Below are 144,179 nucleotides of genomic sequence, written 5' to 3' on the forward strand. Positions count from 1 at the left end.
ACGCGCCCCCCACCACTCTGCTCCTTCTACTGTCCGCTGCACGTTACTTTGTAATCGGGGAGTTTTTTATGCCGGACCCTGTATTTAGATAAAACTCTTTAAGCCTTTTATCTCTATTCTGTAGCATTTAAAATTATTTTCAATGAAAGCTACGTCATATTTTTTATACCAGTACTAGTAAACTCCGCTGTAAGTTATTAGCGCTAATGGCTGCGCTCCTAATTGCGGAGCTGAAAATTAACACTTAAAAACATTAATTAGATTGGATTACAATTGAAATAAATAGAAATCCACGTCTAGACAATAGCCACTCTATTTTTCAAATAATAATTAACAATATCGTTACAGGCTTTCTCTTCACAAACCTCACACGTCTCACGTCCGAAAAGTTCATCCGTTAGCACAGGAAGAACAACTGAACCTCAATTATCACAGATAACAAAAAAATGTTGTAATTGTTGTTGTCTACGAATGTAGTTCTCTGATAATAGTTCTAATTCACACAGAAATTAAATTATTACAGAAATAATGAAATAATGATCGTCATTTTTGCACGATACAGTCTTTTTATACGTAGTATCGATAATATTTGTTGAAGTTTGTACACTTAGTTCATTTTAACATCTTATGGCTGGAACATAGTGTTGTGGATATTAAGGCCGGTCCACAAGCAACGATCTGTCTGCGCAGATGTCTGTACATGCGGAAGATCGCTGCAAATGTGTTCACACGACACAAACTCCAATCTACTATTCGCCTGCCATCTGTCGGTGTAGAAAAGAAATATCAGTGCCAAGCGACTACGCTCGCCGAAAACGTCTGAAGTTTAATTAATTTATTTTGAAATTTAGGAATTGAAGAAATTCTTTTGTGGTCTGTGTTCGCAACTTGTGTTGTGTTCGCAACTTGTGTTGCAAAAAACATTCAGACAAAACGCAGGAAACAGAGAGAGCGGACAAAATGGTATACACTGTGGCTGCTAAAGCGAAAGCATTTTTCGCACGTACATTTACTGCGACAGTTGCAGGGCCACCCTAACGACTGGAGTAATTACACTCCTGGAAATTGAAATAAGAACACCGTGAATTCATTGTCCCAGGAAGGGGAAACTTTATTGACACATTCCTGGGGTCAGATACATCACATGATCACACTGACAGAACCACAGCCACATAGACACAGGCAACAGAGCATGCACAATGTCGGCACTAGTACAGTGTATATCCACCTTTCGCAGCAATGCAGGCTGCTATTCTCCCATGGAGACGATCGTAGAGATGCTGGATGTAGTCCTGTGGAACGGCTTGCCATGCCATTTCCACCTGGCGCCTCAGTTGGACCAGCGTTCGTGCTGGACGTGCAGACCGCGTGAGACGACGCTTCATCCAGTCCCAAACATGCTCAATGGGGGACAGATCCGGAGATCTTGCTGGCCAGGGTAGTTGACTTACACCTTCTAGAGCACGTTGGGTGGCACGGGATACATGCGGACGTGCATTGTCCTGTTGGAACAGCAAGTTCCCATGCCGGTCTAGGAATGGTAGAACGGTGGGTTCGATGACGGTTTGGATGTACCGTGCACTATTCAGTGTCCCCTCGACGATCACCAGTGGTGTACGGCCAGTGTAGGAGATCGCTCCCCACACCATGATGCCGGGTGTTGGCCCTGTGTGCCTCGGTCGTATGCAGTCCTGATTGTGGCGCTCACCTGCACGGCGCCAAACACGCATACGACCATCATTGGCACCAAGGCAGAAGCGACTCTCATCGCTGAAGATGACACGTCTCCATTCGTCCCTCCATTCACGCCTGTCGCGACACCACTGGAGGCGGGCTGCACGATGTTGGGGCGTGAGCGGAAGACGGCCTAACGGTGTGCGGGACCGTAGCCCAGCTTCATGGAGACGGTTGCGAATGGTCCTCGCCGATACCCCAGGAGCAACAGTGTCCCTAATTTGCTGGGAAGTGGCGGTGCGGTCCCCTACGGCACTGCGTAGGATCCTACGGTCTTGGCGTGCATCCGTGCGTCGCTGCGGTCCGGTCCCAGGTCGACGGGCACGTGCACCTTCCGCCGACCACTGGCGACAACATCGATGTACTGTGGAGACCTCACGCCCCACGTGTTGAGCAATTCGGCGGTACGTCCACCCGGCCTCCCGCATGCCCACTATACGCCCTCGCTCAAAGTCCGTCAACTGCACATACGGTTCACGTCCACGCTGTCGCGGCATGCTACCAGTGTTAAAGACTGCGATGGAGCTCCGTATGCCACGGCAAACTGGCTGACACTGACGGCGGCGGTGCACAAATGCTGCGCAGCTAGCGCCATTCGACAGCCAACACCGCGGTTCCTGGTGTGTCCGCTGTGCCGTGCGTGTGATCATTGCTTGTACAGCCCTCTCGCAGTGTCCGGAGCAAGTATGGTGGGTCTGACACACCGGTGTCAATGAGTTCTTTTTTCCATTTCCAGGAGTGTATTTACAGATGGATGTCGAAACTTACAATTGTCTCTTAACGCTCGTAACCTCTCATATTATACGAAATAATACTTGAATGAGAAGAGCAATTTCTCTCCATGAACGGCTGACGGTGACATTAAGATTCCTGACAACAGGAAGGTGCTATAAGGAGTTTAAATTTTCAACTGCTATTTCTAAACAAGCATTGTGTGAAATTATACCCAACACAAGTGAAGCTATTTACGCTGTCCTGAAGTATGAGTTCATGAAGGCAAGTCAAGTACATTAATTCTGTCGAGTGACAAATAATATTTTTGCTGATGAAGAATCATAATATTTTTGCTGTTTTAGACGTGTTTGAATCACAAAATACCACATACTTGGCTGGTATATTTCATCCACTCCAACACCAGGTCTTCGAGATTTTTTGTCTTTTGATAATTATTTACAGTAAACAGTCCACAACGATTTTTATTATTACCGTTTCTCAGTTCACCGGTGCGTGAACTTCTCGTAATTTTTCAATCAATGCATTGTATACAGCTGTCTTTTTGTTCCTGTCACTGTACTCTTTACTTTTAATCTTCCACAAACATGGGTCATTTCTATAAAGTTCAGGGAATTCACTGATAAACTGTCTAGAACACTGACGAGCGTCAGCCATTTTAATGCTCCGTGCGCACAAAGACAAACACTAGACTCAACAAGCAGCTGTTTCGCGCTAGATTTGCGACGATCTCCTGTCCACACGCTCCGACTTGTCTGCGCAGATGTGGTTTGAACCCACAGATTTGAGACGATTTGCTCAAACCTCTAACTCCAACTTCGAGGTCTGCACACACCTCATGTCGCTGCAAATCTCCTGTCCCCACGCAACGATCTGTCTGCGCAGATGTGATGTGCACAGACATTGGCGCAGACAGATCGTTGCGTGCGGACGGGCCTTTAGAACGGGAAGAGGGGGAGGAAGAGATGGACAGAGATAGGGGGAAGAGGAGAAGGGAAGAGACAGAGGGAGGAGGACTTAGATAGAGGGCGGTGGAGAGGACGGAGAGACGGGAAAGGAGAAGATGGGCTGACAGAAGTACTGTAAGTAGCTGGGCAGCGCCGCCGTGTGCTCGGCTAGTATAGTAATAAATGTTGGTCTGGAGAGTGCAGCACGTGACCGCGACGGTGACGTGGAAACCGACATTGCGGATCGAACTGGAACGCCGTCTTGCGAAACAGATGCAGCGGATGAAGAGCTCGGCGTCTACCGTTTGTATGATGAACCACCCACTTCGTAACTGCAATCGCCAAGGTTAGCGCAGTTTTCGTGGTAAAACTTCTCTCCGGAATCTACTCACGATAAGCCGGCCGAACCGCCCTCTCTCCCAGCTGCAATAACACCCACACCCACCCACCCGCTCACACACACACACACACACACACACACACACACACACACACACACACACACACACACACACCGCACACACACAACAGGTACAGCCACATTCAACAGATACACTAACGCACACAGACTGCGCGAGGGAGAGGTGCCTGTGGGCGCCAAGTACAGGGCAGAACCTTTCCAATCCAGGCGACTGACTCTGCCCTTCCGGGTCTTCCAGCCACTCATGACATACGAATGTTTACTTTACCTTTTTTTAAAAAAAAAATCAGTAACCTGTGGCAGGAGATTGACTTGAGATTAAATATTAGTTCAGAATATGGTCTACCCATACTAAAACCACCTTGACATTCACATAAATGATTGTCCAGGGTTGTTTACACCCTGTTTAGTAAAGTCTTGGAAAATATTTCATATGCAACTGGTAGGAAAAAAATTCCTTTTTAGTTGTCAACGCCATGTTTATTGCCTTCTTTATGTACAGGTGACCTTCCACTCTCCTGTGTTTTTTTATGTTTTCCACATGACTTTAAAGATTAATTTCAGCTTATTTTTAAATTTTTGATTCCGCTGTGATAGAGCCTTCTAGAATAGATTTAGTATTTCTTTAGATTTTAATTAATTTTTCAGATTCTTAGTAGACACGATTTCTGTAAGAGTTTCCTTATGGATTGGTTCTGAACAATTTTATTTTATACTGGTGTAAGCCGCTGTTTCGCTCGCAAAGACTGCATGGTCTGTGCAGATTTTTTTCTTTAATTGAATTTGTATGTTGTTTCCTAATTGCAACACACTCTAAACGTTTCACGCTAATTAATGGCAAAGAAATATGGTCTTTTCCGAATGTACTTCTGACCAAAAAGCAGTTTTGGTAGCTGCAGTCGAAGCTTCTTGTTAATCATGCATTTTGCGTCCTTGTCGTGGTATTTCCACAGTAACATTTCTCCCCTGACACTTATTTCTGTATATATCTAACGCAGAAGTGAATACCATAGATTTTACTTAAAAAAATTTTTAATACAACTAAATATGTTATTAAAAATTTTCGTCCCCTATTCGACCCTCTTAGTGGTTCAAGTTCCAAAAATGCTGAAACATTTACTTTTTTATTTCTGACGGAAACCAATACCAGTTTTCGTAGCTCTGGCTTCAAAATATCCTCAATGCCGACATCTTTTCAAAAAGTCTTTCCTCTTCCTCCCCCCCTCCCCTAGGAGTGAAATTTCGACAGCCCCTTCTTAAAGGACGTCTACAGCAAAAGATCCACATCCACTCCGCATTTCAAGTTTGTGTCCTTAGCGGTATGGGCTGAACGATGATGAGTCCGTGACCAATCTGGACCTATTTTACCCCCTTAGGGGTTGAATTTCTAAAAACAGTGAGATACTTTTTTTTTAATTTCTAACCAAGAAATCAAACATAAATTTTCAAAGGTTTACTTTTAAAAATCCTTTCCAATAAAATATTTTCGTAAAACATTTCACCCCTATAGCACCACCGAATGGGTTGAATTTCCAAAAACAGTAAAGTGCTTTTTTTAATTTGTAGCTAAGAAGCTACATTCATATTATGATAGATTTAGCTTTAAAAATGCTTTCATACGGATAAACTTCCACAAAATATTTCATCCCCTATTTTACGCCCTTATGGGTTGAATATCCAAAAACACTGAAACACGTGTTTTTAATTGTAACCGAGAAATGAAGTACCCATTTTCACAGATGTATCTTTAAAAATACATTAGTAGGTCTTTAATAATGATTTATTTTTAAAAAACGATTTCACCCCCATAGAGGTTAAATTTCCATAAATGATGAAACACACATTTTCAATTTCTGATTGGGAAACCAAATACTAATTTTCCTAGGTCTAGCTTCGAAATTGCCTTAATAGTGAGATATTTTCAAAAAACCATTCAGCCCCTATTTTTACCCCCTTCGTGGTGGCATTTCGAAAAATCCCTTCTTAAACCACCTCTCCCAATTTCAAGTTGGTATCCTCAGCCGTTTTGGCTGGATGTTGATGAGTCATTGAGTCAGTCAATCGGGACATTGCCTCATGTGTACAAAGATTTATTTTAAAGCATTCCAAATTCCATGTTTATAATTCTGTTTTCATGTTTTCCGCTGTAGTTTCTTAGGATCCCGTCTTAAGTGAATGTGTTGTAATTCCATCCGACAGAAAACTAATAAAAATAATAATCTTCCAGTTGTAAAAATTTTTGCATTACAGTTTTTGTTTGAGAGCCTCCAGTTCTCTTCAACAATACACCACGTAAGGACCTCGGTTCTTTCGCTGGGCGCAATTGCACAGGACATCTGAGAGACTGTCTCCTCTCCGAAAAACGGCGTTCGCTAGCATTGCGAGCTTTTTTTTATTTTGTGTGTATACAGTGTGCTTCAGGACTAGCAGTAAATATTTTAGGAAGAGGTACTACAGAGCAACTAGAATAATAACACATCTCGAATTTCAGCTCTTGGAAGGTTACCCAAACATACACTCACCGAAGAAAGTGAAGCCAAATGATTAAATTCAAAGTTGATATCATAAATTCCACCTCCGACTTGAATGCACTTTCGGATTCGCTAACATCTCCTGTAGGCCTGCTTGACGTTCTTTTACGAGGGCAGCACTGTTCACAATCCCAGCGATCAGTTCGTTTCTTGAGTTTCCTTTTTCCTTGTAGGATTCGTGTTTCAACTATCTCCATAGATAGACTTCTATAGGGGTAGAGTCCGGGAACCTAGGTGGCTAAGAAACGTCACTATTTCAAAAATTACTTGCAGTGTGTGACCTGTGTTTTATATCGGACAAATCCGTGGAGCTTTTAACATAAGATATAAGGAACACTTACTAAGGAAGGAGGGTACTAATGTTTATAATTCTACTTTCGCGGAGCATTTATTAATATTGGACACAATCCAAAAGGGTTAAATGGAGTGACGATTCTACATAGAGAGAAGAAAGCGTGGGAACTTGATGTCTTGGAAGAACTTGCGGTCGGCACTGTATGCCATGACCTGTTTGCATATTTTATGTAAAGCATATTTCCCCCTGTTTCCTAATTGTAACATATTGATAAAATCTGCTACAGTACGTTCTTTATTCTCATAATGTATTTGAAATTAACCACGTTATTCATTTTATGCACTGTATTGTACAGTCAATTTTTTAAAAAAATATTTTGTTCCTATTGTGTCTTTCATACATGCTTTCTTTTATACTACATACAATTTACTTTGTTTATCACGCTACTATTGCGAGTAAGTGGCGCGCTTTGCCCCATGTTTAGCTGGCATCGCAAACTGCTGCCACACGTTCACTCCAATCTCTGTTCTTTTAACAATTTTTGCTGTTTCCATGGAGTACTTCATTCCATATTTTCTACTGTTTGGCATGAGCTCCTTCGCTCATCATGTAAGTTTAGAATTTTAACGTCAGTTACATTATGTAAGTCCAGTTTTATTTCGCATACTCCATTTCAATGATGTAAAGCATAGAGTATTTTATTTTATAATGTGTTTGTATTATTATAGGTGAGTTTCCTTTTACAGATGATACCCTCTCTGGTATTGAACCTTGGTCAAGGTTTTTATAAGCTGTATAATATATATATATTGACAGAAAAAGAGAAATGTTTGTCTCAACAAAAAATGTTTCCGACAAATGACAATATATTCTTCAAAAGCAAGTGATTAAGTCACCAAACAACTAAAAAAATTGGGTCAAATGTGCTTTCAGGTCACATCACCTCAGCATTTACCGAAATAGAATTATCGGTGATGGGTCCAAAGGAGCGGGATGAGAGAAACAGAGCTTCAATAAATTTAAATAAAAAAGTAATTGCTCATGTATTTTAAAGTAAATATATAATGTAGCACCAGTAATCAACATTTTAACACCGATCAAACACCCATATTTATTGCCAAGTACGACAAAAACCGTATTTAAGCAAGTAAATACATGAAAATTTCAAGAAAAATTAGAAATATGCTTTTTATTCGTCTCTCCTTGAATTAAGATACGTCATTCGTATCCACAACAGTTGGCAACACTACTCACGGTTCATGTGTAACCGAAAAGCATTTAAATTAAATCACTCGAACCCGGATACTGGGGAAAACGCTCATCCAGTATAACTGCAGTAACTGTCAGAGACCTACGTCATTCTGTTGTCTCACATTGGGTGGAACCACTCAAACCGGACAGTGGGTGAAAATACTGTTAATAGCTGACGAAGCAACAGAGGCGTTTTTCAATCGACAGAAAAAAATGACTGCACAAAGAAACAATTGACTCCCCAATTGATAGTTGAAACGAATGGGTTGTCCCATTACTAGCTGAGTGATTTCCAAGAATGTTGCATGTCGAAGTCGCAGATTCGATAGATATCGAACGTGCGATTCTAAATCGACCGTGACACTGTTGTGTCGGGAGTTGTGAGCAACGCTTACAATGAACACTAAAGCAACGACAAAAGAACAACGTCGACTAAAATACTTGTAATTACAAAGGAAATGACTTACGTTACTCGTCATTGACGTTGTCCTCACCAAAAAGTCCATTTGATTTGTGTGCCACTGAAGCACTCCATTTTTGCCGTAAACTGGGCAGACTCCGCCTATGTCACGTGAAAAAATGGGCAGTGCGTCACATGCGTCAACTTTTCATTGTAAGTCAGTTTCTGATGCTGTCGCGTGGAGGGTGTTCTCTCTAATCCAATTATGCTGGTCTGGATCAATAATTTTGAGCAGTCAAACCATGTATTTTCCCAACAGTCGTTCTTGCACCACTGTTTTCACAATGATATTGTAAGGGCGTTTCAGTATCAGAACTCTTCTTACGAACTTTCATAGTCTTCGCTCCACTGTAAACTACACAATCTTTTCTTTCGTTACCTGGTATTTGTTCATATTTCCGTCAAAAATTAAGACAATTCTCTGCATTACTTAAAATTGGAGTCAGACTCTTCCACGTCAGGAAGTCGGCCGAAGAAACGTCTACGGTAATAGACATGCCAACTCACTACCAGCATACATTGAACAGCCAAATAAACTGATAAATCTGCCTGATATCGTGTAGGGCCCCCCGCGAACGCGCAGAAGTGCGACGTGGCATGGACTCGACAAATGTCTGAAGTAGTTCTGGAGGGAAGTGACTCCATGAATCCTGCAGGGCTGTCCATAAATCCGTAAGAGTACGAGCGCGTTGAGATCGCATCTGAACAGTACGTTCCAAGGCATCCCGGACATGCTCGGGGAGTTTGTGGCCAGCGGAAGTGTTTAAACTCAGAAGAGTATTCCTGGACCCAATCTGTTGCACTTCTGTCACGTTCAACGATTCTCTTCAGTCGCCGTTGGCCCGGTCTTGCAGGATATTTTCCCGGCCGCAGCAATGTCGGAGATTTGATATTTTACCGGATTCCTGATACTCGCGGTACACTCGTAAATTCGTTGTACGGGAAAATCTCCACTTCATCGCTACCTCTGAGATGCTGTGTCCCATCGCTCGTGCACCGACTATAACACCACGTTCAAACTCACTTAAATCTTGATAACCTGCCATTGTGGCAGGAGTAACCGATCTAACAACTGCGCCAGATACTTTTGTCGACCGCAGCGTCGTATTCTACCTGTGTACATATCTTTGTATCTGAAGACGCGTACCCATACCAGTTTCTTTCGCGCGTCAGTATAAATCCTATGGGTTTCCGTAGCAACGCACAGACAATTTATCGCAACTCCCACCACCGCAGTTGCCTGATCAGTTTACAGTGTGACACGTTCGGTATCTATGGTTTGGGAGCTATAACGTCGCAGTCTGGCTAACTAGCGGTAGACCTGTATATATTAACGTTATATAAAAAATCCATTTTGCCTGCGCTGAAATTCCACCGAGTGCGTATTATTTGTCTCGATCACGTCAAGCAATTAAGTGCTGCCCGGCGTATTTAAACACAGCTACACGTAGGGACACATCAGTTCCTATTCCGGTATTAATCATAGCTTCAGTACATACACAACACTAATATCTCCACTAAAGTTTTTCAGTTTACTAGAGCCTAATAGTTCGTAACAGAGCGATAATTTGTTAATGCGGCAGAGAGTACTTATGCACGTCGCGTTCCTTGGACAATCAATGTCGTCGCACAGATAATTATTTATTGAATACACAATACTGAATGGATTGAAAGACGTTATTAACGCAGTAATAACACTGGATGCTGGTTTATTGCACTATTTCCACATCCTAACATTGCCGTAAGGAAGTAGCTTTTCCTATCTGGCTGGAATTAATGACGTATACTTCAGTCCAAGATATTACGCAAGTTCCCGAGTCCATTAATGATTTTACGAAAGTTAATTCTTTTCTCACAATTCGTTTTCAAAGTTTAGTCTCTATATTGGTACATCAATAATTGTTTCTAACTTTTGGTAATGTCCACTCTTTTACTGAAAATATTCAATTGAAGACCATTTCGAATCTTTCACTGTCTGTATTCTACGTGATATCCTATTTGAAGTTACTGATTTACTTCTTACAAGTTCAGTGCGTCGTTGTAGTTCGCAAATCTTTAGCGTTCTTGTCGCGCTCACGCATACGAGCACACGCTGATGTACGACTTGCTCCGGCAATCTCTCGTAACACAGTAACAGTGCATGGCTCTTCCTTAGGTATTACACACGATTCTCAAATAGTACTCATAAGGATTATTTTTTGAGATCGTTCCTCCTACGCCGTGAATTCTAATTACGGTACTTTCCGATCTACTATGATTGTATTTTGAAACTAATGGGATTCTATCTTTTTTATTTCATTCTTTTTCAAAACACTAAGCTACTTGGTACTGAATTTCTTTTCTATCTACGTGCTACTATTCAAGAAACATTATTCCAAAAGGGGCTTTATTTTTTTTCTTTTTTTTATGAAATTTGGAACTTGATTTTTGGGAGTTTTGGGCTTTGGGTACTATTTTTATATTCTTCATTTTTCGTCCAAAGGAAGCGGCGTTACAGAGCCTGAGCTTCGCCCTATACACGTCACACGTAATAACCACGTGGAGAAAATTCGAGAAATTAGAGCCAATAGCGAAGCTTTCCGGCAGTCTTTCTTCCAAACGTGCCATTCGTGAGTGGAACATAGTCGGAGCGCTCAGTTAGTGGCACAATAAAAAAAGTGGTTCAAATGGCTATGAGCACTATGGGACACAACTGCTGTGGTCATAAGTCCCCTAGAACTTAGAACTACTTAAACCTAACTAACCTAAGGACATCACACACAACCATGCCCGAAGCAGGATTCGAACCTGCGACCGTAGCGGTCGTGCGGTTCCAGACTGTAGCGCCTTTAACCGCTCGGCCACTCCGGCCGGCCAGTGGTACAATAAGTACCCTCCACCACACACCAGTAGGTGGCGTGTGGAGTATGATGTAGATGTAGGCAAACATCCCTGGAAAGGACCAGTAGCTGAAATACCGCGGTAGCTGAGGCTACGGAAAAATCGCTCCTTTCGGAGTATAGCGTCCCCAGCGAAATAATACGAAAATATTAAATAAACAGTATTTATAAAGAAGAGACATTTAAAAATTGAATAATATGTATTTTTATCATTGCTCTGTGTAAGTTTCGAGGGCAAAGAAATATAAAAAAATGATCTAAAGAGACAACAAGATACGCTCTTTTGTTAATTTTTCAGTCGTCTTCACTTCTTTTCTTGTCTTGATTGCGTGTAGACGGACATCTTGCGAGTGCTGGCAAATGTAAGTATATTTGTATGAATTAAGTAGATAATATATTGATTTAATATTATTGTGCACTTTTAATTTGTAAGAGGTGATCCCGATTTCATGTCCACCTTCCTTGAATTAACCTGCGTTCAAGTAATTTACACTTCAACAATCGCAGCGGCCGATGCAGCTAACGACGCCATTACGTGGCGATATTAACTTATAAAAATTTAGCGGAGGCGAAAAACTCGCCCGCTATTAACATAATATTCATTTTTCTCCACAGCCGCCCGACGTCGCAGAAAATACGTAGCTTTAAGGTACTTATTTTCAGTACCACAGCCGAGAGCCAGAGCCTGGACTCCGACTATAATGCAATGGTTAACGGAGGTAAGAAAAAATACTCTCGCGCGTGTGTGGGCCGCAATTGTAATTAATAACTAATGAAATTTTGCTTTAAAGTGAGCTGACTAGCCGAAGAAATTGATATGAAAAGTTTATTACATTGTTCAGCTTATATGCTCATATTTTAAGATTCAGTGAGTCAAACGATCATTAACGTAACAAATAATTTGAGATTAATATTGTTAAAAAGGAGAACTTCAGGAAAACAGTTAATCGTAAATCAAAATTGAATGAAATATCATTTTTATTAAGGCCCACCACGTAAGTCGGCAACAACCAAACTAATGATAATAATATATTAAATTACGACGGCCGACGGACGCGAGAGGAGCCAGTGCCGGCAGCTTGGCGCGTTATCGCAGGCCCGGGTCACTGAGGTGATGTAAACACACACGAGAGGCGGGGATGGGGACCGCACGCGCTGCGCCAGTGTCTTCTGCGGACGGGCGGGCTGCAGAAGCCGGAGCCGCCATGTTGGCTCCCTGCCTGCTGGTTTCCGCGTGTCTGGTGCGGCTGCTCAGCGCCCAGGTAGGACGAGTTGCCTCCGCTGCAGCTGCTGCTTCTGTCCCAGAATGGAGGCAGCTGACCGACTCTTTCCGTACCGTCGTGTTGTTGTTGTTGTGGTCTTCAGTCCTGAGACTGGTTTGAAGCAGCTCTCCATGCTACTCTATCCTGTGCAAGCTTCTTCATCTCCCAGTACTTACTGCAACCTACATCCTTCTCAATCAGCTTAGTGTATTCATTTCTTGGTCTCCCTCTACGATTTTTACCCTCCACACTGCCCTCCAATGCTAAATTTGTGATCCCTTGATGCCTTAAAACATGTCCTACCAACCGGTCCCTTCTTTTTGTCAAGTTGTGCCACAAACTCCACTTCTCCCCAATACTATTCAATACCTCCTCATTAGTTATCTGATCTACCCATCTAATCTTCAGCATTCTTCTGTAGCACCACATTTCGAAAGCTTCTATTCTCTTCTTGTCCAAACTATGTATCGTCCATGTTTCACTTCCATACATGGCTACACTCCATACAAATACTTTTAGAAACGACTTCCTCACACTTAAATCTATACTCGATGTTAACAAATTTCTCTTCTTCAGAAACGCTTTCCTTCCCATTGCCAGTCTACATTTTATATCCTATCTACTTCGACCATCATCAGTTATTTTACTCCCTAAATAGCAAAACTCCTTTACTACTTTGTCTCATTTCCTGATCTAATTCCCTCAGCATCACCTGATTTAATTTGACTACATTCCATTATACTCGTTTTGCTTTTGTTGATGTTCATCTTATATCCTCCTTTGAAGACACTGTCCATTCTGTTCAACTGCTCTTCCAAGTCCTTTGCTGTCTCTGACAGAAATACAATGTCATCGGCGAACCTCAAAGTTTTTATTTCTTCTCCATGGATTTTAATACCTACTCCGAACTTTTCTTTTGTTTCCTTTACTGCTTGCTCAATATGCAGATTGAATAACATCGGGGAGAGGCTACAACCAAGTCTCACTCCCTTCCCAACCAATGCTTCCCTTTCATGTCCCTCGACTCTTATAACTGCCATCTGGTTTCTGTACAAATTGTAAATAGCCTTACGCTTCCTGTATTTTACCCCTGCCACCTTTAGAATTTGAAAGAGAGTATTCCAGTTAACATTGTCAAAAGCTTTCTCTAAGTCTACATATGCTGGAATCGTAGGTTTGCCTTTCCTTAATCTTTCTTCTAAAATAAGTCGTAAGGTTAGTATTGCCTCACGTGTTCCAACATTTCTACGGAATCCATACTGATCTTCCCCGAGGTCCGCTTCTACCAGTTTTTCCATTCGTTTGTAAAGAATTCGCATTAGTATTTTACAGCTGTGACTTATTAAACTCATAGTTCGGTAATTTTCACATCTGTCAACACCTGCTTTCTTTGGGATTGGAATTATTATATTCCTCTTCAAGTCTGAGGGTATTTCGCCTGTCTCATACATCTTGCTCACCAGGTGGTAGAGTTTTGTCATGACTGGCTCTCCCAAGGCCGTCAGTAGTTCTAATGGAATGATGTCTAATCCCGGGGCCTTGTTTCGACTCAGGTCTTTCAGTGCTCTGTCAAACTCTTCACGCAGTGTCTTAGCTCCCATTTCGTCTTCATCTACATCCTCTTCCATTTCCATAATATTGTCCTCAAGTACATCGCCCTTGTATAAACCCTCTATATACTCCTTCCACCTTTCCGCCTTCCCTTCTTTGCTTAGAACTGGGTTTTCATCTGAGCTCTTGATATTTATACAAGTGGTTCTCTTATCTCCGAAGGTCTCTTTAATTTTCCTGTACGCAGTATCTATCTTACCCCTAGTGAGATAAGCCCCTACATCCTTACATTTGTCCTCTAGCCATCCCTGCTTAGCCATTTTGCACTTCCTGTCAATCTCATTTTTGAGACGTTTGTATTCCTTTTTGCCTGCTTCATTTACTGCATTTTTATATTTTATCCTTTCATCAATTAAATTCAATATTTCTTCTGTTAGCCAAGGATTTCTATTAGCCCTCGTCTTTTTACCTACTTGATCGTCTGCTACCTTCACTACTTCATCCCTCAAAGCTACCCATTCTTCTTCTACTGTATTTCTTTCCCCCATTCCTGTCAATTGTTCCCTTATGCTCTCCCTGAAACTCTGTACAACCCCTGGTTCTTTCAGTTTATCCAGGTCCCATCTCCTTAAATTAGCACCTTTTTGTAGTTTCTTCAGTTTTAATCTACAGTTCATAACCAATAGATTGTGGTCAGAGTCCACATCTGCCCCTGGAAATGTCTTACAATTTAAAACCTGATTCCTAAATCTCTGTCTTACCGTTATATAATCTATCTGATACCTTTTAGTATCTCCGTCGTGTACCACTACGGAATCTAGCACAGTGGCGCTCTGCGCCACTGCTACAACTACTCCGATTTAATTCTTTGCACCACAGAAGCGTACGGAGAGTGGAAATGCTCTAAACGGCTTTCCAGTTCTGGATTTGCTCTAAAAGCGTCAAACCGTACAGAAAATGTTTCAGACATACAATTCTAGTGTCCGATCCCAACCTTCCGCTTTGACCACTGACGTCCTGTGTAAGATAATTTTCCGATGCGCAGGATGTAAGTGGCCTGTTATTAAATGCTATCTGTGGTTGTGTTAGTAACTGGCGGAAATTGTGTTGTTTATTACAGATACGTCTCGCTATTTCCGTGACAGTGGTTAGGCACGAATCTGAGAGGACAGATTAATTTGCTCCGACCGTAACGATTAACAATCGTATTTATAATCTTCGTCCTCAAAAATATTTGGCTACTTACTTCCGAATGCGGCATAATTTTCGAAGGTGAAGTTGACAGGAACCTAAGAGAACAGCTTACATAGCTCCGAGCGCAACGATCTGCAATCGTAATCTACGTTCTCACAAATATTTCTTTTTTTTTTTAATGTGGCACGATTTCCGACGATGAGGTGGGATAGGAACCTAAGAAGACAGCTGTGTACGTCGATTATAGTTCTCCATCCCACGGTTCGTTATTTTTGGTGACTTTTCATTGTGTGTGTATTCTTCTTACATTTAGGACTGTAGTTCCTTCTCTAGATTGTCGCACAGATGACAAAATGGTAGATGTCGAAACATATGACAGAGGGACAGAAAAACAAAATCGCTCAAAAGAGGAAAGGTCGCTGCCTTTCCAGTTCGATTTTACACAGAGTACGCGAAGGAACTTGCCCCCCTTATTGCAGCGGTGTACCGCAGGTCTCTAGAAGAGCGTAGCGTTCCAAAAGATTGGGGAAGGGCACAGGTCATCCCCGTTTTCAAGAAGGGACGTCGAAGAGATGTGTAGAACTATAAACCTATATCTCTAAGTTGTAGAATTTTGGAACACGTATTATGTTCGAGTATAATGACTTTTCTGGAGACTAGAAATCTGTAGGAATCAGCATGGGTTTCGAAAAAGACGATCGTGTGAAACCCAGCTCGCGCTATTCGTCCACGAGACTCAGAGGGCCATAGACACGGGTTCCCAGGTAGATGCCGTGTTTCCTGACTTCCACAGGGCGTTTGATACAGTTCCCCACAGTCGTTTAATGAACAACGTAAGAGCATACGGACTATCAGACCAATTGTGTGATTGGACTGAAGAGTTCCTAGATAACAGAACGTAGTATGTCATTCTCAATGGAGAGATGTCTTCCGAAGTAAGAGTGATTTCAGGTGTGCCGCAGGGGAGTGTCGTAGGACCGTTGCTATTCACAATATATATAAATGACCTTGTGGGTAACATCTGAAGTTTCTCTGAGGCTTTTTTGCGGATGATGCTGTGGTATATCGAGAGGTTGTAACAATGGAAAATTTTACTGAAATGAAGGAGGATCTGCAGCGAATTGACGCGTGGTGCAGGGAATGGCAATTGAATCTCAATGTAGACAAGTGTAATGTGCTGCGAATACATAAAAAAAGATCCCTTATCATTTAGCTACAGTATAGCAGGTCAGCAACTGGAAGCAGTTAAATCCATAAATTATCTGGGAGTAGGCATTAGGAGGCATTTAAAACGAAATGATCATATAAAATTAATCGTCGGTAAAGCAGATGCCAGACTGAGATTCATTGGAATAATCCTAAGGAAATGCAGTTCGAAAGCAAAGGAACTAGGCTACAGTACACTTGTTCGCCCAGTGCTTGAATACTGCTCAGCAGTGTGGGATCCGTACCAGATAGGGTTGACACAAGGGAGAGAGAAGATCCAACGGAGAGCAGCGCGCTTCGTTACAGTATCATCTAGTAATCCGGAAAGCGTTACGGAGATGATAAACTCCAGTAGAAGACTCTGCAAGAGAGACGCTCAGTAACTCGGTACGGGCTTTTGTTGAAGTTTCGAGAACATAAACCTTCACCGAGGAGTCAAGCAGTATATTGCTCGCACCTACGTATATCTCGCGAAGAGACCATGAGGATAAAATCAGAGAGATCAGAGCGCACACACAGGCATACCGACAATCTTTATTTCCAGGAACAGTACAAGACTGGAATAAAAGGGAGAACCGACAGAGGTACTCAAGGTAACCTCCGCCACACACAGTCAGGTGGCTTGCGGAGTATGGATGTAGATGTAGATTTTGTTGGTTCACGTCTCTGCACTTAAGCTATATGGGTTATCTGTAGTTGTCGATTCCAACGTTTGTTATTTTCGCGGTTTTGGAGTAGCATAGAGAGCGGTACGAAAGAGTTAAATCGCTAACGAAACAATTCTCATCCAGTAAAAATCACGAGAAATAACGGAACGTGAAATCGACAGTTAGATTGATACGGTGCATGACAATACTTAGATAACGCGCACTATACACCAACTGCGTAGTACAAAAAGTAATACAGATATTGTAACAAACCATTGCACACACCTACAGCCAAAACGTGAAAAACAATGGACCATGAAGTAGGTAACTAGAATTGATATATACAGCGAGCTCTAAAATTCCACTTAAAAATTTCGGGGACGGGAGCGAACCGTATCCGTGCTGCAGCCGTTTGAAAACTTGGTTGCTAGTTAGGTATGCAACAGGGTTGCCTTGATGGAGGGGTGCTTACGTCAGATCGGCCGATGTCATTTGACGTCTGTCGTGCCTCTCTCGCCTGGTTCGAGCCTCACTCAGGTGTCTGAGTGTTCGAGCAACACGGTCGAGTACATGTTTGCAGAATACACCGACACAATCCTTATGTATGGCGAAGCTCGTGATAATGGAATAGCTGCTCGTCGCCTTTATCAAGATCGTTACCCACAACGTTCGACTACATCGTATACGCTTCTCGCCACAGTTACGCAACAACTTCGAGAAATGGGCACCTTCGCGGTAACCATGCGTGGCTATGGTGCTCCAAAGAGACGCCGCGCACCCGAATCGGAAGGGGCCGTACTGCGTCACGTCGAAGAGAACCCGTCAAGAGCACACGAGTAATTGCGCACGCAGTCGATGTTGGTCCCAGCACTGTCTAGTATATTCTGCAAGACCAACAACTACATCCATACCGCCTCGAAAGGGTACAGTTACTGATGCCAGCCGATTTTGCACCGTTCGTTTGAGTTCTGTACGCAGTTTCTGCGTCGCTGCATCGACGACCCCCTGGCATATCCGCGGCGCATTCTCTTCGCAGAGCGAAGCGATTGTGTTCTCAATTCTCAAAACAGCCACGTTTGGGCAGACGAAAACCCACATGCCACGCTTGTCCGTGGATTCCAAGACGGGTTTGGTATCAATGTGTGGGCAGGTATTCTGGATGGGAATGTTATAGAACCACTCAAGTTTCCACCCAAGCTCTCGGGCCCCGTCTGCTTGATATTCCTACAGCAAGTGTCCTGCGTGTTCCTGGGTGCTGTGGCATTCAATATCCGTCAAGATACGTGATTTCGGCACGCCGGCGCATCCGCCCGTTTTTCATGTCATGTTTGGGAACATACGGACCAAAGATTCGGACACAGATGGATGGGCCGAAGTGGTCCAATCGTGTGGCCTCGGCGATCACCGGATTTGACTGCACTGGACTTTCTCCTCTGCGGCAGGATGCAGGATTTGGTTTGGAGACTCCTGTAGAGACAGAAGATCCAGGGGCACGAGTTGTGGTCGGTGCAGCACGCACTGCAGACGCACCGGGCGTGGCAGAGCGTGTGTACCACGTCGACATTTGTAGGTACAGTTCGTGCACCGAAATTGGTGATAGCTGCGTCGAATCTTACTCGTAGTGGATCACAATGCTCACCCTCCTTTGTAAAGCACAAAAACCTTTCAACTGGAAACAACAGTGTTTGTGGAAACTGATTAAGTTTCATTTTTGTTTCTTTGTTTGTTAGTGAGTGGAATTGTAAAACAAGTGACGCACTGAGGCGCGCCTAATAAATTACTTGTAAATGTGGTTGCGTCACCAACATGTTTTCAAATGGTTGTAGCACGGAAACGGTACGTTTCCGGACATGGGTTCCAGTTCAGAATATTATCTACTCACTGACCTCTACAAGCCTTGGAAGTTCGTAAGGGGAATTTTAGAGCACCCTGTACACGTAAATTCTAGTCACAGATTCCCAGGTCCGATATTTGTCGCAATAGTACAGAAAGCGGCAGAGAAATAGAAATTGTATAATAAAGAATTGCATGTATCTACTGCAAAAAACGCTGAATATATTTTTTATTTCTCAAACTAGAGCAGAGAGCAAAAGCAAAAATGTAAATGCTTCAACAAACCACTGCACAAACCTACTGTGCATTGTTTTGGAATTTTAATATGTGATATAGCTCTGATTTTCAATTCCAAGTTCCTTCATTGTGTTATGTTCATTAAGTTATTAATTTCGTAATTGTATTGTAACGCTTCCCCTACTGCTGGAAAAACGTGATAAATAACAAACCTTGGAACCAGTTCGAAGATTTCTTGTTTATCGCTGTAGTGCAGAAAGCAAAACCAAAACCAAAAATAGGAATCCTGTGATAAATTACTGCACACAATACTGGAAAAAAGATAAAAATTATGAATTTTGGAACCGACAACTACAACTGAGGTACAGAGTTCAATTCTAATTACCGTGTGCAATATCTGGTATTTCCTCGTGAACTTTCGATACTTGTCTAGTGCATTTTCTTTCACGAATTCTGTGTTGCTTTTTCCTTATTTTCTGCATATCTCCTTCTTATGTTTCCTTTCATTACTATTTATTTCATTTTGCTGTTACTGCGTCAAATTTTATTTTGTCTCCTCCTAAAATCTTCACTTTCACGCTTAGCCGTTTAAGAATCAGTACTTATTATTAAGAATAACTGCAATCCTTGGTATATCGATTTTACTAAGCGTGATATTGTAGTGCACTTTAAAGATCGCCTGTGGTTCTTTCACTTACTCGCGTAAATTATGATAATTTATTTCAAGCATGTATGTTTCATTTTTTTCTTTTACGATACCTCAGTTTCTTTGAGGTATAATTCGGGGCCATGTAACAAAACGCGTGAACTGCGGTGGTATTTTGTCGTATGTACGTGTATAAGCTTTTTTCTGTGACAAATTCCTTTGTTTTCCAATAAGCCTCGTTGTCTTCAGACGTCGCCTCTGTCTAGCAAGTTTGGCTTAGGTATGAGGTCGTTGTTTAAAGCCGATGGGTGGAATCGGATACTAGAATTCGTCTTCATTTTTTTCCAAAAACGCGTTTCCACTTCTAGACTTCTTCCAAGTGTCAAATCGTAGAGAAAATATTTCAAACTTCCATTACTATTAGGTGTATGATCTTTGTGCCTGAGGTTCCGTCATCTAAAGTAATGAACCCGTTCCATTTAATTCCAATGGATGCGAGTGACTTCTTTGATTTTAAAGATGCTGCTGAACCGCATCTCGTGGTCGTGCGGTAGCGTTCTCGCTTCCCACGCCCGGGTTCCCGGGTTCGATTCCCGGCGGGGTCAGGGATTTTCTCTGCCTCGTGATGGCTGGGTGTTGTGTGCTGTCCTTAGGTTAGTTAGGTTTAAGTAGTTCTAAGTTCTAGGGGACTGATGACCATAGATGTTAAGTCCCATAGTGCTCAGAGCCAGATGCTGCTGAAACATTGTTGTCAATGCAGGCTTGTAAGTAGTCCAAATGCAGTGTGATCAAAGTGTCTCATTCTCATTCATCTCAAATTGCTATTATAAATGGCTCTGAGCACTATGGGACTTAACATCTGTGGTCATCAGTCCCCTAGAACTTAGAACTACTTAAAGCTAACTAACCTAAGGACATCACACACATCCATGCCCGAGGCTGGATTCGAACCTGCGACCGTAGCGGTCACGCGGTTCCAAACTGAAGCGCCTAGAACCGCGCGGCCACACCTGCCGGCCGGCTATTGTAAATTCTCCCTCTGAAACACAGCTATGAAAAGAGTCAATGTATTCAACAGAGGAAAGATCGTGGCAGATGTATACCATGACGTACTTCTTCTGAAAGATCAACCATGTTTATCAGTTGCTAAACAGCACACAGTTTTACAGTAAAGTTCGCAACGCCTCATCCCAAGAACAGAGTTGCGTAAGAAACAGAAGAAAATATTGAAAGATTTTTTTTCATGATTTAATTTTGTTACCCTCCCATAAAAAATGTAAAAGAAATGAGACATACTTTTGTTGGCAAAGATCTACTATAGTTGAAATATTTGTGCTGTGCGGATATTTCCGTGCTTGTATTAGCTGAAAACATACTGCCTCTGTTTTAATAACAGTTGTAACAAAAACTTTCTCATTGGCGTTTAGAGGCAATCAGTTTCCTTGTATGCCACTTACAACGTTCTGAATAAATTATTTATTTTCTAATTTCTCTCATTTTTTATAGTGATGAGGTGGACAGCACAATTGTGTGCTATCTCCTCAATTTTTTTTTCGATGGAACTCAGTAACGTAGAAAAAGGCATACACTGTGTTTTTTTTATTCTCCTGATAAATGTGAGATTTGACACTCAGAACGTTTCCGACTGCCACTTTCCTCATTACGACAAGTAATGTGTTCTTCTCTACGTAATTGGTCCTCTTACGTCATGTCTCGTTCAGGGTACTGCAGGAACAGGAAAAGTCAGTTGAGGAAAGTACGACGGCTAAATGTTCTTGATCATAGTACGTTTAGCCCTACATATTTTATGGTTAAATAACATGAAACAGAAATATATATCAGTATGTAATATAAGCTGCAAGTGACTTGACAGCTGCATGACGCATCGACTTTGGTGACACCACCTCGAAAAACAATACACAGTCGCCTCTGACGAATGCACGCGGCTGTTTATGACTGCGTTCTGTAGTGCGATAGTTCTGTAGTGTAGCTGTTACACGAACTTGCAGACATGCATTTAATGAACAGGGTGCGGCAGCAAGCAGAAGCCTGAACGTAAAGAGAAGAGTTTCGCAGCAGCCGGCATCCGAATGGGGAGAAATTGGACCACACGTAGAGAGGCTGTGGAACGCTATTCAGTTTTTACATAATTGTGTTCTGTAACTATACAGTATTTTGTTTACATCGATATATTTGTTTACTTGTGTAATAAACCTTGTTTCATCTATTTGATATTCCGAGAATTTAATGACGACAGGAAATTATGACAAAGTCTTGCATCTACTTTGTAATCTGTCCGAAACCACAGGAGCATAAGATAGTAAGTTTTTGATGTGACAGAAAACTTAGTTGCTGGGTAGAAGGTATGGTGAATTACGTCTTTTTTGTCGAGTATTATAAACTACTGATTCAGTTTTTTTACTGTTGCAATATGTGTTAGTCAAATAATTCCTTTCATTGCTTTCCGGAAGTTTTAAGCTTTCACATAAGAAAATATGGATCGCAGAGAGAAATTTCTGTAATTTTCTGTGACTAGATACTTACTTGCCCTGAATTATAACTTCAAATTACAACAGGAACCATTTGTGTACAAAATAAACAGTTGATATTACTCTGTGAAACACCCATGCTATCGTTTTGTACATACGTAGTCTTTTTGCAAACTTTGGAGCTGTATAATGGCCGGATGATAAACTAAGTCAGGAGAAAGGTAGGTTAGGCAGGTAGCATTTCAAGTATTAATTTGATAGCAACTTAGCCGTATGTTTTACTGGCTGGGTGTGTACGTCGTAATGTACCTGATCCATGAGTCGGAGTTTCCGTTTACTTATTTCAGATTCAACAATAAGCTACGTACAATTTATGACAAAGCAAATTTTTCTAGGACTTCATCTCTTAAATCAGTTCTTCGAAATTTGTAGGTAACATGTATATCCAACTGATGTTGGAATATTTCTGCATCGGATCGCCTTATGTTCAGTAATGGGTGTATTAAACTACGTCAAGACTGGTCCTAAACTGAGTTTTCCAGACCACGCCTTCTTATTTTGAACGTCACTAAATAGACTGTGTGAGACTCTTTTGACGGCATAAAATGTGGCAGACTCTTGCCCATTTTGCTTCACTGCCACGGCAATGTGGTACTGCGTCTCTGTGGCACTCCATCTCTTTGGTCACTGTGAGCAGAAACTTCCGAGACACCGACTCGTTTAAGCCACGGATAGCTGGCCAGTACTCTCGACAAAGAATTGTTCGCACAGTAGAGTTTGATGAGACGGTGTTGCATCGTGTGGGAGAAGATTCGTCAGTAACCACCCGTCAGCTTGCCGTGAAACCCTCGTTTGGAAGAAAAGTATGTGAAAAGTAATGCTGGAGTGAAGTCACGCCCTGCGATACACAATGTCTGCTAGCACTGTAGACGAATGGTTTACAACGTGGAGTTCAGTTCTGTCAACACTGCACTGACGCGTTGCCCGTTCGCTTAAATTTCGGCATCTTCGGACGACGTTCGTTTTATGATTTTCATGCCGTTTCGTAGGGCTCTCAATATTATTCGGAAGTTACCTGGACCAATAGGTGTGGCAAAAGCAGCGAGAACGCCTTTGGAATTCTGGAATTGCCTCACAGATGACGAAATTTCGTCTATTATAATGTTGTGTACAAATCAGTATATTGAGAGCGTCAAACCTTCATCCCAATGTGAGAGAGACGTAAAGCAAATAGACATTATTAAATTGAAAGCTTTCATCGGTCTCTCATTTTTAGCTGGAGTAAACAAAAGTAACAGACGAAGGATCTGTGGGGAGCTGATGGGGAGGCATGGAGAAATTTCGCCTCGTAATGACCACAAAACGTTTCAGATTCACTATGTGGTGATTTGACAGTCGTGCAACTCGCGATGAAAGGAGACGATTAGACAAGATAACAGTGATTCGGGAAATCCTATACCCTCGGAGAACATCTTACAGTATATGAGAAACTGGAAGGATTCTGTAGAAGGTGCAGTTTTCGCCAATATATATCTGGTAAACCAAACAAATATGGGATTAAGATATATGCTGTAGTGGATTCCCAAGTATTTTACCCATATAATTTGGAAATATGCGCTGGGTTGCAACCAGAAAGATTACATCACGTAAGCAATAAACCTTCCGATGTTTTTCTGTTCAGTCAGGTCGAAATGTGACTGCAGACAACTGGTTTACTAGTATTGGCTTGATAGAAGAGTTACTAAGGAAAAATGTTCCTTTGTTGGAACTATGAAAAAAGACAAGCGTGAGATTCCTCTGGAGTATGCTACCTGTAATGGTAGGGTTGCCAACAGCTCACTTTTTGGCTTCAAGAAAGGTTGTATTCTAGTTTCCTATGTTTCTAGAAAGGGGGAGTATGTGATCCTAGCATCAAGTTTACATGACTATAATTCAGAAGATGCTGACATTGGAAATAAACTAAAGCCATCGATTGTTACATTTTAAATAGCATCAAAGGTGAAGTCGATACTACGGATAAGTTGACCTCTTCGTACAATGTTGCAATAAACGTGCGCCGTTGGCCCATGGTTATATTTTTTGCAGTGATCAATATGAGTGGAATCAAAGCACAAGTAATCTATTCTGGGAGCAATAAGAATTGTATCAGGAAGAAAATGATTCATGAAACAAATATCTCGTGCATTAGTTCTACCTCACTTGATTCGTAGAAGTTTAGGCACCACAGGTGTTCACAGGGATCTTCAACTGAGGCTACAACATTATAGGCCAACATGTGAAAATGAAGCAGAAGACGAAAGCAGAAAAGGAGAAAAAACAACTGAAAGCAAGAGGAATAGGTGTAATACCTGCACAGTAAAGAAAAGCCTGACAAAATATTGTTGCAAAATGTGTCAAAAGCCAATCTGTTTGATGCACATTGAACCATTTTGTTCTGACTGTGGTAAAATTCCTCATATCGTACCGCAGTCCAAAAGTGACAATAATACAACTGAATAAGTAATGTTACCATTGTTATTGTGCTATTATGTCATCTTTGCGTTTCTGTAAAGATATTTTTCATTTATATTGAGTTTAATTAGTGAAATGTAATAAAGAAGCAGGTGAAAAAAAGGCGATGTTATCATTTGTTACCACAATCCAACACTCATGAAAAGAAATCTGAATGAATAATATTTCTATCGCTGTTGTGCTCTTATGTCTTCTTTGTCTTTCTTTAAGGATATTTTTTAATTTATTGTATGTTTTGTTAATGAAATTTAATAAATAATCACGTGAATACGTGATATTATCAATTTGATACATCGCGCTCGATCTCTTTGCGAAAAACGCCGCGCCCGACAGAAGGTTAAAGAATGAAACTCCCGTGCAGAAAACAAATACGAACATGTTGTTAAAACTGTATTAATGTATTAAGTATTTGACTTTAAGCGTGTAAGAGAGAAAAGTTTATATTTCAACTTTGTTCGAAATCGCTGAGTGATGTCATTACCAAATACTGGATGAGGAAAGTCTACGCCTTGTTTTAAGCAAAAGCTAGTTTCTCACACTTCTCAGTGTTTATGATGTCATATCTCCTCAATTGTGTGCCGTACAGTGATGTAATTTTGCACATTCATTCTGTGCTACACGTGCGCACTGTACGGGAAATGTCTTGCGAAGAGAGTCAGTAGCAAAGAAGTCATTAATTAAAATGTTATGCCTTATGCGGTAGTTTTACTGCAAGAACAGCAAAAAACGTAGCAAGCGATAAACTTTTTAACTTTCTTCTTTTGCGGGTGATGTCAGCGAGAAGAAATTTCATAAAGGCTTGAAATTATATATAAAATTTGTCGGTAGTTGCTGACAGTTGTCATTCTCAAATACTAGATGAGTATAGTTGGATGTTTGCTCGCAGTCAGTTACGCTTCTTGAAGACATGTCACAGTTTCTAACTGTAATATGCAGCGTCTCAGAAGGTACGGCGCAATTTTAATATGTTATAGCGTCCAAACCAGTTAAGATACTCACATCAAGTTTGGCTTGTACAACATATATCTCAAAAAGTTTTTATGCCATTCAGTCAATTTCCACATCTGCGCCTTTGGTGGCCCGCACGACATCCAGTTTGTGTTCCAGCTCTATCCAGACTGGGCGCACCATATCCGCATCAGCTGTGGCAATGCGAGCAACGAATCGGTTCATTTAAGTATTGATGTGATTGACAGGAGTTCGGAAGCGTTTGTCGTTGACGTACCTCCTTAAAAATAAATCCATGGGTGTAACACCAGGCGATCTAGAAGGCCAGGTAATTAAACCGCCCCTACCAATCGAGCGATCTGAAAACACCTGATCTAGAACATTTCACAGTCTTGAGTCCGATGTGGCAGTTCACCATCCTGGTGGAAGACGACAGTGTCTTGACGGTCAGCCAGTTCTGGCAACACAAACAACACCAGCATATCAAGGTAGCTGTTAGAATTAACTGTTTGTTTCCTGAGAAAAAAAAAAAATTTCCCACAGTGCGATCAGGCATCGAACACCACCAGACATTTACTTTCGCGCTATCACGTAGCTCTTTCCGTCACAGCATGAGGACTGCTTGTGCCACATATGCGAACATTGTGTTCGTTTACGTTACCACACATGCAGAACGTTACTTTATCAGAAATACCGGGCTGTTCAAGAAATGTCCATCCTCCTCTGAACGGTGAAGAACGTCCACAGTGAGTTGCTTAGGTTGTGCCTGGTAGTGTGGCTTCAATGTGTTCAACAGTTGCGGTTGGTATAGATTTATCTCTAAACGTTGCCGAAGCATCTGTTGCACCGTCATCCTGGGGATTTCCAGTTCCAGGGGCGCCCTCCGAACAGACTTCTGCAGTGAACGTTGAAGAGCCAACCGTATCCGCTCTGTGCCGGCTTCATTACTTCCAGATCGCCCAGTTCATTGCTCCCCATCGACGCACCCTGTCAGCTTAAAACTCCGGCACGACGTGCGTATCGTCGTCTGCCAGAGTGGGTGCTTCCTGTACCGCGCCTGGAATTCCTTTGAACCCGCGTGTCCGATTTGGTCTGAATATACCATTCCAGACACTGAATCTTTTCCGGAACCGTTGTCATTATGTCTTCACTTAAAACTTCCGGGCTGATAGGCCGTCGTCAATGTATGAAACTCACCCCTGACGTTTCGTCTCCGACTGCGGCAGACATCGTCTGAGGTAAAGCGCCGAACTGCAAAGAGAACTCGAGCAAGCGCTGATTATATAGGCAGTGCTGGGGGCGCCACTGTCCATCACGTGCAGTCGGCTATAAGAATGTCTCTGGTAATGCCAACATTGGCAGGGGTAAAATACAGGGAGCGAAAGACTATTTACAATTTGTACAGAAACCAGATGGCAGTTATAAGAGTCGAGGGACATGAAAGGGAAGCAGTGGTTAGGAAGGGAGTAAGACAGGGTTGTAGCCTCTCCCCCATGTTATTCAATCTGTATATTGAGCAAGCAGTAAAGGAAACAAAAGAAAAATTCGGAGTAGGTATTAAAATCCATGGAGAAGAAATAAAAACTTCGAGGTTTGCCGATGACATTGTAATTCTGTCAGAGACAGCAAAGGACTTGGAAGAGCAGGTGAATGGAATGGATAGCGTCTTGAAAGGAGCATATAAGATGAAAATCAACAAAAGCAAAACGAGGATAATGGAATGTAGTCGAATTAAGTCGGGTGATGCTGAGGGAATTAGATTAGTAAATGAGAAACTTAAAGTAGTAAAGGAGTTTTGCTATTTGGGGAGCAAAATAACTGATGATGGTCGAAGTAGAGAGGATATAAAATGTAGACTGGCACTGGCAAGGAAAGCATTGCTGAAGAAGAGAAATTTGTTAACATCGAGTATAGATTTAAGTGTCAGGAAGTCATTTCTGAAAGTATTTGTATGGAGTGTAGCCATGTATGGAAGTGAAAGATGGACGGAAATAGTTTGGACAAGAAGAGAATAGAAGCTTTCGAAATGTGGTGCTACAGAAGAATGCTGGAGATTAGATGGGTAGATCACATAACTAATGAGGAAGTATTGAATAGGATTGGGGAGAAGAGAAGTTTGTGGCACAACTTGACCAGAAGAAGGGATCGGTTGGTAGGACATATTCTCAGGCATCAACGGATCACCAATTTAGTATTGGAGGGCAGCGTGGAGGGTAAAAATCGTAGGGGGAGACCAAGAGATGAATACACTAAACAGATTCAGAAGGATGTAGGTTGCAGTAGGTACTGGGAGATGAAGAAGCTTGCTCAGGATAGAGTAGCATGGAGAGCTGCATCAAACCAGTCTCAGGACTGAAGACCACAACAACAACATGCCAACATTCTCGATTGAAAATAATCAATCGTGACCCTTTCGGTGCAACGCTGACATCCAAATTTTATCCAGTTTAACACCTTGCTCTTCCCTGTTAGAATTATTGCGGTAATCATCAACCTCGATAGCCTCTTTGTATATGTGCGCATAATAATGCGGGATTTTAGATACAACGCTCATCTCGCTGAATTTTATTTCATGATTACCTTCCTGGTAAACATGTTCCGCTACGGCAGATTTATCCGTGTGACCCAGGCGGCAATTCCTCTTATGTTCAAAAGATGCGTGTTGACGCCTCTCTTTGTGGTACAACTTAACTACTGGCCATTAAAATTGCTACACCACGAAGATGACGTGCTACAGACGCGAAATTTAACCGACAGGAAGGAGATGCTGTGATATACAAATGATTAGCTTTTCAGAGCATTCACACAAGGTTGGCGCCGGTGGCGACACCTACAACGTGCTGACATGAGGAAAGTATCCAATCGATTTCTCATACACAAACAGCAGCTGACCGGCGTTGCCTGATGAAACGTTGTTGTGATGCCTCGTGTAAGGAGGAGAAATGCGTACCATCACGTTTCCGACTTTGATAAAGGTCAGATTGTAGCCTATCGAGATTGCGGTTTATCGTACCGCGACATTGCTGTTCTCGTTGGTCGAGATCCAATGACTGTTAGCAGAATATGGACTCGGTGGGTTCAGGAGCGTAATACGGAACGCCGTGCTGGATCCCAGCGGCCTCGTATCACTAGCAGTCGAGATGACAGGCATCTTATGCACATGGCTGTAAAGGATCGTGCAACCACGTCTCGATCCTTGAGTCAACAGATGGGGACGTTTGCAAGACAACAACCATCTGCACGAACAGTTCGACGACGTTTGCAGCAGCACGGACTATCAGCTCGGAGGCCATGGCTGCGGGTACGCTTGACGCTGCATCACAGACAGTGGCGTCTGCGGTGATGTACTCAACGACGGATTTGGGTGCACGAATGGCTAAACGTCATTTTTTAGGATCAATTCAGGTTCTGTTTTGAGCATCATGATGGTCGCACATTGGAAGCGTGTATTCTTCATCGCTATACTGGCGTATCACCTGGCGTAATGGTGTGGGGTGCCATTGGTTACACGTGTCGGTCTCCTCTTGTTCGCACTGTATGCACTTTGAACAGTGGACGTTACATTTCAGATGTGTTACGACCCGTGGCTCTACCCTTCATTCGATCCCTGCGAAACCATACATTTCAGCAGGATAATGCACGACCGCATGTTGCAGGTCGTGTACGGACCTTTCTGGATACAGAAAATGTTCGATTGCTGCCCTGGCCAGCACGTTCTCCAGATCTCACACCAGCTGAAAACGTCTGGTCAATGGTGACCGAGCAACTGGCTCGTCACAATACGCCAGTCACTACACTTGATGAACTGTGGCACCGTGTTGAAGCTGGATGGGCAGCTGTACCTGTACACGCCATCCAAGCTCTGTTAGACTCAATGCCCAGGCGTATCAAGGCCATTATTACGGCCAGAGGTGGTTGTTTTGGGTACTGGTTTATCAGGATCTATGCACCCAAATTGCGTGAAAATGTAATCACATGTCAGTTCTAGTATAATAAATTTGTCCAATGAATACCCGTTTATCATCTGCATCTCTTGTTGGTGTAGCAGTTTTAATGGTCAGTAGTGTACAAGGAATTTTATATACCCCCGGTGTAGCCAAAGGATGTTTGCATCTTTTGCCGATCTTAAATGTTCTTTTATTTTCCTGGTGGGTCTGAAAATAGTTTCCACACCATATTTGCTTAACACTTTACCAATGCGATCTGTGACGTTACTAATGAACGGAAGAAAAACCTCTCCATTGGGCGGCTGTTGTTCGTCTTTGCTCCCAATTCTCTACCTGGAGCGAAGTGCTCGTATCTATCTCCTCGCTAGAATTGCCATTCTTCGCGAAAGTCGACATTAGATGTTCAGTTTCATCTTTTAAATGAACAGGTTCACAAATTTTGTACGCCCAGTCTACCAAGGTTTCTGTTACACCTCTTTTTTGTCTAGGGTGGTGGTTTGAATCTTTATGCATATGTGGCCTTTCTACACACCTTAAGGCCCAACGTTCCGTCCCGTCGTTTAATCCCATACACATCCAGAAAATTCAGTTGCTCATGACTCTCCGTGTCCTTAGTAAATTGGATTTTCGGATTAATGCTGTTTCGATGTATCAGGAAGGCATCCAACTCGTCTGCTCCGTGTGTCCATACTACGAAAGTGTCATCGACATAGCTATACCATTTGGCTCGTCTCTTACTGGTAGTATGCAACGCCCGTTGTTCAGAAGTCTCCATAAACAAGTTAGCCACAGCAGGACTAAGAGGACTGCCCACCCCCACTCCGTCAATCTGTTCGTAAAAGTCACTATTATATTTGAAGTAGGTTGTGGTGAGGCAGTGTCGGAATAATGCCACAGTATCGGTAGGAAAATATCCGCTATGCAGGAGATAGCCGGCCGTTGTACCCGAGCGGTTCTAGGAGCTTCAATCCGGAACCGCGCTACTGCTACGGTCGCAGGTTCAAATCCTGCCTCAGGCATGGATGTGTGTGATGTCCTTAGGTTAGTTAGGTTTAAGTGGTTTTAAGTCTAGGGGGCTGATGACCTCAGATGTTAAGTACCATAGTGCTTCGAGCCATTTATTTTTATTTTTATTTTTTCAATCTTTTATTTTAGAATTTTATTTTATTTTTTTGCAAGAGATAGCTTCGCTTACCGAAATCATGGTAAATAGCGACACAATATCAAAACAAACGAGGATATCATCCGGGCCCCCGCTCATTTACTTTAACTTGTCAATGAAATTAGCTGAATTTTTAATATGACTGTCCGTCCTACCAACATCAGGTTGCGGCAGTGTGGCAAGGCGTCTAGCTAAATTGTGGGTGGAACCGCCTACAGCGCTGACAATTGGCCTCAAAGGAACCTCAGCTTTATGCACTTTTGGTAATCCATAGGGTCTAGTTAGGCACGCTTCTGTTTTGCAAAGCAGCTTCTTGTTGTCGGAGGAGAATGACGACCCTTTCACCAGTCGATTGGTCATTTTCAAAATCTTCATAGTCGGATCCTTCTGAAGTCTCTTGTAATTGGAGGGAACCGAAGTATCATTGATCTTTCCATGATAGTCCTCACTCTTCAATATGACGGTGTCAGTACCCTTATCTGCAATAAGAACAATAATATTTTTATCTGCGTTGATATCCCTCAGCGCCTTCCTTTGTGCCTCTAACAAATTACTGTTAAGTGGTTTGCATGTACATAAAATCCTAGCTGTTTCCATTCTCATTACATCGGCGGACTGTTGTGGCAGCTGACGGATACCTGCCTCAACACTTGCTACAATATCCTACCGAAATTGTGGCATTGTTCCGACACTGCCTCATCACAACCTACTTTCAATACAATAGTGATTTTTATGAACAGATTCACGGGGTGGCTATGGGCAGTCCTCTTTGTCCTCCTGTGGCTAACTTGTTTATGGATTTATGAACCGGTTCATTTAAAAGATGAGACTGAACATCTAAGGTCGACTTTCGCGAATAATGGCTATTCTAGGGAGGAGATAGATACGAGCACTTCGCTCTAGGCAGAGAATCAGGAGCAACGACGAACAGCCGCCCAACGGCAAGGATTTTCTTCCGTTCATTCGTAAGGTCACAGATCGCATTGGGAAAATGTTAAGCAAATATGATGTGGAAACTATTTTCAGACCAACCAGGAAAATAAAAGAATATTTAAGATCGGCAAAAGATGCACGACATCCTTTGGCTACACCGGGGGTATATAAAATTCCTTGTAGTTGTACCACAAAGAGAAGCGTTAACACGCGTCTTTTGAACATAAGAGGAATTATGGTTTGGGTCACACGGATAAATCTGCCGTAGCAGAACATGTTAACAAGGAAGGTAATCGTGAAATACAGCGAGACGAGCGTTATACTGTGTCTAAAACCTCGCGTTATTATGCGCACATGTAGAGAGAGGCTATCGAGATTGATAATTACTGTAATAATTTTAAAAGGGAAGAGGAAGGTGTTAAACGTGATAAAATTTGAATGTTAGCGTTGCATCGGAAGCATGACGATCGATTGCTTTCAATCCAGAATGTTGGCATTACCAGAGACATTCTCATAGCAGGCTCCACGTGATGGACAGTGGCGCCCCCTGCACTGCCTATGTAATCACCGCCTCCTCGACTTGTCTTAGCAGTTCGTCGCTTTACCTCGGAGGATATTTCCCGCAGTCGGAGACGAGACGTGAGGGGAGAGTTTCATACCTCGACCACGGCCTATCAGCCCGGAAGTTTTAAGTGAAGACAATACCGGCCGTGAAAGCCTCCATTGTATGATCGTTGTCATTATGGTTCACTTACGACAGCCCGGGACGCAAACAAACAAAACTTTGTGAGTTTGTCACGTAAGCCAAAATTGGTGTGACTATCTTAATTATTTAGGATGATGTATCACTTTGAAGTTCTTGCGTATCTTTTGACAGACTCTGTAATCTGCTAAACCTTTAGCATAAGACTATACTTCTTAATAAGTGGATTTTGACGGAATGTTACATTTTTAGATGGCGTCAACAATTGCCGTTAGACAGCCAACATGCAATGCCTTTTGGTATATGGATGGTCATGTGGATAACTTGGAAGCTCCATTAAGGCTGTTTTCCAACTAAACTGTTTATACTGGAAACTCGCAACACCAGAAAACTGTAGGGCATTTCACACGCAAAATACTCGTAGATAATCGTTTTGTTTATAAAAACCGCCTTTCCCTTGCGGCAATGTATTTTATTTATTCCAGAAGCGTTTCGCCTGTTCCTTGGTCATCTTACAGTTTTGTTTTGATATGAGATATATCCACGTCTCGCTTTTACGCAAATAAGTGATAACTGACAGTTATTCGACCTTTGGTTGGCATCTGCGTTTCCTCTCATCTGCTCACATCCTGGAGGTCGGACTATAACTTCACTTACGAAACACAATCACATTTTCACGTTACGAACACGAAAATTGTGAAGAAAAAAGTTCGTAAGGTGAAAATGTGCTTGTATTTCGTAATCTAAGGTATAGTGCGACCTCCAATATGTGAGAATATGAGAGGAAACGCAGATTCCAGATAATAACTCGAATAACTGTAAGTAATCACTTATTTGCGTAAAAAAACAAGATGTGAAAAATTACTGTTTCATACTCTGCAAATATCGCATATCAAAGCAAAACTACGGCGTTCTAGATTCCACTGAAGACACCTTAAAGTAAAAGACGAAAGGCATCTGGAACAAATACATTGCAGAAAGAAAAAAGCGGTTTTTATTTACGGAACGAATATTTCTGTACTTGCCGCGGATGATTCTCACGCAGACAAACATATAGAAAGTTCTCGTTTGACCGATTCTTTAACACCGCTCGTCACAATGGGTCCCTTTCATGCTAGGATAACCGAATGGGGCAGAGAAGAACCAATGGACGATTCGTTTAGCAAACGCGCGAGGGCGCTGCAGAAACGCTCAACAAACTCCACCGTAAGGCGTTACAAGAGACCATTGTCAGGCACCCCGAGCGGAAGCAATGCTTTGTTGTTGTTCTATGATTTGCGCTGTTTGGAGTGCGATGAACTGATGCTGCAGCATACGTCTTTGGCACTCTGGTGTAGGTGCCACAAATTCAGCTAAGTAAGAAACACGTGCTATCTTTTGTGGATGCACGCAGGCTTTTGTCCGGTGAGTTCGTGCTTTGTTTGGGCTGAGCCATCCCTTGCTTTTCCTTACGTTAGTGTAAAGACAACGTTTCTTGTGACCAGTAACGACGCAGGATAGGAATGGTAGACGTTGTTCGCGAGCAAGCAGAGATACACATACGACGATCCGCTGCTTTTTGTTATTTTCGCTGTACGCATACATAACGTGACCATTTATTTTTTGTGTCAATGGGTCGCTTGCAGAATTTAGGAAAATACTTATTTTACTATTTATAATTTATTCAAAAGCAAGGACGTGATAACAATGCATTAATTATATATAATTTGAATTAATCGACACTATGTTGCAGTTGCAGATGCATTTGTTTTTTATTTGTTGGTGGAGGAAATCAGTTTCAAAATGTCGGGTCTAGTTTTCAAGTAGGAATGTAGCTTGTCACATGATTTGTTGATGTTCGTCGTGGTAATCAAAATGGCTTTCAAAACTGCAACAGTGAACAGTGTTTTGTCACTTGCCCATATTTTATTCATTAGAGAAAGACTTTCGACAGGCAAAAATAAAAAGTATTCAATAATTATACGAAATTTCGTACGGCCCAGATTGTTGCCACGAAGATGTGTGAACAACTCCAGCCAGCGGTCTTCAGTAGCAACACTTTTAGCGTTCCAGCTTGATATGTTTTCATCTGTGACGTAGATGGAAGTAAACAAAAACTCATCGAATACGGCCATATCTTGGTCGCTGCTAAGAAATCCTTGTGTAATCAGTAAATCCGTGACATTCTGTATTTCTTCCCACGTATGTACTTTTGTCAAAGCTACCCATACCAACACTTCCAAGTCTTCAATTAATTGGCACCACTGATCCAAGTATTCTTTGCTAGTCTTATAAAACCCAGCCGCCGCAGTTTCTACACCCTGGACAACACCATCAGCTTCTTGTTACTTTGTTATTAGATTACGGACGGTGTGAGGAAGAAAAAGTAAGCTGTCTTTACCTGCCAAGTTATCCCGGAGGCCCTTTCCTTCGTAGATTCTACACGAGACACACATTGTGCTTCAGTTTTTAAAACAGTTTGGTGGATAATCGTTGCCTGCGTACGCAAAAAGTATAACCATAATTCAGAGATGGGATGGATTTTCGAACAATGCTTTCATTTATCAGTTCTCAGAAAATAGCTTTTTAAGGGCTGAAATATTATTAAAATATCGTGAAGCGTCGGCATTAAAGCGAACCTTGTTGAAGCCCAGCAGTTTGATATCACTGAAATCACAGAACTCCTGTGAGAGCTTCCATTAGAACGCTGTAGTTGTAAAAAAAATGAGTAAATGTTCACAATGATAAATTCAAACTCCTCAGGGAAACAATTTGAAGCTGTATTTGGTGGTAAATTCCTATGGGTCAAACTGCTGTGGCCATCGGTCCCAAGGCTTACACACTACTTAGTCTCACTTAAACTAACTTACTCTGAGGACAACACACACATCCATGCCCGAGGGAGCACTCGAACCTCCGACGGGGGGATGATGTTCTGATCGCTTTATGAACTACATGGGCTCCATACCCGATCCCAATAAGTTGCCTTCCAAGTGATAGGTTCAGTTTTGCTTGAACAGCATTAGTCCCTTTTCTATTGTTACCTGTAAAATTCCTTTAAAAATGCCACAATTCCCTTCCTTTAAGCATTGCACGATAATATCTTTTTCAAATAATCGACAACAGTGTCCGATGTTTCAACAGGCTGCTCTTGAAACTCTAAAATATAAAATATTGACTTTAACACCTTCATAAGGTAAAAAATATCGAATCAAAACAGGGAATAATTTTATTGATCCAGATTTAAAGCAATCATTGTTAAAAATATGCAGCGGGGTTGCTATCAACCGCCAGATTTAACCCCTGATGTAACCAAAAACTTTACGGAAATCTTGTGCTCATTTAAACATATGTTCCATAATCATTGTATCGTCGTTGGAGTAAACTTTTATCATCCAACAATTGACTGGGTTGGTTGATTAGTTGGTTTGAGAGAGGGGACCAAACAGCTAGGTCGTCGGCCCAATTGATTGGGATCATTACCGTTTCGTAAATGGTGGGTGTAACAAGGTATCCTGTGAAATAATACTAAATCCGTCCTTTGAAAACTACATGGAATACATAGTTTAGAAGTCTGCTCGTGATGGAAATATATTACATCTAACACTTACGATCATGTTCAAAGAAGACAGGATTATTTATTGCTAAGTTAGCCTCGGTGACGATGAGGCGGTTTCAGCAACAATGATTAAAAAGTACAAAGAGCAACTAAAACTTATGGGAAGATGTAAATGATCAGTGAGCTTGATAAACAGACACTCATGCCATATTTCAAAGAGGAACTCTAAAAATTTAGACGAACTTTGACTCAAGTTTAAAAGAGTAGTTGACCATGCACTTGATAGGTGCATACGTAGTAGAACAGTCTGTGATGGAAGGGACCTTCCGTAGTATACAGTCATTGCAAAGAAACTTCAGAAGAAACTGAGACTTCTGGATAACAGGTGCCAAACAAAGTGTGGGCTCATGGGTAGAAAGATGCTGAACGAAATGTGTCAAGAGGGCACTGTGTGAAGCCTTCAGTGACTACTGTAGCAGACTCTCGTGCAAAATCCAAAGTAATTCTGCTCATATGTAAAAGCTGTCAGCCTTAGTGTCCAGATACTCATGGATTGAAAATGACGTGAAGTTGAGGGTAACAATGCAGATCTCTGTTTCTGAATGTTCCTTTACTATGGAAGATACAGAAATATTGATTTGATGTATAAAACAGCCAGATTTACAAGATTCAGGTTTTGTTACGTAATTGATGTGTAGTTTTGGGCTATGTGAACCGATTTTCAAATAATCTAAACTGACAAAATGGTGTATTCCGTAATAGTATGCAAACCATGTTAAGATTGTACATACACTTATATCAAAGACAAATTTTTGAATGAACATTGGCAGGACAAATATGTTTGTCCAGGAAGAAACAACAACAGTATGGACAATATACACTACTGGCCATTAAAATTGCTACACCAAGAAGAAATGCAGACGATAAACGGATATTTGTTGGACAAATATATTATACTAGAACTGACATGTGATTACATTTTTAAGCAATTTGGTTGCATAGATCTTGAGAAATCAGTACCCAGAACAACCACCTCTGGCCGTAATAACGGCCTTGATACGCCGTGGCATTAAGTCAAACAGAGCTTGGATGGAGTGTACAGGTACAGCAAGCAGCCCAAGCAGCTTCAACACGATACCACAGTTCATCAAGAGTAGTGTCTCGCGTATTGTGACGAGCCAGTTGCTTGGCCACCATTGACCAGACGTTTTCAATTGCTGAGAGATCTGGAGAATGTGCTGGCCAAGGCAGCAGTCGAACATTTTTGTGACCAGAAAGGCGCGTACAGGACCTACAACATACGGTCGTGCATCATTCTGCTGAAATGTAGGCTTTCGCAGGGATCGAATGAAGGGTAGAGCCACGGGTCGTAACACATCTGAAATGTAACGTCCACTGTTCAAAGTGCCGTCAATGCGAACAAGAGGTGACCGAGACGTGTAACCAATGACACCCCATACTATCACGCCGGGTGATGCGCCATTATGGCGATGATGAATTACACGCTTCCAATGTGCGACCATCATGATGCTCAAAACAGAACCTGAATTGATCCTAAAAAATGACGTTTAGCCATTCGTGCACCCTGGTTCGTCGTTGAGTACACCATCGCAGGTGCTCCTGTCTGTGATGCAGCTTCAAGGGTAACCGCAGCCACGGTCTCCGGGCTGATAGTCCATGCTGCTGCAAACGTCGTCGAACTGTTCGTGCAGATGGTTGTTGTCTTGCAAACATTCCCATCTGTTTACTCAGGGATCGAGACGTGGCTGCACGATCCGTTACAGCCATGTGGATAATATGCCATTCATCTGGACTCCTAGTGATACGAGGCCGTTGGGACCCATCACGGCGTTCCGTGTTACCCTCCTGAACCCACCGATTCCATATTCTGCTAACAGTCATTGGATCTCGACCAATGCGAGCAACAATGTCGCAATACGATAAACCGCAATCGCGATAGGCTACAATCCGACCTTTATCAAAGTCGGAAATGTGATGGAACGCATTTCTCCTCCTTACACGAGGCATCACGACAACGTTTCACCAGGCAACGCCGGTCAACTGCTGTTTGTATATGAGAAATCGATTGGAAACGTTCCTCATGTCAGTACGTTGTTAGTGTCGCCACCGGCGCCAACCTTGTGTGAATGCTCTGAAAAGCTAATCATTTGCATATCACGGCATCTTCTTCGTGTCGGTTAAATTTCGCGTCTGTAGCACGTCATCTTCGTGGTGTAGCTATTTTAATCGCTCAGTGTATGTGCCAAAGTGTGAGCTTATGGGTAGAAAGATGCTGAATGAAATGTGTCAAGAGGGCACTGTGTGAAGCCTGCAATGACTACTGTAGCAGAATCTCTTACAAAATCCAAAGAAATTCTGCTCATATGTAAAACCTGTCAGTAATGCCAAAGCCTTAGTGTCCAGATACTCGTGGATTGAAAATGAAGTGAAATTGAGGGTAACAATGCTGAACTCTGTTTCTGAATGTTCCTTTACTAAGAAAATTTGATGTATAAAACACCCAGATTTACAAGTTTTTGTTACGTAATTGATGTGTAGTTTTGGGCTATGTGAACCGATTTTCAAATCATCGAAACTGATAAAATGGTGTGTTCCGTAATAACATGCAAACCGTGTTAAGATTGTACGTACGCTTATATCAAAAACAAATTTTTGAATGAACATTGGCAGGACAAATATGTTTGTCCTGGAAGGAACAGTAGTATGGACAATATGCATTCTAGCTCACCACGTGAGCAGACGTTGAGTCGCAGACAGACAATAAAAAGGAATGCTAGAACTGTTCGGCTTTTGAACTATGTCCTTCACCAGAAAGAGAAACACGTACATGTTCACACAAGCAGAACTTACACACATGTGGTCACTGCTGTCTCCAGTTGTTAAGGCCTCAGCACCTGGAGATGGCGGTGGACACATGTACATGAGTTCTGCTTGTGTGAACATGTGTGCTTTTTCTCTTTCTGATGAAGGACATAGTCTAAAGCTGAACAGTTCTGCCATTCTTTTCATTGTGCCTGTCTGCAGCTCAATACCTGATTTATGTGGTGAGTAGCAACCTATCCTTTCCTTTCAAAAAATATTGTTGATATTATTGTACCACTGACTTAATGCATCTGCATTGATTTTACTCTTTTGAATATATGCTGAAATATACACTCCTGGAAATTGAAATAAGAACACCGTGAATTCATTGTCCCAGGAAGGGGAAACTTTATTGACACATTCCTGGGGTCAGATACATCACATGATCACACTGACAGAACCACAGGCACATAAGCACAGGCAACAGAGCATGCACAATGTCGGCACTAGTACAGTGTATATCCACCTTTCGCAGCAATGCAGGCTGCTATTCTCCCATGGAAACGATCGTAGAGATGCTGGATGTAGTCCTGTGGAACGGCTTGCCATGCCATTTCCACCTGGCGCCTCAGTTGGACCAGCGTTCGTGCTGGACGTGCAGACCGCGTGAGACGACGCTTCATCCAGTCCCAAACATGCTCAATGGGGGACAGATCCGGAGATCTTGCTGGCCAGGGTAGTTGACTTACACCTTCTAGAGCACGTTGGGTGGCACGGGATACATGCGGACGTGCATTGTCCTGTTGGAACAGCAAGTTCCCTTGCCGGTCTAGGAATGGTAGAACGATGGGTTCGATGACGGTTTGGATGTACCGTGCACTATTCAGTGTCCCCTCGACGATCACCAGTGGTGTACGGCCGGTGTAGGAGATCGCTCCCCACACCATGATGCCGGGTGTTGGCCCTGTGTGCCTCGGTCGTATGCAGTCCTGATTGTGGCGCTCACCTGCACGGCGCCAAACACGCATACGACCATCATTGGCACCAAGGCAGAAGCGACTCTCATCGCTGAAGACGACACGTCTCCATTCGTCCCTCCATTCACGCCTGTCGCGACACCACTGGAGGCGGGCTGCACGATGTTGGGGCGTGAGCGGAAGACGGCCTAACGGTGTGCGGAACCGTAGCCCAGCTTCATGGAGACGGTTGCGAATGATCCTCGCCGATACCCCAGGAGCAACAGTGTCCCTAATTTGCTGGGAAGTGGCGGTGCGGTCCCCTACGGCACTGCGTAGGATCCTACGGTCTTGGCGTGCATCCGTGCGTCGCTGCGGTCCGGTCCCAGGTCGACGGGCACGTGCACCTTCCGCCGACCACTGGCGACAACATCGATGTACTGTGGAGACCTCACGCCCCACGTGTTGAGCAGTTCGGCGGTACGTCCACCCGGCCTCCCGCATGCCCACTATACGCCCTCGCTCAAAGTCCGTCAACTGCACATACGGTTCACGTCCACGCTGTCGCGGCATGCTACCAGTGTTAAAGACTGCGATGGAGCTCCGTATGCCACGGCAAACTGGCTGACACTGACGGCGGCGGTGCACAAATGCTGCGCAGCTAGCGCCATTCGACGGCCAACACCGCGGTTCCTGGTGTGTCCGCTGTGCCGTGCGTGTGATCATTGCTTGTACAGCCCTCTCGCAGTGTCCGGAGCAAGTATGGTGGGTCTGACACACCGGTGTCAATGTGTTCTTTTTTCCATTTCCAGGAGTGTAGATAATACAGAGTCCGCCAGGAAAATGTATACTCACTTTAAGAAACGAAAAGTATTTTTTTAAGTGTTTATGTTACATTTAATAATTGATCGCTCATGTTGTGCAACCTTCAGTTTAGCACATGGTTACTTTAAATGTTCAGAATGTTCACCGTTGGCGGCATTTCACATAACAGAACGACGGGCGGTCGCCGCAAGTACGTCAGTCAATGTTACAGTGGAGGTCGCTGCACATGCCGCTGTAGTCTCTTGGCGAAGTTCCTCCAGCATGCGTGGCTTACGTCGATAGACGTTATCTTTCACACTTCCGCACAAGTAAAAGCCCATAGGTGTTAGATCTGACGACCGTGAAGGGAACTCAACGGGTTCAAATGGCTCTGAGCACTATGGGACTCAACATCTTAGGTCATAAGTCCCCTAGAACTTAGAACTACTTAAACCTAACTAACCTAAGGACATCACACACACCCATGCCCGACGCAGGATTCGAACCTGCGAACGTAGCAGTCCCGCGGTTCCGGACTGCAGCGCCAGAACCGCTAGACCACCGCGGCCGGCTCAACGGGTTCTCTTCGTCCAATCCGATGCCCCGGAAAATTGTCATCCAGGAAAGCTCGTACAGCTAGGTGGTAGTGTGGTGGCGCCCCGTCCTGTTGGTAGAAGACCTCTTCATCAGCTCCATAAAGCACACGTATATCCGGCAAAATAAATGTGCATAACATTTCCAGGTACACTTTTCCAGTGACAGTAGCATCAAAGAAAAAGGGTCCTACTAAGCCCCTAAGAGTACAAGTACGTCCACGTCACACATGAACCCCTGGTAGATTGACAGCGTAATCCACATAAACATGCGGATTTTCTGGTGCCCAGCACACACTGTTATGCCGATTCACGGTTCCATTAAGTTTAAATTGTGCCTCGTCGCTCCACACTACCTTCGTCACAAATTATTCGTCATCAGTTGATACCATTCGCAAAATTTCATTCGGCGCTCAGGATCATCGTCATTAATCACCTGTGGTAATCGTGGAACGTAAACTTTCCACTTTGCAGCTTTCAGAATACTTCGTGCACTTGTACTACTAACCCCCACTTCACATCCACATTGCGTAGCAGACTTCTGTGGAGAATTAACAAACGTTTCCAACACGAGAGCCGATGAAGCGGGACTTACAGCTGTACGCTGTCTACCTGATCTTCCGTTGTGAATATCACAAATCGTTCCATGGAATTCAACCTTGTCAATGTTCCGTTTAATTGTTAGACGGGTTGGCGGTTCTGTTTCAGACACCCGCCTCCACTGACGTTGCACTTCAACAGCATTATCAAACTTGAAAAACCACTTCACAATACATTTTCATTGATCGAATGTCAAGCGTGTTCCAGACATCTTGTTTTCTCAGTACCGAGATGAAAGTACTAACATTTGTTGAGCCACAGACCACACTTAAATACACTCGTAACTCAAATCGAACAATATAAATATCTCGATAGAGCCTGACAAAGAATGTGTACCTTTTTCTGGTGGATTCTGTATATCATTCTTTGTCCTCATAGGGTCGGCATGTTATTTCTGATTTGGGATTGTTACTCGTAGGGGTGGCTGGTTGCATGCCCTTCCTGATGCCACGGTTTCCCCCCTGGGATGGAATTGTGTACCCCATCTGCAACCAGTGTCATCCCACAGGGAAGAGTGAGAGTGTTTTATAAATGTATGCAAATTGTGTAACTGAGGCGGCATGTGGGTGGCAGCCCAGTATTCACCTTGTTAGATGTAGAAAGTTGCCTAAAAGCCACATCCAGGCTGGTCGACGCACCTGCTGGGCGGATTCAGTGTGGGGTTGGCATACCTCCCCGTGTTGTGGAAATATGTGCTAGACTACCATGGCAGGTTCCATTACGTCATTTGTCTCATCAAGAAAAGCAAAACGAGGATCATGGAGTGTAGTCAAATTAAGTCGGGTGATGCTGAGGGAATTAGATTAGGAAATGAGACACTTAAAGTAGTAAAGGAGTTTTACTATTTGGGGAGCAAAATAACTATTGATGGTCAAAGTAGAGAGGATATAAAATGTAGACTGGGAATGGCAAGGAAAGCGTTTCTGAAGAAGAGAAATTTGTTAACATCGAGTATAGATTTAAGTGTCAGGAAGTCGTTTCTGAAAGTATCTGTATGGAGTGTAGCCATGTATGGAAGTGAAACATGGACGATAAATAGTTTGGACAAGAAGAGAATAGAAGCTTTCGAAATGTGGTGCTACAGAAGAATGCTGAAGATTAGATGGGTACATCACATAACTGATGAGGAGGTATTAAATAGAATTGGAGAGAAGAGAAATTTGTGGCACAACTTGACTTGAAGAAGGGATCGGTTGGTAGGGCATATTCTGAGGCATCAAGGGATCACCAATTTAGTGGGTTGGGTTGAGTTGGGTTGTTTTGGGGAAGAGACGAAACAGCGAGGTCATCGGTCTCATCGGATTAGGGAAGGATGGGGAAGGAAGTCGGCCATGCCCTTTCAAAGGAACCATCCCAGCATTTGCCTGGAGCGATTTAGGGAAATCGCAGAAAACCTAAATCAGGATGGCCGGACGCGGGATTGAACCGTTGTCCTCCAAAATGCAAGTCCTGTGTGCTAACCACTGCGCCACCTCGCTCGGTCACCAATTTTGCATTGGAGGGCAGCATGGAGGGTAAAAATCGTAGAGGGAGACCGAGAGATGAATACACTAAGCAGATTCAGAAGGATGTAGGTTGCAGTAGGTACTGGGAGATGAAGAAGCTTGCACAGGATTGAGTAGCATGGAGAGTTGCATCAAACCAGTCTCAGGACTGAAGACCACAACAACAACAAGTGAAATTTGTGTTTTTCCAGTAGTATTTTCAGGACAATCCAAAATAGGAATGTCATAGAAATAAGGTGAGATATGAAACGACGATATAATATGAGTGTATGGCATTGGTGGCCGGGAGACCCCTCGTGGGGCGGTTCGGCCGCCGCTCCACAAGTTCTTTAACGCCACTATGGCGACTTGCGAGTGAATGAGAATGAAATGATGATGAAAGACACACAACACCCAGTCATATCGAGGCAGACCAATGATAAGTAACATATAAACAGTTAACTGTATGGGAAGAACTCACTGCATACGAGGATGGGATTAGCATATGCGTTGGTATTGTTTTAAGACTTCCAACATTGAAACTGAAAGTTTGCTTTACAAAACTATTGGGTTGGTGCATAAGTTTGTAGTATTTTTCCATAAGTTCAGTAAACACAACAGATACACGTAACATTGACTGTTTACAGCAGTCTGTCAATGCTGAGGTTAATTTTCAGTTCCGTGGCTGTAGAAATCGTGTGGTTTTGAGGTGAAGAACCACGTTCGTAGCACATTTTAATCCAGAAGATAAGTTCCTTGTATGTTGTTCAATAGAGAGTGGAAAAGGTGAAAATGTGAGGACGCAAAACCCGGTGAATAAGGTAGGTGCAGAATGACTTCCCAACCCAACTCCTGTATAATGTTTCTTGTCACTCTAGCCGAATACGGGCAGCCCTTATCGTAGAGTAGCATCAATTCATGCAGTCTTCTTCATTGTTGGTCTTGGATTACATCTGCAAGACGTCCCAGTTGTCGACAATAAATATCAGCAGTGATGGTTACATCTTGGGGAAGCAGTTTGTTGTACACTACACCGTTGCTGTTCCACCAAATGCATATCGTAGTCTTTTGTGGATGCAAACAGGTCTTTGTATGGAAAGTTGCTACTTTGTTTGGGCTGATTTATTCCTTTCTTTTCATTATGTTAGCATAAAGACTCCATTTTTGTCACCAGCAACGATACAGGATAAGTACGGTCAGTGTTGTTCACAAGCCAATTGATGAAAGGCAAGCAGAGATACACATATGACCACTCACTAATTTTTGTGATTTTCGCTTGGAGCATACTCACAGTTTTTGGACCTTCTCCATTGCGTGCAAGGCGAACAATGGTGGAATGATCACAGTCCGTCACATTTGCCAGTTCTAGATACACTGACATGGATCATTGTGGATCAATGTGTTTAAGTAAATCATCCTCATCAAACCCTGAAGGAGTTTCTGAATGTGGAGAGCTGATAATGTCAAAACGATCCTCCTTAAAATGAGAAAATAACATTCTTGCTGTGCTCTGTCCAAAGACATTATCTTTATACATGGCGCAAATGTTTCTGGCTGTCTCCACTGGTGTCACCACCCCTATTGAACTCACAGAGAAGAATATGTCAAAAATGTCATGATTTCTCCACTGGACACTCCATTTCCTAGCGTCCACAGTTCCACTCAGTATCTACAAACAACAAAATAGCGATATGTAAACTCGAGTAGCAATAGTGAACTACAAATAAAACATGCCAGTAGGTAAATAAATTCATAACAACTAGAATACCAACATGCAAAACAAAAATGCTACAAATTTATACACCAACGTAATACTTACCAGGAACGATTTTCGCACTCTGAAAGAGTGTAGGTCATATTATATTATGTTGGTAAAAAGTGTGCCACTCAGTTATAAGTAAGATTTTTTTATATTTTACTGTGCCCTGGTAAATATTAAATTACATGTTTTATCTTATTATATCTACATGTACACTCTGCAAACTACTGTGAAGTGAGCCGCAGAGGGTACTTCACATTACACCTGTTGCTAGGGTTTCTTCCCCATTCCATTCACATATGCTGTGCATGAAGAATGATAACTTAAGAGCCTCTTAGCATGCTTCAATTAGTCCATTCTTGTCTCTGTAGTATGTATGAGGTTGTCATATATTCCTAGATTCTTCACTTATGTCTAGTTCTTGCAAATTGGTAAATAAGTTTTCAAAGGATAGTCTATGTCTGTCTCAAAGCATCAGACATTGTAGGTTTTGCAACATCTGCACAATATTCTCTCACTGGTGAAAGAAACATGTGAAAATTATGCCAAATTTCTCTGTACATGTTCAATACCTTCTGTTAGTCCTATTTGGTACAATGCCAAACTCTCGAGCAAAATTTTTGGGATGAATTGAGACTGTCTTGCAATAAATCATGTTTGTACACTGACTACATTTCCCTATTGTTCTACCATTGGACTAAAGCCTGCCACCACCTTTACATACAGCTTTACCTAGTTTATCATTGCACTTCATATCCCTAAAAACTGTTATTTTATATTTTGACTGATTCCAGTCATGACTCACTGATATTTTAGTCACAGGACACTACATTTTTTGTTAATGTGAAGTGCAGTTTTACATTTCTAAACATTTACAACAAGTTACCAAGCTTTGCACCACTTTCATCAAGATTTGTGTACCTTCTTCCAGATGGTACTTCACTTTGGATAACTGCATTATCTGCAAAATTCTGAGATTAGTATTAATATTGTCTGCCAGGTCACTAGTATACAAGAACAACAAGGATCTGATGCATTTCTAAACATTTACAACAAGTTACCAAGCTTTGCACCACTTTCATCAAGATTTGTGTACCTTCTTCCAGATGGTACTTCACTTTGGATAACTGCATTATCTGCAAAATTCTGAGATTAGTATTAATATTGTCTGCCAGGTCACTAGTATACAAGAACAACAAGGATCTGATGCACTTCCTCTGCTCACATCTAAAGTTACTTGTACGCCTGTTGGTGACTTTCCACCGAAGATAGCATGCTGTGTCCTCCCTACCAGAAAGCCTTCAATCCAGTCCCAAATTTTACTTGATACCCTATCAGGTTGTACTACTGTTAACAAGTGTAGGTATAGCACTGAGTGAAATGCTTTTTGGAAACCAAGAAATACTATGTCTTCTGATTTCCTTGATCAACAGCTTTCAGCATCTCATGTGAGACTAGGTTAAGTTGGGTTTTGCATAAGAAATGTTTGCAGAATCTGTGCTTGTGGCGACAGGTCTACCCTCAGTTCTATGTAACATTCAGACCAATGTAGTTTGAGTTTTAAAGTTTTGTGGATTGACCAATATTTTTCTCAAGATTGTAGGAAGATGGCTGTAATGTGTTAACAGGATGACTTACTCAATGTTTTTTGTTGGTGGTCAACCTGTTACATTTCACTGTGCCTTTCTTTTAGCTCCTTTGTCGTTTTACTTCTGTTTTAATCTCATATATAGCCACTTCTACTCTTTCTCCATTGTTTAGTGCATATGAGGTAGAGAGATTGTGTGGTCAATTCGGTGCATGAGATTTTATCCACATTTATTTGTTTTAATGAGTGTTACGGTGCTGTAATTTGTCCTAAATAATATATCTCTTTTTCCAACAAACAGCTCAGTTCATACATACAGTACCAGGAACAAAAATGATCTGCACAAAGACTTAAAAGCACTTACTTTAGTTCAAAAAGGGGTCCACTACTCAGGAACACTCGTCTTCAATAATTTGCCAGCAAACATAAAAAATTTAGTTACAAATAAAGATCAATTTAAAAGGAGCCTCAAAGACTTATTAGTTGCCAACTCCTTCTACTCCATTGACGAATTTTTTAATAGAAACAAATGATGTATTGTATATATTGTATATATTCACACTATTAGTATTGTTAAAAAAAAGTTGACATGTTCCACATCCACGAGGATCTCCTCAGCATGGATCTATGGAACGAAAAACTAATCTAATCTAATAATCTTGCCGTTGAGTACCCATAAAGACCAACCACACAAAACAAACAAACACACACACACACACACACACACACACACACACACTCGTTTACTTGTAGGTGTCATTCAAAAATGGAATGTATTTCTCTGTAAGAGCTGAGCAGTGAAGTTTCATGCAAACTTAAAAGTAATATTAATACTTGAAGTGACAGTGTTCAGAGAAATAAAGTTTGCTGAAAACTGAAGTATTTGCCACTTTTGGGCATATATCAAAACATTTGATGTTGAATAGTGTTATTTTTATTATTACTGGTACTCTTGTAAATGGTACATTATCATATTTTTGTTGCCACTCGAAAATCTGTTTATGGAGAGATTCGAGGATGAGGCACTTATGACCGCTGCCTACAAGCCGACCTGTTTCATTAGGTATGTTGATGACACGTTTGTCATCTGGCCACATGTTTGGGAAAAACTGCACGAGTTTCTTGATCATCTGAACTCAAGACACTCTAGAATTAAGTTCACAATGGAACTAGGAAATAATGGTAAACTTCCTTTGCTGGATGTCCTGGTAAAAAGGAAGACAGACGGCACATTAGGCCATAGTGTGTATAGAAAACCGATTCACGAGACAATCCTACAAATGTTTCTGTGAAAATGAGTATATTATTTGCAATGATATTACAAATAGTGTTCATTAAGACTAGTTAATTTACATAATTCACATTGTGTAATATCAGCAGATCATCATTGAATATTTGATTGTCGGTTACATTAGTCTTTGGTTTGACAATACAGTCAGTTCTTCAAAATAAACCTTTGTCGTACTTACGGTTTAGGTTAATTTGATAACTGCTGTCTGTATGACACGTACATTGTGTTTGTCACTTGATACGTAATGTGAATTGCTCACCTTCGGAACTGTATGCTTATAAGCCAATAAGAAATGATGCTGTTTGTTTTAGGAATCTGAACATCCTCAGCAAATCACAGAAAGTCATGAAGGTATTCTCCCTGTGGTAGCGAACTTCACCCCAGTGGATGTTGCTGTCTACTACGAAACGTTGTGCTCAGATTCACGAAACTTTATCATCCAGCAGTTACTTCCATCTTACTTAAAAGGACCTCAGCTGCTCAACATTACTCTGATTCCTTACGGAAAAGCACAGGTGAGTGACAGACCACACTCAGAGAGAGAGAGAGAGAGAGAGAGAGAGAGAGAGAGAGAGGTGAGAAGTGTCAGCAAAGTTACAAGAGTCAACTGAGATAGTTGGATTTTTGGATTGCTGTTCTGACATGTAACAAGTTCAACTGCGAGGCCACATGGAGCTTTAGCAACACAAGAACTCATAAATATGGCAGCCTGCTACTAGCAGCAATGCGCTACATAAACCATCATGGTTCTCATATTCAATTAAATAACAAACTGTGAATTATTGATTAAATAAGTAAATAAATAAATGGTTGTACCCAGTTCATTGATACCAGATCTGTAATCTGCTTTAAGTGTTTCATCCTCCAAGAACACTAGCAATCACTAGCATATCTCAGCTGTTCTTCCATGGCTTTCCTGAACAGTGATTTTGTGCTCACTCCAAACCATAGATTCCAGTTTTTTAGCCAGGATAATGTTCTATGTTCTGGACTACATCTGCCATCAATCTTTCCTAGAAGTATTAATTGTAACAGGTGATTTTTGTTGTTGTGTATTATATAGCCAAAGTATTCAAGTTTTGCTCTCTTGCTGGTATTGAGAATTTCTAAATATTTGCTCATATGCCACATTTGTGACTTTATCTATGGTATCATTGATATCCTTCAGTCTGCCCACATTTCAGATGGCTCTGTTTCTTACCTAATATTCATACCATGGTGTGTGTCCACGACTCAGTTCCATAGAGTAGGATACTGAGCACATAGCATTTAAGTAATTAAGTGTGAAATATAATGTGAATTTTTTGAGAGAAGTTGCAGTCATCGTTTATTTGAAACCCCTAATATTTATATGGTGGAATCCTTTGGATCTTATCATTAACGAGTGCAAGAGTGGCTTGAATTTCATTTCTGTTCCTTCTGGCAATCATCCGTTTTTGTCTTGACATTTAGACCTATCCCCCCCCCCCCCCCCCCTCCCAATCAGTGCTGTCTTCAGGGGTTTAGTAATTGTTACAGGGCTCCCAGCCTTACAAAGGTAAGATGGTGTCATCAGCATATCAGTGTTATTCATGATAACTCCATTAATCATCACTCATTGATACTTTTCATCGATAGCATTTCAGAAAATCTTTTCAGAATAGATGCTGAAAAGCAGTGGGGTGATTTAGCAGCCCCGCAAACTCCTTTCACAGTTGATACTACTCGCATTGCTGTTCTGAATTTAACAAGTGGAATTGTGAGGGCGTGGAGCATGACAGCTGTCAGCAAGAAGAAGTAGAGATTGTACAGTAGTTGCACACTACAAAAACTACTCAAAACTATGAAGAAAGATTATTAAAAAATCAAGAAACATATACATAATGTCAGAAATCAGTAATTCCAACAGTAGACATAAGGTTAAGTGGAATGTAGTGAAACAAGAGGCAGGACAACCAGCTACAGAATACGACAGGGTTCACGACATGTGGAAGTTTGGGTCTGGCTGAGACTCATGCACGGATAGCCGAATAGTAAGGTGGCCGCTCATCATGAGTGGGTAATCTGGGTTCGTGTCCTTAACTGGCACAAATTTACAAACTTACACTGTCGTCATTCCATTCCACAAATAATGGTTGTCATTATCTGCAATTGTGAAGAATTTAATGTAAGCCACAGAATAGGATAACATCTACTGAACTGAATGGAAGGGCTGTAAATGATGAGTTGCAGGTAACAAATTCATTAAATATAGTAGAAAACGTAGAGACAATGGGTTCAAGAGCAGAATCACAGCAGTATGCTGAAAACGTAACCGACATAAAATTCGGTCATATGAAGGTATAACCAAGTTCTCTTTCTGGAATTAAGAAAATTATACATTCACTCAAAAATAAAAGCTCATCTGGTTTTGAAGGTGTTTAAATTAGAGTACTAAAGATTTGTTTGCATATAATAAGTCCAGTCTTATCTGAAATATGTAATGCATCACTAATTCACAGCATTTTTCAGAGACACTGAAATATGCCTTGTTGCACCTCTCTTTAAGAAAGGTGATCAGGGATATGTCAATAACTCCTGACCTGTTTCATTGCAGACATCATTTTTCAAAATTTTTTCTCTGGAATAGTACCTCGCATTAGTAGTATGCTCAACAAATCATAGTTTGGGTTTCAGGAGTGGTGGCTCTACTGAGAATGCCATTTACCTGTTCACTCACCAAATTTTAAAAGCATATTATAATAAAATAACGCAGGCTGGGATTTTTTATGACCTCTCTAAGACATTTGACTGTGTGAATCACAGCATTCTCCTAGATGGATTGAAGTTTTATGGGATTGATGATATAGTCAACCAGTAGACAATGTCATGTACAACCAAAAGAATGCAGGAGGCACTTAGAAATTCAACCAATATAGTCTTCTCCTTCTTTTTCTTCTTTCTGGAATGTTTGTGCCTATGCAGGTCAATGACTGAGCCTCTTCCAAGCTTCTCTTTCCTCCCACAGTCTAGCATTTAGCATCTACTTCCATTGCAGTCCTCTTTGGTTCACGTCATCCTTCACCTGGTTCCTCTGTAGCGTAAGACAGTGATATCGAGTGGTCGCGCTAAAAGCAGACATGTTCCAACGCAGCGGAGTATGACTGCGCACATAACCCCTTTGGTTCCTTGATTATTCTTAGTTTTTGTATTTGACCGCTTCATGTTGGTTTCTGGCATTATTTTGTGAGTTTGTGTGATTGCTAATTTGATTGTGTTTTGTGGATGCAGTCAGACAATAAAAGCTAGGTAAGACTCTCAAGAAGTTCTGCGTTATTTCAGCAATATACACTCCTGGAAATTGAAATAAGAACACCGTGAATTCATTATCCCAGGAAGGGGAAACTTTATTGACACATTCCTGGGGTCAGATACATCACATGATCACACTGACAGAACCACAGGCACATAGACACAGGCAACAGAGCATGCACAATGTCGGCACTAGTACAGTGTATATCCACCTTTCCCAGCAATGCAGGCTGCTATTCTCCCATGGAGACGATCGTAGAGATGCTGGATGTAGTCCTGTGGAACGGCTTGCCATGCCATTTCCACCTGGCGCCTCAGTTGGACCAGCGTTCGTGCTGGACGTGCAGACCGCGTGAGACGACGCTTCATCCAGTCCCAAACATGCTCAATGGGGGACAGATCCGGAGATCTTGCTGGCCAGGGTAGTTGACTTTCGCCTTCTAGAGCACGTTGGGTGGCACAGGATACATGCGGACGTGCATTGTCCTGTTGGAACAGCAAGTTCCCTTGCCAGTCTAGGAATGGTAGAAGGATGGGTTCGATGACAGTTTGGATGTACCGTGCACTATTCAGTGTCCCCTCGACGATCACCAGTGGTGTACGGCCAGTGTAGGAGATCGCTCCCCACACCATGATGCCGGGTGTTGGCCCTGTGTGCCTCGGTCGTATGCAGTCCTGATTGTGGCGCTCACCTGCACGGCGCCAAACACGCATACGACCATCATTGGCACCAAGGCAGAAGCGACTCTCATCGCTGAAGACGACACGTCTCCATTCGTCCCTCCATTCACGCCTGTCGCGACACCACTGGAGGCGGGCTGCACGATGTTGGGGTGTGAGCGGAAGACGGCCTAACGGTGTGCGGGACCGTAGCCCAGCTTCATGGAGACGGTTGCGAATGGTCCTCGCCGATACCCCAGGAGCAACAGTGTCCCTGATTTGCTGGGAAGTGGCGGTGCGGTCCCCTACGGCACTGCGTAGGATCCTACGGTCTTGGCGTGCATCCGTGCGTCGCTGCGGTCCGGTCCCAGGTCGACGGGCACGTGCACCTTCCGCCGACCACTGGCGACAACATCTATGTACTGTGGAGACCTCACGCCCCATGTGTTGAGCAATTCGGCGGTACGTCCACCCGGCCTCCCGCATGCCCACTATACGCCCTCGCTCAAAGTCCGTCAACTGCACATACGGTTCACGTCCACGCTGTCGCGGCATGCTACCAGTGTTAAAGACTGCGATGGAGCTCCGTATGCCACGGCAAACTGGCTGACACTGACGGCGGCGGTGCAGAAATGCTGTGCAGCTAGCGCTATTCGACGGCCAACACCGCGGTTCCTGGTGTGTCCGCTGTGCCGTGCGTGTGATCATTGCTTGTACAGCCCTCTCGCAGTGTCCGGAGCAAGTATGGTGGGTCTGACACACCGGTGTCAATGTGTTCTTTTTTCCATTTCCAGGAGTGTAGGAGTGTATATTAGTAACTTCTGTGGTGACCCCGACATTACTAACACGAAAAATGGAATACCTCAGACCAGACATTTCAAGTAACTTCCATAATATGAATTTGACCCTCACTACCCCAACAGAAATAACGTCCATCATAAAATCTTTAAAGTCAAAAACATCTAGTGGGTATGATGAAATCATAGTTTTAATCTGCCAGGAAGTTTCATATCAGCACACACTCCGCTGCAGAGTGAAAATCTCATTCTGGAAACATCCCCCAGGCTGTGGCTAAGCCATGTCTCCGCAGTATTCTTTCTTTCAGGAGTGCTGGTTCTGCAAGTTTCGCAGGAGAGCTTCTGTAAAGTTTGGAAGGTAGGAGACGAGATACTGGCAGAAGTAAAGCTTTGAGGACCGGTTGTGAGTCTTGCCTCAGTAGCTCAGATGGTAGAGCACTTGCCTGCGCAAGGCAAAGGTCCCGAGTTCGAGTCTCAGTCGGGCTCACAGTTTTAATCTGCCAGGAAGTTTCATATCAGCGCACACTCTGCTGCAGAGTGAAAATCTCATTCAAGGTGTGCATTATTCAGGAACACACATTTTCAATAACTTGCCAGCAGCCATAAAAAGCTTAACAACTAATGAAATTCAGTTTAAGAGAAGCCTAAAGGATTTATTGGTGGCCAACTCCTTCTACTCCATTGACAAATTTCTCAGTAAAACCAACTGATTTTTTTGTGTGTGTGTGTGTGTGTGTGTGTGTGTGTGTGTGTGTGTGTGTGATATAACTAATGCACCATTTCGGTGCAGTAATGTGTTCATTGTAAATAAGTATTATAGTAGTTTTATTACATGTTTATTACCTTATAAATAAATAAAAAAAATTTTAATTTTAAATTCAGTGTATTAGTATTTGTAAAATGACACTTTTATACAGTGTTCATTAAAAAATTATGATCATTCCACTTGGCACCTATGGAATGGTACATTAGCTTATTTGTTTTAGTTGTTAATATTTGTCATGTGTTGTTGTTTTTCTGACATGTTCCACATCCTGGAGGACCTCCTTACTACGGATCAATTGGAATGAAAGTAAATCTAATCTAATCTAAAAAACAATTCATTCTCGCACCGACTCTCTGTGGCAGACAAACTTTCGCAGTGCAAGTTCCACATAAACACGGTGGCGGATGCTTCCTTATAACCGCACAAGATGTTACGTGTTCGTGTGAAGCCCATGCCCTTACAGTTTTCCGCAGCAAACAACTCGGTGATTAAGACATTTGGTGAAATAACCCTGCCGTTAGATTTCGGAATGGGGAAGAGATATCAGTGGCAGTTTATTGTAGCTGACGTAGCAGAACCAATAATAGGAGCAGACTTCTTCACGAATTTCAGCATGCTGCCTGATGTCAGAAATGGCTGTCTAATCGACAGCACTTCCGGTTGCAGTACAAGGGGCACCCAGGCATCTTATCCCATGAAACAGATGCGAGAAGCATTTCTCACAAATGAGTTTACACAGCTATTTCAACAGTTTCTCCACAATACGAGAAGAGAGACGTAAAACATAATAAGCAACATTTCATCAAAATCACACCAGGTCCACGTGTCTGCACGGCCGCAGAAATTACCACCTGACGGCCTTGTAATAGCAAAATAAGAATTTGAGAAATTGTTGAAGGAAAATATTATCCATCCCTCTGACAGCCCATGGGCTTCGCTGTTGCATTTAGTTCCCAGGAAAGATAAAACGTGGAGACCTTGTGGCGATTTCCAGGCACTAAATGCAAGGACAATACCAGATAAGTACCCGGTTCCGAATTTACAGGAGTTTAACAATTTGCTAGCGGGATCACATGTGTTCGGTGTAGTGGATTGTGCGAGAGCTTATATGCAAATTGTGGCAGCAGAAGACGTCCCAAAGACAGCTATATGCTATGACATATACATGCCTTTTCGACTTAAAAATGCAGCCCAGACAAGGCAAAGGTTTATCAATGAGGTTTTGCTTGGCTTGCATTTTTGTTTCACTTACATTGATGACATTCTAGTATTTTCTAAAGCCACAACCGAGCATAAGGATCATTTGACACAGGTTTTTCAACGTCTCGGTGATTATGGTGTGAGCATTAATTTCAAGAAGTGTATCCTAGGACAAAACCAAATGACTTTTTAGGGTATTTAATTACCGCAGCAGGAATTACTCCAACGCTGGAGAAGGTGCAAGCATTACCGCAAGTATCAGCCCCGATCACATACCAAGAATTATGAAGATTCCTAGGAATGGTAAATTTCTACAGGCAGCACTTACCAGGGACGGCTGAGAAACAGGAGCCGTTGACAGCAGCACTTGCAGGTACCAAAGCTAAAGGGAAGCGCAGAATTCCGTGGTCTGTGGAAGTGCAACGCTCGTTTGAGGCAGTGAAAACCAAGTGTAGTTGACGCAATGCTTCTAGCATACCCTGATCTGACCGTACCTTTGGCAGTTGTTGTCGATGCAAGGCAGGCAGCCATAGGCTCAGTCCTGCAACAATATATTACTTTTGGGTGGCAGCCTTTGGCATTTTTTAGCCAAAAAGTTAAATGCGTGGCAAAGAAATTGGAGTGCATATGATCGTGAGTTGCTGGTGGTTTTTGAGGCAATCAAATATTTCATAACATCATTAGATGCCAAAGACTTCACCGTTTTCACGGAACATAAACCCTTAATGTTTATTTTCAAACAGCGAGGCAAATGCAGTTCTCCGAGGCAACACAGATGGGTTGAATTCAATTCACAACCGACATACAGCATATAGCAGGAGCAGACAACTTTGCCGCGGATTATCTTTCCTGAATAAATGGCATATCCCAAGCTACTAACTTTTATGAGTTGGCAGTGTCACAAGAGAAGGATGCAGAGTTGCAGCATTTTCTCTTGAATGAGAATATGGGTCTCCATCGAGTGCAAATTAGATTTCGAACTCGAGTCTCAAAGTTTGGTGCAACGTCTCTACAGCTAGAAAGCACCCATTTGTGCCAACAGACTACCGCAGACGAGCATATCATAGTGTTCACAATCTGGCCCATCCTGGCATCAGGAGCATGGTCCGCCTGGTGACAGAACGTTTGGTATGGCCTGGGGTAAGCAAAGAATGCTGGAGATGGGCACAAGAATGTTTGGCCTGCCAAAGAAGCAAAGTGGGTTGTGACGCCCATCCTCTGTTAGGGACTTTTCCTGATGGTTTAAAAGATTCGCTCATGTCCATCTTGACTTCGTTGGACCATTACTACCCTCAGATGGTTTCCACTACTTTCTTCTGGTAACTGATCAATATACCCGTTGGGCGGAAGCCGTTCTGATAGCGGACATTTCAGCGGAAACGACAGCAAAGACCCTCATGGGCATGTGGATAGCGCGTTTTGGATGACCTATACATGTAACCACAGATAGAGGGGGACAGCTTGAGTCAACTTTATTTCAATAGTTAGCCAAGGGCATGTGTACCACAGATATGGTGTATGGCCAGAATATCCACGTCCCAGCAGACTTCAGTCCTACGACAGGAGAACTTGATACATCAACTATGTTCATAGTGCAGTTATGAGAACAAGTGTCATGTCTGGGCACAATTCCAGGCACTAGGCACGGACATCAACCAACTTTCATGCATAAAGACTTGAGCAGTTGTACCCACATTATGTTGAGATCAGACACCATCAAACCACCATTGCAACAACCATGTTCGGGGCCTTACGAAGTTTTGTGCTGAAACACGCATACGATGGAAATCTGCTACAATGGTGTGATGTCAATAGAAAGACTCAAGCCAGCTTACATCTGCTAATGGTAATGAAGAACCTCACCTAGCAAACAAGCCAGCATTGAGGATATTGGAGCAAACAATTTCTCTTGTGCCTCCATTGTCCAGTCGGCAGACATCGCCCGAGCAAGTACCGCTTAGACATACACAACCAGGTCAGCGGGTACACTCCACATACCCATATGTCTCGGGTGCTCGCACTATCAGTAGGGAGGCTGTGTGGCCAACGACAGTGATTTCGAGTGGTTGCGGTAAAAGCAGAGTTGTTCCAATGCAGCGGATTATGACTGTGCACAGAACCTGTTTGGTTCCTTATTATTCTTAGTTTTTGTGTCTGACCACTTCATGGTGGTTTCTGGAATTATTTTGTGAGTTTTTGTGTGATTGCTGATTTGACTGTGTTTTATGGATCTAGTCAAACAATAAAAGCCAATTAACACTCTCAAGAAGTTCTGCATTATTTCAGCAATATATATTAGTCCCTTCATCTCTATCTTGTTTGTGGGAAATCTTTCTGGTCCCATTCCTTTAATGTGGTCAAACCATTTAAGCCTACTACCCTCCATAGTTTCTTTTAGATGCTTGACATTCAGTGTGTTTCATATTGTTTTATTCCTTATCCAGTCCCTTCTTGTCTTGCTGAGGTTCCTTGTAGAGAGCGCATCTCTGTTGCTTGTACTCTGCTCAGATCTTTCTTTTGGCAGTTATTTTCCAATTTCTAATTATGTCTAATGCATGATAATTAAATTTTGAGTAATTTTCTGTTCTCTCAGAAATTTCATCCTTAATGCTTCTTTTCTTGGTTAATTTACTTCCTAGTGACTTGAAAGTGTCTACTTCTTCAATACTTTTTTCCTTTACAAGTTACAGCCTTCATTTTTTTAAATTTTTCCTGCTGATTTTCATTATTTCACTTTTTGTTAAGCTTGTTTCCATGCTTGTTTCTTCTATTATTCTTTCCCAGGTGTTCTTGTTCCAATTTCTGCTCATATTCTTCACAAGTCATCACATCATTTTCATATGCTATGATTTTTAGATTGTCTACTGTTGACCTTTTGTAAACTTTCCTTGTGAATTTGTCTTTGACTATATGAAAAAGCCCTGATGACACCACACTTCCCTGCTGGAGCACTCTCTGTTGTAAACAATTCTCATTTTTTGCCATATATTATAATTGTAAATGTTTATGATTCTCAGCTGTATTCCTTTTCATGGTTCCAGTGTATTCAGATCTTGACATATCTCTTCCTTACTAGCAGTGTCATAAGCTGCTTTTATATCTATGAATGCAACTACAATGTCTTTCCCAAATTCCCATTTCTTTTCTACAACTTGTCTGGTTGTAAATATGGCATCTGTAGTTGACCTTGCAAATAGAAATCTTTGTTGTTCCTCTCTTAATTAATTAATTGTCATTTCATAAATCTTCATGCAGTGGCACAGTAGTGCTATTCCTCTGTAACTCTCTCAGAGTCCCTTAATACTTTTCTTAAAGATTCGGTCCAGTAATTGCCTTTGTCCAGTCACCAGGAATCTTTCCATATGCCCATACTGTCCTCATTATTCTGTACAGCCACTGAATTCCAATAGTACCTGTGGCTTAGATCATTTCCACTGTGACATCATCTATTGCAGGAGTTTTGCCATTTTTCATTTCTGATACAGCTTTCTCCATATCCAACTTCTGCAAGTCTTCTCTTTCTATTTTCACTGCAACTGTGATATATCTTTCATCTCCCTCTTTGTCATCATGGGTATGTGTTTCATCCTCCCCTTCATATAGTTTGTGGAAGTGCTCTTGCCATACTTTCAAAACTTCTTTTTGCCCCATAGACGTTTTCTGGCAATTACGCATTAAAAACTGTGATGCCAGCCACATTTCACTCCAACACACCACTGGTGTGAAATTATGAATGTTCACGAATTTTTTGAACAGATGTCATAAACATCGCAAAGTTGTTGAAATAATATCTGAGTACTGAGTAATGCCTCCCAAGTTCTGAAACCTCTTCTGAATCCAAACTGAGAGGCTCGAATGCTGTCTTCACACTTACAGTATATTCTCAAATGCTATATTTCAAAGAATAATTTGAGGACACAACTCATTAAATGGTCATTCTGAAGCCACTTTAGCACTTTGCGTTGGGCCCTTTGAGAAGTGGTACAAATGTTTATTTGAGCCAGTGCTATGGAATGATTCTGCTTTGAGAGATACTGTTGAACAAAGCAAACGAGTAAGAAAGAGATCATTTAACATTAAGCATCTTTAGTACTTCAGTGTGCATTTTGTCAGGACCTGGAGCCTCCTCACTCGTTGACACTGTTATGGCATGCTCTGCTTCTGCTCTTGTGATATCCAAACCATCACCTCTGTTGTCTCTGAAGTGATTTTCAACAAATTCCTTCCACTCACTCAGTTTCTCTTCAGTACCATGGTGGGTCCTGCCTCCCTCATTTATGAGGAGCAGTGACAGTAGCTGCTTAAAGTGTTTTGTCCTATTGTTTCTCATTGGTGCTTCTGTATGAAGTACTAACTTCTACAGATTTCTTAATGCGAAACCCATGTCCCAATTAAATTTATTAGTGCAGTTTATAATTTGCAAATTTTTCTTGATGTCAGAGCACCACTCAATAAGAAACACGATGAGGACCACTAGCAAATGTTGGCTAAGTCCATTGCTCAAAGCACACACATTAACAACTGAACTTGAGACGTACATGTAGTACTTAAAAATTCACAATTGTGCTGACCTGCATGTGGGACTGGTAGCATATCATCTGTGACACAATATCCTGGGAATATGTTCATAACCAAATGTCTTGTAGAGGTTCTTTTGTGATGTTAGATCTACATATCATTATATGTGCCTCCTGATGGTATTTAGGTTGGTAATAAGAGTGAAGTTAGGATGAAGTATGAAATTCACAAAGACAATACTAAAGGTAGGAACAATTTCCATGCAATATGTGCCCATGTAGGATTCAAAAAGAATTTTTATATTCTGCTGCAAAATATTCAGAGCCAGAGTGAGAGTACCAGTCCCTTATTACCCCCGCTACTGCAGTTTATGAGAGTATCTGTATTCAGGGATGTAAATTCCAATTAATACTAATGTTCACATTAAACAGTCTATAAATTAACCAGCATAGAGACAACAGACTGTATTCTATATAAAGTTACATTTATATTTAGTCAATGTGTAACTTAATGCAGTTTTTATCACACTGGTTTCATTTTGTTAGTGTAAAGTACACCACATTATGTCATAATAAAATAAACAATAACAAGCCTGACACACTGCTGAGTAATATGATCACAGTCATCATCAGTGACTGCTTGCCAGTTTTCAGGTAGCAGTCCTATGCCTCTCCTGTGGAATTTTTATGGTTTTGAGTGGAAGAAATCTGTTAGCCATTTGCTAGAGAAGATCTTCATCACGGAACACTTCTCCCTACTTGTCACTAGAGAGAGACCAAAAAAGATGATAATGAGAAGGGGCTAAGTCTGGTAAATATGGAAGTGAGGAAGTGGTTTCCAGCAAAGTTCAGCACTTGCATATGTGGTGATCCTTGCTGTATGTGGGTGTGCATTATCATAGGCTAACAAGACTGTTCCACCAGGTGTTTTGTTTTCAATAGAAACAAGGAGTCATCTTAGCTGCACATTATATGCAGCAGCCATTGTTATTTCATTGCTGGGTAACAATTCATGGTGAAGAATGAAAGTTTGGTTCCACCAAACAAACCACATGTTTTTTTTAAAGATTTTGCCTTTTTTGATGGGCTGAGCCATACACACAAAATTTTCAACAATGTTCCCAAGGAATGGCTTGTTCCTACAACAAGCCTTTTCCATCCTGCTCTGCATGTGTAGAACACAGTTTACGATCATTTGGTTGGATGATAGTGCAAATACTGGCAGAATGAAACGGGCGGTTCCTGAGGTCACTGACAGTAGAGTTCAAAAAGTAAATGGATAACCTGAATGAGTCTAGAGTGTAGTGAAGTGGTCTTAAACATATACAATGGTCCAAGGAGCGAGCCAGATCACAAACATAAATCAGTTAAGAGTCTGTTATTCTATGAAGAGTAACGAAAGGCTCCAGAGACTAGTGAGAGACTGGCTAGCTGAGCTGAGCCTCGGTATTTAGCAGTTCACTCTCGTCAGAGGGCGGCACCACCTAACGTGCTCACAGTGGCGGATGCTCCACATGTAGGCACCATCTGCAGCTGTAGACTGGAGCCCGAGTACCTCTCATGTGTTTTGCACATCAGTACTCAGGCTAGCAGCGAATTTGAATTGCTGCTGAATACTAAAAAGCCAAAAGTAATGGTCCAGCAAAGATGAGCATAAAGTAATTCACTGGCTTTTGTTAGTGTGACTTATCACATGGTACCCATGTGCCCAATTTTAGATTTTTATCCAATGAATGCAAAAGAGGAACAAAGGTTGTGTGGTGGTAGTCTGTAATTTGTGCCAATTCTGATTATGTCTGTCGAGAGCTATTGTGAAACAATTGCTGTAGGCGAATTTCATTAAAAAGAGATCTTCCAGAATGTGGTTCATCACACAACTTGAATTTTTTTCTTCTCATAAATGAGAAAACAATTTCTGTGTCATCCTTTCAGCAAATGCTTCCCTCTGGTACACACTAGCAATTCTGCTTGTAGTTGCTTCGGTGCTGCATTATTGAAACAAATCTCGGAGGTGTTCATTCTTCTCTACTTGAAATTCCTGACTGATTAGGTTTGTAATTGGCCAAATGAACTATTAACAAAATACAAGCTCATGTTTACAGCAGTCAAACTCCAAAATGAAGCAAAGCAGTTGAATATCGAAAAGCAAAGGTTTCACCATGCAGTGGTGCTACCCTCATGAAGAATAGCACAGACTTATGCATTGACCCAATAGTAGTCAGTACATTAAAAAAAAAAAAGGAGGTTCCAATACTGTGACCATCCAGGGCATATTTTTGAAATTTAGAATCTTAAAACCTCAGTTTTACACTTTTCTGAGTCAACAATCTTTTATTACCTGTAAGCAATGTCTTAAATAACTTTGGACCAAGTGCCTGTGTCAACTATACAGGCTGAATTGATCAAAACTGCAACTTCCCCCACTCAACATTCTCTTTTCAGTCGCTTGTGAAGGGTTGTTTTAAAAGTCAATAGGATTAATTTGCAGTTCTTTAGTTCATCCAGGAAAAGTAAAGTCTAGTCTCATACCAAGAGACATAGTTTTACATGGCTTCAACCACAGCAAAAGTTTTATCATGCCCCATCTCAATATCTGCAGTTCTGATGTTTATGTCAGTGGTGATGCCATTGTGAATGATCACAAATCAAACACTGGTTACTGTGTAGTTGACATTTAATTACATATATAACTTGTATATACTACATTTATAAAACTCGTTGTATGTATGTACAATGTATGTTCCGTGTCTCCTTATAAATCACTGAATCAATTTCAACCAATCTTGGTGAGGTATCACTTACTATCTGGAGCAATCACTGTGAGTGCAGGCACTACCTATCTTCCATAGTGGTGAGGGTTGAAAGGCGATAACATGTAAGAATAACTCAGGAATGCTTGGAGCAATTTCACCCAAACTTGATATTCACATGAATCATTATCTGCATAAAAATACTGTGGGAGGGATACGCCCCTGCTACCCATAGTGGTAGGGATAGGAATGAGAAGAGTTGACTTTTAAAAAGCTTTAAAGTAACTTCTTGGTATTTCATTGCTATCTTTAGTTGTTTTGGAATACTTTAAAAATATGACGTACATTTAGTCTCTTATTCATGTTTGTCAATATGTCAACCAGGTTGCAAAAATGAGCACAGCAGCATTTTCTCAGAGTTTCAGATCGAAAGATCATAAGTGTGAGATTTATGTGATTTGTGTATGCAGCAGAACATGCACACAAAAAGCTAATACCTGTATTTACTGTAAAAATATAAACTGAGGAAGTATAAGAGAGAGAGAGCAGTGATTTTTTCAGAGTTTCTACTTTTCTGTTCATTCATACTTCTGTACCCACACTAATATTATAAATATGAAAGAGTGTTTGTCTGCTACTTTTTCGTGACTAAACCATTGAATTGATTTTGATGAAATTTGGTACTGAGATATACTTTAGAAAGTGTGTAGTACAAGATGTTTGTTGATTTGAACAATATTACATGAATTAGAGAAAAATATTTACTCTCTTAAAAAGCTATTTACTCTTTGACTTTTGAAATTTATCATGTGTGTGAAAATGCTTTTATTGAATATATCTAAAAAGAAAGATGATGTAAATTACCAAATGAAAGCGTTGGTATGTTGATAGACACACACGCACACAAAATTCAAGCTTTCGCAACCCACGGTTGCTTCATCAGGAAAGATATGCCTGCTTGTGTCTGTATATGTGCGGATGGATATGTGTGTGTGTGCGAGTGTATACCTGTCCTTTTTTCCCACTAAGGTAAGTCTTTCCGCTCCCGGGATTGGAATGACTCCTTACCCTCTCCCTTAAAACCCACATCCTTTCAACTTTCCCTCTCCTTCCCTCTTTCCTGATGAAGCAACTGTGGGTTGCGAAAGCTTGAATTTTGTGTGTGTGTGTGTGTGTGTGGGGGGGGGGGGGGTGTCCATGACCTTTTGTGGGTAATGTTACAACATGCCAACTACCACCCTCCCACATTGGTATATACATTGCAATAAATGCATACATATATAAGAATATGTGCGATGAGATGCCTGAAAAACTGCCGCATCATGCATAGTGCTTAAATTTATCACTTCTGTGATACTAAATCTATATGTAATAAATTTCACTGACAGTATTCACATGTTTTGCTAAATGAACCTAAAAAATTACATTACAGTACGAAACATAGCTAAGGAGATATGACGTCACAAACACTGTGAGCTTCCACATTGTGTAAGACATCTAAATTTGTCATTTCCTTGGTACTAACTCTGTTCAGTGGGATCAGTGCTATTGACTATATGGTGAAGTCGCTGACCGGCACAACAAAAAAACTGCTAAAGAAGTAAGCTTTCAGCCAAAGACCTCTCTCTGAATTAGGAAACCTACACACACACACACACACACACACACACACACACACACACATATATATATATATATATATATATATATATATATATATATATATATATATATATATATATATATTAGTTATAATAGAAGGAAACATTCCACGAAGGAAAAATATACCTAAAAACAAAGATGATGTGACTTACCAAATGAAAGTGCTGGCAGGTCGACAGACACACAAACGAACACAAACATACACACAAAATTCAAGCTTTCGCAACAAACTGTTGCCTCATCAGGAAAGAGGGAAGGAGAGGGAAAGACGAAAGGATGTGGGTTTTGGGAGAGGGTAAGGAGTCATTCCAGTCCCGGGAGCGGAAAGACTTACCTTAGGGGGAAAAAAGGACGGGTATACACTCGCGCACACACACACATATCCATCCACACATATACAGACACAAGCAGACATATTTAAAGACAAAGAGTTTGGGCAGAGATGTCAGTCGAGGCAGAAGTGCAGAGGCAAAGATGTTGATGAATGACAGGTGAGGTATGAGTGGCGGAAATTTGAGATTAGCGGAGATTGAGGCCTGGTGGATAACGAGAAGAGAGGATATATTGAAGAGCAAGTTCCCATCTCCAGAGTTCGGATAGGTTGGTGTTAGTAGGAAGTATCCAGATAACCCGGACGGTGTAACACTGCGCCAAGATGTGCTGGTCGTGCACCAAGGCATGTTTAGCCACAGGGTGATCCTCATTACCAACAAATCCCTATGAAATCCCCAAACCACCTTCCTACCCTCTGGCTCCTACCCTTGTAACCGCCCCCGGTGTAAAACCTGTCCCATGCACCCTCCCACCACCACCTACTCCAGTCCTGTAACCCGGAAGGTGTACACAATCAAAGGCAGAGCCACGTGTGAAAGCACCCACGTGATCTACCAACTGACCTGCCTACACTGTGATGCATTCTATGCGGGAATGACCAGCAACAAACTGTCCATTCGCATGAATGGACACAGGCAGACAGTGTTTGTTGGTAATGAGGATCACCCTGTGGCTAAACATGCCTTGGTGCACGACCAGCACATCTTGGCGCAGTGTTACACCGTCCGGGTTATCTGGATACTTCCTACTAACACCAACCTATCCGAACTCCGGAAATGGGAACTTGCTCTTCAATATATCCTCTCTTCCCGTTATCCACCAGGCCTCAATCTCCGCTAATCTCAAATTTCCGCCACTCATACCTCACCTGTCATTCATCAACATCTTTGCCTCTTCACTTCTGCCTCGACTGACATCTGTGCCCAAACTCTTTGTCTTTAAATATGTCTGCTTGTGTCTGTATATGTGTGGATGGATATGTGTGTGTGTGCGAGTGTATACCCATCCTTTTTTCCCCCTAAGGTAAGTCTTTCCGCTCCCGGGACTGGAATGACTCCTTACCCTCTCCCAAAACCCACATCCTTTCGTCTTTCCCTCTCCTTCCCTCTTTCCTGATGAGTTTACCTCTTTAGCAGCTTTTTTGTTGTGCCTGTCAGTGACTCAGCATCTCCACTATATGGCGAGTAGCAATCTATCCTTTTCATAATACTGAGATATTGATTTTATTTTACTTTCAATTTTTAGACAGTTTCTACAATTTGTAATTTATTTATTAAAGCTGTGCAGAAATAATTGCAGAAAGGCATTTTAGAGGGGGCAGCTTTGGCAGTTCTTATAGGAATGCAAGGTCACCTTGGTGCAGCTCTGATAAGGAGCAGCAATGATGACAAATATTGGACACTGGCCAAACAACATTTCACGTGTTTCTGACATACAAAAAAAATTAAAAGCAAGACTTTCAGCCAAGAAGTGAACATAGATTTCCTTACTTGTCATGGATCCTGTCCAACATTCCATTGCCAGATTAGGAGAAGGTAGTTGTGAATATAAGACACCAGATGTACTATTTGAGTAATTGAGTGTCTCTGAATGCACACACCATCTCTCTGGGAAGACAGGATGCATTTATAGCAAATAAATCTCATATATGAATACACTGCAACCAGACAAGGAAACACATTAAGCTTGCAAACAGTGTACCATTCTGACAGGTGTGTGGGTATCCTTTTCAATGGGATGTTTGCACAGGATAAAATGTGGCAACTTATTCTTCTGTCATCATCTCTCAGCAGAAAAGAACACAGGAATATTCCTGCAGCAGGTCACAGCTAATAAGTACTTTGAGTAAGACAATGCAGTGGAGTTGTGTCATAACAGTTTGAGGGTGGATGTGTGGCCACCTGGTGACCTGACCTCCATCCTGTTGAACATGGCTGGGATGTTAACATACTGGAAGAGTCAGCTCTAACCAAGCTCTGAGGATTGTGGGCAACAGCTGAGCACTTTGAACAACAGAATAATGATGGCTCTCCAAAGCTGGAGTATGTGCCATATGGATCATCATGATGAAGGGCGGCACAAACACCTTATCCACTCATTCACACATCTTATTTTGTAAACACCTTAATGAAGCAGCCACTGTAGCCTATTTCTGTTAAGTGTACTAACAACCAATTATGATGTTTAGGTTATATTAGAGGCACTTTTGTTCCATAGACCCATAGCAAGAAATCCTCAGGAAACAAAAATATACAACGTGTATTTCAAAGATAAATAGACATATAGATGGATATGATAATGTACATTCCACAATCCCAAGTGAAATGATACACAAGGATGTGGAATAAGTAAAAAAACTTAAACCAATTTGCAATTAAAAAGTAATAACAGAGCATGTAAATGTATAATACACTGTGACTCAAACAATTGTTTACAATAATTATTGACATTTATAACATTACTACAATGAAGATGTACAGAAGACAGATTTTATGTAATGCTCTTGTTGTTTGATATCCATACATATTATAAAAATGGATCTATCTGTTGCATTTCTCCTCCTAAGCCACTGGACTGATTTCAACTAAACTTGGTACACATATCCCTTACTGTCTGGCAATAATTACAGTGGAGGTAAGAATGACTTACCCATTGTCATTCAAGAGATATATAATAAACACTGAGATACATGAAAAAATGCCACCTCATGCTTGAAGTTTTAATGCATTTATTCTTTACCACTGAGACACTCCAACAATCATGTCAGCTTAAAAAAATCACTGACACCTGGTTGCACTTTTGACAGCTTTCTTTTGCTCGGCACAAACAGCTATAGGCAAAAATAATAGCCATCTATAGAGCTATGAAGAGGGATTGCCACAGAGGCTGTGTTCAAACATTTCTACATTATGCATATTTCTTTGTATGATTGTTTCATAATTTCAAAGTGTCTTTTTGTTTTTGTTACTAATAGAGAACTGGTAAAATGAATACCCAGGCAATGCTGGTTTGTGAGGTAGTAATTAATGATACACACACATCAGACACTTCCACTAAGAAATTTGTCAGTGGAGTAGATGGGTTTGCCCATGAATAAATCCTTTAAGCTCCTCTCAAACTGAACTTTATTAGCTGTTAAACTTTTTATGGCTGCTGATGAATGATTAAAAATAAGTGTTCTTCAACTATGGACACCTTTCTGGGTCAAAGTAACTGACTTTAGGTCTTTGAGAAGTTCATTCATATTCTACTACTGATATCATGAAGTGAGGTGTTGGTCTGAAAAAGAGATATATAATTTATGACAAATTTCATTAAGGAATAAAAGCATTGGGGAAGAGTACCACTATCCCTAGCTTCCTAAACAGGCTTCTGCAGACAGTTCTCGAGTTGACACCATAAATAATTTGTATTACACGTGTTTGGTCTCAGAAAACTTTCACCAGGTTCGATGAGTTACTGGACATTGGTTTCAGTACATTGCGTACTAAAGAACAGATTTTATTTGCTCCTTATAAATTATTAGTTGTGCATAAATTATTAATTAATAGCAGGGGCTATAATTGAGAGTTGAATATATATGCCTTTCCAAGAATTATACTTTGATTATAATTTTACTTTGTATGTCCTTGCTTCTAGGAAAACAAACTTAACTGATTATGCCACTGAAATGAAGGTTAGCAGCTGTGTTGTAATTGACAGGATGAGTCATTTTGACAGTTTGCTTTTACTGATACTTGACCTTAAGCAGTTTTTGAGATGTTTAATTTACTGAAAATGTGTTTTCAAAATGCTGCAGTTACTGGCAACTGAAACTTAGTAGCAGGAAAAGAACTGGTGGGGTAGGGAGCACTTTCTTTGCCTGCTTCATGCACCATCACGTGTCTCTTGAGTCCTCAGTTGGCAGAAATCAGTAAAAATCACAAGCCTTCAGTTAAAGAGCATTAATTGCTTCAGCATCTGCTCACCAACATTTCTGCTCCTACAACACCATAGTGAAATAGCTGCAGAAACCTCATTTTTGAATATGAGTGAGGTGTTTAGCTGGCAACTGTGTGAACCAAGTGCACTGTTGCCACATACGCTATTTTAATGATAGAATTATGGGTGCCACCAATAGCCCAAAAGACAATCTAATGAAAAGAAAGGAATAATTGGAGAGAAGAAGTACTTGGTTTGCTTCCACAAAGACTTCCTAAACAAGCAATGGATTATAAACCATGGGGTAAGAGGAGTTCAGGAACACTGAGGAAGAGATGATAAGACCAGAACAGGCCTTAGACCTAACTCTGGAGTGGCAGAAGAAGTAGTAGAAGAAGAGATGATAGAAGTCTGTTCGGTAGTAGTTTTTATAATGCTACTTGGAGAAAAATGACACTGTGAAACCCCGTACATTTACATTCACAGACCTGTGGAAAAGCTCCTTTTTTGTGAAGAAAAAATAGGAACATGAGGGGTAGGAGAAATCTCATATCTCTCCCGGTTAATAGTTAAACAATCTTCCTCTGTTGTTTTATTCTTGTCAGTCAGTTTTTGCACCCTCTCTGAGGCTGCACCTGTGCCTGGACCTAACTTTCCGTGCCTTGGTTTCAGCCCTGCCCCTGATGTAATATCAGTCTCACTTTTTTCCAAACACCTCTCACCACTTAACTAATAACTGTTAGGTCCATAGTCCAATTATTACTAGCTGTGCATCTGAAGCAGCTGTTCTAAAAGATGCAGTTCTCAGAATGATGTTTCAATATTCTTTTCTTAGATCCGTCAGAGATTTTTGTAACATTGAGCAATAGCACACTACTGAGGCAGCAAAAAGTTATGATGTGATTTTATAGCACCCAGAGATTCAGTTATTCATTCATTCATCACGCGCAGTAGATCCCATCAAACAGCAGAATCTACAGGGATAGGGTATAAGACAAAGTACTGATTAACAAACAAAAAGGAGCACATAAAAATTTAATTTGTAGACTGTATTAAGTTTGAACTATCCCTTTCTGCATTATACTCTTTGTGCTAATAGTGGCTACAGGTAACGTTCTGCATTACAAGAAAAGCCCTACCTAGTGTAAAGGGTGTTTGTGTGCCCTGGTGGAGGATGATAAATCACATTGAGTCAGAAGCCACACAGAGGTAGCAGAATCCCTTCATTAATTTATTATAAGCTCAAGCCCTCATTTGTTGGCAGCTGAAAGGTGCTTTTCAACCCTCACACTCCGTGGCAGTGTGACATTTGCCATTGCCATGGTCTGTGTGGCCCCAGTGTGGTGCAGCCTTGCAGTACAGACTGTCCCACCCAATGTTGTTACACTGTTAGTAAGGTGACCACGTCCTGCTATTCGTGGCAGGTGACGGGTGCAGACATCCAGGGAAGAAACCTCGGACCGGTAAATGGCTGGCAATGATTGACACTGGTGAGCATCCTGGTGGCTGTCAGGGCCTCAGTTCAACCCTTGGTTCATAAGGCAGTATCTTAACCCTTTTGGCAAACAGTCCTGTCAGAATGGCATGAGAGCAACAGTGACTTCATTGCAGAGAATGGTACAGTGGTGGGTGCGGACTCAGTGATTCACTACTTCAACACGTGCCCAGCCTGTCCAGAGTTCTGATATTAATTTGCACGAAAATGGGTTTGTTGTGGTGTTGCAGCTGCAAAAATCATGTATGCAGCATGCCATAGTATCCCTGCTTATGTTAATAGTTAAGCTACTGACCAGCAGTCAGATGATAACACCGAATGATTGCCGCGGTGCCGTGCCGGTTCAGTGTGCTGCCGTAAGTGGTCCACTACCCTATGGTGTGGCAGGCCGTCTTATTGACAGCTCAGCATTTATCTTATTACAGTGGTATTTTCCAAAGAAAATAGTTGCCATACCTATGTATACATTATTACAGGCTGTATATGGCGCACTACTGCCTGTTATTCTTCTTCACAATCAACACCCCTACTTCCCTTATAGCAAGTTGTTGAAATAGTGGAAAGAGCGACCAATGTTTTAATTTCTTTTCAGTTGGTTGTGTTTTTGAATTTGCTGTATATCAGATAGGAGCTTGATGAATACTTCCGCAACACAGTACATAACTCCTTTCTTAACCCTAGCTAGGACAGCAAATTCTACACAAAAATTGATAACTTTGTGTCTTGTAATTGTGCAAATCATAGGGCAGATGGAATTTATTTTTGGTATCAACAAAAATCTTCCCCCATGAACCATGGACCTTGCCGTTGGTGGGGAGGCTTGCGTGCCTCAGCTATACAGATAGCTGTACCGTAGGTGCAACCACAACGGAGGGGTATCTGTTGAGAGGCCAGACAAACATGTGGTTCCTGAAGAGGGGCAGCAGCCTTTTCAGTAGTTGCAAGGGCAACAGTCTGGATGATTGACTGATCTGGCCTTGTAACAATAACCAAAACGGCCTTGCTGTGCTGGTACTGCGAACGGCTGAAAGCAAGGGGAAACTACGGCCGTAATTTTTCCCGAGGGCATGCAGCTTTACTGTATGATTAAATGATGGCGTCCTCTTGGGTAAAATAATCCGGAGGTAAAATAGTCCCCTATTCGGATCTCCAGGCGGGGACTACTCAAGAGGATGTAGTTATCAGGAGAAAGAAAACTGGCGTTCTACGGATCGGAGCGTGGAATGTCAGGTCCCTTAATCGGGCAGGTAGGTTAGAAAATTTGAAAAGGAAAATGGATAGGTTAAAGTTAGATATAGTGGGAATTAGTGAAGTTTGGTGGCAGGAGGAACAAGACTTCTGGTCAGGTGACTACAGAGTTATAAACACAAAGTCAAATAGGGGTAATGCAGGAGTAGGTTTAATAATGAATAGGAAAATAGGAACGTGGGTAAGCTACTACAAACAGCTTAGTGAACACATTATTGTGGCCAACATAGATACGAAGCCCACACCTACTACAGTAGTACAAGTTTATATGCCAACTAGCTCTGCAGATGACGAAGAAATTGAAGAAATGTATGATGAAATAAAAGAAATTATTCAGGTAGTGAAGGGAGACGAAAATTTAATAGTCATGGGTGACTGGAATTCGAGTGTAGGAAAAGGGAGAGAAGGAAACGTAGTAGGTGAATATGGATTGGGGCTAAGAAATGAAAGAGGAAGCCGCCTGGTAGAATTTTGCACAGAGCACAACTTAATCATAGCTAACACTTGGTTTAAGAATCATGATAGAAGGTTGTATACATGGAAGAACCCTGGAGATACTAAAAGGTATCAGACAGATTATATAATGGTAAGACAGAGATTTAGGAACCAGGTTTTAAATTGTAAGACATTTCCAGGGGCAGATGTGGACTCTGACCACAATCTATTGGTTATGACCTGTAGATTAAAACTGAATAAACTGCAAAAAAGTGGGAATTTAAGGAGATGGGACCTGGATAAACTGAAAGAACCAGAGGTTGTACAGAGTTTCAGGGAGAGCATAAGGGAACAACTGACAGGAATGGGGGAAAGAAATACAGTAGAAGAAGAATGGGTAGCTTTGAGGGATGAAGTAGTGAAGGCAGCAGAGGATCAAGTAGGTAAAAAGATGAGGGCTAGTAGAAATCCTTGGGTAACAGAAGAAATATTGAATTTAATTGATGAAAGGAGAAAATATAAAAATGCAGTAAATGAAGCAGGCAAAACGGAATACAAATGTCTCAAAAATGAGATTGACAGGAAGTGCAAAATGGCTAAGCAGGGATGGCTAGAGGACAAATGTAAGGATGTAGAGGCTTATCTCACTAGGGGTAAGATAGATACTGCCTACAGGAAAATTAAAGAGACCTTTGGAGATAAGAGAACCACTTGCATGAACATCAAGAGCTCAGATGGAAACCCAGTTCTAACCAAGGAAGGGAAAGCAGAAAGGTGGAAGGAGTATAATAGAGGGTCTATACAAGGGCGATGTACTTGAGGACAATATTATGGAAATGGAACAGGATGTAGATGAAGATGAAATGGGAGATATGATACTGCGTGAAGAGTTTGACAGAGCACTGAAAGACCTGAGTCGAAACAAGGCCCCCGGAGTAGACAACATTCCATTGGAACTACTGACGGCCTGACAGTCCTGACAAAACTCTACCATCTGGTGAGCAAGATGTATGAAACAGGCGAAATACCCTCAGACTTCAAGAAGAATATAATAATTCCAGTCCCAAAGAAAGCAGGTGTTGACAGATGTGAGAATTACCGAACAATCAGTTTAATAAGCCACAGCTGCAAAATACTAACATGAATTCTTTACAGACGAATGGAAAAACTAGTAGAAGCCAACCTCTGGGAAGATCAGTTTGGATTCCGTAGAGATACTGGAACACGTGAGGCAATACTGACCTTACGACTTATCTTAGAAGAAAGATTAAGGAAATGCAAACCTACATTTCTAGCATTTGTAGACTTAGAGAAAGCTTTTGACAATGTTGACTGGAATACTCTCTTTCAAATTCTAAAGGTGGCAGGGGTAAAATACAGGGAGCGAAAGGCTATTTACAATCTGTACAGAAACCAGATGGCAGTTATAAGAGTTGAGGGACATGAAAGGGAAGCAGTGGTTGGGAAGGGAGTAAGACAGGGCTGTAGCCTCTCCCCGATGTTATTCAATCTGTATATTGAGCAAGCAGTAAAGGAAACAAAAGAAAAATTCGGAGTAGGTATTAAAATCCATGGAGAAGAAATAAAAACTTTGAGGTTCGCCGATGACATTGTAATTCTGTCAGAGACAGCAAAGGACTTGGAAGAGCAGTTGAACGGAATGGATGGTGTCTTGAAGGGAGGATATAAGATGAACATCAACAAAAGCAAAACGAGGATAATGGAATGTAGTCGAATTAAGTCGGGTGATGTTGAGGGTATTAGATTAGGAAATGAGACACTTAAAGTAGTAAAGGAGTTTAGCTATTTAGGGAGTAAAATAACTGATGATGGTCGAAGTAGAAAGGATATAAAATGTAGACTGGCAATTGGAAGGAAAGTGTTTCTGAAGAAGAGAAATTTGTTAACATCGAGTATAGATTTAAGTGTCAGGAAGTCATTTCTGAAAGTATTTGTATGGAGTGTAGCATTGTATGGAAGTGAAACATGGACGGTAAATAGTTTGGACAAGAAGAGAATAGAAGCTTTCGAAATGTGGTGCTACAGAAGAATGCTGAAGATTAGATGGGTAGATCACATAACTAATGAGGAGGTAATGAATAGGATTGGGGAGAAGAGGAGTTTGTGGCACAACTTGACCAGAAGAAGGGATCGGTTGGTAGGACATGTTCTGAGGCATCAAGGGATCACCAATTTAGTATTGGAGGGCAGCGTGGAGGGTAAAAATCGTAGGGGGAGACCAAGATACGAATACACTAAGCAGATTCAGAAGGATGTAGATTGCAGTAGGTACTGGGAGATGAAGAAGCTTGCACAGGATAGAGTAGCATGGAGAGCTGCATCAAACCAGTCTCAGGACTGAAGACCACAACAACAACAACAACAACAACAACTCCATGTCTGATCTTGTCTTAAATCATTATCTTTGCACTTCAGCAACTCATGACTGGAGATGTATGCACAATAATATCAAAGCAGTCATTTTGTCAGTCTCTCCCTGTTTTCCACTCATTTGTGGCTATAGAGGAAACTGTTTGTAAGTTTATAATTTCTCTGAAAAGTCTGTAAGGCACACCTCACTGGTCTGTGTTTGGCTGATCCTTTAAATAATTTCAGTTATTAATATTAATCTTGTCCTCAGTAATTTATTTTTGTCTGAGTGCATTACTTCATAGCTCAAGCCTACAATCCCTTTTTCAGAATAGAAATTTCTCTGATACATTTTTATTGATCCAAACAGATATTATCATATCGTGTAGATCAGTCAGCCATGGTGTGGAATGGGGTCCCAAAATCTTGCTCCTCAACTTTGTGATGTTTTATTTTACTGTTTGCAGACTTGGCTGACACCATGGGGTTATGTGTTTAACTGCCAGCATGGACCGACTGAATGTCAAGGAAACAAGATCCATGCATGTGCAGCTGTGATAGTTCAGGACAAAGAGCAGCAGCTTAGGTTTGTGGAGTGTATGATCAGAAATGACACAGTCCCAGAGCCAGCTGGACAAGAAGTGAGTCAATACAAAGATCTTAAAACTTCTGGAGGTTGATGTTATGCCTAAAAAGAAGTCACTTTCTGAATCAATAATATTATGAAAAGGAAAGTTGCTACTCACCATATAGCGGGGATGCTGAGTCGCAGATAGGCACAACATAAAGACTGTCACAAAAGGGGCAGTCTTTTTTTTTGCGCCTGTCTGCAACTCAGAATTGCAGCTATATGGTGAGTAGCAACTATCCTTTTCATAATATTGTCACATTCCACTCGACAGTACTACACATTTTACCTCCTGAAGGACATTATCACTATGACATAAGTTCTGTCTCATATATTATTAGTTTTATGCAACTGAATTTCCCTATGATACAGAATGTGATAATATACTTTAAATGATCAGTGCATAGTATTATTGTGACTTCTGAAATTTTCCTGGCGTATTTCTTCTTCTAATAATTTCCGGGTATGCAGCCGGATCCCGTTGACATTCTGCCACGATATTTCGGCCCAGAGACATCCGGCCATCATCAGGTGAGTACACAACTACTGAAGAGCCCAGGTGCAGCTGCGGTATTTATGCCGAATCTCGCGCATGTGAAATGTACTGGCATCCTACAGCGCATGCATCAGGTGTTGACATGCGCAGCATAGCCGAGTTGTACGTGCTGCCCTCGGTGGTGAAAATAAAGGTTCATCTAGTCATTGAGTATCGAATGACACTGTCGATTCCACTGTGATTGTATAATTTTAATAACAGGATTCCAATTTTTACCCAGCTGAAAGCCGCTGTCACGATTTATAAGATTATTGGCAAGACGTATTTCCACTGATTCCTTACATCTTATTGGTAACTTATTCAGTGCAGAAATGATGGCCTTGTTTGAACATATACTCTCCTCAACGTACTTTTTATTCAATGACGAATTCTTTGAACAAACAGACAGCGTCGCCATGGGGAGCCCTTTGTCGCCTGTGGTAGCTAATCTCTTTATGGAGGACTTTGAGGAGAAAGCGCTTGAGACTGGTACGTAGATGATACTTTTGCTGTATGGCCTCATGGCAGACAGAACTGGAGAAATTCCTTCATCACTTAAACTCATTACATGAGAACATAAAATTTACGATGGAGATTGAAAAAGAGGGCACTTTACCATTTCTAGACGTGCTAGTACGCCGTAAAAATGATGGGTCATTAGGACACTCTGTGTACAGGAAACCGACTCACACAGATCTGTATCTCCAGGCGCCATGCGCAACTATCATAATAAGAAGCAACACACTGAGGACGCAGATGACAACTTTAAATCAACTGCGTTCCTTCCATACACCGGGAATGTGTCGTTGAAAATAGGCCGATTACTGAAGAAAAATAAAATCAAGGTTATCTTTCGTCCACCAGCAAAGAAGCAGGCCCTGGTTGGATCCGTAAAAGATGATTTATGACTGAAGAAAGCAGGCATCTACAAAATTCCCTGTGAATGTGTCTCTGCATATATTGGCCAGACGACAAGAACTGTCCGTGAACGATGTATAGAACATGAAAAATACACCCGTCTGCAGCAACCGTCAAAATTGGCAGTAGCAGAGCACTGTATTTCACTGGGACATTCAATGGAATACAATGGAACAAAAATTTTATCCCCAGTTTCCGGTTTTTGGGATTCCGTAATCAAGGAATCAGTGGAAATACGTCTTGCCAATAATCTTATAAATCGTGACAACGGCTTTCAGCTGGGTAAAAATTGGAATCCTGTTATTAAAATTATACAAACACAGTGGAATCGACAGTCTCATTCGATACTCAATGACTAGATGAACCTTTATTTTCACCACCGAGGGCAGCACGTACAACTCGGCTATGCTGCGCATGTCAACACCTGATGCATGCGCTGTAGGATGCCAGTACATTTCACATGCGCGAGATTCAGCATAAATACCGCGGCTGCACCTGGGCTCTTCAGTAGTTGTGTACTCACCTGATGATGGCCGGACGTCTCTGGGCCGAAATATCGTGGCAGAATGTCGACGGGATCCGGCTGCATACGTGGAAATTTATAGAAGTACATAGTATTATTGTTGAAAAGCAGTTTAACTTGTTACCCAGTTGAGTCGCAAGGAAATTGTTAAATTCATGTTTCATTCAGGACATTAATGTCTACTTCTGGTGCTTTTTCTGTTTGCTTGAAATTGCATGATATGTTTTTATGAGGTTAAGACTTAAACTGTTTACCGAGTGAGGTGGCGCAGTGGTTAGACACTGGACTCGCATTCGGAAGGACGACGGTTCAATCCCGCGTCCGGCCATCCTGATTTAGGTTTTCCGTGATTTCCCTAAATCACTCCAGGCAAATGCCGGGATGGTTCCTCTGAAAGGGCACGGCCGACTTCCTTCCCCATCCTTCCCTAATCCGATGAGACCGATGACCACGCTGTCTGGTCTCTTTCCCCAAACCAACCAACCAACCAACTTAAACTGTTTGCTATATAGCAGTCATATATGTGTTCAGGTTACATTTGGATTGTGTTATGTATGGTTGTTTTGATCCTCAATTAGTGTACTTGTCATCAGCAAGTATCACAGTTTTTGAACAGTATGTTAAAGTGATTGTATGTCATTTGTGTAGGTTGGGAACAGGGGGAGAGCCAGTATCAAACCTTGTGGAATTACATATCCTGAGTTTTTTAACTCATTGTAGTGTGCTGTCAGTGTGGTATTTCACTTACTGTTCTGTTCCATCCTGAATCCATACAAGAGGAATCCCAGTAATGCAATATCATTTTAGATACACAAGTAGTCTTTGATAACATCCAAAATACACTCCTGCAAATTGAAATAAGAACACCGTGAATTCATTGTCCCAGGAAGGGGAAACTTTATTGACACATTCCTGGGGTCAGATACATCACATGATCACACTGACAGAACCACAGGCACATAGACACAGGCAACAGAGCATGCACAATGTCGGCACTAGTACAGTGTATATCCACCTTTCGCAGCAATGCAGGCTGCTATTCTCCCATGGAGACGATCGTAGAGATGCTGGATGTAGTCCTGTGGAACGGCTTGCCATGCCATTTCCACCTGGCACCTCAGTTGGACCAGCGTTCGTGCTGGACGTGCAGACCGCGTGAGACGACGCTTCATCCAGTCCCAAACATGCTCAATGGGGGACAGATCCGGAGATCTTGCTGGCCAGGGTAGTTGACTTAAACCTTCTAGAGCACGTTGGGTGGCACGGGATACATGCGGACGTGCATTGTCCTGTTGGAACAGCAAGTTCCCTTGCCGGTCTAGGAATGGTAGAACGATGGGTTCGATGACGGTTTGGATGTACCGTGCACTATTCAGTGTCCCCTCGACGATCACCAGTGGTGTACGGCCAGTGTAGGAGATCGCTCCCCACACCATGATGCCGGGTGTTGGCCCTGTGTGCCTCGGTCGTATGCAGTCCTGATTATGGCACTCACCTGCACGGCGCCAAACACGCATACGACCATCATTGGCACCAAGGCAGAAGCGACTCTCATCGCTGAAGACGACACATCTCCATTCGTCCCTCCATTCACGCCTGTCGCGACACCACTGGAGGCGGGCTGCACGATGTTGGGGCGTGAGCGGAAGACGGCCTAACGGTGTGCGGGACCGTAGCCCAGCTTCATGGAGACGGTTGCGAATGGTCCTCGCCGATACCCCAGGAGCAACAGTGTCCCTAATTTGCTGGGAAGTGGCGGTGCGGTCCCCTACGGCACTGCGTAGGATCCTACGGTCTTGGCGTGCATCCGTGCGTCGCTGCGGTCCGGTCCCAGGTCGACGGGCACGTGCACCTTCCGCCGACCACTGGCGACAACATCGATGTACTGTGGAGACCTCACGCCCCACGTGTTGAGCAATTCGGCGGTACGTCCACCGGCCTCCCGCATGCCCACTATACGCCCTCGCTCAAAGTCCGTCAAATGCACATACGGTTCACGTCCACGCTGTCGCGGCATGCTACCAGTGTTAAAGACTGCGATGGAGCTCCGTATGCCACGGCAAACTGCCTGACACTGACGGCGGCAGTGCACAAATGCTGCGCAGCTAGCGCCATTCGACGGCCAACACCGCGGTTCCTGGTGTGTCCGCTGTGCCGTGTGTGTGATCATTGCTTGTACAGCCCTCTCGCAGTGTCCGGAGCAAGTATGGTGGGTCTGACACACTGGTGTCAATGTGTTCTTTTTTCCATTTCCAGGAGTGTATAAACATGATACTTTTGTTGGATGCGAGGTCCACCAGTTATGCAAAACACCATTTCTCTCAGTACCCAAACATGTTTTGGCACTACTGTGCCATCATCAGTGGGTTTTCGTTTTTATTTATTCTCTACATTTAGTGTGCATGAATTTTCTGGATGACTTGTGTGTTAATTACTTCAGGTAGCTTTTCATGTTTTCATGTGGCAAGTACTTCCATTCTCTGCATACTGCTGAGGTGTTGTGATGTACACGTAACTATAACAAGTATTCTTCACAAATTATGTAGCAAACACTTTTCGCTTCACCAGAACACAGTGTGTTTAGCATAACTGGCAGACCTTACATCCAACAATTTTAACTGCAAACACGGCCAATACAAGGAGTTGCAAATCAAAATGATGGATATGATACTTTTGGCTGTTTAGCTGTTGTATGACTTTGTTTTCAAGCTGATGTGTGGTTGCTTTGGAGAGAATCTTTTATAACAGCCAAACTAAGAAACAGTTGAGCAGTGATGTGGTGGGAAGTAAACCAGTGCTTTACAGTGAATGAAAGAATCTCCTTAGCCGTATACTTTACCTTTCCTTGCTGCCAATTTCTGTGTTATGTGAGCTTGTATACTCTGATCGTCTTTGTCTCTGACTAATGGAGCACACTCACAACTTCTCTCTAATTAAATTATATCTGCTGTTGCCTCCAAAGACTTGAGGTCTTAGTTGAGACTTGAGTGCCTTGCCTGATCCATGAACATCCCTGAACAGTCCTGTCCCCCCCGCCCCCCCCTCCCCCAATTTCTTTTCTATTTCCACATGAAGGTTCCTCAGATACCAAAATCGAGCATTTATACAAATATTTTACCTGATTTTTGAATGCTGTGTGTTGGCAAAAAAACAATCTTCATAGTGATTTTGATCTCTCCCGATGAACTTTCAGGGGCTAATCAGTGTTGTTTGTTGAGTCTATTGATCTGATTTGATTTTTATTTGGACTTATGGGGTACATTGCACCATGGATATGTTCTAGGATTGAAACAATAAACAAAAACAAGGAAGGGAAACCTCTCTCTCTCTCTCTCACACACACACACACACACACACACACACACACACACACACACATATATCCATCAAAATTAGGACCACATCTGTTCTTTGTATAAATAAATGTCTTCCCTGAAAATACTGATGTAAAGACATGTGCAGATGGTACAACTTCTCTTTTTCTGACCCCTGTATCAAAGGACATTATAAACAATATGAATTTGGTGAAAGAGTGTCCAGCATCTTAGTTTGATGCAAATGGTTTGCTGTTAAATGAGAAAAGACCTGTAATATATGATTCAGTCTAGCAAAGATTGCCAATATGGACAAAGTAAATGTAAAATATTGTGGAACTATACATGACAGGAAACTAACTTGGAACTCTCATGTTGAACAGAGTGACATCTGCTGAAGAGACAGACGGCCTGTGACATTTGACATGGAATAATACCATATTAGGCATTTTTAAATTTGTTTAACGTGTGGATTATTACTCTTGGGGCGGACGGGGGGCAGAGAGCAAAAAAGTAGATGATATTCTTGTAATGCAAGAATAGATAAACAGAATAATATCAGGGGTACGTAAGTCAACAAATTGCAAGCCTTTGTTCATTAAATATAAGAGCTTTAACAGACACATACATACACACAAAATTCTAGCTTTCGCAACCAATGGTTGCTTCGTCAGGAAAGAGGGAAGGAGAGGGAAAGACGAAAGGATGTGGGTTTTAAGGGAGAGGGTAAGGAGTCACTCCAATCCCGGGAGCGGAAAGACTTACCTTAGGGGAAAAAAAGGACAGGTATACACTCGCACACACACACATATCCATCCACACATACACAGACACAAGCAGACATTTACTCCTTCCCTCTTTCCTGACGAAGCAACCATTGGTTGCGAAAGCTAGAATTTTGTGTGTATGAATGTGTCTGTTTGTGTTTCTATCGACCTGCCAGCGCTTTCGCATGGTAAGTCACATCATCTTTGTTTTTAAATAAATATAAGAGCTTAATAGAAATAAATTTAAATGTTGTTGAGAGTATTAATTACATACTATCTGAACTACCTAATACAATCAAGTGTAATGTTAGAACTTGTAGTACATCTCTGGTGTTATAACAGTGTAGAGGAAACTCATAATAGCCATGCTTATGGGGAAATCATAGTGTATAACAAATGTTCTAAATACACTCAAAATGTGCCAGTCAAACTGATCAAGAAAAAGCTGAATGACTGACTTATGCTCAGTCCATAGATAAATGCTTACAAATGCCCAATGTGAACATTACTCTGTAAAAATGTGTTTTTCTTTTTAATTTCACATCAGAAGTAATTAATAAGTATACTGATAAAGTCTATTGCTTGTACTGACATCAAATGATGGATAAAGAATCTGAATAATTTATGATCATGGTGACATTTTTAAAGTCAGAAAATACAATTTGACACGCATATTTTTGAACATGAGATATCTTACATGTCTATGTGAAGTAGTTGTAATGCCAGTTTATAACTTAATTACTGGTACAAAGAATGAGTATTGTATGAAAAAATTATGTAAATGATTTAGGTTAGTGGCGCAGTTAAGAGCCCTCGTGCCTCTTCAACCTGAGACTTGGGCTGTGCGGCCCAACTTGTCAGCCTCGCCCCCTGCTCAGCTGGAGGCAGGCCCTCCTCTCACTGTGTTGAGCCAGAGACTGGGCTGCTCGATTAGCTTATCATGCACATTTTCACTGCCTGTCATCATTAGGAATTATCTTCTAGGGCAGGACACCTGAAGCACATGAAATATTTATTCAGTGGAAGTAAGCATGAAGAAATTCTATGAAGTAGAGATCTCTTTAACGCTCTCTGAATTCTTACTCAGTTCCCTCTACCTTTTCACCTTAATGATTTTTGTTTCTGATAATAAAATTCAGTTCAGCTGAATTGCTATTTGTACAAGTGCAATGCAAGGTCCAAAAATAATGTTCAAAATATATAAAATCTGTGATGGAAAAACACTATGAATGATGATAGATTGCTACTCACCATATAGCCATATGGATAAGCTGTTATGCAAAGACCCTCAGCGCGCGCGCACACACACACACACACACACACACACACACACACACAAAACCTCCTTCCTAAATCACTGTGAGCAACTATACTGTCACCACTAATTACTTCTCTTTTGAAAGCATTATCTACAAAAATATTTATGGAATGCTCACAGGCACCCACATGGCACTAACAAGAATAAATAAAGCACGTGACTGCGTGTGAGATCGCTCACTAAGTTTTCATATATTTTTAGGTTTCAGATACGTATTTTAACAGTTTTTGTGATAATATTTACTATATAAGTGACTTATTAGTGGTTTCTTCATTCACCTCTGCCTTTCTTGTGTTGTGACCTGATATTTGTGAGTGTTTCGTGTCGAGCAACTTAACGTCTTACCTGTGTTTACACTCCGCGCTGACCAGTTGCAGCTGTAGCAGCGCATCGAAAGCTAGGTACTAATTAATTGTTTGTGTATAGTGGTTTATTTAGGAACTTTAGTAGTCTTCTACCAATGTTCTTGATGTTTTCTGGTGAAATAATTTCAGAAGAAATTTTTTGGAACTGTTTTCAGTTTCGTTTCTGTGCCATTAGACATTTGATTTTCTTTCTGTGTTAGTCTTTTGTTATATTCTCATTTGCTGTTGATTAATACTGTTAATAATAGTAGTTAGTTCCCTTGTAGAGTACGTTTGTGATTATTGTAGTCAGTTTTTTAACATCTTCTTATTGTAGTAGCGGAACTTAGATAAAGTAGTTTTCTTGTTTCAATAACTGTAAAATTTTACCATGAGTGAGAAGTGTGGGCTTTGCTGTAGGTTCGTGAGTAGTGAATTGCGGTGTGAGACTTGTTCGAAGTATTTTCACTGGGGCAAATGCAGTGGGGAAGCCAGTGGGCATTCTGGTGAGATCCTCTCCTGGAACTGCAGGTTATGTAGCAAGAGTAAGTTGATAGAGGAGCAGGAGCGTAAGATCTGTGCCTTTCATGTGTAGTTGAAAAACGCACAGGAGGAGCTAGATAGGATGAGGAGGGAGAAGGGGGTTGGGGAATGGGAGCTGGCTGTTGGCAAGAGATCTGCTAGGAGAAGGTGATTTTCAGATAGTTTTACTATTGGTGTTTGCAATAGATATGACCAACTGTCAGAGTGCAGTGGAGAGGAATCTCTAGTAACTGTAGATGTAGGAAGTATGCAGCAGACCTCAGCAGTTATGGTCGCTAGGACACTTGCAAAGTCTAAGAGAAAGAAGAAGGTTCTGCTGTTAGGTAGTTCTCATGGTAGAGGTGTAGGCCAGCAGTTGCAGGAAGTGTTGGGGAGAGAGTACCAGGTGACCATCATTGTGAAGCCTAATGCAGGATTGGCTCAGGTGACTGTTAACATAGGGGGGTTATGTAGGGATTTTACTAAAGAGGATCAGGTAGTGATTGTGGGTGGGGCTGGTAATAGTATTGATAGGGATGGGGAGTATAACATAGATGGTGACCTGGAAAAGATAGCTACTCAAACTGGCAACACGAATGTGCATTTCGTGGAACTGTTTCAGCGTCACGATCGGCCTCATCTTAATATAGCCGTCAAGGGTAATAACATGAGACTTGGGGGTGCGCTGATGATAGAAGGCATGAGTCACATTTCAGTGGTGTCGGTGGAGTCTATCAGCAGGACGGGTTTCACTAGACATGGCCGCACCTCAACAGGTATGGAAAGGGGAGGTTGGCAAAGCTTATAGGTGACAGCATAGGTGGGGGTGGTGGGATCACTCATGGGAAAATTCCTGTACTAGTGGGTGTTAGAGCTGCACCTTTTTTAGATTGAAGTCAGCTGATAGGTATTCCTGCTTAATGGAAATCTCTCTAACAAAGAAACCACTTTCGACAAAGCTTAGGTATCCGAGTAATGAGGGAATTAGTATATTTCATCAAAATATACAAGGTATTAGAGATAAAGTTAGTGAACTACTTATAGATGTTGACTATGAAATTATTGGTATATCTGAACACTTCGTAAATAAGGAGATAATTCAGAGGCTTCCTTCACCAGGATACAGGTTGGCTGGCAGCTTTTCTAGGAGCTCTTTGTGGTGTGGGGGAGTAGCCATGTATGTGAAAAACGGTATCCCATTTGAGTCAATTGATGTTTCAAAGTACTGTACTGAGAAGGTGTTTGAATGTTGTGCAGGTGTGGTTCAATTTAGTGGAGTTAAACTTCTAACTGTTGTTATTTATAGATCCCCAGACTCCGATTTCACAAAATTTTTGCTAAAGCTAGAGGAGTTAGTTATATGTGGTGACTTCAATATTAATTGTATAAGTGATTGTGCAAGGAGAAGGATGCTGGTAGACCTCCTTAATTCATATAATCTTATACAAATCGTATTCTTACCAACGAGAGTGCAAGGGAACAGTAGAACAGCCATAGACAACATTTTTGTTCATTACTCATTACTAGAAGGGCATTCTGTTAGCAAAAAGGTGAATGGCCTTTCAGATCATGATGCACAAATTTTAACTCTAAAAGATTTTTGTGCTGCAACACATGTTAAATATAGTTATCAACTTTTTAGGAAAGCTGATCCAGTTGCTGTAGAGACCTTTGTAAACCTTATCAAGGAACAAGTAGATGATAAATACTGTATAATGCTTTCCTCAAGACTTTTCTTGTGCTCTTTGAAAGTTGCTTTCTATTAGAATGTTCAAAACAGGGTTCTAGCATGAACAGGCAGCCTGGGTGGCTGACTAGAGGGATAAGAATATCCTGTAGAACAAAGTGGCAATTACATCAAAATGTTAGAAACAGACAAAATCTAAATGCAGCAGCCCATTACAAACAGTATTGTAAGGTGCTTAAAAAAGTTATTAGGAAGGCAAAAAGTATGTGGTATGCAGATAGAATAGCTAAGTCTCAGGATAAAATTAAAACCATGTGGTCAGTCGTAAAGGAAGTGGCTGGACTGCAAAGGCAGGTCGAGGATATAGAATCAGTGCATAGTGGGAATGTCCTTGTTACTGATAAGTCGCATATATGTACAGTATTTAATAATCGCTTTCTGAATGAATGTAGCAGGTGAACTAAATAGAAACCTAGTCCCAACAGGGAATCATATAGCGCTTGTAGAAAAAAGTGTTCAGAGACTGTTACCTGAAATGCTCTTCCATGATACTGACAAGAGGGAGATTGAGTTAATAATTAAATCATTAAAGACCAAGAACTCTCATGGATATGATGGGGTATCTAGTAGAATAGTGAAGTATTGTTCTATGTATGTTAGCCCAGTACTTAGCCATATCTGTAACTTTTCCTTTAGGAGTGGTCGGTTTCCTGACCGGTTTAAGTACTTGGTAGTGAAGCCACTTTATAAAAAGGGAGACAGGGATAATGTTGACAATTATAGACCTATTTCTATGCCATCGGTGTTTGCTAAAGTTACCGAGAAGGCTGTATATACAAGGTTACTGGAGCATTTAAATTCACATAATTTGCTGTCAAATGTACAGTATGGTTTTAGAAATGGTTTAACAACTGAAAATGCTATATTCTCTTTTCTCTGTGAGGTTTTGGATGGATTAAATAAAAGATTACGAACGCTAGGTGTTTTCTTTGATTTAATGAAGGCTTTTGACTGTGCTGACCACAAAATATTACTGCAGAAGTTGGACCATTATGGAGTAAGGGGAGTAGCTTACAATTGGTTCACCTCTTACTTTAAGAACAGAAAGCAGAAGGTAATTCTCCGCAATATTGAGAGTAGTAGTGATGTTCAGTCCCAATGGGGCACTGTTAAGTGGGGCGTTCCCCAAGGGTCGGTGCTGGAGGCACTGCTGTTTCTTATTTATATAAATGATATACCTTCTAGTATTACAGGTGATTCAAAAATATTTCTGTTTGCTGATGACACCAGCTTGGTAGTGAATGATCTTGTGTGTAATGCTGAAACATTGTCAAATAATGTAGTTCATGAAATAAGTTCGTGGCTTGTGGAAAATAATTTGATGCTAAATCACAGTAAGACTCAGTTTTTACAGTTTCTAACTCACAGTTCAACAAGAACTGATATTTTGATCAGACAGAATGGGCATATTATAAGCGAGACGGAACAGTTCAAGATCCTAGGCATTCGGATAGATAGTAAGCTATTGTGGAAAGCCCATGTTCAGGATCTTGTTCAGAAACTAAATGCTGCTTTATTTACCATTAGAACAGTATCTGAAATAAGTGACAATTCAACACAAAAAGTAGTCTACTTTGCATATTTTCATATGCTTATGTCATATGGTATTATTTTTTGGGGTAATTCTTCTGATTCAAAAAGGGTATTTTTGGCTCAAAAATGAGCTGTTCAAGCTATATGTGGTGTAAGTTCGAGAACCTCTTGTCGACCGCTATTCAATAGTCTGGGAATTCTGACATTGCCCTCACAGTATATATTTTCTTTAATGTCGTTTGTTGTTAGAAATATTAGCTTATTCCCAAGAGTTAGCAGCTTTCACTCAGTTAATATTAGGCAGAAATCGAATCTCTGTGTGGAATGCACTTCCTTGACTCTTGTGCAGAAAGGAGTGCAGTATTCTGCTGCATACATTTTCAATAAGCTACCGCAAGAACTCAAAAATCTTAGCAGTAGCCCAAACACCGTTAAGGCTAAACTGAAGAGTTTCCTCATGGCTCACTCCTTCTATTCTGTTGAGGAGCTCCTGGAAGAGCTAAAAAATTAAGCAAATTCCAGTGTTACATTGTTGATTTTCTTTATTTAAATTTATGACTTGTCACCTGAATATTTTTTTTTTTATATTTCATTTTATCTGTTTCTAATATTGTGTTGTAATTTCATGCATTGACTCGTTCCATGACCATGGAGACTTCTCCTTAGTTTGGTCCCATGGAACAATAAATAAATAAATAAATAAATAAAATACTATGCCAGCCTATTTGTGGCCAGTCTAAAGTATCCTTCCTAGCTGTGCAGAGTCTCAAATCCTCACCTTGTTCAGGTTCATTAATAACCTCTTCGTGGTTTGGATCAAGGTGAGTACACCCACCCTATCCATGTTCCCCCAGAACCTCAACACCTTCTCTCACATTCACTTCAGCTGGTCCACCTCCGCCCAGCAAGCTACCTTCCTTGATGCCAACATCAACCTCACACATGGCTACATCTGAAACTACGGTCCACATCAAACCTACCAACCACCAAAAATATCTCCACATTGTCAATTGCCACCATTTCACACTGGAAAGTCCTCTAGCTACCTGTGGTCATCATATCTTCTGGGACTAGCAGTTGCCTCTGAACCTGCCTTCACAGGCAGAAATTACCCTCCTCACCTTGTCCGGAAACTGATCTCCTGCACCTGGTCTCCCCAGTCCCCTACCATCACCTACATACCCACTGACCAGTAACAAAGCATAACCCCTTTCATGAGTCACTACCATCCAGGATTGGAGCAACGAAATCATGTTCTGTGATAGAATTTTGACTGCATCTCATTGTGCCTGGGGATGTGAGGAATATCCTACCCACTAACCTCCCCTCCTCCTCCCCCCCGCCACTCCTATTGTTGTATTCTGCTGTCCACTCAACTTATACAATATCACTGTCTGTCCCTACTCCACTCTGCCCCATGGCTTATATCCCTGTATTTGTTTAGCATATACCAATACAGATGAAATACAGTCAAGAATGCATAAAAGTGCATAAATGGATATAAATACAGATAATACATTAAAAACAGATGTTCTATCCTAATCTCCTGTCTCCTTTCACAATCAACGCTTGCTGGTGTTCACTGTCAAAGATTTTGATAAAAAGTCTGTACCATACATCCCAGCACCATCGCATACTCCAGTCATCTCACAGGCATCTTCTACCCCATCAAAGGCAGAGCCACCTGCATAAGCAGCCACGGGTCTGCCGACTCAACAGTAACCACTGTGGAGCATCCTATGTAGGCATTGCCACTGACATCTGTCTGTCCGCACGAATGACCACAACCAAACTGTGACTGAGAGATAACTGCACCGTCCAGTTGCCAAGTATGCCACCTGAAAGGGTATGATGACTTCAGTAACTGCTTCACAGCCCAAGCCATTAGGATTCTTCCTAATAACACCAGATTTTCTGAATTATGCAAGTGGAATTTCTCCCTGCAACATATCCTTCATTCCCATAAACCACCTTTGCTATTCCCCATCCTCCATGTGTCTACCCCTTCCCTGCTACCATTCCACCCTCAAACATGCTCGCTATCTTTCCCCCCCCCCCCCCCCCCCCCCCCCATTTCTGCCACCAGTGCACCTGCATAGTCCCTTCCACTTCTCTGCTTCCCTCCTCTCCCCCATTTCCACCGCCAGCACAGCCTCCCAACTCTGCATCTGACAGCCCGTCATCCCTTTTCCACCTCGTCCCTGCACACTCCCGGAGGTACCACTCAGTATCTTCTCCCACCCCTAACGTGCTATCATTTCCCCCTCCCACTCTCTGACTGACAACTCTCTGGTAGCCCCATTACCTGCTTCAGCCCCCAGCAAAGAATGCTGTTTGCCCCAGCACCTGAAGACAACGGCCTTGAGTGTGTGTGTGTGTGTGTGTGTGTGTGTGTGTGTTTTTCTTCATCTGACAAAAGACCTTGGTAGTGTATCCAGAAGTCTGCTTTTTAATGTGCCTGTCTATTGCTCAAAAATTATTTTCTATAGACTTTACCTCATTATCTAGGATTCAGATTCGACTTATGTCTACGCCTAAATTAACATATACATGGTAAATCATCTAAAATTTGCACCACAGATATTGTGGGAATGGAAGTTAACTAATGATGTGCAGTTTTCACAGAATGGATTTGTAGTTCACAGAATGGATTTGTAGTCAAGGGCTCATATTGCTAGCCAATAAACAGATTGTAGAAATGCCATACAAAAGTAGGGTGGAACCAAACAATGAAAAATGCAAGGTGGCATAATGGAAATATTATGAAAAAGTTAGATTGCCACTCACCATAGTGCAGAGATGTTGAGTCACAGACAAGCACTACAAAAAGACCACTAAACACGTAAGCTTTTAGCCAGAATGCCTTATTCTGAAATAGATAACATTCACACAAATGCAGCTCGTGCACATTTCACCACAACCTGAGGCTACCGAGGCCAGACTGTAAGCGGCTGCACTCGGTGGGAGAGCCAGTCTGATTGGTGGGGCAGAGAGTGAGAGGGACAGCAGAGCACAGGTGTGGGACAGTAAAGCGCAGCTTGTGAGATCGTGTAGTGCTGTTTGTGAGAGCTAGATGCAGTTGGATAGGTAGACACAGGATTGGGAGGGTGGGGGGAGGGGGGATGAGAAAAGTAAAGAGACTGTGGGTATGTTGATGGAATAAAGGGGTGTTTAGTACTGAAGTGGAAACAGGAAAGGGGAGAGGTGGGTGTAGGACAGTGACTAAGGGAGGCTGAGGCCAGGAAGCTTATGGAAACTTAGGATGTATAGTGAGGAGAGTTCCCACCTGTGCAATTCAGAAAAGCTGATATTGGTAGGAAGGATCCAGATGTCACATGCTGTAAACAGTCGTTAAAATGAAGGATATTGTGTTGGAAAGTGGGCTCAGAAACTGGGTGGTCCAGCTGTTTCTTGGGCACAGTTTGTCAGTGGCCATTCATACAGACAGACAGCTTGTTGGTTGTCATGCTCACATAGAAGCCACACAGTGGTAACAGCTGAGCTTGTAGATCACTTGACTGGTTTCACAGGTAGCCCTGCCTTTGTTGGGATAGGTGATGCTTATGAGCGGAGTGTAGTAGGTGGTGATGGGAGGATGTGTGGAACAGGTGTTGCATCTAGGTCTATTACAGGGATACGAGCCATGAGGTAAGGGATTGGAAGCAGGGGTAGTGAAGGAATGGGAAAGGATATAGTGAAGGTTTGGTGGGTGGTGGGATACCACTGTGTGAGAGATGGGGGGGATAATGTGTAGGGCATTCCTCACTTCAGGCCACAACAAGAGGCAGTCGAAACCCTGCAAAGAATGTGATTCAGTTACTCTGGTCCTGGGTGGTACATATTCATGAGGGGAAAGCACCTCTGTAGCCAGATGATGGGACTTTGTGGTAGTGGGAGACTGAAGGGAAAAGGAAGAGGAGGTCTGTTTTTGTACAAATTGAGAGTTTAATTACGGTCTACGAAGGCCTGTGTGAGACCCTTGGTACATTTTGAGAGGGTCTGCTCAATACTACAGATGCAATGGCCGTGACTGGCTACACTGTATGGAAGGGACTTCTTGGTATGGAACAGGTGGCAGCTTTTGATGTGGAGGTACTGCTGGTGGTTTGAGGTGAATGCCAACATTGAGGAAGGTGGCTTGTTGTGTTGAGGAGGATCATTTGAAGAGAATGGAAGAGACGGTGTTGAGGTTCTGGAGGAATATTGGTGGATAGGGTGTACTTACCGTAAGTCCAGATCGTGAAGATGTACTCAGTGAATCTGAACCAGGTGGGAGTTTGTGATTCTGGGTGGTTAGGATGTATTACCCTACATGGCCTATGAATAGGTTGGCAAAGGCTGGTGTCATGCTGGTGCCCATTTCCATACCCGAGATATGTTTGCAGATGATGACTTCAAAGGAGAAGTAATTGTGGGCAGTTTGTCGTGATGACCAGAGGTTGTAGGTTTGGAATCTGTTGGGAATTGGGAATGATAGTTTCCAACAGCAGCTAGGCTGTCGGCATTAGGGATGTTCATATAAATGGAGGTGGCATCAACTGTGATGAGCAGGGCATCGTGTGGTAAAGGAACAGGAATTGCAAAGAGTCAGTGGAGGAGACAGTGTATTTTATATAGGAAGGTAGGCTGTGGGTAATAAGCTAAAGGTGTTGGTCTACGAGGGCAGAGATCCTTTCAATAGGGACACAGTAACCAGGCACAATGGGGAATCCTGGGTGGTTGGGTTTATTGACTTTAGGAAGCATCTAGATGGTACGAGTGCAAGGAGTGGTAGAGGTGAGGAGAGAGAGAGAGTCTCTGGGGTGAGGTTCTGGTATGGATCTGAGGATTTGAGGAGAGACTGGAGATCTTATTGGATTTCTGGAATGGGGTCATTGTGGCAGGATTTGCAGGTGGATGACCCTGACAGCTGGTGGAGTCCTTCTGCCAGGCAATCCTTGTGGTTCAAAACATCAGTGGTGCAGCCTTTGTCAGTAGGTATGATAATAAGGTGAGGATCAGATTTTAGGTTGTGGATTGCAGTTCTTTCTGTAGATGTAAAGTTATCTCGCATGTTGAGGGATTTGGGGAATGATGGTGAGGCAAGGTTTGAGGTTAAGAAATCCTGAAAAGTTAAGTACAGTAGGGTAAATAGAGTGTCAGTGGTGTTTTCTGAATGATTCTACTGCAAGTCATTTATGAGATATTGTGTTTTGAAAAGTTCACACAGTGACACTTGTACAATATCTGCAGTAGCTCACAGCAAAGGGCTGCACAAGTGCATTCGCTGGTTCTGTGGATTCTGACCAGAAACGAGGCAGTTCACCGTCATAGGTTGTGTCCAAAACAACCACCGGCAGTGGCAACTCGTGCTGGTAGGGAAAGACTGCTGCACACCCACTAGGATTACAGCAGAGATGTCCGAGCGGGCTGCAGTAGTACGTCATCACACGTCGTCGGGTGCAGTCGGTATGTCCTCGTAGACAGTGTCTTTCGACTTTTCCCACAGAAAAAATGTCTACTGGCATTAAATCTGGGGAATGGGCTGGCCAAGGAGCAGGTCCTCTGCGTCCAATCCAAAAATTTGGAAACAATTTGTGAAGACATGGCTAGTTCTTTGCTTTGTGCACTAGGTACTGGACAGCCGTCATGTTCGTACCACAGGTCCCTCCTAGTCTGCAGAGGAATGACTTCTACCATCTGTGGAAAATGGTCCGTTAGGACACTGTGATACTTTTGTCCGTTCAGTGTTCCGTCTATGAAAAACAGGCCTGTGAGTTGATGGTACACTATCCCACACCAGACATTTAGACTCTGTGGGTACTGACATTACACTTGGCAAAGCCAACGGGTATTTTAAGCAGACTAATAGTGCATATTTTGGTGGTTTACCAGCCTGTAATTGAAAAATGTGGCTTCCTCACTAACCAAGGCAAGTGATACATCTGGAGTATCTGTCTTAATGCCAATGTGCAGAAGTTAACATGATTCTCATAATCCTTTCCATGCAGCTCTTTATGGAGAGAGATGTGGTAAGGCTGGACCCTATGTCACTGGAGAATTCATAGGATCCTTGCCTGACTCGTGCCACTTTGTTGTGCTATTGCACAGGAGCTAACACGTGGGTTAACTGCAACAGCAGGAAGAATAGTAATTTTTCCTTCTTCTAACATCACTTGTTTCCTTCTGTTATGTTGTCTAGGTGTTACACTACCATTTTTATCACATACCTGGTTGAAGAGATCAATAAATAATTGCCGAGATGGGTGATGTCTGGTGGGATATCTTGCCGCATACACCGTACGAGAATGAAGTGAATTCTTCCTAGACTCTCCATACACTGTGAGCAAGTTGGCCTTATCTGCATCGGTAAATCCTGTTGTCCACTCGTGACCTACTGCTTGGACTGTCATACACTAACTGTCTGTTAAGTCGTAATCCACTCGAGGAACACACAAGCACACTGTAAGCAAACTTAACAACATTGAACCGAGCAACTAGGTGGGTTGAATGGCACAAGCAAGTGTTGGTGTGAAAACTTTAAAAAATAGGATATCTCGTTAATGAGTCACACTAGAATCCTCCAAAAAACACCACTGACATTTTAATTTACCATACCTTTAGTTTTTTGTTAATGCCAACAGGCATTTTTCCATTTAAAAAATTGCAGAAAAAATACACTTTCTCAGTGTTATTAAAATCTGTTGATTTGTTAACAATATGAGTCCCTGACTACGAAACCATTCTATAAAAGCTGCACATCAATAGCGCTTTCCATTTCCACAATATCTGCAATGCAAGTTTTAGGTGATTCACCCCGTATACCCTGCGTACCACCATGAAGTGCATGGCAGGAAGTACATCCCAAAGTACCAGTTAATAGGGTTTCTTCCTGTTCCGTTCATGTGTGGAGTATGGGAAGAATGACTGTTTATATGTTTCTGTGCATGCTGTAGTGAATCTATTCTTGTCTTCACCATCCCTATGTGAGTGACATGTAGGAGATAGAATATTTCTACAGTCATCGTTGAAAGCCAGTACTTGAAACTTTGTAAGCAGGCCTTCTCAGGACAGTTTACATCTATCTTCAAGGGTTACATACTCAGTGCAAATGTCTTCAACAAGTTACCATGTAACACAAAGCAAGATATTACTGGCAGAAAGAAAAGAAACTTTGGTAGGCACTGCAGCACTACTACAAATTATCTATTACATATATTTGCAGACTGAAACTTATTGTTGACTACATGGAATGAAACATTGTGCAGTGCAAAACTACATGATGACTTAGTTCTGTTTTTTTAAATAGGCCCCAGATGAAGGTTACATTTTTCTTTGAAAACTGCCAGTGGGTGAGTGTAAACATTCAACAAAATAACTGAGAAACTGGAAGTTTTTTCTTAGTAGTGTGTGTGTGTGTGTGTGTGTGTGTGTGTGTGTGTGTGTGTGTGTGTGTGTGTGTATGTGTGTATGTGTGTGTGTGTGTGTGTGTGTGTGTGTCTGTGTGTGTGTCTGAAATCTTACGGGACTTAACTGATAAGGTCTTCAGTTCCTAAGCTTACACACTACTTAACCTAAATTATCCTAAGGACAAACACACACACACACCCATGCCCGAGGGAGGACTCGAACCTCTGCCGGGACCAGCCGCACAGTCCATGACTGCAGCGCCTCAGACCGCTCGGCTAATCTTGCGCGGCTTTCTTAGTAGTGGCTTTCATGCTAATGTAATAGGCTACATTTAGCCAACAAAATCATAAGTAATATGAATCAGTATAATGATAGTTTTTTGTCAGTGTAATGAACAGATGAAGTTTGTACAAGTTTCTTGTAATTTATCAATGTTGATCTTGACTAGTCCCATATCTCTGAAGGCTCTGCTTCTAGATATGATCTATGGAACATTATGAATGAATGACAAAAGTTGACTTTCTAGTCCTAAATTAAGATGCTGAATATTTTGAAGAGATAAAAGACTCGTATGCCATTGACTTGTTCAATTGTTCAACTACAAAATATAAAATCTGGTTTGCTTCTTCATGTTGAAACACTTGGAGCAAATGATTCTCATTGCCCTCTGAAGCTCTGTTGGGAGAGTTTTGTCTTGCCCTGTATATTTGGTTGCAGTTTTTTTTTTTCTTAAATTATTTTTCTAAGTGCTAAACACCAAGAAAGTAGAAGTATGAAAATGGTACAATAAACATTGTCATAAAATAAATGTGTAAACCAACCTCAACAAAACTAACATTAAAGGAACTGGCATACTGAAGGAGACACAGAAACAAAAATGGTAATGCTAGAGTAATCAGCTGGAAACTATTTTACAACTCATGTTAATCAATGTTTGAACTTGATGTATGCTACACTTTGTTGCAGAAGTGACAGTTGCATTTCCATGTCTCTGAGAACTGCAACCATGAAATGCTATGTCAAACATGGGAACTATTTCGGATGTTCAAATGTAACTCTTATGTTTTTAAAGCAAGTTCCTTTGAATCTGTTTAGTCCCTAATTCTACTTTTCATGCTCGGGTAATCTTCTTTCCTCACTGTAACATTATATCGGTACTTGTTTCAGTGTGCCAGTAATCTCAACATTACATGGAGACCAATCCTGCAGTGTTCTAGAGGACTGGAAGGAACAGGGCTACTGAAAAGATGTGGAGATGCTACCCATTCATTGGATCCTAGTTTAAAATTCGTACCAACAGTGACATTAAATGGGGTATGTATTTTAAGACTTAGATACATGAACACATTGTAAATATTACTATTATTTAAGATGAAATGCTGTAGACTCAGTTATGTTCACACAGTGAAAGATCAATTGGACACATTTTTGTGGGAGACAACCTCGCGCTCAGTTTAGTTTTTACTTGAGCTGTATAGTGTGACGTATCACTTTGTTAAAGTGATGTGTTGCACAGTGTATTTAGCACTGATGAATGATGGTCATCGACTGCTGAAGAAAATTTATTTAATGTAGATTGGAATGCGGGGAATGTGCATCGAGCATGGGGTTTCTTGGAATGTGCGCATTGATTGAATAGTAATGGAGACAGTGTTGTTACTGAACAGGCCAATGCTGGCAGCAGCTAATGATTGGTGATATTTGTTGTTTTTAGTGTTTCCTCCAGCTAACGGATCATCAGAGTTGCGTTGGCCTCGAGTTGCGTTGGCCTCTGTGGAGAAAGATGGCTGTGACATTGCATAAGGAAGTCATGGAACAAAAAGAAGTTTGACTTAAGAGTGTCTGCTGTGAATTGTGACTGTTTATTGTGAATGTATTTGAACTGTACTTGTCAAGCAGACAGGGTACTGTGTAAAGTTGTTTTCTGAGTGTAAAAAGTTTTTTTATGTGGTTTATAAAAGAAGAAAAAACATATCATTTAGTAGCGTGCATAGAAGTAGTCTGTTGTCAGGTTTTCAGCAATCGGCAGCTTGCTGAAAAGGATAAGAAGTCAACGATTCGAGGCATGCATGGCATAGCTGGATACTGATTTGAGGAGAAGAGAGAGAGAGAGAGAGAGAGGGGGGGGGGGAGAAAGAGAGAGAGAGAGAGAGAGAGAGAGAGAGAGAGAGAGAGAGAGAGAGAGAGAGAGAGAGAGATTTTCAACTTAAGACATAGGTAACAAGAAAAAGGCATTTTGACATTAGCAGCTGAAGCATCCCCAACTCTCTTGTGGTTCCCTTTTTAGGTACTGCATGTCAACGTCTGCTCGTAGCTACGTATCGTCGGTAGGTTTTCCGGCTTTACTTCCTGACGTGACAGTGAGGACTCTTCGATGAGGAGCGGGCCTTGTGTTTTGCTATTACTGCGAGTCTTGTAAACATCGCTTTTATTTAGTAATTTGCCCGGCTAAAACTCTCCCCTTTTATGATTAAGACAGCCTGCGCCACCTTACAGAGGGAGTGGGGACATCAAAGAGACACAAAAGTTCATACTAAGCAGTCCATAAAACACGTAAATGTTCACTTCAGTTAGTGTGTTAGTTAATGCCTTCGCTTTCCACAAGATGGTGCTGACTTACTGCTGAATAGCTTTGGTTCCGTAAAGCCTTCACTGTTTAGTACTAGGTAAATGATATAAGTACAACACTGTTGTATTTCACTTTCACTTTATATTCGAGGATTAAGATGGTGATGAATGATGGTCTATTTAAAAGGTTCCTAAATAGTCCGCAAATGCCGATATGCATGCGCTCTATGTCCAGATTCGCAACTAACGATGCATGACACTTACAAAAGTCCACACGTTAATATCTGAATACCGGTACCTCTGAATTCACTTGTATCAGCAGATAATTTGAGTTTCTGTTGTCTATATGTCCGTAAAGTTCCAATCTAGCACTAAAGTCCTGAAATCCCCTTAATACTCCGTTGCTACCAACAGTCAAAAATCGTACACTACATCACTTTTAATCTCCGTAATATTCTAACAGTTTATCGTGAATCTTAACACGATAAAGTCCAATCTAATTATTGTCTCACTGACTGACACAGGTTCCCCGCCCTTTAACAAAACAATCGAGTAATAATGGCGGCAATAATGATGATCAGGCCTCTTTATAGGTTTTTCATCACAAGAGTTTAACGTCACTGCCTTCTCCATGACAGAGCTTTCGTGGCTTTGCTGTACTTGGACGTTAAACTACTTGCTGATATACTATAATTTTGCTCTGCAATTACCGAACTCTGATTCTACACTATTTTCCCCTCTAAAAATTCTATTCTTAATTTTAAATTATTCTTTCTATAGCTTTTATCACTGTAAACTGAACCGAGGTGTTACATTCCTACCTTTCAGCTAATGTATTGCATTACTCAGCCAAAAATGTCAAAGAGATATCCAGGAAACATTTCAGCTGGTGACTTATTACATTAATTGGATTACTACTTCCATACTTTCAGCATATCACATTTTAAATTTTCTTTGGACATGCTAGGCTTGTTATGCATCAATAAGAGAGATAAGACATACTTATAGCATCCTTCAAGGACCCTAATAATTTTAGTATGAGTAATTACATCAGTGGTTGCTAGAACTAATGTCTTCCTCCCAATGCACTGCAATTTGCTAAGCAAACAGTGGAAAGTCCTGGATGGAAAAAGGCAATGCTATTAAAATGATAGATTGCTTCTCTTGGAACATGACAATAAAACATAAGAAAGAAGAAAAGGAATACTGTTTCATAGATCTGTAGTGATCACCAGTTACTGTTGGCTGCTGTGTTTATGTAAGCTGTTCAAGAGTTCTCACTCCAGCTGGCAGAGGTACTGGGTTTTGGTTTGTTCTCTGTGTGCAGCGCAGTGTTCTATGAATGTTACAAAGGACAGTAGTTTCTTGGCAGTGGTAAACAGCTCCTGTCAGACTCTTCTCTAACACTAAGTACCTTCTGTGTTCATTGGTAAATAAATTTTATTCATTACTGGTATATTGGAGGATCATGTTTCATACAACAGGGAGTATATTGAACACAAAATTATAGTTGTTCAGACAGCTCATACCTACTTGGACCAACATTGGTGACCCTGATGTGATCAACCTGCATGTTCAGTCTATGTAACTAGAAGGAGCAAGACTAACTTTCAAAAACCAATACAGTATTTTCATGAGAAACAACACATACCAGCTGCTGAAGTACCCTCATTATTGTGAATCACTGTGGGACGGCCTCCATACTGGCCTCATAATCCTGCATTGCAGTTCAGATATGCAGAAGTGAGCTTTCAATTCACTGGAATAACTGGAATTTGACTAAATTTGCCTTAGTGGTGAGCCAGCTTGATCATTATTATGTGGCTAAAGTTAAATATGTAATAGCTGCACCTCCTGAGTGACATTCCTAAGACAAACTCAAGGCCGAATTACTTTGGAGTGGTTTCTGAGTAACAAGAAGAGTGCATGTGTCTTGTCATACCATAAGAAGATATATGGGACAGAAAAGCAGCACAGTATCATAGGTACTTGCACAGAAAAGTCTACACAGACACTGTAGCTGATACCGTGCTGTGTACTGTGTGGTGTAGCCAACTTCCAGCCCACCTAAGTGAACATTTGTACACATGCTGGTCAATGTGAGTCTCCCTACTGGATTACTTTGTTACTGAGTTGTATTTATTAATTTTTTTAATAGAAATTTTAGGATCAGAAAAAGTGAAATTTAATACATTTTGTTAAGTGCACACATTAGGTTCATGTTCATGAATATAATAGAAAACATAACGGCAAACCTACACGTAATATCATCACTATTATTAATGAAATAGTGCAATAGTGCTGAAAATGTAATATTGGTTTACATCTCTGCAAATTCCAAATTAATACCACTGCTCCAGATATTTACAGCAAATTTTAAATCTCCCCATTTCTTCAGAGGGACAGGAGCACTTAGTTTTCTTTCTATTTGATCATTGTTCGTGTAATTCCATACTTATTTGCAAAATTTCTAGCTGTAATGGATTTGACTTCAATAACTTTAGCAAAATGTGAGTATTTAGGAGAGATGTCCATCACCTACTGCACTACCGAGCAGACTGACAATGAAAATAAAGAAAGCAGAGCAAGACATCAGTGGTTTTCGTAGCAGAATGAAATTGCACCATAACCAGTGTAGCTGTTGTGCCTTGTCAGATGCCAATTTGACTCCATAATTGAATACTATTTCAGCTTGCGACATGTTTCAATAACTTGGAAAAAATATTTTTGTTGTAAGATTTAGTTAGAATGGAAATCATGATTATAGAAATACTGTTATTTTATATTACAGCACAGCTTAAAAGGGCTAAGACACAAAGGAATTACAGACATTGGTCACTAGTGAGCACTGATTAAATGGAAGGAGAAAGTTGAACTGTACCGGAATTGAAACCATTGATATAATCAGTACCCGGTCGCAGCCAATGTCTGTAATTCCTTTGTGTCTTAATTCGTAGTGGCTTCTGCATCAAAATGATGTCTGTTCTTTTGGACATGTCTGAAAGTACAAACACCGCATATATTTAAAAGGGCTAAATTAATAAAGGGCTTCTGGCATAGGAAGTCTCCCTCATTCTGCCAACAGCCTCGTCAAAGAGGGCGCGGGAGCAGACAGAGGTTCAGGATACTCCCTTGTCTTTGGGGTGGGGAAACTGCCCCTAAAGATTGAAGAAACAACAATGATTAATGGCATGAGGATTCAGAAGGCAATGGAAACAACTGCATTAAAGACCCATAACATGTATCCATAGGACATACGACCTGTAATTGAAAAAGTGACATGATGATCTCTCCATTGGCAAAAGAGTCAGAAATACTGCCCCATTTCTGGGAGATCTCTGGGAGGGGAGTGTCAAGGGGAGATGACCACGAGAAAAAGATTGAATAACCATTGAAAGTATAACATTCTACAGGTCGGGGCATGGAATGTCAGAAGTTTGAACGTGGTAGGGAAGCTAGAAAATCTGCCTCATTCTAAATATAGTGGGGATCATTGAAGTGAAATGGAAAGAAGACAAGGATTCCTGATCAAATGATTATACCATAATATCAACAGCAGCAGAGAATTGTATAACAGGAGTAGGATTTGTTATGAATAGGAAAGTAGGACAGAGAGTGTGTTTTTGTGAGCTGTTCAGTGACAGGGTTATTCTTATCAGAATTGACAGCAACCAACACCGACGATCATAGTTCAAATACATGTCAATGTAGCAAGCTGAAGATGAAGTGATAGAGCAAATATATGAGGATATTGAAAGGGTTATAAAGTATGTAAAGGGAGATGAAAACGAAATAGTCATGGGGGATGGAATGAAGTTGTAGGGGGAAAAGTTGAAGAAAAGGTATAGGAGAATATGGGCTTGGGACAAGGAATGAGGGAGAAGAAAGACTAATTGAGTTCTCTAATAAATTTCAGGTAGTAATAGTGAATACGCTGTTCAAGAATCTCATAAGGAGGCGGTATACTTGAAAAACGATGGGTGATACAGGAATATTTCTGTTACATTACATCATGATCAGACAGAGATTCCAAAATTAGATACTGGATTGTTATACATATCCAGGAGCAGATATAGACTTAGATCACGATGTAGTAGTGATGAAGATAGACTGAAGTTTAAGAGATTAGTCAGGAAGAATCAATACGCAAAGAAGTGGGATACAGAAGTACTAAGGAATGATGAGGTATGCTTGAAGTTCTCTGTCGCTATATATTCAGCAATAAGGAACAGCACAGTAAGCAGTACAATTTAGGAGGGATGGACATCTCTAAGAATGACAACCATAGAAGCAGACATTTTGTCTGCTTGTGTCTGTGTATATGCTGATGGATATGTATGTGTGTGCGAGTGTATACCTGTCCTTTTTTCCCCCTAAGGTAAGTCTTTCCGCTCCCGGGATTGGAATGACTCCTTACCCTCTCCCTTAAAACCCATATCCTTTTGTCTTTCCCTCTCCTTCCCTCTTTCCTGATGAGGCAACAGTTTGTTGCGAAAGCTTGAATTTTGTGTGTATGTTTGTGTTTGTTTGTGTGTCTATCGACCTGCCAGCGCTTTTGTTTGGTAAGTCTCATAATCTTTCTTTTTAAATATATTTTTCCCACGTGGAATGTTTCCCTCTATTATATATATATATATATATATATATATATATATATATGCAATAATTTATTTTAGTTTAATATTCACTTAAAGAATATAAACACTTGTCAATCAAGAAATATTTCAGTTTCACTTTGAATAAGTTCCTTTTGTGGCACCTTATAGAGCTCGGTAATCTGTTGTACCATATTTGACCACTAATGCATGGTCTATGGTCTGTTGTTTTTAATTTTGTTCTTTGTCTGTAGTCATCATCATCATCAGTTATCTGCTATATTAGCAGGTCCTTTGCCTCTCCATTTTCTGCGATCCATTGCTTCCTTCTTAAGGCTGCTGTATGTTGTACCGTCCATCATGTCATCCAGTATCTGGAATCTCTTCCTTCCTCGCTTCCTTTTCCCTTCTACATAACCTTCTAAAACTGTTTTTATCAGTCCGTCATTCTTTCTTAATATATGCCCAATCCAATTTCTTTTTCTTTTCTTTATTACATCTAGTAACTGTCTTTTCTCTCCCACTCTTCTCAGTACCTCTTCATTTTTTACTCTGTCCATCCAACTTATTCTTTCCATCTTCCGCCATGTCCAGATCTCAAAAGCCTCCAGCCTTTCTCTGTCTTTTTTCCTCATAGTCTTTATTTCTTGTATTATAGGTATGCATATCAGAGCACTTTGTTGCTTTGTTTTGATGTGTCACAAAAAATATAATTAATTTGTAAAGATACAGTGAGTAGACTGTGAGGTATTTATGTTGAACAAAGATTTCCCTGCATGAATCTCTATACCCTAATCCATGGATAATTCTGACCGCTCTTTTCTGTAGGGTTAATATTCTGTTCATATGTATGTCGGCAGCACAACCCCATATCTCTATCCCGTAATTAATCTGTGCAAAAAGGGTTCCATAATAAATTGTTTTTAATGTCTGATGTGGGACTACTTTTGATAACTTGCTGATTAGATGTAATGAACTGCTGATTTTATTGCATAAAAATTTGGTTTTCATCTAGGTGAATACCTAGAAATCTGCAGCCTTATGTGTGCGCTACTTCAATTCCATCTATGTTACTGATAGAGGTTTGGTGTGAGTTTGTAAGTTTAAATGGCAATAACTGAGATTTACTGATATTAACTTTCAAACCTTGATCTTGGAAATAAGTAGTTATTTGACGTAGGCCCTCAGTTGCTACCAACGTTAACTCATCATTTTGTTTACCAAGAAATAACAGTGAGATATTGTCTGCATAGGTTACCAATTGGGAGTTGAAAGGTTGCTCTATATCATTTATGTACACTAGGAAAAGGAAAGGGCCCTAAATTGAGCCCTGGGGTACACCTTGCATGACTGTCTCATATTTGGACTGGAAATTAATGATCTGATTATTGATTTTCTAAGTCAGCTTTGTACACTGCTTGCGGTTAAATAAATATGTACTGTTCAATCTATACATTGAAGAAGCACTGATGGAAACAAAAGAAAGCTTCAGGAGTGGGATTAAAATTCAAGGTGAAAGGATATCACTGATACAATTCACTGATGACATTGCTATCCTGTGTGAAAATGAAAAAAGGATTATAAGATCTGCTGAATCAAATGAACAATCTAATGAGTACAGAATATGGATTGAGAGTAAAATGAAGAAAGACAAAAGTAGTGAGAAGCAGCAAAAATGAGAACAGCGAGGAACTTAACATTGGGATTGATGGTCACAAAGTAGACATAGTTAAGGAACTCTACTACTTAGGTTTCAAAATAACCAGTGACAGATGGAACGAGGAGAATATCAAAAGCAGACTAGGAAAAAGGGCATGCCTGGTCAGGAGAAGTTTACTAGTAACAAACATAGGCCTACATTTGAGGAAGAAATTTCTGAGAATATACGTTTGGAGCACAGCATTGCATTGTATTGTAGTGAAACATGGACTGGGGAAATCAGAACAGAAGAGAATTGGAGCATTTGAGATGTGGTGCTACAGAAGAATGTTGGAAAATTTGGTGAACTAATAAGGTAAGCAATGAGGAGGTTCTGCGCAGGATTGGAGAGAAACTGTGGAGGACAACAGAGTTTGGAATACATTCAGCAAATAATTGGAAGAGTCACACAGCACCTCGGGCGACCAAAACTTACCAGATGGGATGAGATGGAAAGACATTGATACATGCAGAATGTAAATGCACACATGGCCACTGTGGCCACACGGGGGAGAGTAGTAACCGTGCTTGGGGTGGTTGTTGGAGTTACAGAAGAGGTGTGGAAGACAGACAGGGGTGGAGGAAGGTAGTGCTGCCTGTCAGAATGTGGAGGGTCACTGCAGGGTGGACGGTGATCTGCTAGGTGCTGCGTCAGGAAGCTACGGTGGAGGTAAAGGGGAGAGGAGAGAAGCAAAAGGGAGTGTGGAGGTGTGCTGGGGGGACAGGAGGCATGTGTGAGGCTGGAGTGGGAGCAGGAGAGATGATAGGATGGGGACTAGTGAAGGCTGAGGCTAGGAGGGTTAAGGGAATGAATCGCGTCATGCAGAACTGGTCTACATCTGACAGTAAATTTCATTTGTTAGCTCCATGAGCAACACTGTTTGTCCACCATATGTCTGGGCCTGGTGCCTAGCAGGTTTGGTAGGGGTCTGTTGAAGTACAATGGAGAAGCCTCTCTAGCAGTATGTCCAGCAAGCCAGCAGGAGCATCTCTGCATCCAATAGCAAAAGTAAAAGGAGCCCCAAAAAGCCCTGTAGCATTCCTCCTAATCATCCTTCAGGTTGAGGACACCTTTACCCTTTCACCTTACTGGAGAGTATCAACTGGCTTGGAAGCTGAGAGTAGTGAACAGTAACACACTGAGATATTGGTAAGGTAGTACACAGCACATAGATAGTATGTGATAGTTATTTCATTTGACAATTTACAGAGCCTGATTATATATTATCCTTCCCTATATGCTCCCCCCCCTTTCCTGGCCCAAATCCTGCCCCCTCCCCCCATCCCCAGCTCCTTACGTGTGTGTGTGTGTGTGTGTGTGTGTGTGTGTGTGTGTGTGTGTGTGTGTGTGTATCTCCTTAAGTGTTGTTTCTTAAAGAAAAATGATGATATATGTTGTCTTCCAGAGCCAAGGTAACCAGACTGCCATACTTAATGATTTTTGGAGGGAAGTCTGTGCAATTTTTCCAGTAAGTATAATGTTTGTTGTTAATTATGTTTATTATAAAATCTTTTTTCATACTTTTTCCTTTACTCAGTGAAAGACAAACTATGTCGGAATTACAGCCTCACTGGAAACTAAGCTTTTAGGCATTTTACTGCAGATGAAAAGCATACAAGAGATTAAAAAAAAAAAAAAACTCACAACTCTTTCAAAAGATGTTGCTCATCTCACTTCTCTGCATTTATATATTACCAGCAGAAATTTGAAAACATGAAAGCACTTAAATAAAAAACATGATGTCCTTGTATATAATACAAGATATAAAGTGAAGAAATTTTGTACAGCCTGTATGGACACGAATATTTAAAAAAATGTGTACTACAACTTGTCCTATGGAGATAGCCAAACCATCTACAAAAAATGTGATTTCTGCACCTTGATCATTTGTTAACAATATAAATTCATTCTAATTAGCTTATTACTTCTACTCAAACTCAGAATTTTAATAGCATTTAAAATACAAGCCACTCAGAAAGCATAAAGTTAAAAAAAACTACTACCACTGCAATTAGAGTGTAATATATTGTATTTTATTTATTTCTTTAGTTAAATATCAGTCATCAGTACTTTATTTCTCAGGTAACTTGAAGAGGGTTCTCTCTCTCTCTCTCTCTCTCTCTCTCTCTCTCTCTCTGTGTGTGTGTGTGTGTGTGTGTGTGTGTGTGTGTGTGTGTGTGTGTGTGTGTGTGTGTGTGTGTGGACACGCGCGCACAATTTTTAAAGATATTTTTTGAGTGTTGTGCTGACAATGTCATAGAAAGATACAAATTGCTGGTGCTCATTTTCATTCAGTCACCTCCAGAGATATGCATGAGTAGAGGTATGCATTAAAAAATTAAAACACATCAAAACAAAGCAAGTCACAGAAATCTAATGTGGACACAGTATTGTAAATGAACTACCACTACACTCACTGAATGTAACTTATTAAAATTAGTTGTACTTTCCTATGACTGTAACCTACACTGAATGATACAAGTTAACTGTTACCAGTCACTGTTCATTTATTTTGACAATGTGTTTCAAAGGTTTGAAATGTCATCTTGAGGTGGTTTTACAATGATAGTAAAAGGAAATTTAGAGGGTGAGATGTGTTTTCTGCAGCGACGCTTGCGCACAAACACTCTGTATGTGTTCAACAGTTGATGCAGGTGGTGTTTGATGAAGGTTGATGTGGAGCTGATTAGTAAGACATTTCATGTGGTACGGCAACATGTCTTCAAGACATCATTTGAGTGTGTGATCGTGGGTGAGCAGTTGGATGGCTTGAAGCCAGTAAAGTTGTCACTACTATGGCCACAGTAAAGGATGTGTCTAAAAGTGTCATCTTGCAATTAAAAAATGCTGCTGAAGGTGGAAATACTATGTGAAAGCATATTGTTTGTCATAAATGGACCACCACACTGCAAGAGGATCAATAAGTAGCCCAAGTGGCAAAGAGAAACAGATATCTCACTTCTAGGCAGATCGCTGCAGACCTCGCATCTGCTACCAGTACATTTGTCTCTGCCAGAACTGTTTCACAGTTATAAAATCAGGCTGCTTTTATGCTCAGAAGCCTGTTGAATTCATCCAACTTCAACCACATCATTGTCAAGAAAGAATTTATTGGCGCAGAGACATGTTGGTTGGGGTCAGCAACAGTGGTCCAGAGTGACGTTCTCCAGTGAATGCCACCTCACTTTAGGGTAGGAAGGACAAAAAGAAATCAAGTTTTAAGAGAGGTTAGGATTGAAACAAACCTTCAATTTGAGAAAGAAACAAAAAAACATAATTCTAGCTTATTACATCAACAGAAACAGCTGTTGGTTAAGAATTTTAAAATCAGCATAAATTTCAACTATACCCAATTTTAAATAACTTAATGTGAAATGTCAGCTATCATTATTGCATCAAAATATTCGAGGACTGAGAAATAAAATTAATCAATTAATTATCTGCATAGATAAATTAGAATCCTCAAACCCAGCTGACATAATCTGCCTCTCTGAACCTCATGTGACCACTGGTATAGAACTTTTAAGTGTTACAGGATTTAGGTTGGCATCTCACTTTTGTAGAGCAGAAATAGAGAAGTTGCCACATTCATCAGGAACTGTCACAAATTTAAGAAGATAGACATTCATAAATTTTGCCTAGAACAGCATATGGAAGCATGTGCAACAAAAGTAGAATTTCACAAAAAAATCCTTCATAATATTAAGTGTATATTGAGTACCTGCAGGTAACTTTAATCTGTTCATCAGCCATGTTGAAGCTGTACTGGCCCATTTAACAACCAAAAACAAAAAAAAAATAAAATAGTAGTTGCTGATGACTTCAAGACTTAAAGACTCTCCCAATAAGAACTTATTTGAGTTAGTAGCACTATCATTCAACTTAATTCCCACTGTAAAGTTCCCCGCTAGGGTAGCAAATTGTTCACAAACAGCCATTGATAACATCTTATAGAAAAGTCCAATGAACAAAATTATATTACAAAACCAATAGTCAATGGCCTCTCAGACCATTACATGCAGTTCCTTCCGTTAAATGTTAATACTGAACAGGATATAAAATCTGTTAAATCTAAGCTCAAGAGGGTAATCAATAAGCCAAAAATTGATTAATTTAGGACACTCCTCCGAGAAATTCACTGGAGTGATGTTTACAGTGCTCATGGCATGAATGAAAAATATAACACTTTTGCTAATAAAGTGCTTACCTTATTTGACCACTGTTTGACCCTACAACTAACCAAGGTTAGAGCAAAGTCTGCAACGAAACTATGGATTACTCAACGAATAGGGGTATCTTGTAAAACAAAAAGAAAACTGTATCTGTCAGTCCGAAACAGTTTTGGTGTTGATGCTATAGCACGTTACAAGGAATACTGCAAAATATTAAAGACTGGAATACGAACATCAAAGCAAATATATTACAAGGAAAAGATAGTCATATCAGATAACAAAATAAAGACAATGTGGGATATAGTAAAGGAGGAGACCAGTAGAACCAGAAATCAAGAGGGAAAATAGCATTAAGAGTAAATGATACATTGGTGACAGATGTATATAGTGTTGCAGAACACTTTAACAAACATTTTATAACTGTTGCTGAAAAGATAGGATTGTCAGGTTCTGTAGATGCTGCTATGGAATACCTCAGACCAGACATTTCAAGTGACTTCAATAATATGAATTTGACCCTCACTACCCTAGCAGAAATATTGTCCATCATAAAATCTTTGGCCGCGCGGTTAGAGATGCCATGTCACTGATGTCACTGACTGCACAGCCCGTCCTGCCAGAGGTTTGAGTCGTCCCTCGGGCATGGGTGTGTGTGTGTTGTTCTTAGAATAAGTTAGTTTAAATAATGTGTAAGTTTAGGGACCAATGATCTCAGCAGTTTGGTCCCTTAGAAATACACACACATTTGAACATTCTGAACATAAAATCTTCAAAATCAAAAACATCTAGTGGGTATGATGAAATATCAACAAAGTCAATTAAAGAATGTGATTCTGAGTTAAGTAACATATTAAGCTATTTGTGTAACCAGTCGTTTATCAGTGGAATATTTCCTGAATGGTTGAAATATGCTGAAGTTAGGCCACTGTTTAAGAAGGGAGATAAAGAAATAGTATCAAATATCTGTCCAATTTCACTCTTGCCAGAATTCTCAAAAATTTTATGACAGGTAATGTACAATCGACTTTACAACCATCATATCACAAATAACATACTGTCAAAGTGGCAGTTCGAATTTCTAAAGGGTTCTGATATTGAGAAGGCTATCTATACTTATAGTGAAAATGTACTTAACTCATTAGACAAAAAATTGCTGGCATCTGGCATATTTTGTGATCTGTCAAAGATATTTGACTGTCTAAATCACAATAACTTTTTAAGTAAATTAGAATATTATGGTGTAACAGGAAATGTTGCAAAATGGTTCAAATCTTATATCTCTGGCAGGAAACAAAGGGTGTTACTAGGAAAGAGACATTTATCAAGCTATCACGCATCATCCAACTGGGAACTAATTACATGTTGGGTCCCACAGCATTCCATTTTGGGCCCCTTACTTTTTCTCATGTTTATCAATGACCTTTCATCAGTAACATTATCAGATGCCCAGTTTGTCAATGATACAAACATTGCAATAAATAGCAAATCAAGTGTAGTCTTAGAAAGATCTGCTAATAAAATATCTGTGGACATTAATCACTGATTCCTAGCCAATTCTTTGTCACTAAACTTTGGAAAAACGTACTACGTGCAGTTCAGAACTTGTAAGGGGTGTCTCACGAGCAGTGTGCGATTTGATGGGGGGGGGGGGGGGGGGATTTCCCCCCCCCTCTGCATCAGACCATCCCCTCCTCTGGTCTTAGTTTATGCGTCCCAACCTGGGATGTTTATTTCCCAAGCACTGGAGTAAAACTTTACATATAATTTAAAGTTGTGGATCCGAACACTGAAAGTTTTTAATAAGTCTTACTATTAACACTATTAATATGTTTGAGTTTTCTATCATCAAAATAAGTACAGTTTTTCACAAATGTGCCTCTACTTCTTGAATTCCGCTTGTATACCTGTATGTAGAGGATTTTGTAAATAAGCTTTACCTATAATGTACTTTTAAAGATATAACAAGTGATGGCTTTTCTGATAGTGCATACGTGTGAATAGTGAGTTTCAGCATTAACATCTATTTATAAATAGCTGTTTAACCATGCATAATGCCACAGTCCAAGCTAGTAACATATATAATTCTAATAACCCCGAAGACATCCCCCCCCACTGGTAAAAGCACAAATTGCACCCTGCTCACAAGTATATGCCTAACATACCATGACAAGCAGATAGAAGAAGTGGACAGTGTTAAATTCTTGGGATTATAGCCTGATAATAAATTCAACTGGGAGGAGCACATCACAGAACTGCTGAAGCATCTTAACAAATCTCTATTTGCAATGCAAATTGTGTCAGACATAGGGGATATAAAAGTGAAAAAGCTGGCATACTATGCTTACTTTCATTCCATAATGTCATATGGGATTATTTTTTGGGGTAATTCATCAAGCCAAGCTAAAGTTTCCCAGGCACAAAAACATGCAATAAGAATTATATGTGGTGTGAATTCAAATACATCCTGCAGAAGCCTGTTTAGAGAACTAGGGATACTAACTACTACTTCCAATATATTTATTCCTTAATGAAATTTGTCATTAAAAATATATCACTTATTCAAACTAACAGCTCAATTCATGGAATCAGTACTAGAAATAAGAATATTCTTCACAAGGGTTTAAAGTCACTTACTCTAGTACAAAAAGATGTGCATTATTCAGCAACACACATTTTTAATAACTTGGCAGCAGCCATAAAAAGCTTAACACCCAATGAAATTCAGTGGAATCCAGGTACTGCTGTGCAAGACTCACACTCCCCCCTTGGCTGTCGAACTTTCTTGGAGTTGCTTATATATGTTGTTGTTGTTGTGGTCTTCAGTCCTGAGACTGGTTTGATGCAGCTCTCCATGCTACTCTATCCTGTGCAAGCTTCTTCATCTCCCAGTACCTACCTGCAGCCTACATCCTACTGAATCTGCTTAGTGTATTCATCTCTTGGTCTCTCACTAAGATTTTTACCCTCCACACTGCCCTCCAATACTAAATTGGTGATCCCTTGATGCCTCAGAACATGTCCTACCAACCAATCCCTTCTTCTGGTCAAGCTGTGCCACAAACTCCTCTTCTCCCCAATTCTGTTCAATACCTCCTCATTAGTTATGTGATCTACCCATCTAATCTTTAGCACTCTTCTGTAGCACCACATTTCAAAAGCTTCTATTCTCTTCTTGTCCAAACTATTTATCATCCATGTTTCATTTCCATAAATGACTACACTCCATACAAATACTTTCAGAAACGACTTCCTGGCACTTAAATCTATACTCGATGTTAACAAATTTCTCTTCTTCAGAAACGCTTTCCTTGCCATTGCCAGTCTACATTTTATATCCTCTCTACTTCTGCCATCATCAGTTATTTTGCTCCCCAAATAGCAAAACTCCTTTACTACTTTAAGTGTCTCATTTCCTAATCTAATTCCCTCAGCATCACCCGCCTTAATTCGACTACATTCCGTTACCCTCATTTTGCTTTTGTTGATGTTCATCTTATATCCTTCTTTCAAGACACTGTCCATTCCGTTCAACTGCTCTTCCAAGTCCTTTGCTGTCTATGACAGAATTACAATATCATCGGCGAACCTCAAAGTTTTTATTTCTTCTCCATGGATTTTAATACCTACTCCGAATTTTTCTTTTGGTTCCTTTACTGCTTGCTAAATATACAGATTGAATAACATCGGGGAGAGGCTACAACCCTGTCTCACTCCCTTCCCATCCAGTGCTTCCCTTTCACGCCCCTCGATTCTTATGAATGCCATCTGGTTTCTGTACAAATTGTAAATAGCTATTCACTCCCTGTACTTTACCCCTGCCACCTTCAGAATTTGAAAGAGAGTATTCTAGTCAACATTGTCAAAAGTTTTCTCTTAGTCTACAAACACTGGAAATGTATGTTTGCCTTTCCTTAATCTATGTTCTAAGATAAGTCGTAGGGTCAGTATTGCCTCACATGCTCCAATATTTCTACAGAATCCAAACTGATCTTCCCTGAGGTCAGCTTCTACCAGTTTTTCCATTTGTCTATAAAGAATTCATTTTAGTATTTTGCAGCCATGACTTATTAGACTGACAGTTCAGTAATTTTCACATTTGTCAATACCTGCTTTCTTTGGGATTGGAATTATTATATTCTTCTTGAAGTGTGAGGGTATTTTGCCTGTCTCATACATCTTGCTTACCAGATGGTAGAGTTTTGTCATGACTGGCTCTCCGGAGGCCGTCATTAGTTCTAATGGAATGGTGTCTACTCCCGGGGCCTTGTTTCGACTTAGGTCAAACTCTTCACGCAGTATCATATCTCCCATTTTATCTTCATCTACATCCTCTTCCATTTCCATAATATTGTCCTCAAGTACATCGTCCTTTCATAGACCCTTTATATACTCCTTCCACCTTTCTGCTTTCCCTTCCTTGGTTAGAACTGGGTTTCCATCTGAGCTCTTGATGTTCATACAAGTGTTTCTCTTTTCTCCAAAGGTCTCTTTAATTTTCCTGTAGGCAGTATCTGTCTTACCCCTAGTGAGATAAACCTCTACATCCTTACATTTGTCCTCTAGCCATCCCTGCTTCACCATTTTGCACTTCCTGTCGATCTCATTCTTGAGACGTTTGTATTCCCTTTTGCCTGCTTCATTTACTGCATTTTTATATTTTCTCCTTTCATCAATTAAATTCAATATTTCTCCTGTTACCCAAGGATTTGTACTAGCCCTCGTCTTTTTAGCTACTTGATCCTCTGCTGCCTTCACTACTTCATCCCTTAAAGCTACCCATTCTTCTTCTACTGTACTTCTTTCCCCTGTTCCTGTCAATTGTTCCCTTATGCTCTCCCTGAAACTCTGTACAACCTCTGGTTCTTTCAGTTTATCCAGGTCCCATCTCCTTAAATTCCCACCTTTTTGCAGTTTCTTCAGTTTTAATCTACAGTTCATAACCAATAAATTGTGGTCAGAGTCTACATCTGCCCCTGGAAATGTCTTACAATTTAAAACCTGGTTCCTAAATCTTTGTCTTACCATTATATAATCTGTCTGAGACCTCACAGTATCTCCAGGCTTCTTCCATGTATACAACCTTCTTTCATGATTCTTGAACCAAGTGTTAGCTATGATTAAGTTATGCTCTGTGCAAAACTCTACCAGGTGGCTTCCTATTTCGTTTCTTACCCCCAATCCATATTCACCTACTATGTTTCCTTCTCTTCCTTTTCCTACTGTCAAATTCCAGTCACCCATGACTATTAAATTTTTGTCTCCCTTCACTACCTGAATAATTTCTTTTATCTCATCGTACATTTCATCAATTTCTTCATCATCTGCAGAGCTAGTTGGCATAAACTTGTACTACTGTAGTAGGCGTGGGCTTCATGTCTATCTTGGCCACAACAATGTGTTCACTGCCATCTGTAGTAGCTTACCCGCACTCCTATTTTTTTATTCATTATTAAACCTACTCCTATTTAATTTTGTATTTATAACCCAGTATTCACCTGACCAAAAGTCTTGTTGCTCCTGCCACCGAACTTCACTAATTCCCACTATATCTAACTTTAACCTATCCATTTCCCTTTTTAAATTTTCTAACCTACCTGCCCAATTAAGGGATCTGACATTCCACGCTCCGCTCCGTAGAACGCCAGTTTTCATTCTCCTGATAACGACGTCCTCTTGAGTAGTCCCTGCCCGGAGATCCAAATGGGGGACTATTTTACCTCCGGAATATTTTACCCAAGAGGATGCCATCATCATTTAACCATACAGTAAAGCTGCATGCCCTCAGGAAAAATTACGGCTGTAGTTTCCCCTTGCTTTCAACCATTCACAGTACCAGCACAACAAGGCCGGTTTGGTTAGTGAAACTACTGAAAAGGCTGCTGCCCCTCTTCAGGAACCACACGTTTCTCTGGCCTCTCAACAGATACCCCTCTGTTGTGGCTGCACCTATGGTATGGCCATCTGTATCGCTGAGGCACGCAAGCCTCCCCACCAACGGCAAGGTCCATGGTTCATGGGATGGAGGAATATACTACAACCTCCTAAATGTCACTCACACAGGGGTCATAAAGATCAGATGCACAGAGACATTCAGTCATTCTTCTCACACTCCATATGTGAATGAATTGGGAATAAACCCTAATGACTGGTGCAATTAGTCATACCCTCTGCCAAGCCCTTCACGTTGGTTTGGTGAGCATTGATGTAGATGTAGTTGTAGTTGTAGATGTGGACATAGATGTGGTTGTAGGTGTAGGTGGTATATGAGGCCTGTCTAAAAAATATCCAACCTTTCATTTTCCCATGCAAAATAGAGATGATAGCACAGCGCCACTGTACACAGTAAAGGAAGAGACCTTTATATGCATATGTGAATTTTGTCCCCTCCTTCCAGCACGCCAGTCACTGCCTGTCAATCTGAGTAAGGTGCTACACAACATGTTTGTCGGATTATTTATCTCTCAAGATGACTGAATGTGTTGAGCGAAGATACTGCATCAAATTTTGTCAGCAGTTTGGCGATTCTCAGAGTGAAACAATTCATAAGGTAACAGCAGATGTTTGGAGAAGACGCAATGTGTGTAACACAAATTACGAAGTGGTTCAACCAATTCAGAAATGGCCACTCATCAGTGGAGAGTGACCAGCATTCTGGCAGGCCCCAATATGCTCAAGTGCAGCTGTTGTTGAGAGGCTGCAAAATTTGGTGACGGCAGATCGTCATTTGACTGTGTGGGAGATTGCCCAACAGGTTGGAGTGAGTAAAGATTCTGCACATTCAATTTTGTGTGACGATTTGAACACGCACTGAGTAGCTGCGAAATTCGTGCCCGAGTTGTTGTCGCCGGAACAAAAAGACCTCTGTTTTGATGTTGCACAGGATCTTCTGGACACCACCGACACTGATCATGAGTTTCTGAACACCATGATAACTGGATATGAGTCATGGGTGTACAGGTATGACCCAGAAACAAAAAGACAGTCGTCGCAATGAAAGTATCCCTAGTCTCCAAGGCCAAAGAAAGTGTGACAGGTGTGGAGCAAAGTCAAGATGGTGCTGACTGTCTTCTTTGATGTCCATGGAATTGTGCATCATGAATACACACTGGAAGGGCAAACAGTGACAAAGGAGTACTATCAAGATGTTCTCCGGTGACTCCGTGCTGCAGTTCGGTGCAAAAGATAAGACATGGGGACAGCAAAAAACTGACAACTGCATCATGACAATGCCCCCACACATTCATCCCACATGACCCAAATTTTCTAGGCCAAACATGGAAATGCAGCTGTTCACCAACCTCCCTACTCTCCAGACATGGCTCCTTGCGACTTCTGGTTGTTTAGGATCCTGTTTTGAGAGTAGAGAAGAGATAATGTGGAACAGGATGACAGAGCTGAACACCATGCCAAAATAAGGCTTCCAGAGGTGTTTCCAGCAGTGGAAGGACTGGTGGGCTAAGTTTTTGCAAGCACAAGGGGCCTACTTTGAAGGGGATTAGGGTCCCAATCCTGTCAGATACTCAAAATATATTTTCTGGCCAAAGGTCAGACACTTTTTAGACAGGCCTCATATGTGATTTAATGGGATAAGGAAAGGATGCTGTGACTGCTGGAAACAGCACCACAGTTTACCCCACACCTCATAGCATAACACATGCACTCCATATTAATCCACATATATCCACCTGATGGAAGTTTAAACGTTTAAAATGTATTGTGGAAATAAATAAGCTGTGACTGGCAACAGTAAACTTGTTGTTTCTATAATGCATAACACTGGATATTCTGTATTCACTTCTAGGTAACTTTATTCCTTTACCTGATTAAAAATCATTGTTTTTGAGTGCTAATGGCGATATTAGATTAGATGTAGTTTTCATTCCAGTTGATCCATAGTGAAGAGATCTTCTAGGATGTAGTATGTATCAGAAAAACAAGAATAGGTAATAAATATTTTCAATGAAAAACAAATGTGCTAATCCCACTCCCAGTGGGAATGGTCAGCATGGATTTCAAATGAATCCAAATAATTGTAACATATTTTCATTTTTGAAGTAATAAACACTAAATAGAAAAATCATTTTACAACATTTATTTACAACTGTCACATTACTGCACTGAATTTGTACAGAAGTCGGATTGTACCAATTGAGTAGAATGACTTGACCACCTATAAATCCTTTAGGCTCCACATAAACTGAACATTATTGCTAGTTAAACTTTTTATGGCTGTTGGCAAATTATTGAAAATATGTGTTCCTGAGTAATGGACACCTTTTTGGATCAAAGTAAGGGACTTTAAATCTTTGTGAAGATTATCCTTCTTTGTAGTATTGATTCCATGAAGTGAGACGTTGGTTTGGAAAAGAGATATATTTTATTGAGCATTAAGGAATAAACACACTGATAGAAAAAAAGTTGTTAAGCATATTTCTACATCTGAAAGCTGATGTGTATTCATATTTCATGCCAGTCACATAAGAGTGGCACTAGCAGCACCACTATGAGAATGCAAATCAGGTTTGCTTCAAATACACACTGTAACGATTGTGAGCATTAGTTACCTTTGAGATTGGATGTGATGTGATGATGTTAGTAGAGAATTCCTTTAAGGTGACAAAGACTCCTTTATCAGCACTTCAAGGAGTTTGAACAATGTCGTGTAATAGGGCTACTCGAAGCTGGACGTTCCTTCTGTGATATTGCAGAAAAACTTGGCAGGAATTTAGGTCCTGTAGATGATTGCTGGAAGCAGTAGTCACGAGAATGTACGGTCACAAGAAGACCGGGCTCTCGACGGGCACACGGCACTAGTGAGAGAGATGACCGTCACGTTCGGCGTGGGGCTCTGGTGCACCGTACTGCATCTGCAGCAGCAATTTGAGCAGCACTTGGCATCACAGTCACACAGTGAACCATTGCAAATTGGTTACTTCAAGGACAGGTCCGAGCCAGATGCCCTGCAGTGTGAACTGCACTGAGGTCACACCGCCAGCATTTGTGACTTCAGTGGTGTCGAGTGAGAGCTTGTTGGTAGGCGGGGTGGAGGTCTGTCTGTGTTCTCTGATGAAAGCTGGTTTTCCCTCAGTTCCAGGGATGGTTGTACGTTGGTTAGGAGGAGGCCAGTTTGGGCCTGCAACCAACCTGTCTGTGTGCTAGACACACTGGACCTACACCGGGAGTGATGGCCCGAGGTGAGATTTCGTATGATAGGAGCAGCACATCTGTGGTTATCCCGTGCACCCTGACTACAATTTCTGTTGATGCGACCTGTTGTGCTGCTGTTCATAAACAACATTCCACAGGGTGTTTTCCAACAGGATACTGATCAATATACGCAGTATACATAATCAGTGTATATTGGGAAGCTGTAGTTAACATCCCTAGTTCGCTAAACACACTTCTGAAGGATGTTTTGAGTTAAAACCACAAATGATTCTTATTACACATTTGTGGACCCAGAAAATTTCAGCTCGGTTTGATGAATAACTCAATAAAGTCCCACAAGACATTATGGAATGAAACGAAGCATAGTATGCCAGCTTTTTCATTTTTATATCATCTATGTCTGACATCACCCACATTGGAAATAGAAATTTGTATAGGTGTGTCAGCAGTTCTGTGGTGTGCTCCTCCCAGATGCATTTATTATCAAATTGTGAGCCCAAGAATTTAACGCTGTTTAATTTTTCTACCTGTTTGTCATCATATTTTGGGGGTACACTGGTGTGAAACCTCTTAAATATTCTGAACTGCATGTAGTGTGTTTTTCCAAAGTTTGTTGACAAAGAATTGCCTGGGAACCATTTGTTAATGTACATGAAAATTTCGTTAACTCATCTTCCTACAAGAACAATTGATTTGCTATTTATTGCAATGTTTCTATTAGCTACAAACAAAACAAACTTTGTATTTGGTAATGTTACTGATGAGAGGTCATAGATATACACAAGAAAAGTAATGGCTCTAAGATGGAACCTTGGTACACCATATGTAATTAGTTTATAGTTGGATGATATCTTATGGTTTAATAAATATCTCTTTCTTAATGACAACATTTGTTTCCTGTCAGAGATGTGGGATTTCAATCACTTTGCATTCATTTATCATACATCACAGAGCCTATTAAAAAGGAGAACCTCCAGAGATGGAGAGCAAGTTAAAGTATACATTAACAAAGGAGAAGCTTATCTTAAAAACCTCCCCTGTTCATTTTGGTAACAATAAACTTCACTATACTGCTCGAAACTATTTGTCCTTATGTTAGCTGAATAAATTTGTTGAGATGGATTAGTAATTCTATTTCTCTGAACAATATTTTGAATTGATGAATCATGTAGAGATCTTAGTCAAGCACTCTGGATGATTAGCTTACAATTGCTTTCTCGCTCTCTCTCCTCTCCTCTCCTCTCTCTCCTCTCCTCTCTCTCTCTCTCTCTCTCTCTCTCTGTCTCTCTCTTTCTCTTTCTGTTCTACAGTCATTCTGGATGGACAAGAGTAGAATTTTCATTCCAGCTAGACACCTGGAAGCATTAGTAGTTTCTAATAATTTTTTTCCAAATAATATTATTCAGATTCCCTAACATTAAAATTTTCAGTTATCATTAGAAAATAATGTGCACTTCACAGGAACCCAAGCCAACAGAGTGTACAAATGGAAGGGAGAGTACTGATGCAGTGAGATGAATAAGAAGCAACATGCAGTTAACTGACACGGGACACTGTATCGACACTCCAGTGGAAACAGAGAAGACCCATCTCTGCAGTCTGCAGTTTGCAGTGACAGCTGAGAGCACGGGGAACTGAGATTTGAAATTGTAGAGTTAAGTATTGTTCTGATGGACAGAAAAATGGAAAAATAAAAAGGTTTGTAAGATATAAAACCAGACCCACAAAGAGAACTATCTGATACTAAAATAATCAAAATATTATTTTCAATTGAAAAATTTGAATTTTGCAGTGTGAGAGAAAATTTTGAAGGAAATATTGTAAGTTGCTGTTGCAGGTACAGGTACCTTTTGAAATGCTGAAGCATTTACTAATAAATTGATGCAGAATTTCTGATCAGCACTTAACCTTTAGGACATAAAATGTGTAATACTGCTGATAGAACCGCATCAGAGTAAAAATTGATGGCATTGCCCTAGCCTTCACAACTAATAGTTCCTTCTTCAGTGAGGAGATGGGTGTGGGTAGGGGCAGGTTAAAAAGGAGGCCAGGTCACTGAAAGCCCAGGATGAGGGAGACCCACCTGCAGTGAGGGTGGAGACAGACAAAGATGATGGGGGGAGGTGTCAGAGACAGGAGTAGATGGTACACTAGTAAGCAGTATCACAGCGTCAGTCCTGAGATGATAAGGATGAAGTGCACCAGAGTACAAATTTCAATGGTATGCACTGTATGGCCTGTTTCCATTCACTCACAGTAACTGTTGGTGACAACAGTAATGCCTGCTTTAACTCGTTGCTAAGAAGTTTACATTCAGTGCTGCTCAGTTCTCTCTCTCCCAGACTTCTTGAATGTGTAAAGTAGTGGATGGTGTATTGCAGTACTCTCTAATGTGATCATGTTGCTCAAAATTGTGAACAATACCTGTAAGTGAACAGTTATACACTTGTTATGTGCCATATTGTAAGCTGACAGAACAGATTGAACACACTGCAATAAGTGTATGTGTTTTCTGTGGAGGTTTGTGACATTCCCATTACCTGTACTGTCCTTGGTACTCTGATTCTTGAAGTCTCATAACTTGCTTGCTGAATTATGCTGAAAACTGGATTTAAGAAGAAAAGGTCCTTGCAAAATGATGTACATGTCTCCAGTGGCATATTTTAAGGTGGGGGGGGGGGGGGGGGCTTTGGGGCTTAATACTCCACTCCCCCCCTCTCCCCCAAAATTTGAAACTGTAGACATGTATTTTTCTTACATACCTACACACAATGTCCTAATAGTATGGTAGAAAAGAAGGATTAACAAGACCTCTGATTTCAGTATGTGAAGAAATGGGATGTATGCTGCTACAATATGCCAACAGACTGTTTCTGAACTAATCTCCACAGAAAAGAGAACTGCTGATAACTGATATGGTTGTATGTTGTGATTGGTTTAGTAACAAATATTTTTTAAGGGTTAAAGCTTACTTATTTGAACAATATGCTCCATTATGTAGTGACATTGCATGTCTTAAGTTTTGTTTTAGTAATACATATCAATTTAACATTGATGGTGAATTAAATACAAAGTTTATGAGCTCTTCTCAACATATTACAGTATCTGTAATAGAACGTTAATGAATACATAAACATTGTACATTATGGAAGTGGTGGACACATTGCCACAACATGCACTGACCAGGAGATGCTGCTGCAGTTTGTTTGGTACGTGATTCTCTGTGTTACCAGCTGTTAAATCGTTCATATGACTATGTTGTGAAAACCAGTGTTATTGATGCTAGTAAAGTGAAATCATGATTTTGAGAGCTAAGACAATGCATCACAAAACAAAATGTGGGAACATTTTGAAGACTTCTCCAAACCACAGTGTCTAGAACAAACTGTGTCCTCTCGGTTCAGGAAAATGGATGATTCACTGCAGTTGCCACTGCTGCTGTTTCAAACAGTAGAAGCATTATTACTAACTCAAAATCACCTTTGTTGGGCCTTGATCAAAATCAGTATCTTTCATTGACACATCATACTCTGACAGTCCACCACCAGACAGTAAGTATCATACCTTTGATTGCTTGCTATCAAACAACAAAAAAGTTGATGACCACATAAAGCTGCATCTTTTGGAAAATCTTTTTGTGCTGGACACAACTTACAAATTTCCCCTCACTTTGCAAAGTGGCCAATATCATAAGTGCAATGAAGATGGATGGAGAAATATTTTTGCTTACTATACTGCCCCAAAGGTTGTGGAGCTGTCGGTAAGTACTGTGCATTTTGTGCTAAGACAATTTTAGGTACAGGTAATTACCAAAATATTGGAGCTGTGGCAACCTCCAGGTTTATAAAGTGGAAGCATGCCCTTGAATATTTCAACATCTGTGCAAGCAATGCTTGGGATAGGGCTGCTGTAATCAATGGTGACAACTTTTTTAACATAGTGATGCAAAAAACAAATGATATAAAACATTGTCAGGACCAGGGCTTGGTGCAGTAGTTAGAAAAAAAATAGTAAATGCATGGTCCCTATCATTGAGTTGGTGATTCTCTGGATATCAGGAGATTGCATTAAGAGACCATAGGGCCATTTGAAGTTGGATAAGTTTTGCAGTGTTGTAAAATACCACAAAAAAGGTGACTACAACCTATGAGGAAGTAGGGAAGTGGCTGGTAAATGTGACAAGTAGGCCTATATTAGTACCTCAGTTCAAAATCAGATTATCAGTTGCATCAATAACCAACTACTGGGAAGGATTGTTCAGCACATCATTGTTGCCAAACATTTAATTACTCTTGCTGGAATAGAGCAACTCTGTCTTTGTGCCCATTATATTTCCCTGGATCTCAAGATTTGTGAAGATTTCCTGCAATTTGTTCCAGAGTTTGATGTGACTGACAAAGGATTAGTTTACATGTAATTGAAAACTTGGTATAATTTGGTGTCAATGTGTCATTTTTGTAAGGACAAGGCTATGATGGTGCTGCATCCATGTCAGGAAAAGCATGTGGGGCTCATGCATTCATACAACAGGACTATCCTTTAGTTATGTATTCTCATTGTGCAGCTCATAATTTCAAGTTGGTAGTTAGTGACACTTGCAACATTACACTTACCAAGAATTCACGTGGAACACTGGAAATTGTGCATAATTTCTTCGGACAACCAAAACATAGGCAGATATTAAAACGATGCCCTTGAATCATTAACCGATGTTCAAGGCAGCAGTTTGAAATTTACTACACTCACTAGATGGACTGAGTGTCTTCACAGTGCACAAGACTTTGAGAAAATATAAAGATGTGTTGTTTTAGCTCTGGGGAAAATACAAAACTTTGCCAATACCACATCCCATGCTGCCACGACTCTGTTAGCAGCAACAAACAAGGGAGATTTTGTCACATGCTTGGTTGTAGTTTCTGAAATGTTCGTACTGGATGAGTCCATCTGTTGTCAACCCCAATGCCAAAATATACATTTTGCAGAGTTAATTAGCATTGTCAGGCATCTCAAAAGGGAACTGCTGGCAATGAGAGAAAATGTGGATGATACTTTCAGCTGGATTTTCTTAGAAGCCAAAGAATTAGCTTCAGCCAATGGAGTTGAAATCGAGCAACTCTGCATTTCTACCAAGCAAGCACATCATACAAATCAGGATACTGGTAATGATGTTGAGGGTTACTGTGAGTACAAAGTGTCTTTCTGGATGTCTTCATTAATTCACTGAAGGATCAGCTCTTGTCACATTACGCACTTTTTAACAGCTTTATTCGTCTTCTATCACAAAAAAACTGGAGACATAGGTATCATTGATGCAGTTACAAAACTCCATTCCTTTTGTGCTTTAGATCCATTAATCACTGATCTAACAATGACAATTACTGATTTGAAACTTTTTCATCAACATCTGAATGAACTGGAGCAGTTGCCTTTAAAGTAGAAGCTTTGTCTGTGGCAGTCAGATCCATCGTTGTGTGTATCAGTTTCTGTAGCTCTTGGCAACTCTCCCAATGACAACGGTTACAAATGAGTGCAATTTTGTCACCCTTGAGAGAATCAAGACATGGCTAAGGAATACAACTAATGAGGTATGTCTGAATGGGCTCACCATTATGACAATTCATTGAAAAGAAATGATAATGTCCAAACTGTGGTAAGTGATACAGCAAAATAAAAAGGCTGCTGTCTCCCTTTTGTATCTTACATTTATAATAAATTATTTACTCATTTGTTCTAGTAATATGTACTAAGGCATAAGAAAAAAGCAGATTTTATACACTTCAAAGTATACCAACACAGGCCTGGATTATAAAAATAGGTAATTCATAGAATCAGTGCAGAGAATTCTCTTAGCAATAATAAAATTATTCAAACTTCATAATGTTGTAAAACTGATTACAAGATATGATACATAATCACAATAAATCATGTTCATAATGTCATTTGTGTTCTAATTAAATGAAAAGCACACTGTTTCTTGTGCACTGACATAGTTCCGTTACACATCACTGAGTGACATGCTACATTTCGGAGCTCTGTTGTGGCAGAGGGTTGAAAACTGCATCACTGGAGCATGAAAGTTAACCAATTAATGTGCATCACACGTAATACATCAACCAATATTGAGGATGGAATAAAAGATTCAGAGGCATTACTTTTAAGGATACCCTGATACAATTCCCAGTCACAGACTTCCTTATCAAGAACTTTCCACGTAGTATTACATGAAGACTGGGCTCTTACTTGAGCCAACATAGAAGTGTTAACATCATGACTGGACTCCACAGACTGGTGATTCAGGTGGTGGGTGAGCTATTTAAAGACTGTGCATAAGAACATACTGTGATCTCAGAAACAATGAAAAGTTTAAAAATGGCTAGATTAGATTTTCATATTTTGAATGGACTATGAGTCTTAAATATTATTTGTTATATGGAATACGTTGAAGTTTAGTAAATTATAACAGCATGTAGAACCATATTATGCTTTCACATTGCAAATACCCTACTTATTAGTATGACTGCCATTCAAAATTTTACATTATTATAAATTATACTGACTCTTATCTAGTGGATTAATCAGCTAATGCTGTGTGTTATACTGTGCATAAAAGTCGACTCAGGAGAACAAAAAAATCAAATATAATTGCTTAGGCTTCTGTGGCCACAGTCAGTTGACATAAAAGTTTTGTGAGTATCTTACCATGTCAAAATGTAAAAAAACTGAACTTGAGAAACCAGTGTTTCAGTCACAGTTACAGTGCCTTTTTCTGGAATCAAAGTTAACAATGTAACAAGCCCATAAGTGAAACTGGTAACAGAAAATTTTGAATGTCCAAACTTTCAATGTTAGTTATCCCATAAGTTGTTTCAAGTAATTCAAGGTATAGTACTGTAAAATTGGGATGCCCACTTTTTAATGATATATGCCACTTTATCCAAGTACCTTAGTTACCTCACTAGATATTTTACCTTATTAACTTCTATTAGCCATATTTTCCAGTTAACAGAATTCTAGTAAAACTAATTGTATCATTTGTGTCTGTATATGTGCGGACGGATATGTGTGTGTGTGCACGCGCGAGTGTATACCTGTCCTTTTTTCCCCCTAAGGTAAGTCTTTCCACCCCCGGGATTGGAATGACTCCTTACCCTCTCCCTTAAAACCCACATCCTTTGGTCTTTCCCTCTCCTTCCCTCTTTCCTGATGAAGCAACCGTGGGTTGCGAAAGCTTGAATTTTGTGTGTGTGTTTGTGTTTATTTGTGTGTCTGTCAACATACCAACGCTTTCGTTTGGTAAGTTACATCATCTTTGTTTTTAGATACAATTGTATCATTGGAATCGGCATGTTTAATATAACCAACTCAATAATAAATTTTAGTGGAATGGGTTTGTACTACAATTTGATATACCACAAGTATATGTGACCCCTTATGTAGATAACTGTATTAAAAACGTGGTAAAAGCAGGAAAAGATTTAGTGGTAGTTATTGATGGGCGTAGGAAACATAATAGGTGGTGAGTATCCCTCCTGTTGCGTTACTCTTATGTTGTATGTTGTACATTTTGGCTGTTGAATTTTACTGGTATCTTCACTGTTGTGAAGGTTTTTTTGTAGAAATAAGGACGATAGTGATGACAAACCAACATAAACGAAAGTTAGCAGGCATGTTTCTACACGTGAAAGATGATGCCTACTCAGATTTCATGTCAGTCTCTTAAGAGTGGCGCTAGTAGGACCACTGTGAAGATGCAAATCATGTTTGCTTTCAATACACACTGTAATCGTCATGAGTGGTAGTTCCCTTTGAGATTGGAGATGATGAGTTGATGTTAGATAAGAATGCCACTGACGTGACAAAGATGCCATTATCAGTACATTACTGAGTTTGAATGAGGTCATGTAGTAGGACAGTGAAAAGCTGGATGCCCCTTGTGCGATATCGCAGGAACACTTGACAGGAACGTAGCCACTGTACGTGACTGTTGGCAGTGGTGGTCGCAGGAATGTGTGGTCACAGGAAGATTGGGCTCCGGATGGCCACGCATCACTACCAATAGGGGAGATCGTCATGTTTGGTGTATGGCTGTGGTATGTTGTACTACATCTGCAGCAGCAATTTCAGCAGCAGCTGGCACTACAGTGGCACAATGAACTGTTACAAGTCGGTTACTTCAAAGACAGCTCCGAGCCTGTCACTCTGTAGTGTGCGTTCCACTGACCCCGAGCCACCAGTATTTATGACTTGAGTGGTGTCGAGCAAGAGCTCATTGGAGGGCAGCGTAGAGGTCTGCTGTGTTTTCTATGAAAGCTGGTTGTGTCTTGGTGCCAGTGATGGCCACGTGTCGGTTAGGAGGGCAGTCGAGGGCCTGCAACAAACTTGTCTGCGGCCGATACGTGCTGCACCTACACCTGGAGTTTATGGCCTGGGATGTGGTTTCATATGACAGCAGGAGCATTCTTAGGGTTATCCCACACACCCTGTCTGCAAATTTATATAAATTTGTATGACCATCTGGTGATGTGACCCGCTGTGCTGCCTTTCATTAACAGCATTCCAGGAGGTTTTCCGCCAGGATAATACTTGTCCACTTACCGCTGTTTTAAACTGACACGCTCTACAGAGCATCGGCATATTGCCTTAGCTTGCTCGATCACCAGATCTGTCACCAATCGAGCACATACGGGACATCATCGGACAACTACTCCACAAACTCCAAGAAACGGCGTTAACTGTCCCTGTATTGACCGACAAAGTGCAAGAAGCACGGAAGTGCTTCCCACCAACTGACATCTGTTACCTGTACAACGCAGTGCGTGCTTATTTCCATGTTTGCATTCAACATTCTGGCAGTTACATCAACCTGTGATCTTGCAATGTTAATCTCTTAAATACGTTTCCTAGACAAATGTATTCCTTAAACTTCATTATTCTACATTACTTATCTTTTGGTGTTGTGGTACTTTTTCCATCATTATGATGAACAGCAGATGTCCAAAGTTAAATTCAATACCTTGTGTGAAAAATTGAGGAAAATGTTGAGATAGTAAAAGTGAAAGTCGAGTCTGTTTGTTGAAGATAACACTGAAGATTCACAAACCAGGCAGTTTTCAGTTCTGGATGCATCACAAGATTTTAAAGATATGTGTAAGGAATTTGTGAAAGAATTATCCTGCATTATAACATGAAAATAATTTAGGAGTGAAGAGAACCAGTCTCTAAAAAGCAGAAGGATGGCGTCATTGACAGGCTCACACAAAAGAGAATGAAAAGTTTCCTAGCTTTCAGAAGAAATCCTTTCTTTTCACAAGCTAGAGTAGGGGTATGCGCACATGTGCACGCACGCACACGCACGCGCGCACACACACACACACACACACACACACACACACACACACACACACACACACACACACACACACACACACATGAGTTCCATTAGCCACACCTCCTACAATTTCTCACAATAATTGTACTTATGGACTTTAAATTATGCCAAACTCAAATTTTTGTATCGGAGAGGCCCTGATTTTGCTAGTGTATAGGAAGCTGGTATTGGTCTATGTAAAGTTACGTAAATGCTTTCATTGAAAGAATTAGATAATAAAAGCAGGTGGGCTGTGTAGGAGGAAGAGCAGTGGCTGTTTTTCTCCCAGCAGCATATATAAAGTACTCTAAAAGTAATTACCATAACCATCATTTTGATCAGATTTGCACTAAACATGATTTGTTGTTAGTATACTTTTCACAAGTAGCTGTCAGTAGATGTTCCTGCTTGTCTGTGTATTAATTCCCAGTTTATGGAACACATAAATAGAGTTCATATGAAACATGAGCTACCTGGTATACTTACCACATCTGAAGCAGAATATAATAACGACAGCAAGGAGTTGTTTGAGGTGGTATAAATAGCTGATATAGAAGGAGGTAAAACAAATACTATGGATAAAATGTTTCACTTTGCAAGATCAACTTCACATGACCCTGCAGCCACCGGCAGTGACTGTGATGTCACTATATTCACAGTCACCACAAACAGCGCCTACTGCTATAGGTTATATTTTAACTAACATACAGGCAGATAACTGTACAGTAACAGTAACTGAAAATTCCCCATCTTATGACAGAGACTAAGTAATCTCTGTAGAACAAAATTTGAAGAAAACATAAATGCCTTCAATCAGCATCTGGCTAGTGAAGGCTGCACTGAAATCCAAAGTGACAAACACAGTGGAAACAGCTTTATCTTATACATAACCATTATGAATATATTAAGAAGGCATTTCCCACCAAGAATAGATGTCTAACAAGTAAAGAAACACAAAACAATTGCATTGTAAATGGCATTATTGATTCATGTGAAAGGCAAAAAGTACTGCAGAAAAATGTTAAATGTAAAACTAGCTGCTCACATTTTAAATGCTTGAACAAGAAAAAAAGAATGTGCACCAAAGTCATAAAATGAGCAAAAGAAATGGCTGTTTAAATGGTCATTATCAACTCACGAGGGGATCAAACTTACTTGTCTTCACCGAATTCATCCAGATTTATGGTGCTGTAAGGCATAGCCAGAAACCAAAGTGACAAAAGTGGGAATTTCAGATGGCCAAGCACTTGCTAAAAATAGCGTTTTTGTTAGTGTAGCAGTTGGTGCAGAGGAAGGAGTAGAGAATAGTAACTCGATGGTTGTAAGGTTGAATCTCTATGCAGAATCTTTTTTTTCCCTTTATTTTTAATTCATATGTTACTTTCACTACAAATAAACTGAAATAATGCTCAGAATGTTGCATTTTTCATAAGTCATGAAAAGAAAAAGCAAAGGAAAATACAGGATTCCAAATAAATTTCTTAGGAATACTGCATCTATAACATGCACAAGGACTCTGCAGGTACCTTTCTAAGAAGGGACTGTAGTTAAAATGTACAGACTAATAACTTTGAGATATATCAACCACACTGTTATTATTTCCAAAACCACCTTATGCATTTTGTCATTCTGTCATTTTTCAAAATACAATAAAAAGGTGGTATCACAAAATATGGAAGTAAGTTACATTTCACCAATGATTAGAGACATAGTACAATGAGTAGAAAATGGTTTTTAGCTCACAAAGGTTATGTCAATAATAGAAAATTGTGCAATACATACATTATATCATGCAGTAGTGGCTGCTGTGTAAGAGCACAAAAGCACGTGAACGCCCTAACGTTCAACACATTGTGGATTTATTGGTTATTTTTCTTTGAATGCTGTTAAACATAGCATAAATGCTGCCATCTTAAAGATGGCAGCACTTAAGTCTTCTACGCTACCGCTCCTGTAGGCTCCATGAAACTTGGCATCAGGGTAGTGTGGACACCTTCAGTTGTGCATGTCTTAAGGAGCTCTTGCGCATGCACAACTGGGGTGACATAATTATCTTATGGGCAAAATACATATGGACTTGATAAACAAAGTGCATGGTTCACAATGTGCACAACTAGCCCTTACCAATCAACTACAAGTTTACAGCAGTGCCACAAAGTGGTAGCAAACTGTGGCAGACTTTTCCCCCCATTTTCTTGGCATAAATCCCGCTAGATGATAGCACCCTCCTCAGATATGCAAATTCACTCTCTACACAATAAAATTAGATCAGCTGTCAGTATATGTTATAGTTATATTGACAGAAAAACCTTTTGTGTGGGTTTCTGAATGAGCTAAATTTTGAATTTTATCATACATTAATTCACGTGAGGAGCTGAGAATCATAAGGGCCTAAAGCACATCACCATTGATTGTGAGATTGTAGCATTTATTCGTGTTTCTTAAATCTGTTGATCTTATGGTTAGTCAGATTTATCTGTGCTGTAGGCCCACATTGTGTATGTGAAAATTCATGAAAAGCTGTATTACTGGTTTCTCTTATATTCGTTTACATGTGGAATTGAGATGACAGTGTGCTTTGCACCTGTATCAAGGGATATCAGTGCCTCACTTCTATTATAGTCAAGTGACTGTGTTTGTAGGCAGTACTACTTGAGTTCAATCATTTCCATGAATGACAGTTTGTGTTTGGAGTTGGTTGCTTACTGTGTAGGAATTGGCTTTTATGTGCAGTGTAAGAATGAATTATATTGAATCTGTTTTAAATGTTAACAGAAAAGTAAAGCTGTGAGGATGGGTAGCTCAGTCAGTAGCGCACTTGTCCAATGAAAGGCAAAGGTCCCAAGTTCGAGTCTCAGTCCGGCACACAATTTTAATCTGCCAGAAAGTGTCATATCATTGCACACTCTGCTGCAGGGTTAAAATCTCATTCTGGGAACTGAGAAGCGAATTATCATGAAAAGTTAGCCAGAAAGGAAATAGGGTCTCTGAGATAAGATCCATTATTTGAGAGAGTGACAAAATCAAATAAGTGTGGCTACAAGCAAAAATTAGTAAGGAAATGTACAGTTAGCAAGATTTGTTGTGGGCTCAACATGAGAAATTTGTGGATTAATACATCTGTTGAAGATCATGTAAATTTTTCTGAAAAAATGGAAAAGCTCAAAAACTGCCACTTACGCAGAAATGCAAAATGGAGAGTTGCGAAAGGTTATGCATTATTTCATACAAAACAACAAAGTTCCAAAAAACCAATTCTTCCTTTTGTCAGATAAGTTTTGCACATTATTATTATTATTATTATTGATATTATTATTATTGGCAGTGGCTGTAGTTGTATAAACCTGTTGATAAGCCTAACTGTTAAACAGCAGATGCCATTAATTTTACACTCTCCCATTTGTCTAAATCTAAAGTTTTGAGAACATCGAGAATGTACACTCATGAGCTGCCACTGGTAACATGTCAACACACTCAACCAAGAGGCATGTGCAAACTACTTCCAGTGAACACATTAGTAGAAACCAAGTGGACTAAACAGCTGGGTGACACTAGTTACATGGCACATGATGCATTTGTTTGTCTACAACTACCTTTTTTCATCATTACATTATATAAAACAGTTTCATCAGTGAAGAGTTAATGAAAATAACTTGACAATATTTTACAAAAAGGTACTACATTTACAAAACAACACATGTTGTTGTTGTTGTGGTCTTCAGTCCTGAGACTGGTTTGATGCAGCTCTCCATGCTACTCTATCCTGTGCAAGCTTCTTCATCTCCCAGTACCTACTGCAGCCTACATCCTTCTGAATCTGCTTAGTGTACTCATCTCTTGGTCGACCTCTACGATTTTTACCCTCCACGCTGCCCTCCAGTACTAAATTGGTGATCCCTTGATGCCTCAGAACATGTCCTACCAACCGATCCCTTCTTCTAGTCAAGTTGTGCCACAAACTCCTATTCTCCCCAATTCTGTTCAATACCTCCTCATTAGTTATGTGATCTACCCATCTAATCTTCAGCATTCTTCTGTAGCACCACATTTCGAAAGCTTCTATTCTCTTCTTGTCTAAACTATTTATTGTCCACGTTTCACTTCCATACATGGCTACACAAATACTTTCAGAAATGACTTCCTAACACTTAAATCAATACTCGATTCAGAAACACTTTCGTTGCCATTGCCAGTCTACATTTTATATCCTCTCTACTTCGACCATCATCAGTTATTTTGCTCCCCAAATAGCAAAACTCCTTTACTACTTTAAGTGTCTCATTTCCTAATCTAATTCCCTCAGCATCACCCTACTTAATTCGACTACATTCCATTATCCTTGTTTTGCTTTTGTTGATATTCAAGACACTGTCCATTCCGTTCAACTGCTCTTCCAAGTCCTTTGCTATCTCTGACAGAATTACAATGTCATCGGTTAACCTCAAAGTTTTTATTTCTTCTCCATGGATTTTAATACCTACTTCGAATTTTTCTTTTTGTTGCTCAATATACAGATTGAATAACATCGGGGAGATGCTACAACCCTGTCTCACTCCATTCCCAACTGCTGCTTCGCTTTCATGCCCCTTGACTCTTACAATTGCCATCTGATTTCTGTACAAATTGTAAATAGCCTTTTGCTCCCTGTATTTTACCCCTGCCACCTTCAGAATTTGAAAGAGAGTATTCCAGTCAACGTTGTCAAAAGCTTTCTCTAAGTCTATAAATGGTAGAAACGTAGGTTTGCCTTTCCTTAATCTATTTTCTAAGATAAGTCGTAAGGTCAGTATTGCCTCACGTGTTCCAACTTTTCTACGGAATCCAAACTGATCTTCCCCGAGGTCGGCTTCTACCAGTTTTTCCATTTGTCTGTAAAGAATTCACATTAGTATTTTCTGCTGATAGTTCGGTAATTTTCACATCTGTCAACACCTGGTTTCTTTGGGATTGGAATTATTATATTCTTCTTGAAGTCTGAGGGAATTTTGCCTGTCTCATACATCTTGCTCACCACATGGTAGAGTTTTGTCAGGACTGGCTCTCCCAAGGCTGTCAGTAGTTCTAATGGAATGTTGTCTACTCCCGGGGCCTTGTTTTGTCTCAGGTCTTTCAGTGCTCTGTCAAACTCTTCATGCACTATCTCTCATTTCATCTTCATCTACATCCTCTTCCATTTCCATGATATTGTCCTCAAGAACATCACCCCTGTATAGACCCTCTATAGACTCCTTCCACCTTTCTGCTTTCCCTTCTTTGCTTAGAACTGGGTTTCCATCTGAGCTCTTGATATTCATCCAAGTGGTTCTCTTTTCTCCAAAGGTCTCTTTAATTTTCTGAATGGTCAGGAATAGTACAGTGAAGGAGGCCACTGGGCAGCGCTAAGGTAAACGTGGCAAATTATCTGTCCATCAGCATAATTCTTGATAACTTACAGTTAGGTAAATAATAGCATCAGTAAAAGTTCATAAATATCATTGTTAAACTTTTACAAGCATTATTTAGCATTTACAAAACATAGAAATGTCAGTTGAGGCATGTGGCATTCAATTTTAAAGGACAAGCAGCATCTATGCATTGCCATTTCTGTTGATAAGGTACAATGAATCTACTGAATAATTTTCTATGATTTATGTAGCACTGGTAAGATAGAAAAACCAAAATACTCTACTCACTGTTTTATTTTGGAAATGAAGATCTCAAAAGGTGTGAGAAAATTTAACAAGTGTGGTGAAGACATCTGAAAGTTTTGCAGGAGCATCAGTCTCTGTCTTCCCCTACAGTTTTTGCCCTCTACAGCTCCCTCTGGTACCCTGCAAGTCATTCCTCATGTCTTAACAGATTTCCTATCATCCTGTCGCTTCTGCTTATCAGTGTTTTCCAAATATTCCTTTCCTCTCTGATTCTGCACAGAACCTCCTCATTCCTTACCTTATTAGTCCACTTAATTTTCAACTTTCATCTGCAGCACCACATCTCAAATGCTTCAATTCTCTTCTGTTCCGATTTTCCCACAGCTGCCAATGCTTGATTATTAATCAAAATTTAAGCAGTGGCAGGATTTGAACCCAGGACTGAAGATGTTTTGATTATGAATCAGAGATGCTACCCCAAGCCTATAGCTATGGTTACAGATTTCATTCCTTGCTAGCTCAAATCTGAGTAACATGAATTATTTGAGAATATTGTGTTTTCACACACAAATTAGAATCCCTTCTTGGAAATTTATCTGCAGTCCGAAATTTTCTGTTGCTTTCCTCTTTCTTGCCTTTTATGAAAATATTAATAAATACAACGTATTCAGCATTATTCCAGTTTATTTGTAGTGTAAGTAACATAAAACCTGAAAACAAAAAAGACAAAAAAAAAATTCTGTGTTGGGATTTGACCACATGTCCCTTGGATTACTGTTTTGTATTCTTTCCACAGTGCTAACCACTGCCTGGAAATTATTCTAACATAAATGTCTCTTGCTTTGCCCAATCCATGCCAAATATGCTACTCTGGCCAATCCCTGAATGTATCACAAATTTGGATGACTTTGGTGACGACGAGTAGCTGCAGTTCCCTTGCCAGACAACTGGTAATAAACAGTATGTGTGATAATTAATTCAGAAACAGGTTAGATAATTAGTTCAGAAAAGCTTTGGCAACATGTTAAAATATTAGACTCAAGGAAATCAGATGGAACGATTGTTTATAAAGAAGCCCCAAAACTATAGACCAAGCATTTAATGACTACTTCAAGAATGTATGAAAAAGTATAACAAGGGATAGATCCACTCCAAGAAGTGCTATGAATGTTTTACTAGACAAAAGATGTCCATTAAGAAATTCCACATAAAACTTCCTGGCAGATTAAAACTGTAACTCGAACTCAGGACCTTCATCTTTCGTGAGCAAGTGCTCGGGTTGTGAGTCATACTTGGAGAGCTCAGTTGGTAGAGCACTTGCCCACGAAAGGCAACGGTCCCGAGTTTGAGTCTCAGTGCAGCACACAGTTTTAATCTGCCAGGAAGTTTCACACTAGTGCACACTCCGCTGCAGAGTGAAAATTTCATTCTGGAAATTCCATATATCTCGTCTCCAACAACAACTGATTTTGTTCCCCATCCTCATTTATTGTATGTGAATTAAGCCTTACCGATTTTGTTCACTGTTTAACTGGTTTGTCCCTTAAGTTAAATGTGTCTTATGACAATATTTCACTGGCAAAGTTTCCCCCAGCCTGAAAAACATCCCCTGAGTTACAGTGTGCATTGCTGAATGTCAGTATGGGCATGACAATCAAACTAAAAGTTTAACCCCTGGATTCCGCAGTACCATACCCTTCACCATTATTAGACCCATCGTGTGCAACGAACCGTGTCTGTTTTGTAAACAGCCCGCAACCTGTGTCAGCGGTGTGCAATTTCTGTCACTCCTTGAGACAGTGACCTAGTGCTTGTGCTACTGTAACCCTCTAATTCTCGGGCTCACACTCCTCCAAAGAATCAGCCTGTCACCCTGATCATTAACCTTACAAATGCACTTCCAGTTTTTCTCTCAGCTTCTGAAGAGGTGGTACTGCCATGGGTACTACCAAATCTGCATTCTTTGGAAATAAATGTGTTTGTACCACTTCTTTATTCTCAATTGCTGTAACACAGTCAGCTTTAGTGGTAGCTTCCCGTGCATCCTCCATAGTATCTACAGCAAAATTGCTGTCTGCAGTTCCACACTCCATTAAACAAAACTCATCAGCACTTGTAATTCTATGTGCATCTGGCCCAGGCTTGACAGCCCCTTAAAGGACACCTGCTATCAGCCAGTAGGGTAGAAACTACTGCACTTAATCCACCTGTGTTGCTATATACATCCTTATTTACTGCTTTCAGCACTACAGATAATTCAGACTTGCATTTTCACAAGATATAGGGCTCATACACGCACGTTACTCTCCTTACCTTTTATAATGTTACTACTTTCTGCATCTGTGCAAGCACTATCCTTTTTCCTTCCTTCCAACTTCTCCAGATTCATCACATTCCTTTATCCTGGAAGTCTGTTTGTAACCCACTAATTGTAAAACCTTTTCTACCTTTTCTCTACGTACACTGGAGTAACTCTTCTGTGCAAAGTTCTGTTCCTTTCATCAGCCTTTATTTCCTGAAACACACATACATTCTGTGCTTGCAATTGAGCTACTTCAGCTGCTGTAATTCACAACATTTCTGTCAGGGTAGCTCCCTGTGGCATTGACAGTGACACGATTAAGTCTTTACTGATTACACAAATGCAACAACAAAACAGAACAACAACAAGATCACTTAAATGTAGTAATAATAAAATAGCAACTTAACTTCTCTCCTAAATGGCTGCTCATAATCACTACTGTCATGCTTGAACATAATGAACCATATTCCTTGCTCAGAACAAAATACATCACCAAATTGAAATGGGACAAACTAATGCACATTTGCTACAAGTCTCAGACTCTGATGTGTCAGAAACTCTTTTCAGTAAATACAACAAAACAGCAACTACAGAAAAACAAAATCAAATGATGGGAATGAAACTTAAATGCAGGACTATCAGAATACTTGTCAATGAAACTCAGCTTCTCTTCCTGATTAACTACATGTGGTTAACACCTGACACACTTCTGGATAATGGTCCACAGCCCCTGTTTATGAGAAGATGTATTGCCTGTATTAAGCAGAAAAAACTAACATTTGCATTTACAAACCCCAGAGCACTGAGTTTTCGGTCATGTACTGAACCTACAAATATAACATCACCTCTGGAAAAATGTGTGCTGAGTCACCATGACACTCAAAGTCAAACAAAAACCCACACAAAAATAAAAAAAAAGTCATTGCACTTGCTCCACAGAATGTTGCTGTTGTGAGTTGCAGCTGGCAGCTGGATACCATGTTCCTGGTCCTGCTGCAGACATCAATCCTATGTATGACACCAAAATGTAGAGGCGTGGGATGGATGACCTCTATGGTGGCAAGGGTGAGTCGCCTTGGTGGGTTGTCATCAGTCTGATGATGATACGTGATAGCTCAAGGAAACATCATTAATAAAACTATGGCAAATCCAGGGTGGAATGTTGACAATGTTGTGAAAAGAAAGTGAAACACAAGAAAGAAGAGAAACAAAGGAGGATGGACAGGAAGGCCTTTAGGCACAATCAAACAATGGATAATCTGGGATGGAATAATGGCAGTATCACAGAAATGCTATTTCATAATATTGTCACGAACACCTTTAATAGTTAGTTTTTTTATTTCGGGTGAAACTACATCTCTCGTAGTAATGCTCCGTCGTGGCAGTACCCCATCGGCGGGTGCCAAAGATACTGAGTGCAGAGGGTCAGCAATGCAAGCAGGTGGTGAGCAGTCTCCTACGACACCAGTGACCGGGCCAGAGTGCCGAATGCAGTGCACCTGCCATGCAGGAATGGCTATCAACTTGAGACGGGGCCCACTTCCAGTTGCTGAATCCTGCCTAGATTCTTGTAGAGGAAGTAGGTCCTCAACAGAGGCTTACAGTATTGGTAAACCTGCATTCGCATAGGCGGTTGAGCAGTTGCACTGCCCTGGTCCTGAAAAGTTGCCCCTAGGGGCAGAAGACTGGCTGCAGCTGGAGTAAGCCCAAAGGTGGCCCACTGACTAGAAAGTGCTAAGTCCATAATGGTGGACTTGAAACCAGCAGTACAGCCATCATTGGTGGGGTCCAAGCCTTGTGGTGTCTGCTTCCAGAACCATTTTACCTAGCATAGACCTCACCCTGTAGATAGTGCTGCCAGACTGAGAAACCTTGAGTGAAAATGCTGGTATTTATACACGTTCATTGCCTCCTTATTTTGATGAAGCATCAGACGTAATGATGCTTCGGTCAGCTCTCCAGTCACAGGCTACCGTGAACTCTTGCAGCAATTGAGGCAGCATCGTTGTTTAACTTGTATGGTGGGTGCTTCTGTAATCGAGGTAGCCCATGTGTCTGGTGTTTCGAGAGGCAGTGGACTAAAGGTTTATATCACATGCGCGGAAAGTGAAATTAAATACACACCCAGGAAAGGCTTTGAAAAAAATACATTTTACTCCTTAGCGGAACTTTTTGTTTATTGGAAGATAAATCCAAAAGTATGGATTATGCAAAAACAAGAGAGTACATGTAACTCATTCAGTTATGATAAACAGTATATATGTATACTAAGTCCTCAAAAGAGGCCTCGAAAGTATACACGGAAATCAGAACAAGAAATGTGGGATCCTGTTGCGGCACCAATGATCACATTACCCCCATAGATAGGGAAAAATGGTTACTATGTCAACTTCCAGAATAATGTCTACAGTTCGGTGTGATATATGCAGAGTCAGAATGTTTAGGCGAGAAGCTTTTATGAATAATCATCATTTTGATGAAAACTCATTGTCCCTTAGCGTGGTTTCTTTGCCCATCCTTGGCTTTGGTATTACGCTATGCACTGACAGTGTTGTGGTTGTGGTAAGTTATTTAATTAACATATAAATGAAAGAGATTTATTAATCTTTTTAACTTTTTCCACTTCCTTGAAGAGCGTGTCACCTAGAGCTGTGGAAGGAACGTTAATGTATCATTTCTGTTGTAGATTGCTTTACGTATTTTTTTTTTTCTGCCGTGTTCTGTATACTCGCGGGTATCATTGTGGGTCTACGGAATGAGCAGGGAACCCTATCTGCTCCAGGACATTTGATGTAACTGCGCTCTGTCGCTGTAATTCAGAACGGATAAATAACTTGAACACCTGTGTCCCGCTACCAACCACCACATCTCATAGCACAAAAAAAAAAAAAAAAAAAAAAAAAAAAAAAAAAAAAAAAAAAAAAAAAAAAAAGAAAGAATTGCCACGTCATTAGAATTGCCACGTCATTACTGTGGTGTCACCGCCAGACACCACACTTGCTAGGTGGTAGCTTTAAATCGGCTGCGGTCCATTAGTACATGTCGGACCCGCGTGTCGCCACTGTCAGTACTTGCAGACCTAGCGCCACCACATGGCAGGTCTAGAAAGGCGGACTAGCACTCGCCCCAGTTGCACGACGACTTTGCTAGCGACTACACTGACGAAGCTTTTCTCTCATTTGCCGAGAGACAGTTAGAATAGCCTTCAGCTAAGTCCATGACTACGACCTAGCAAGGCGCCATTAACCGTATCTGAAGATAGTCTCACTTGTATCGTCAATAGCGATGTACCACAATGATGGAATAAAGATAAGTATTATACAAGCTACGAACTTTTCTTATTAGCATTCATTACTTATCCTGTTCCAGACTTCACGCCAGTCGGTGTGAGTTGACGCGTGCCCTTTCGGTAACCTCACCCTGTGTCTAGACTGTCTTGTCTAGACACAACAATTACAGTATACTGTTGTTTGTTCATATCTTACGCTGACATTAAAACTTCAGTATTATATTAAACTTGTCCCATTTTTTGCATATTTATTTATAGTGTCAGCAATAGTGTTGCTACAGATACAGAATGAAATATGACAAAGGAGGAAATGTTACTTTTCGAAGATAAATAGCTGAATCACAAATGACAAATGTTTTAAAGTTATCACGCTAGTGTAACACACTTGATGTGTTGAAAAATATAAAGACAGTGTAATAAAAAGCTAATATGAGGCCTAACGGATGAGACTGTTTTGCTACGAATTTATGGGACAAGTACTAGGCCTACATAAATTCTTTAGTCTGCTTCCAGTCAACCGATTGACTGTATGCAACTCCCACCTGTAGATAAGACTGATTGATTTGACAATCACCAGATTGTAAAAAACCGAGCTCGTTTTGAAATGGTTGCAATAGCAAACAGTAGTTGCAGTAGGCCTACCTATCACGTGAGGAACGAGTAGTGCGATTCTTTGACAAACGAAGATGAAACATACGGCTCCAAAAGATAAAAACGAGTGACCTTCGTCCCTAAATACAGGCTGATTATAATTAAAGTTAAGCTTTCAAAGCGCTGTAGAAACAACACCACTGGTCAGAATGACGTCAAATTGCAACGGAATATTATCGGTGAGGGGGGAAAACGTATGGCAGAAGAAAAACAAATAGTTACAAAATGAAGCAATATATGGCGCTGTAAGCATCATAATTTAATAGTGGTCGACTACAATTGATAAACGAGTCATACAACAATGCCCGAGGTGTACGTTTGACTACTCAGTGTGCGTGCGTGTACAGGTGTGATACTGTTAGTTACCGGTACGTAAGCCGATCCACCACAAGGTCATATCACATCGAAAGGGGAAGAATCGGCTTTTAATTGTCCTGATGCCAAAAACCGAAAAAAAAGCATCAGTCAAAATCAAATCGGATTATTAATTTACGTGTGGCTGGCGCAAAACATGTTCAATATATTGTCCACCGTTTTGTGCAACAAGCTGAAATCGAGAGACAGTATATTCCACAACTTAACGAAGTGTTTCCGGGGTCAAGTTCAGAATGTGTTGCGCAATGTGTGCCTTTAACGGAGCTAAGTTTGCAGTTAAAATATTGAACACAACATCTTTCAGATAGCCCCACAGCCATACGTCACACTGATTAAGATCAGGTGACCGGGACGACCAGGCTGGAGGGAAATGGCGGCTGATAATTCTAGCATTTCCGAAATGGCGCTTCAGCAGCTGCTTAACTGGATTTGCAATGTGCGGAGGTGCGCCATCTTGCATCCACGCTGTTGGAGAACTGGAATGACGTGGTTGTGCAAAAGACACTGATAGCGCTTACCAGTGACAGTACAGGTAAGAGGACCGGAAGCAGCTGTCTCTTCAATAAAATATGGCCCTACGGTAAGTGATGCCATAAACTCGCCCCACGCAGAGACCTTTTCGGGATGAAGTGGTACTGGTTGATTTGCGTGTGGATTTTCCGTTGCTCATTTCCGACAATTCTGTGTATTGACATATCCTGTCAGATGGAAGCGGGCTTCGTCTGTCCACAAAATCTTCCACAGCCAATCACTGCCCACTTCCATTAGAGCAAGAAATTCTAATGCAAAGGTCTCTTCTTGCTGGCAGGTCAACAGGGAGCAACTCGTGCACATGGGTAAATCTGAATGGACAGCAAGCAAGGATGTTTCGTAGGAGTTTACGCACTGTGCTCACGGATATGTCCAATGTTCGGGCAATTCTCCGTGCACTACACGTTTGCACAGCAACACTCGCCTCCTCCTGCACTGCTGTGGCCACTGCTTCCACTGACGTCGAATCAATTCGTTTCCTCCCTCTACCAGGTTACACACCACAAGAAACCGGCTTTTCAAATTCCGAATCATTTTCTCCACACCCACGGCAGTCATGGGACAAACGCCTGTTTTCAAACCCTTCAGTGTCCGGAACTTCTGCAGAGCGACGTGTGCACAGTCGTCATTCTTGTGATACGGCTTTACAAGTATAGCGCGATCCTGCATTGAGACAGTCATGGTGAATGTCGCAGACGCGAAAGGAGGAAAAGCCGTGTAGCCGGCGTGTTTATACCAACTTCAATGGGTCGTGCGCATGACAGATGTTTTCATCTACGTATTCTGACATATATAGCGCCATCTATTGATCAATTTTCACACTATTTTTTTTCTGCCAATCGTTTTCTCCCATCTCCGATAATATTCCATTGCAATTTGACGCCATTCTGACCAGTGGTGTTATTTCTACAGCGTTTTGAAAGTTTAATTATAATCACCCTGTATATTTCGGTGTGCGATAAATCGCTGGTTTTTTGCAATTCATAGTTCCAGATTCAGCGTTTATCAGAACAGTTTCGCTTTGGCGTGCTAGGAAGCAGTTTTGCACTACTGCCACCACATTAGTTTTTTCCTAGGAAAAAGAATGCGCGTTTGAGCTGTGACACCGCAAAATGCTTTTGCATTTACTCTTGAAAGCTTAAAGTCAAGGTCATTTCAGATATCGAATGCTTTCAAAATACATGTACGAAATGCACAGTATTTCTGAGTGGGAACTGTCCTGCTCTAGCGATGTAATATACCTGCAGGGAACATACGGCGAAACTTCATGCGACACCATGGTTACATGGCTTTGGTGGCAGTTTATTTACTTATTCATCCAGACATCTTTCCAAATTGTGGGATACTCTTACACAAATGTGTATGAGTATGTGCCCCCCTCACACACAGACAACTTGAGCTTTTGAGTGTACCTGCCCGCTTTGAGCTGTGGCGTAGTACCGTTGTGGTGGGTGACGTCATTCATGAGACGGAGCATTAAATTTGTTTCGCTGTCGTAGCAACGAACGAAAATAGTGCTGACAGTCTACGTGAACGCGGAATTATTTATGGACGCTGTTTCCATTGAAATATAAAATTCTTGCCGGGCATGCTACTTGGTTCGAGAAGATGTGGTTCAAATTATGTGTTTTAGTGATGTTAACATATCAGTTTTCGTCTGTTATATCGATACTGTGTTACGATTTTTGCGACGCCGCGTACTTTAATTCTCGCGATTTTTGGCTGTATGTACTTGTTATCAATGATGTAGTGATAAGTGCAAGAAGTACGGAGGCACTCATATCAGCCTTCAAAGAGTTTGAAGCCGCAGCCAAGGAACTTGGTTGAGGAATTAGTGACACAAAATCTAAGTATATGGTGGCTGAAAGAGTTAGAAGGAACACAGATGATCTACAGTTAGATGGGTACAACTTTCAAAGAGTAGATAGCTTTATTTCTCTTGGCTGAGTAATAACATCAGAAAACAAAGTGGAGATAGATATAACAAACCGAATTAAGGCTGCCGACAGATCATATAGAGCACTATATACCATGTTCAAAAGTAAGGACCTAAGTAGGAAACTAAAAATGGCTCTGAGAACTATGCGACTTAACTTCTGAGGACATCAGTCGCCTAGAACTAAGAACTAATTAAACCTGACCAACCGAAGGACAGCACACACATCCATGCCCGAGGCAGGATTCGAACCTGTGACCGTAGCGGTCGCTCGGTTCCAGACTAGCGCCCAGAACCGCACGGCCACTCCGGCCGGCCTAGGAAACTAAAACCGACACTTTAAAAGAACAGTGATGAAACCTGTTCTTACGTAGATATGGCAGTGAGGCATGAGTACTGATGGAGTCTTTGGAGAAGAAACTAAATATTTGGCAAAGGAAAGTGCTGAGGAAGACTTTTGGTCCTGTAAAAGAAGGTGAGATATGGAGAATTAGGACTAATGAAGAAATAAGGGCTCTGTCAAAGAACCTGATTTGGTAACCTGAATCAAAATGGGTAGGCTAAGATAGTTAGGACATGTCCAGCGGATGACAGAACAAAGGCTTCCGAAGAAGATGCTGATGGGACATCCTGGTGGTAGAAGGAGAGGACGACCGCGTGTGAGAAGGCTGGAAGATGAGGGAGACGGTTGGATATCTGTGACTAAGGAGGCCGTGAAGTAAGTAAGAAAGTAAATGTATTTCTTACCGCCTTTTGGCTTTTTGTACTGTTATCGGCTTTTGTATTGGTATCAACTTGAGCTAAATAGGTCATGTGATGGTTTTGACACTACTAATAGTTGGTTCCTGCTTTTTTCCCCCTTTTTTTCGCGTCTTTGAAAGCAAAGATTATATCGTGTTTCTCTGGTTGTTTCATTTCGCATATTTTGCAGTTATTGTTATTTTGGAGTTGTTATTTTAGACCTTAATTCATTCCTTCCCAAGACCATAAGATTACCGTTGTCGTCCCCTTACCTTCAATATGCTTTACCAAGACTTTGTCCGATTTTGTATCTGGTTTTTATATTTTGGCGCCATGGGAACTGATAACGCCATTGGCTGTCATTTTGAAACAATGTTTGTGTTGAATTTTGGGTCTTGTTAACACGTCGTTGGTCAAAGTCGACGGATCCTATCAAAAACTCTGATTTACTAATTTTTTTCCTTCCATTGTCACAGGAAAAGGATATATAGTTCCATCGTCATAAATCGGCAAGTATATACGTTAAAAATGTCTCGCATAAGTCAAGAAAGTCCGCCAAATTCTTCGCTACAGTTCGCAAAAAAAAGCACCATGTTATGGGGGACCTGTCTCAGCTGATCTATGCATCAATAACACTTCTTCAACTTCTACTACAGTAAATAATACTGGACAGTAAATACTCTGCTGAGACAGAAGCAATGTGTATGTACCAAGGAAACAAGTTAGGACCGTTATTGTTTTTAATATTCATAAATAATTTATCAGATAGGATCAGCAAAATAATCAGATTATTCAATGCCGATTCTGTTGTCTGTCGGAAAGTATCGTCGTTGGACAAACGTGAAGAAACGCGGACAGACTTGATCATGACCTTGTGTAATGGTTGACAGCTCTAGTCTAAATATTTGGGGAAAACACAAAGATGTGATGTTAAATGAGATGAAGACAAAAAGAGTTGGTTTTGGTGGAATGATTCTCTGAAAGTGCAATTCATTTGTAAAAAATAGCGCCTGTATTACGTCAGAGTAAAACTTTTAGATTTTTGTTCCAGTGCTTGAATTATTTACCAATTAGGCGTGACACGCTACCAAGTACGTTTGGCAGCAGACATGGAACGAAATTCAGGAATGCGCCGTGAGAATCGTCAAAGATCGGTGCAGTCCCTACGAAAGTGTAACAGAGGTACTCTGGCAACTTAGGTGGGAATCCTTTGGAAGAAAGACGACGTAGTACTTGCGAAGCGCTGAAGGATAAATTTAGAGAACTTGTGCTGGAGGAAGGCTGTGCAACGGTGCTGCTGCCATCGCCGCATATTTTGGTTAGCGATCACGAGAATAAGGTACGAGGCATTCAGGTCCGCATACAGACATACATTGAAACACCGGAGAAACTGGTATAGGCATGCGGATTCACATACAGATGTATGTAAACAGGCAGAATACGGCGCTGCGGTCGGCAACGCCTATATAAGACAATAAGTATATGGCGGAGCGGCTAATTAGTTACTGCTGCTGCAATGACAGCTTACCAAGATTTTAGTGAGATTGAACTTGGTGTCATAGTCGGCGCACGACCGATGTGACACAGCATCTCCGATGTAACGATGAAATGGCGATTTTCCCGTACGACCATGACACGAGTGTACTGGGAATAACAGGAATCCGGTGAAACATCAAATCTCCGACATCGCTGCGGCTGAAAAAAGATGCTGCAAGAACGGGACCAACGACGACTGAAGAGAATCGTTAACGTGACAGAAGTGCGGCCCTTCCGCAAACTGCTGAAGATTTCAATGCTGGACCATCAGCAAGTGTCAGCGTGCGCACCATTTAACGAAACATCATCGATATGGGCTTTCGGAGCGGAAGCCCCACTCGTGTACCCTTGATGACTGCACGAGACAAAGGTTTACGCCTCGCCTTGGCCCATCAACACCTACAAAGGACTGTTGAAGATTGGAAGCATGTTGCCTGATGGGACGAGTCTCGTTTCAAATTGCTTCGAGCGAATGGACCTTTACAGGTATGGAGACAACCTCATTAATCCATGGACCGTGCATGTCAAGCTGGTGGAGGCTCTGTAGTGGTGTGCGGCGTGTGAAGTTGAAATGATATGGGACCCCTTATACGTCTAGATACGACTCTGACAGGTGACACGTACGAATGCTTTTTTTTTTTGTGGTTTTAGGGCGCACAACTTCAATGGTCATTAGCGCCCTGACTACTCTAAGAATGCACCGCGAGGCACAAGTTGACAACAACAACTAAAAGGGAAAACACGATAAGAGAGACTGACAGGCATAGGATTAAAAAACAACATCATCAAATGTCCTTAGCGAGGTTCGTCAAACTGATAAAACAAAGAACACGAGCAGCTGCTCGTGGGTCATCCGCTAAAATTGCATCGAAAGTATTAGGCAGTTTAAGATCGAGGCGCAGTTGGTTAAGATCTGGACAGGACATTAAAATGTGTCTAACCGTCAGCAAGTGCCCACATGGGCAGAACGGCGCAGGCGCAGCCGTCAGCAGATGGCGATGGCTGAACCGGCAGTGTCCAATTCGTAACCTTGCTAAAACGACCTCCTCCCGCCGAGAAGGGCGTGAGGAGGACGTCCAAGCCACGGGAAGAGGTTTTAAGGCCCGAAGCTTGTTGTCGGTAAGTGCAGCCCAATCGGCATGCCACAGCGACACAACGCGCCGACAAATGACCCTGCTAAAATCGGACGAAGGGACACAACAAGAAGCTGTCCGAGGCTGGAGGACCGCAGCCTTGGCCGCGGCATCTGCAGCTTCGTTCCCAGGGATACCGACATGGCCAGGAACCCACATAAAGCTAACCGGCGGACCGACGTCCACCAGCCGCTGAAGAGAGCGTTGGATCCGGTGTACGAAAGGGTGAACCGGGTACGGATCACTGAGGCTCTGGATGGCGCTCAGAGAATCTGAGCAGATGACATAAGCAGAATGTCGGTGGCGGCAGATGTAAAGAACAGCCTGGTAGAGGGCAAAGAGCTCAGCTGTGAAGACCGAACAATGGCCATGGAGCCGGTATTTGAAACTTTGTGCCCTGACAATAAAGGAACACCCGACCCCGTCATTGGTCTTAGAGCCATCTGTATAAATGAAAGTCATGTTGATGAACTTCGAACGAAGTTCCAAAAAACGGGAGTGGTAGACCGAACCGGGGGTGACCTCTTTTGGGAGCGAGCTGAGGTCAAGGTGAACGCGGACCTGAGCCTGGAGCCAAGGTGGCGTGCGGCTCTCGCCCACTCTAAAGGTTGCAGGGAGTGAAAAATTAAGGTGTTGAAGGAGGCGACGAAAGCGAACTCCAGGGGGTAGCAGGGCAGAGACATACAACCCGTATTGAAGGTCAAGAGAGTCGTCAAAAAAGGAACGATAAGACGGATGGTCGGGCATTGACAGTAGCCGACAGGCATACCGACAAAGCAGTATATCGCGCCGGTAAGTGAGTGGCAATTCGCCAGCGTCAGCATGAAGACTCTCTACGGGACTGGTATAAAATGCTCCGATCGCAAGTCGTAAACCCCGATGTTGTATGGAGTTGAGGCGGCGTAAGATGGATGGCCGTGCAGAGGAGTATACGAAGCTCCCATAATCCAGCTTGGAGCGGACGATCGACCGATATAGACGAAGTAGGACGGTTCGATCCGCTCCCCACGACATACCACTGAGAACACGGAGGACATTTAAAGAACGGGTACAACGGGTGGCCAAATATGACACATGTGGAGACCAGCTAAGTTTCCTGTCAAAGGTAAGGCCTAAAAATTTGGTGGTCTCCACGATTGGGAGAGCAACGGGACCAAGTCGTAAGGACGGTGGGAGAAACTCTTTGTAGCGCCAGAAGTTAATACAGACCGTCTTCTCGGCAGAAAAACGGAAGCCATTGGCGACACTCCAGGAGTAAAGACGGTCAAGAGAACGCTGAAGACAGCGCTCCAGGACACGTGTACGCTGCGCGCTGCAATAGATGGTAAAATCGTCCACAAAAAGGGAGCCTGATACATCAGCTGGGAGGCAATCCATTATTGGATTGATCGCGATGGCGAACAGAGCGACGCTCAAAACTGAGCCCTGTGGCACCCCATTCTCCTGGCGAAAGGTGTCGGACAGGACAGAACCCACACATACCCTGAACTGTCGATCCATTAAAAAGGAACGAATAAAAAGAGGGAGGCGACCGCGAAGGCCCCATGTATGCATGGTGCGGAGAATGCC

At 41.2% G+C, this 144,179-nt stretch overlaps 1 protein-coding gene across 2 annotated transcripts; it reads left to right on the forward strand.

Annotated features, from left to right (window-relative positions):
- The first annotated feature begins 12,417 nt into the window (after positions 1–12,417).
- LOC126106481 (gamma-interferon-inducible lysosomal thiol reductase-like) lies at positions 12,418–116,839 on the forward strand. 2 transcript variants are annotated; one of them, XM_049912780.1, is made up of 6 exons: positions 12,418–12,512; positions 48,267–48,470; positions 73,847–74,020; positions 94,085–94,231; positions 103,185–103,247; positions 116,581–116,839. In XM_049912780.1, exons 1-6 carry the CDS (start codon positions 12,456–12,458, stop codon positions 116,635–116,637), a joined length of 702 nt encoding a protein of 233 aa, XP_049768737.1. In that variant the 5' UTR covers positions 12,418–12,455; the 3' UTR covers positions 116,638–116,839. The 2 variants fall into 2 exon arrangements, with proteins under 2 accessions (XP_049768737.1, XP_049768738.1); XM_049912781.1 differs by lacking the exons at positions 103,185–103,247; positions 116,581–116,839 and adding an exon at positions 94,632–94,817.
- The last annotated feature ends 27,340 nt before the right edge of the window (positions 116,840–144,179 follow it).

Source organism: Schistocerca cancellata, chromosome 10 (assembly GCF_023864275.1).
Source record: "Schistocerca cancellata isolate TAMUIC-IGC-003103 chromosome 10, iqSchCanc2.1, whole genome shotgun sequence".
Classification (NCBI taxonomy): domain Eukaryota; kingdom Metazoa; phylum Arthropoda; class Insecta; order Orthoptera; family Acrididae; genus Schistocerca; species Schistocerca cancellata.

Coding starts and splice junctions, on each gene's coding strand:
- LOC126106481 (XM_049912780.1), top strand. CDS start 12,456: ATGTTGGCTCCCTGCCTGCTGGTTTCCGCGTGTCTGGTGCGGCTGCTC. Junction 12,513..48,266: donor TGCGGCTGCTCAGCGCCCAG/GTAGGACGAGTT, acceptor TGTTTGTTTTAG/GAATCTGAACATCCTCAGCA. Junction 48,471..73,846: donor TTCCTTACGGAAAAGCACAG/GTGAGTGACAGA, acceptor TACTGTTTGCAG/ACTTGGCTGACACCATGGGG.